Raw genomic sequence first — 144,179 nt, 5'->3', positions numbered from 1 at the left:
CGAAGTTATGGAACAATCTGACGCAGGAGCTTAAATCCGAATCGGATGAATTGCTATTCAGGAAAAAGTTGAAAACACACTTGTTTCGACAATTTTTCTACTAAAAACAGAACACCTTTGAGTCTAGAAAGGGTGTCAAAATAAACCCATGAATGAATGAATGAATGAAATGTTTTTTTAGAACCTACATATTCAATGTTTCTTGGTAACTGTTCATTTTTTTGCCGCCAGGTTAAGCTTTCTTCTAATTTTTCGACAGTTCTATCTCTATGTATAGCCTTCTCAGCCGAATTACCAATCTCATCATTTCTAAAATAAGTTTTCTCCGTATAGTTTTCTGCATCGTTAATATTATTCTCATCAGTTTTTTTAATTTTTGTTTTTTATGGGTTCTTGAAAATATTTTTTGAAAATTAAAAATGCTCACTATTCAAGGTTTATCAAAATCAAGTAAATTTTGTGATATTTTAATCAATTCGATTTCAATTGTGACAAATTTCATGTTGCTTTCATGGTATCAAGTTTTATTTCGTTACAAAAATGTTTGAGATTGACAATAATGTAATTTAACACCAAAACAACAAATTTTACGAGCACTAAAAACTTTTTTTAGCTGAAGAGGTTACAGTTAACAAAAGTTTTTCATTGAAAAGTCCTGAAACTCTGTAAAACAAGACTGCACTGATATATATATATATATATATATATATATATATATATATATATTCTTTTGATATCATCAGAAAATTGTGTTAAAATTGCAACAAGTTTTTCGATATTTTAGAAACGAAAGTTTTTTTTCGGTTGATTTTTTTTTCACACGCAGCTATTTTTGAACTATTTTTGTTCCAACAGCTTTGCAAATGCTTTGAGTTTTTTGCGACCAATAAAAGTATCTCCATGTTTTTGAGTGGCATTTTCAAGCAAACTTGTTCCAAATTTTTGCCGCTTGAACAAACTAATTGCGATAAAATGAGTTCCATTTTCTTCAAGAGTGAGCGGAAAATCACAGAATACGATACCACGTTTCCTTGCACGTCTTGAAAAGCTAAAAAGTTTGTCAGATTTGTTAACAAATATTTAGTTTGACGCCAAAAACAAAGTTTTTATCCAAAATCTTTGAAATGAAAGAACAGCCCAGGTTTTTTTAGACATGAACTTATCGTTTTGCCAGAATAAATATAAATTTCAATTTTGATGGTGTGCAACAAAATTTGCACTACATTTTTAAATACAAGAAAATTTTTTTAAAAAATTGTGGTAAGCCAACCAGCCGAAGGGCCAAGAAACCGAAAATAGGATTAACATTCGAACAGCAGAAAATTGTTGTTGTTTTGCAACATAACAACAGACTTTCATTGTTGCTGTGTAAATGTTTCGTAATTCTGAGGTTATTTAAATACTTCTCAGTATGCAAGTACTATTGTTTTGTGTCCCGCATCCTAAGGGGGGGGGGTGGGGGTTCCTGCCAAGGGGGTTCTCACGTAAAGCAAAATCCTAAGAAAGGGGTCCTTGTTTTTTTGGAGGATTCTCATCCCAGGATTTTAACGAAAAAAATTTTTCTCTCAAAAGCAAAACTCAGAAGACCCCTATTTGAGATCTTGCTAAGCTTAACTTAACAACAAGGGACACGATACACAATTTTTTCCAATTCCAATTTTTGGGGTCTTAACATTTGATCCGGGTTAATTATATGAATCATATTTATTGTTACAATTCATTCGGGCAAATGAATTTTTGACATTTTAAAACATTGTTAGTTAAAGTGAAGTTGACTTTTATGATATGTAGGAAAAATTCGCCGGCAGTTTTGGCAGCGTTGCCTAACTGTTGGCAGCAGTAAGCTTTTCCCCATCTTATGCTAAATTTTATGGTGAATATGCTGTTAATTGAACTCACTCTCTGAGGCGGCGGCCGTTGCTGTGCAAGTAATAGCAAATGATAAGTTTGTCAAATTTTGAAAACAGAAAAGGGAATTAGAGAGAACTTGGTGTACTGAAGATTTTGATAACTAACTTATACAATTTAGAGGGTTTTCCACCAAACAAAAAATTCAAATTTTTAATTCGGAGAGAAACGCTGTGCTGGATTGCTTGAGAGGAGAAAGAGGAGAGTAAAAATGAAAAAATTAAAGGAAAAGGGGAAAAGAAGATGGGAAAAATGCACCAGGCTTTTGGTAAAAACTTGGCGCATTTTTACAAAATCAAAGAAAAAGCCGGTGCTTTATTTGTTTGCGTACCACTGAAATCTGAGCAAGTCTAAAAAGTAATTGCTAAGTATCTTTTATATCTACTGGCTGAAATTTATCAGAATGGAGAGGTGCTGGCTAAAACAGTGAAATGGAAAAAAAAAACGGGTTACTCCATTTGATTTAGAATTTTTTCACAAAATGTTTACGTCCTTAATCTTATGATGTCAGTTCTAACCGAAAATGTTTTTCCAAATTGCTTGTTTTTCCTTCTACGACGTTTTAATTAGGTTGGGTCTCTATGGCGGCTTATTTGTTTATGCTCTCTTTTTTGCGCGATGCAGCCGGATTAAAACATGAAATTATCAGGAGTGTCCATTGTACTGTACAATATTGTCCTGCAGCTATAACCACAGCTTTCTGGGGCGTTTGAGTGGAAGAGTTTTATCTTTCGTCTTTTTAACTTGAAAAAACCAAAAATCTATCCTTGAAATTTTAGCTACATATTGTTTTGCTGTTGCCTTTTGAACACTGACAGTCTCAATTTCTGTCATTTTCACACCAACATCTGTCTACAATTCATTTATCTCAAAAAACCTCAATCCAACCTTGCCAGTCTAAAAATTGGAGTTTTCAGATCTATAAGCAACTTTTCAGCAGTTTCTTTTTAATTCATGGCCTTGACCACGTTCTCAAGTTTTGGATAGCGTTGACTTGGGCCGCTCAGTATTCGATAAAAATTTGTTTGCCTACTTACCATTCAGTGTTTTTTTTGTTTGCTTACTCGTTTGCTCTCTTGTTTTTTTTTATTTACACTTTTTTGTTTATCTACTTCCTTTTTTAGTTTTTTTACTTTACTTTGCTTAACTTTTATTTTTTACCTGCTTTGGACTCAATCTTTTTTACTCTGCCTTTTTTTTCAGCGTACTTGATTACTTTTTTTGCTGAAGTTTATTTTATTTTAATTTAAGTTATTTTTTTAACTACTTCACTTTTTTTACCTTAGTTAACTTAACGATACCGACTTCCTTTCTTATTTAATTACTAACTAACATCCTTGCTTATTATTTTACATTAATACTTACAAATTTACATTTTTTTTACCTACATACAAACATACACACATACTTACTTACATACATCACTGAATGAAAAGACCATAGTCTTTAACAATTTTGCAAAGGTTTTTGTTAGTTTTATTATCGAAATAATGGCATTTCCGTCGGTGTTTATGAGACTAAAAAGGCAAAAAATCAAAACAGCTATGCTTTTTTCAATTTTTTGGAGAGAATCGATTGTTGCTAAACAAATTTGTTTCGGAAGATCTCTGCCTTTGACAAAGTTATTGAATTCTTTGGCTGAAATTGAAAAATATTCATCAGTGAAGACTTTTGATACCCGAGATGTAGGGCTGTCCGGTCCAGGCTAACTTTTAATGTTCAATTATTTTATAGCCAACATAATTCAACTTTTTTTAAAGTGAATTTAGCCATCATTCACAATTTTTTTGAAAATTTTGTTTGATAAACTAGTCATTTTAATTTTTCGGAGTCTGTTGTAGAACTATTTGAAAATTAAAGTGAAAAACACTATCAAAATTGATTAAGAAAAGCCTCATCCATCTGACTAAAAATGCGATCCTTTTGAATTCGTTTATTAGAGACGATTTTTTTCGTGCAAACTCTTGAAGATATTCCAGTACCAGTTGATATTTTTCAATTAAGCTCAGAATTAGACCTTGCCTTTTTTGTATAAAATCTTTGCGAAAAACTCATGATAAATCAAATTATTGAGTTTTGTCTGATCGAACTCATTTTTGTTCTCCTGAATAAACATCAGAAGGTCACGCAAGCAAAGCTTAAACTCCTCGCATAAAATCAAAAACTGTTTTGAAATTCATTAGAACATAATCTAAGCGCGGAAAATTTTTCTGCTGTTTGTCATAATGTGTATAATCACAACAATCATTCTTGAGTGTGAAATCAACAGAGTACAATTAATCAGGAAATTGTTCTTTGAGTTGGTTAAATCCTTCAATGCGTGCATCATTTGACTTAAGTAATGAATAGCTTTTAGAAATGTCATAAATGCGAGCATTTAAATCAATTGTCATGATAGTTTTGGATTGATTGCGTAAAAATTAGAGGCTAAAGTTCAATGAAGTCAAAAATGCCTGGAAGGAATTGGGGTTAGCATGAATGTTGAAAAAAACCAAGCAAGTTTGACAAAATTTAACATTTGGAAACCTATACATTTGGAAACCTTTACTTAATACAAATCTTTTTGCTGGACTCAAGTTTGATCACCATAACGTTAAGAAATCACTGGATGTTTTTGAGTTCGGTGTAAAAAAAATTGAAACATTGTGTTTATCCAGTAAACTTATATGTATTTTTGTAAGATTTGATTATTCTGCTTCTTGGCTGCACAAAAAGAAATTGGACAATTTTTTATTAGTTGATTTTTATTGATGAGTAATTTAATTGGATCTCCTATACTAAAAACACTAGCGGAAAAATGTTATAGCTATCCTCCAGCTAAGTCTTTGCCGGAACTATTAGATTTCATTTTAGGCCCTTTTTGCGTGACAAAAATGACCAAGAGGTTGGTGAAATTTCACGCTCTCTTTTCTAAGTGTTCTTTTGTCAGAGTAGGACTTACGTTTTTTTAGATATTTGAATTGCTTTTTTTATCTTGGCAGGAAAACAATGAAAAACTATGACCCGATTGTTGAAAAACTCATAATTGCACGGTTTTGCACTGTTTGTTTTAGTTTCATTCACAAAAACATTAAAATGCTCATGTTTTGATTTTCCTTTCTTCAATTTTTTTCAATGTCTTATGTGTGCTAATGTAAAAATTGTCATTAATACTTCAATTGGTAATGACTTAGTGCTAGACAATTATGTAAATACAGCCATTTCTAAAGTACTGTTGTTCAAGAGGGCACCTAAGAACTCACTTGGTTCCCTTGGCAGAAATCTTTAGGGTATTATGGATGATTTTCTCTACAATGTACAAAATTTTACTTATTAGCTGAATTCCCTGACGTCTCTCTTGTTTTTCTTGAACAACCCAAAAGATGTGGTCGTAAGCAAACGACAGCTATGAGCTTCACAACAAACAAAAAAATCAGAGCCAATATTGGTTCACTGCCCCAATCCCGTCCTGAAGGAAAATTAACTGAGGGAAACCGAAAAGGAGGAACATAACTGGCCAATTCAGATGACAAAATCGCACCTCTCTCGACTACTAGCTTCAAAACTACAAAAATTTTATATCTTAACACCTAAAAAGAGCTGATATAAATTCCCCAAACACGGAAAACATCGATAGCTTTTTCGTAACTGACTGCGAAGTGTATAAAGCAATTATATCTTTTCCAAATGGATAGGAAATTGGTCCAGACAAAATTAATCCCCAAGTTTTTAAAAAAAAAATTATTTCCTAAATCAAACGGGAATACGTTGCTCAATTTCTTCAAGTCAGAGTAAATATCAGAAGGTCACGCAAGCGAAGCTTAAATTCCTCGCATAAAATCAAAACCTGTTTTGAAATTCATTAAAACATAATCTAAGCGCGGAAAATTTTTCTGCTGTTTGTCATAATGTGTATAATCACAACAATCATTCTTGAGTGTGAAATCAACAGAGTACAATTAATCAGGAAATTGTTCTTTGAGTTGGTTAAATCCTTCGATGCGTGCATCATTTGACTTAATTAATGAATAACTTTTAGAAATGTCATAATTGCGAGCATTAAAATCAATTGTCATGATAGTTTTGGATTGATTGCGTAAAAATTAGAGGCTAAAGTTCAATGAAGTGAAAAATGCCTGGAAGGAATTGGGGTTAGCATGAATGTTGAAAAAAACCAAGCAAGTATGACAAAATTCAACATTTGGAAACCTATACTTTTGGAAATCTATACCTAAAGCAAATCTTTTTACTGGACTCAAGTTTGATCACCATAACGTTAAGAAATCACTGGATTTTTTTGAGTTCGGTGTAAAAATAATTGAAGCATTGTATTTATCCAGTAAACTCATATGTATTTTTGTAAGATTTGATTATTCTGCTTCTTGGCTGCACAAAAAGAAATTGGAAAATTTTTTATTTGTTGACATTTATTGATGAGTAATTTAATTGGATCTCCTCTACTAAAAACACTAGCGGAAAAATGTTATAGCTATCCTCCAGCTAAGTCTTTGCCGGAACTTTTAGATTTCATTTTAGGCCCTTTTTGCGTGACAAAAATGACCAAGAGGTTGGTGAAATTTCACGCTCTTTTTTCTAAGTGTTCTTTTGTCAGAGTAGGACTTACGTTTTTTTAGATATTTGAATTGCTTTTTTTATCTTGGCAGGAAAACAATGAAAAACTATGACCCGATTGTTGAAAAACTCATAATTGCACAGTTTTGCACTGTTTGTTTTAATTTCATTCACAAAAACATTAAAATGCTCATGTTTTGATTTTCCTTTCTTCAATTTTTTTCATTGTCTTATGTGTGCTAATGTAAAAATTGTCATTAATACTTCAATTGGTAATGACTTGGCAGAAATCTTTAGGGTACTATGGATGATTTTCTCTACAAAGTACATAAATTTACTTATTAGCTGAATTCCCTGACGTCTCTCTTGTTTTTCTTGAACAACCCAAAAGATGTGGTCGTAAGCAAACGACAGCTATGAGCTTCACAACAAACAAAAAATTAGAGCCAATATTGGTTCACTGCCTCAATCCCGTCCTGAAGGAAAATTAACTCAGGGTAACCGAAAGGGAGGAACAAAACTGGCCAATTCGGATGACAAAATCGCACCTTTCTCGACTACCAACTTCAAAACTACAAAAATTTTATATCTTAACACCTAAAAAGAGCTGATATAAATTCCCCAAACACGGAAAACGTCGATAGCTTTTTCGTAACTGACTGCGAAGTGTATAAAGGAATTATATCTTTTCCAAATGGATAGGAAATTGGTCCGGACAAAATTAATCCCCAAGTTATTTTGAAAAAACTTATTTTCTAAATCAAACGGGAATACGTGGCTCAATTTCTTCAAGTCGCTTACATATCCTAACACTTTTACTTATCCTAAACCTTGGAGCTGAAGGTAAAGTACCCAAACAGCCAAAACCTTTCTCATTTTTGGAGCATAATTTATCGCCCTCATAAAAATAGATAGAGGTTTTCGACCGACTGCCCTCGGCAACACGGGCAGACAAATTGCGTCTAACTGCACAGAAAGCAAGGCTCTTGCAGAGAGACAAATTTTTTTTGGGAGTTTTCAGGTGGAAAGTGGTACTAAACGGGTAGAATATGGTAGCTTTTCAGGTAGGATGTGGTAGCTGAAATTGCTACATTTTCTTTTAGAAACTTGATAGAGTATGATGAATACCCGATGTGTTCAGTGTTACTTAAATTTGATTTTAGTAATGCATTTAATTCGCTCAATAGAAAAACTATGCTGAATTATGCCGAGTAACCTTTTTAACGGAAATGTCTTTCTTGCGTCGGAGTACTGAACACAACAATGTAATCCCGATGCTCCACGTCATTTTTCAGAAACAATACAGACACTAGGGAATAAGCTTGAATCCAAAATAACCGTTTGGTAAATAGATGATGAAAACCGAGCCGTCGACTACAAGATAAGGCTTTGAGACCTTCACATTGTAATAAACCAGAAACAAACTATGGCCTAAGCCTGAAGACGGAAAATTGTCAGATATGTTTTCTACGATAGACCAAAAGAAAGCAGTACGATACAATTATAGGTCAATTTCAAAAAAATTTTTGCACTTTGGGTACAAGTCCTTGTTTTTTGCGAAGTGATTTTTTGGAAAAAGACTGTCAAACTTTAAAAAAATTTTTTCGTAAGCTAACAAAAGAGAAGCATAGCCAATTTTCGCAAGCAGTTCTTCTAGCCGCCAAAGATGTCTACGGTGTTTCTTCCGCTCGCGAACTAGCTTTATTCAGTTTTTTTAGCCTCAGCAGTAGGAGCAAAAGCTACCTTTATATGGAAACTCTAAGATAAAAAATTTTTTCCATTTTACATTTGATGTAGGAAATTGTAAGAGGAGCCTTTTCGGTGTCGAGGAATGTAAGATAAGCATATGGAGGTCAACCCAGGTAGTATTTCAACTGCCTATTAGCGTCACATTACCTTTCCAGGCCTTTTTGTTGGTTTTAATTGGTTTAATGGTTTGAACCGCTCAAATCGTGCTGGAAAACCGCTTAAACCGCCCATATCTAGCAGTAGGAGCAAAAGCTACCTTAAATGAAGTTTTTTGTTTTAATCAAGAGGATGAAACATATAATTATGTGTTAGTGCTTTGGTTTGATTCAGCGAAATGTGAAAACGGAATCTATGAAAATTGGATGGTGACCGTTTTTGATAAAGAATTTTCTCAAAAGAAACTTTGAAACTAGAACCTACTGATGCAAAAAGTTTGAATGATTACCAGGATAAGTTCGGGTTGCAATGATTGAGTGTCTTACTGAGTAAAAATCGAAGATTGTAACTGTCAAATTAGAAGTTTTGAATTGCAATTGAACTCCGCCTAGGTTCAATAAATTGTTAAAATCATAGATGCGTTTGCGGAAAAAGATGCAACCGATGATGGATAGCATGGCCTCAAAATTTCAAGGAAGATCCCTGGGCATTCAAATTTGAAAGCACTTAAATAGCAAATTTTCTCTTCTACACACATCTATTGTACCGCACCTCCACAGGACAGATCAGAAGCAACCAGATGATTTGACGCTCAACCCATGAATTAGGACACTTTAATTTCTTTAATTTGGTAAAAAATGGGAGGGCTTCAGAAAGCTCTAGTTTTGGTATTTTGATTGAAACTACAATCAACTCAAGGTAAAGTTGGCTCATAAAGTTATAAGTCCTAGAAAAAAAATCATTGACAACAGAATGACTGACAGCAGAAAAAAGATCATTTCTCAACGAAAACTTAACGGATTTCAAAAATTTGGTATGGTCGAGCTTCTCTTGAGCTACAAAATTTTTTAGGACCATTTTCAGAGCTTATAATTGCATTTTATTTTTATGTCCTAAAAATAAAACATTTTGACTAGGAAAAAAAATTTGGCTATTTGTTAGCCTTTCGTTCATCCCTGTAAAAAATTATAGCTTTTTTGATTTTTCTTTGGCTTCGAATGAGTTTCAGGAAACTCCATAATAGTGGAAAAAATGAGAACGTTTAAAAACATTGAACAAATCATAATGAGAATTCTGGAAATATCTCAGTTCAATTTTAAAGCTTTTGAAACCGATTTTTCGGCCGTAATTTTGAAAAAAAAATGAGTTAAATCATGAGTATCACTTGATAAATGGATGGGCAAACTTGTTTCGTTTTCCCAAAGACGAATATTGCATCAGTTATTCAGGTTTGATCCAAAGGGAATTGTTGTGGCTAGAAATTTGTTTTTTTTTTGCCAATTCTGTTTCCCAAAGATTGTGAAATTATACTTCTTAAAAAACCCTAACCCTAACCCTAACTTCAACCCGACCCCGAGTCATTTTCGGAAAAGAGGAACTGTGTGGCTCCGAACTTCGAGATCTCAGTTTGACTCGTCGTAAACTACCAATTTGTGACGAGTAAAACTGAGCAAAAAACCTGGTTTTAAAACCTCGTTTTTGATGAGCAAGGTGCTTTAAATTGAGAGAAAACACTCTTAAATACTTTAAATTTGATTAAAAACAAGTTCTTACAAGTTTCGGAACATCTTGCTTTTTATGAAAAAATGGTTATCTTACAATTTTTAAATATGGAAATTGTATGATAACCATTTTATTAGCACCAAACTAAATTTTCGTTTTTGTTGAGCAGGGTGCTTTAAATTGAGCAAAAGTACTCTTAAATAATATAAATTTGTTTATAAACAAGTTTTAACAAGATTCTGAAAATCTTGCTTTTCATGAAAAAATGGTTATTATACAATTTTCAGATTTGGAAACTCTAGGATAAAAATTTTTTTCCAAAAAAAATAAACGTAGTTATTTTTCCTTACCAGACGGTTTTATTTGGTTCAAATACTCAGAGAAACTATATTGAATCTTTTTTCAATGGTTTTTTGAAAGTGTATGAAAATTGTTTGATAAGCATTTTTCCATACATTTGATGTATGAAATTGTAAGAGGAGCCTTTTCGGTGTCGGGAAATGTAAGATAAGCATATGGAGGTCAACCCAGGTAGTATTTCAACTGCATATTAGCGTCACATTACCTTTCCAGGCCTTTTTGTTGGTTTTAATTGGTTTAATGGTTTGAACCGCTCAAATCGTGCTGGAAAACCGCTCAAACCGCCCATATCTTGAGCGGTTTATGAGCGGGATCTCGACCCGGGTTGCATACATAAGGCAAATTCGACAATTTGATGTTGGCTAGTTTAGGGTAAATGTTCTTGGGTCTATGAGACCTTGGAAAGCATCCCATGGGAAATAGCATCCTGTTAAGTAGATTGATTCCTTCGCTTTTGATGCTAGTTATGAATTGCTCTGCTTCGGGGGGAGCAATAACTATCAGTGTATGAAGCTTTCGGTCATCTTTTGTCACAGTTATTGTTTTTGAGATTGTAATCTTCTGTTGCATGGTTGTACGGAACTCTTTCAGTATATTGGAAGCACATTTTCGATATGCCTGCGCCAGATTTTCTGCTGACTTTACACTTTCTCTCGAGAATTGGGGGATGATTTTGATTATTTGGATTTGTTTTTTTTCTGCCGTCGATTTGTTTGCTGTTAGCGCATTTCTGAATATTGTCTCCGTTTCAATCAGCACTTCATGAGTAATTGGAAGCTGAGATTCCGTCAATTGTTGTTGACTCATGACTCGGTTTTACTAGTGGGGGGCAAAAAAAGCCTTCACCCGGAGAAAATTAACTAAATTGCACGTGCGTTTTTTTTCATTTATTTCTGAATTAAATGATGTCAAGTTTTCGAATATAAACGAGTGATGCTATTTTTTCATGACTTCACATAAAACCCTGATCAGAATAAAGTTTTCTTCTTGCTACAAATCAGTCGTTCGCTAATAAGATTCTTAGGTAATCATAAAGAACAGATATTGACATCTCTTTTTTCAAGTAAAGATAATTTTAATGGGTGACAAGCCGGAGCTAAGATTTGGGGCAACTATGACAATTGATGTGGTATGATTTTGATTGGTCGCAAAATTAGAGTTATTTTTTGATTGTCTTTTTTTAATGATTGAACCTGATTGTCTTTTTTTTATTGTTGATCATTTAGCAATAACTTGTTTTTCTTCCGTTAATTGTTTTCATTAAACTTCTTCAAGAGTTTTTTCTATGTTGTAAAAATTCCGATTTCGGATTTCAGATTGGTTCGGTAAATCAAACAACCCTATTTGGTTTGATTACTTTTCGTTTTCTAACTTTGTAAGACGCTGAATTTATAATTTTTATGTCTTTTGAACACAGATTGATCTTATAATGTAATTATTATTCATGTCTCAAGTTTATATATTCACTATTTTTTGAATTGTTCCATTATTTTTGGCGTTGTGGCGTTTCTGGTAGTGATGCAATCATATGATTCTATAATTTCCGTTTCAAATAGCTTATGCGCTACAATTTTTAGACGAGCGCATGCAAGATAGCTGAAGTTTAATAAGCACATCATGATTAAGTGAGCTTTTGTTCAATCCTAAATGAGGAGCCTCCATGTTAGGGCTCCCGGCTGGCTGCTCAAATAAGAAAAGGAAAACCAATTTCTCTGAAGCATAATTTACACGCTGCATTTTAATGTGAATTTGTTTAGGTTTCGACCAGTTGATTCACAATGATTGCTTCTCTCATAATCCCAAGAGCCTTGAAAAAGCTTGTAAGAGGCTAAAATTGATGTCTAAATTGTATGGGGCTATCAACGACCTCTGGTTGAGAACGAAGTATCAAGCAAACCTCTCGAGGTAATTTATATTTTTGGATAATACTGTACACGAGTTCTGACAAAGCAGAAGAGATATCGCGAAAAACTACTAGAGTTTTTTTGACAGGACGCACAATTACTACATTTGTTTGCACATGAAGAGGCTCATGTGTCAATCGAAGACAGTCAAAACTAAAGCACAGGAAGCTGTCTATATTCGTAGAACGCCGGCGCTGAACACCAAAGTAGAGTTTCGCAGTTATACACTGAGTTACGTCTTCTAAGACTAATCCTACATGCGGGTCATTTTACTTGCGCGACAGTGTTTCTGTCCTTTTTCTTGCTTGCCTTTTATGTTTTTTGTTCATTTTGTTATAAATTTGCATGTTTTGTCTCAATGTTCATAACTGAAGACGATTAATAAAATCGAAAAGCTTTTTTTTACCACATTTTTGTTGACCATTTGAACAGTTGGCAACAATTTCTGACAACTTGAACAGATTAGAGAATAAATGTTATATAATGAACCGGGATCGAAAGTTCCCTCGGCAAAAAACCTAGAGATAGTTCCTTCTGCTGCATTGTTGAAGGGAATTCTTTCAGTATATCGGAAGCACAACTTCGATATGCCTGCGCTAGATTTTCTGCTGACTTTACACTTTCTCTCGAGAATGGGTGGATGATTTTGATTATTTGGATTTGTTTTTTTTCTGCCGTCGATTTGTTTGCTGTTAGCGCATTTTTGAATTTTGTCTCCGTTTCAATCAGCACTTCATGAGTAATTGGTAGCTGAGATTCCGTCAATTGTTGTTGACTCATGACTCGATTTACTCGTGGGGGGCCAAAAAAGCCTTCACCCGGAGATATACTTGAAAAAAAATTAGGCTTTTCTCTTTCAAAATGTAGAAATCAGAAGGCAAAAACATGAACTAAATTTTTTTTTTAAATCGTAAATTAAATTTGTTTAGTTAAGAGTTTCATAATCAATATGTACAACAAATAACATCATATTTGTCGAAAAAAATTTATTGAGTTAGTAACCTAATTGTAAACACAAGAAACACCTTCTAAATTGTTGAGAGCTCATCTAGATAGTTTCTGAACTGTTTCTGTACATTTTTTGATCAAATGGATACGGGGTGTCCTGATCGTCAAACTGTTTTTGTTCTTTCTGTGACTTGTGTTTAAAATACATTTTTTAATACCGGATACAGAGTATCCTGGTACGCTTGATATATCTACCTTCTACTTTTTAGCAGTTTTTGTTCAATTGACATTACTTTTACCGGATACCGGGTATCCTGGTTTGTTGCTGAAGTGTAACATGTCCTTATAGTTTATATCAGAAGGAGCAATTTGTATTTCTTATCTTCCATACTTGTCATGACACAAATGTTTGCAAGTTGATTTTCCATGACGTCGATGATTTTGAATATGCACCACGAATAACCGCAACAACATACTTAAGCCTTGCAATGTTGGTTGATACAAAAACATCACGCCAATTGTTAATCTGTATATGTTTTTTGAAGGTTGTAGCGATGTACAACTGAAAAGTAGGTGTTCGAATGTTTCGCATTCTAAATTACAATCGAAACATTCGGGGGCATTCTCAAGAAATAAAAACCACCGCTTTTCTCGATCTTTAAAAACAGCGTACGCAAATTTATAAAGAAAGTTTTTTTCCCATACATCAAGCATTGAATTTTTCCAAACTTTGCCTGTAAATTTAATCAATTCTTCTTCTGAACAGAGGTAACGGTTTGCAGCAAAACACAAGCGGGAAATCGCAGCTCTATGAAAACTACAGTTTTGTAAGCAGAAATAATAAACACCTCGCGATTTTGTCTGTACTGTTATAATTAAACGGCTATTGGTAATGTTTGAAATAATTGCAAAATCACTCGAACTTATTTCAATAGAGATGTTCGTATTTCTCAACAAATTTTTAATTTCTTTCGAGAAAATAAATCCTGTTGGTAACAAACTATTTTGATCTGACATATCAGAAGCAAAGAAATTGATAATTTTTAGACTAAAAAGTTTGAGTTGTAGGCATGTTAAGCCTACCCCACCATCTAAGATGGGGTGATATAAAATTTCTTTCCTTATGTCGAGTCTACTTGATTTTTTCAATTCTGTATTTAATAATTCTTGGCATTTACTAACAGTTTCCAAGTTAACTGTAGTATGACGAGCCAAATGAAAAAATTTAGGGAGAACATAAACTGACAGTGTTAATGATTTGGCTCTCAAAGATTTACTTAGTGAAATTAACCCGCGATGTTTTTGAATTTGAGAACTCAACAATAGTTCAATATTTTCAACTTTTTGGGAAGTGTAAAACAAGACACCAAGTATTTTTGTTTCCTTGACTGTTTTATAGGGTGATAAATCAGGTATGGAAAGCACTTCATTTTTACTTATGTTAATCATCATTTGAGTTTGTCTGCAAAATGTATCGATTAAGCAAAACAAAGTGTCAATACATCGGATTTTGATACGGCAAGTTATGTCGTCTGCATATGAAACTAATTTGGGGCACAATAACCAGAAACCTTCAATTGTTTCTGTAGATTCAATTGCTTGAAGAAGGGTTCGATAAAAACTATGAATAAAAGTGCGGAAAGAGGACAACCTTGTCTCACACCGCGATGAATTTTGAAGCTGGCTAATAAAAAATCATTTATCTCAATTACTGCTTTCGAGTCTAAATACAAAGTTTCAATATCTCTAACTGAAAACTCATCAAGGTTTAACCCTTTCAAAATTTTCATGAGAAGTTATCTGTCAACTCTGTCAAACGCTTTAGAAAAGTCTAATTTTACAGCACATGAACCTCTGTTAGCCAATCGTTCTGGTGTAATCGCTTTTTTCAACTTTCGTATTGCTGTGTGCAATTGTCTTCCAGGCAAATACGCGTGCTGATTGTTTTTTATAACTTGCAAATGTCTTTTTTAATTCTATTACAGACTATATGGGCAAAGACTTTCGCGTCAGTATTCATGAGGCTGATGGGGCAAAAATCTTGTACTGCTATGGCATTTTCAGATTTCGTAAGCAGTTTGATTATTGCTAAACAAAAACTGTTTGGAAGTTTTCACCATGATCAAAATGATTAAAAACTTTAGCTAAAATTGAACAAAACTCATCCGTAAAAGTCTTATATAGCTGAGATGTGAGGACGTCTGGTCCAGGCGAGCTTTTCAAATTCAATTTGTTTATAACCAAGTGAATTTCATCTTCTGTAAAGTAATTATAGCCATCATGCTCATTATTTTCGAGTTTATGTTTTGATAAAAATGTCATTAGTAGTTGATCGGAGTCTGTTGTAGATTCATTTGAAAAAATATTTGAAAAATACTTTCGAAATTGATTAAGAATATCCTCATCCGTATGATAAACGTTCTGATTCACTTGAATTTGCTTGATTGAGTTAATTGTGTTCTTTGAGGTCCATTGACTACAAAATTTGGGCACACCCTCAAATGCATAGCTGAGAGTTTTCTGAATTTTTCGATAGTCTGAAAAATCTTTTTCCTTGGAAACTTTTTGAAGATTTTCCAGCACCAAATGATATTTTTCAATCAAACAAGGGTTCGGACTTTTTTCGCTGTAAATGCAATTTCTGAGAACATTTTCGTGATACTTCAATGTTTTAAGTTTTTTCTGATCTACACGCTTTTTTTTTCTTGAATCAACCTCAGAAGGTCACGAAAATTGTGCTGGCGTTGTTTTTTTAAAATTTCTTCATTTAGTTTCCAGTAACTAGGGCCGCGCTGATACAAGTTAGATGGCTTAACAAAAACGTGTAAGAGTAAATGATCAGAAAGTGATTTTGAGTGCTTTGCATAGAGTCATACTCTGTTTCGAATTTCATAAAAACATAATCTATGCGCGCAAAAGTTTTATGTTGTTTGTCATAATTTGTATAATCACAAAATTCATTCTTGAGTGCAAAATCAACAAAACCAAAACAATCATGAATTTGTTCTTTGAGTTGGGTAAATGGTTTGATACGTGCATCATTTAACTTAAGTATTGAAGAACTGTTAATATTGTCATAACTCAGCGCATTAAAATCACCCATCATGATAATTTTCGAATTATTAGGAAAAAATCTGATGCTTAATTTCAGGGAATTCAAAGTTGCTTGGAATGAATTTGGGTTTGCATAAACGTTGATAACAAACCAATCAAGTTTGACAAAACTTAACAATTGAAAACCTGGACTTGAAGCAACTATTTTTGCAGGATGCGGGCAACTTTTTGCATTAGTAGTTGATCGGAGTCTGTTGTAGATTTATTTGAAAAAATATTTGAAAAATACTTTCGAAATTGATTGAGAATATCCTCATCCGTATGATAAACGTTCTGATCCACTTCAATTCGCTTGATTGAATTAATTGTGTTCTTTGAGGTCCATTGACTACAAAATTTGGGCACACCCTCAAATGTATAGCTGAGAGTTTTCTGAATTTTTCGATAGTCTGAAAAATCTTTTTCCTTGGAAACTTTTTGAAGATTTTCCAGCAGCAAATGATATTTTTCAATCAAACTAGGGTTTGGACTTTTTTCGCTGTAAATGCAATTTCTGAGAACATTTTTGTGATACTTCAATGTTTTAAGTTCTTTCTGATCTACACGCTTTTTGTTTTCTTGAATAAACCTCAGAAGGTCACGAAAATTGTACTGGCGTTGTTTTTTAAAATTTCCTCATTTAGTTTCCAGTAACTAGGGCCGCGCTGATACAAGTTAGATGGCTTAACAAAAACGTGTAAGACTAAATGATCAGAAATTGATATTTGAGTGCTTTGCATAGAGTCATACTCTGTTTCGAATTTCATAAAAACATAATCTATGCGCGCAAAAGTTTTATGTTGTTTGTCATAATTTGTATAATCACAAAAATCATTCTTGAGTGCAAAATCAACAAAACCAAAACAATCATGAACTTGTTCTTTGAGTTGGGTAAATGGTTTGATACGTGCATCATTTAACTTAAGTATTGAAGAACTGTTAATATTGTCATAACTCAGCGCATTAAAATCACCCATCATGATAATTTTCGAATTATAAGGAAAAAATCTGATGCTTAATTTCAGGGAATTCAAAGTTGCTTGGAATGAATTTGGGTTTGCATACACGTTGATAACAAACCAATCAAGTTTGACAAAATTTAACAATTGAAAACCTGTACTTGAAGCAATTTTTTTTGCAGGACTCAAGTTTGATGACCATAACATTAAGAAACCACCAGAATTATTTGAGCCCGGTGTGAAATCGAATAAAACATTATCGTTATCCAGTAAACTCAAATGTATATTTGTAAGTTTTGATATTTTTGCTTCCTGAGTGCACAAAATGAAACTGTGCGAGTTTTTTAATACTTGGCATTTTTTGATAAGTGAGTGTAATTTAGCTGCATTTCTATGCTAAAAATATTAACGCAAAAAATATCTGATTTTTTGCACATAGAAATTTTGCTAACACTTCACTCCAACCAAATCTTCTCCGTTATTTTTAGATGTCGCTTTAGGCCCATTCTTCCGTGTTAAAACTGACCAAGAGGTTGGTGAAGTTTCACGCTCTCTTTTTTTAAGCATTCTTCCATCAAAGGAACATTTTCGTTTGTTATTTTTGATATTTAAATTGTCTTTTTTTTCTTTTGCTGACTAAGAATGAAAATCTACGACCTGATTGTTGAGAACCTCATCCTTTTGTTTTTCTTCACTTGGAGTTGCTACACTGTTTGTTTTAGATTCATTTATCAAAACTCTAGATGGTGGTGTTTCGACATTCTTATCTTCTTCATTTTCGGTACCATTACAAAACTTATCGCTGGTTGTTTCGTCATCGTTTTTCTCGTCGCTGGCATTATTGGAGCTTGGTTTTTGTGGGTACTGATTATTTGGATTATTGGTTATTTGGTTTCTATGTTGCACCAATCATCGTGATGACCTTTTTCTTGGCGTCCAGACATCTTGCATTTTTGACATTCATGTAGTGAAAGTATGTGAAACGAGATTTCTACACCTTCCCACATTTTGAAGCCATCCATTCTCGATTTGTAAGACCGCGTCAGCTTTTTCTCTTGTTCTTCATTTTGAATTTTAACTTCTAAAATGGCTCTTCTTGTGTAAACATACTGACCCGGTTCAGTTACGATACAGGTCTCACATTGGAATATGGGGCTATGAGTTATGTCTTCTGGCAATTTGAGAATAAATTTCGCTTCGATATCGTTGCATACATAAGGCAAGTTCGACGATTTGATTTTGGCTAGTTTAGGGTAAATGTTCTTGGGTCTATGAGACCTTGGAAAGCATCCCAGGGAAATACCGTCCTGTTAAGTAGAATGATTTCTTCGCTTTTGATGCTAGTTATGAATTGCTCTGCTTCGGGGGGAGCAATTACTGTCAGTGTATGAAGTTTGCGGTCATATTTGTCACAGTTATTGTTTTTGAGATTGTCATTTTCTGTTGCATTGTTGTGGGGAATTGTTTATGTATATCGGAAGCACAACTCCGATAAGCCTGCGACAGATTTTCAGCTGACTTCACAATTTCTTTCGAGAATGGGGGGATTATTTTGATTATTTGGATTTGTTTTGTTTCTGTTGTCGCTTTGTTTGCTGTTAGCGCATTTCTCAATTTTGTCTCCGTTTCATTCAGCACTTCATGAGTAATTGATAGCTGAGATTCCGTCAGTTGTTGTTGACTCATGACTTGGTTTTACTCAATGGGGGGCAATGGGGGGCAAAAAGAGATATACTTGAAAAAAAATTAGATTTTTTCTTTCAAAATGTAAAAATCAGAAGATAAAAACATCATCTCTATATATATATATTTTTTTAAATTGTAAATTAAACTTTTTAGTAAAAATTTTCATAATCAATATGTACAACAAATAACATCATACTTGTCGAAAACAATTTATCGAGTTAGTAACCTAAATGTAAACACAAGAAACACCTTCTAAATTGTTGGGAGCTCATCTAGATAGTTTCTGAACTGTTTCTGTACATTTTTTGATCAAATGGATACGGTGTGTCCTGATCGTCAAACTGTTTTTATTCTTTCTGTGACTTGTTTAAAATAATTTTTTTAATACCGGATACAAAGTGTCCTGGTACGCTTGATATATCTATCTTCTACTTCTTAGCAGTTTTTGTTCAATTGACTTTACTTTTACCGGATACCGGGTAACCTGGTTTGTTGCTGAAGTCTAACATGTCCTTATAGTTTATATCAGAAGGAGCAATTTGTATTTCTTATCTTCCATACTTCCCATGACTATATTGCACGTGTGTTTTTTTTCTTCAATTATTTCTAAATTGAACGATGTCAAGTTTTCGAATTTACACGAGTGATGCTATTTTTTGATGACTCCACTTAAAAAACCCTGCTCAGAATAAAGTTTTCTTCTTGCTACAAATCAGTCGTTTGCTAATAAGATTCTTAGGTAATCATAAAGAACAGATATTGACATCTCTTTTTTCAAGTCAAGATAATTTTAATGGGTGACAAGCCGGAGCTAAGATTTGGGGCAATTATGACAATTGATGTGGTATGATTTTGATTGGTAGCAAAATAAGAGTTATTTTTTGATTGTCTTTTTTTAATGATTGAACATGATTGTCTTTTTTTATTGTTGATCATTTAGCAATAATTTGTTTTTCTTCCGTTAATTGTTTTCATTAAACTTCTTCAAGAGTTTTTTCTATGTTGTAAAAATTCCGATTTTGGATTTTAGATTGGTTCGGTAAATCAAAGAACCCTATTTGGTTTGACTTACTTTTCGTTTTCTAATTTTGTAAGACGCTGAATTTATAATTTTTATGTCTTTTGAACACAGGTTGAGCTTGTAATGTAATTATTATTCATGTCTCAAGTTTATCTATTCACTATTTTTTGAATTGTTCCATTATTTTTGGCGTTGTGGCGTTTCTGGTAGTGAGGCTCCCGGCTGGCTGCTCAAATAAGAAAAGGAAAACCAATTTCTCTGAAGCATAATTCACACGCTGCATTTTAATTTGAATTTGTTTAGGTTTCGACTAGTTGATTCACAATGATTGCTTCTCTCATACTCCCAAGAGCCTTGAAAGAGCTTGTAAGAGGCTAAAATTGATGTCTAAATTGTATGGGGCTATCAACGACCTCTGGTTGAGAACGAAGTATCAAGCAAACCTCTCGAGGTAATTTTTATTTTTGGATAATACTGTACACGAGTTCTGACAAAGCAGAAGAGAAATCGCGAAAAATTACTCGAGTTTTTTTGACAGGACGCACAATTACTACATTTGTTTGCACATAAAGAGGCTCATGTGTCAATCGAAGACAGTCAAAACTAAAGCACAGGAAGCTGTCTATATTCGCAGAACGCCGGCGCTGAACACCAAAGACGAGTTTCGCAGTTATACACTGAGTTACGTCTTCTAAGACTAATCCTACATGCGGGTTATTTTACATGCGCGACAGTGTTTCTGTCCTTTTTCTTGCTTGCCTTTTGTGTTTTTGGTTCATTTTGTTATAAATTTGCATGTTTTGACTCGATGTTCATCACTGAAGACGATTATTAAAATCGAAAAGCTTTTTTTTACCACATTTTTGTTGACCATTTGAACAGTTGGCAACAATTTCTGACAACTTGAACAGATTAAAGAATAACTGTTATATACTGAACCGGGAACGAAAGTTCCCTCGGCAAAAAACCTAGAGATAGTTCCTTCTATTGCATTGTTGTAGGGAATTCTTTCAGTATATCGGAAGCACAACTTCGATATGCCTGCGCTAGATTTTCTGCTGACTTTACACTTTCTCTCGAGAATGGGGGGATGATTTTGATTATTTGGATTTGTTTTTTTTCTGCCGTCGATTTGTTTGCTGTTAGCGCATTTCTGAATTTTGTCTCCGTTTCAATCAGCACTTTATGAGTAATTGGTAGCTGAGGTTCCGTCAATTGTTGTTGACTCATGACTCGATTTACTCGTGGGGGGCAAAAAAAGCCTTCACCCGGAGATATACTTGAAAAAAAATTAGGCTTTTCTCTTTCAAAATGTAGAAATCAGAAGGCAAAAACATGAACTAAATTTTTTTTAAATCGTAAATTAAATTTGCTTAGTTAAGAGTTTCATAATCAATATTAACAACAAATAACATCATATTTGTCGGAAACAATTTATCGAGTTAGTAACCTAATTGTAAACACAAGAAACACCTTCTAAATTGTTGAGAGCTCATCTAGATAGTTTCTGAACTGTTTCTGTACATTTTTTGATCAAATGGATACGGGGTGTCCTGATCGTCAAACTGTTTTTGTTCTTTCTGTGACTTGTGTTTAAAATACATTTTTTAATACCGGATACAGAGTATCCTGGTACGCTTGATATATCTACCTTCTACTTTTTAGCAGTTTTTGTTCAATTGACATTACTTTTACCGGATACCGGGTATCCTGGTTTGTTGCTGAAGTGTAACATGTCCTTATAGTTTATATCAGAAGGAGCAATTTGTATTTCTTATCTTCCATACTTGCCATGACACAAATGTTTGCAAGTTGATTTTCCATGACGTCGATGATTTTGAATATGCTTCACGAATAACCGCAACAACATACTTAATCCTTGCAATGTTGGTTGATACAAAAACATCACGCCAATTGTTAATCTGTATTACGTTTTTTGAAGGTTGTAGCGATGTACAACTGAAAAGTAGGTGTTCGAATGTTTCGCATTCTAAATTACAATCGAAACATTCGGGGGCATTCTCAAGAAATAAAAACCACCGCTTTTCTCGATCTTTCAAAACAGCGTACGCAAATTTATAAAGAAAGTTTTTTTCCCATACATCAAGCATTGAATTTTTCCAAACTTTGCCTGTAAATTTAATCAATTCTTCTTCTGAACAGAGGTAACGATTTGCAGCAAAACACAAGCGGGAAATCGCAGCTCTATGAAAACTACAGTTTTGTAAGCAGAAATAATAAAACCCTCGCGATTTTGTCTGTACTGTTATAATTAAACGGCTATTGTTAATGTTTGAATTAATTGCAAAATCACTCGAACTTATTTCAATAGAGTTGTTCGTATTTCTCAACAAATTTTTAATTTCTTTCGAGAAAATAAATCCTGTTGGTAACAAACTATTTTGATCTGACATATCAGAAGCAAAGAAATTGATAATTTTTAGACTAAAAAGTTTAAGTTGTAGGCATGTTAAGCCTACCCAACCTTCTAAGATAGGGTGATATAAAATTTCTTTCCTCATGTCGAGTCTGCTTGATTTTTTCAATTCTGTGTTTAATAATTCTTGGCATTTACTAACAGTTTCCAAGTTAACTGTAGTATGACGAGCCAAATGAAAAAAATTAGGGAGAACATAAACTGACAGTGTTAATGATTTGGCCCTCAAAGATTTACTTAGTGAAATTAACCCGCGATGTTTGTGAATTTGAGAACTCAACAATAGTTCAATATTTTCAATTTTTTGGGAAGTGTAAAACAAGACACCAAGTATTTTTGTTTCCTTGACTGTTTTATAGGGTGATAAATCAGGTATGGAAAGCACTTCATTTTTACTTATGTTAATCATCATTTGAGTTTGTCTGCAAAATGTATCGATTAAGCTAAACAACCTGTCAATACATCGGATATTGATAAGGCAAGTTATGTCGTCTGCATATGAAACTAATTTGGGGCACAATAACCCGAAACCTTCAATTGCTTCCGTAGATTCAATTGCTTGAAGAAGGGTTCGATAAAAACTATGAATAAAAATGCGGAAAGAGGACAACCTTGTCTCACACAGCGATGAATTTTGAAGCTGGCTAATAAAAAAACATTTATCTCAATTACTGCTTTTGAGTCTAAATACAAAGTTTCAATATCTCTAACTGAAAACTCATCAAGGTTTAACCCTTTCAAAATTTTGATGAGAAGTTATCTGTCAACTCTGTCAAACGCTTTAGAAAAGTCTAACTTTACAGCACATGAACCTCTGTTAGCCAATCGTTCTGGAGTAATCGCTTTTTTCAACTTTCGTATTGCTGTGTGCAATTGTCTTCCAGGCAAATACGCGTGCTGATGGTTTTTTACAACTTTGCAAATGTCTTTTTTAATTCTATTACAGACTATATGGGCAAAGATTTTCGCGTCAGTATTCATGAGGCTGATGGGGCGAAAATCTTGTACTGCTATGGCATTTTCAGATTTCGTAAGCAGTTTGATTATTGCTAAGCAAAAACTGTTTGGAAGTTTTCACCATGATCAAAATGATTAAAAACTTTAGCTAAAATTGAACAAAACTCATCCGTAAAAGTCTTATATAGCTGAGATGTAAGGCCGTCTGGTCCAGGCGAGCTTTTCAAATTCAATTTGTTTATAGCCAATTGAATTTCATCTTCTGTAAAGTAATTATAGCCATCATGCTCATTATTTTCGAGTTAATATTTTGATAAAAATGTCATTAGTAGTTGATCGGAGTCTGTTGTAGATTCATTTGAAAAAATATTTGAAAAATACTTTCGAAATTGATTAAGAATATCCTCATCCGTATGATAAACGTTCTGATCCACTTGAATTCGCTTGATTGAGTTAAATGTGTTCTTTGAGGTCCATTGACTACAAAATTTGGCCACACCCTCAAATGTATAGCTGAGAGTTTTCTGAATTTTTCGATAATCTGAAAAATCTTTTTCCTTGGAAACTTTTTGAAGATTTTCCAGCACCAAATGATATTTTTCAATCAAACTAGGGTTCGGACTTTTTTCGCTGTGAATGCAATTTCTGAAAACATTTTCGTGATACTTCAATGTTTTAAGTTCTTTCTGATCTACACGCTTTTTGTTTTCTTGAATAAACCTCACAAGGTCACTAAAATTGTGCTGGCGTTGTTTTTTAAAATTTCTTCATTTAGTTTCCAGTAACTAGGGCCGCGCTGATACAAGTTAGATGGCTTAACAAAAACGTGCAAGAGTAAATGATCAGAAAGTGATATTTGAGTGCTTATCCTAGAGTCATTATCTGTTTCGAATTTCATAAAAACATAATCTATGAGCGCCAAAGTTTTATGTTGTTTGTCATACTTTGTATAATCACAAAAATCATTCTTGAGGGCAAAATCAACAAAACCAAAACAATCAAGAATTTGTTCTTTGAGTTGGGTAAATCGTTTGATACGTGCATCATTTAACTTAAGTATTGAAGAACTGTTAATATTGTCATAACTCAGCGCATTAAAATCACCCATCATGATAATTTTCGAATTATTAGGAAAAAATCTGATGCTTAATTTCAGGGAATTCAAAGTTCCTTGGAATGAATTTGGGTTTGCATAAACGTTGATAACAAACCAATCAATCTTGACAAAATTTAACAATTGAAAACCAGTACTTGAAGCAACTTTTTTTGCAGGACTCAAGTTTGATGACCATAACATTAAGAAACCACCAGAATTATTTGAGCCCGGTGTGAAATCGAATAAAACATTATCTTTATCCAGTAAACTCAGTTGTATATTTGTAAGTTTTGATAATTTTGCTTCTTGATTGCACAAAATGAAACTGTGCGAGTTTTTTAATACTTGGCATTTTTTGATAAGTGAGTGTAATTTAGCTGCATTTCTATGCTAAAAATATTAACGCAAAAAACATCTGATTTTTCGCACATAGAAATTTTGCTAACACTTCACTCCAACCAAGTCTTCTCCGTTATTTTTAGATTTCGTTTTAGGCCCATTCTTCCGTGTTAAAACTGACCAAGAGGTTGGTGAAGTTTCACGCTCTCTTTTTGTAAGCATTCTTCCGTCAGAGGAACATTTTCGTTTGTTATTTTCGATATTTAAATTGTCTTTTTTTTCTTTTGCTGAGTAAGAATGAAAATCTACGACCTGATTGTTGAGAACCTCATCCTTTTGTTTTTCTTCGCTTGGAGTTGCTACACTGTTTGTTTTAGATTCATTTATCAAAACTCTAGATGGTGGTGTTTCGACATTCTTATCTTCTTCATTTTCGGTACCATTACAAAACTTATCGCTGGTTGTTTTGTCATCGTTTTTCTCGTCGCTGGCATTATTGGAGCTTGGTTTTTGTGGGTACTGATTATTTGGATTATTGGTTATTTGGTTTCCTATGTTGCACCAATCATCGTGATGACCTTTTTCTTGGCGTCCAGACATCTTGCATTTTTGACATTCATGTAGTGAAGGTATGTGAAACGAGATTTCTACACCTTCCCACATTTTGAAGCCATCCATTCTCGATTTGTAAGAGCAGTCCGTCAGCTTTTTCTCTTGTTCTTCGTTTTGAATTTTAATTTCTAAAATGGCTCCTCCTGTGTAAACATACTGACCCGGTTCAGTTACGATACAGGTCTCACATTGGAATATGGGGCTATGAATTATGTCTTCTGGCAATATGAGAATTAATTTCGCTTCGATATCGTTGCATACATAAAGCAAGTTCGACAATTTGATTTTGGCTAGTTGCACGTGCGTTTTTTTTCATTTATTTTTATTTCTGAATTAAATGATGTCAAGTTTTCGAATATAAACGAGTGATGCTATTTTTTCATGACTTCACATAAAACCCTGATCAGAATAAAGTTTTCTTCTTGCTACAAATCAGTCGTTCGCTAATAAGATTCTTAGGTAATCATAAAGAACAGATATTGACATCTCTTTTTTCAAGTAAAGATAATTTTAATGGGTGACAAGCCGGAGCTAAGATTTGGGGCAACTATGACAATTGATGTGGTATGATTTTGATTGGTCGCAAAATTAGAGTTATTTTTTGATTGTCTTTTTTTAATGATTGAACCTGATTGTCTTTTTTTTATTGTTGATCATTTAGCAATAATTTGTTTTTCTTCCGTTAATTGTTTTCATTAAACTTCTTCAAGAGTTTTTTCTATGTTGTAAAAATTCCGATTTCGGATTTCAGATTGGTTCGGTAAATCAAACAACCCTATTTGGTTTGACTTACTTTTCGTTTTCTAATTTTGTAAGACGCTGAATTTATAATTTTTATGTCTTTTGAACACAGATTGATCTTGTAATGTAATTATTATTCATGTCTCAAGTTTATATATTCACCATTTTTTGAATTTTTCCATTATTTTAGGCGTTGTGGCGTTTCTGGTTGTGATGCAATCATACGATTCTATAATTTCGGTTTCAAATAGCTTATGCGCTACAATTTTTAGACGAGCGCATGCAAGATAGCTGAAGTTTAATAAGCACATCATGATTAAGTGAGCTTTTGTTCAATCCTAAATGAGGAGCCTCCATGTTAGGGCTCCCGGCTGGCTGCTCAAATAAGAAAAGGAAAACCAATTTCTCTGAAGCATAATTCACACGCTGCATTTTAATTTGAATTTGTTTAGGTTTCGACTAGTTGATTCACAATGATTGCTTCTCTCATACTCCCAAGAGCCTTGAAACAGCTTGTAAAAGGCTAAAATTGATGTATAAATTGTATGGGGCTATCAACGACCTCTGGTTGAGAACGAAGTATCAAGCAAACCTCTCGAGGTAATTTTTATTTTTGGATAATACTGTACACGAGTTCTGACAAAGCAGAAGAGAAATCGCGAAAAATTACTAGAGTTTTTTTGACAGGACGCACAATTACTACATTTGTTTGCACATGAAGAGGCTCATGTGTCAATCGAAGACAGTCAAAACTAAAGCACAGGAAGCTGTCTATATTCGCAGAACGCCGGCGCTGAACACCAAAGACGAGTTTCGCAGTTATACACTGCACTGTGTTACGTCTTCTAAGACTAATCCTACATGCGGGTTATTTTACTTGCGCGACAGTGTTTCTGTCCTTTTTCTTGCTTGCCTTTTGTGTTTTTGGTTCATTTTGTTATAAATTTGCATGTTTTGACTCGATGTTCATAACTGAAGACAATTAATAAAATCGAAAAGCTTTTTTTACCACATTTTTGTTGACCATTTGAACAGTTGGCAACAATTTCTGACAACTTGAACAGATTAAAGAATAACTGTTATATACTGAACCGGGAACGAAAGTTCCCTCGGCAAAAAACCTAGAGATAGTTCCTTCTATTGCATTGTTGTAGGGAATTCTTTCAGTATATCGGAAGCACAACTTCGATATGCCTGCGCTAGATTTTCTGCTGACTTTACACTTTCTCTCGAGAATGGGGGGATGATTTTGATTATTTGGATTTGTTTTTTTCTGCCGTCGATTTGTTTGCTGTTAGCGCATTTCTGAATTTTGTCTCCGTTTCAATCAGCACTTTATGAGTAATTGGTAGCTGAGGTTCCGTCAATTGTTGTTGACTCATGACTCGATTTACTCGTGGGGGGCAAAAAAAGCCTTCACCCGGAGATATACTTGAAAAAAAATTAGGCTTTTCTCTTTCAAAATGTAGAAATCAGAAGGCAAAAACATGAACTAAATTTTTTTTAAATCGTAAATTAAATTTGCTTAGTTAAGAGTTTCATAATCAATATTAACAACAAATAACATCATATTTGTCGGAAACAATTTATCGAGTTAGTAACCTAATTGTAAACACAAGAAACACCTTCTAAATTGTTGAGAGCTCATCTAGATAGTTTCTGAACTGTTTCTGTACATTTTTTGATCAAATGGATACGGGGTGCCGGCGCTGAACACCAAAGACGAGTTTCGCAGTTATACACTGAGTTACGTCTTCTAAGACTAATCCTACATGCGGGTCATTTTACTTGCGCGACAGTGTTTCTGTCCTTTTTCTTGCTTGCCTTTTATGTTTTTTGTTCATTTTGTTATAAATTTGCATGTTTTGACTCAATGTTTATAACTGAAGACGATTAATAAAATCAAAAAGCTTTTTTTTACCACATTTTTGTTGACCATTTGAACAGTTGGCAACAATTTCTGACAACTTGAACAGATTAAAGAATAACTGTTATATACTGAACCGGGAACGAAAGTTCCCTCGGCAAAAAACCTAGAGATAGTTCCTTCTATTGCATTGTTGTAGGGAATTCTTTCAGTATATCGGAAGCACAACTTCGATATGCCTGCGCTAGATTTTCTGCTGACTTTACACTTTCTCTCGAGAATGGGGGGATGATTTTGATTATTTGGATTTGTTTTTTTACTACATTTTTTAATACCGGATACAGAGTATCCTGGTACGCTTGATATATCTACCTTCTACTTTTTAGCAGTTTTTGTTCAATTGACATTACTTTTACCGGATACCGGGTATCCTGGTTTGTTGCTGAAGTGTAACATGTCCTTATAGTTTATATCAGAAGGAGCAATTTGTATTTCTTATCTTCCATACTTGCCATGACACAAATGTTTGCAAGTTGATTTTCCATGACGTCGATGATTTTGAATATGCTTCACGAATAACCGCAACAACATACTTAATCCTTGCAATGTTGGTTGATACAAAAACATCACGCCAATTGTTAATCTGTATTACGTTTTTTGAAGGTTGTAGCGATGTACAACTGAAAAGTAGGTGTTCGAATGTTTCGCATTCTAAATTACAATCGAAACTTCGGGGGCATTGACAAGAAATAAAAACCACCGCTTTTCTCGATCTTTAAAAACAGCGTACGCAAATTTAAAAAGAAAGTTTTTTTCCCATACATCAAGCATTCAATTTTTACAAACTTTGCCTGTAAATTTAATCAATTCTTCTTCTGAACAGAGGTAACGGTTTGCAGCAAAACACAAGCGGGAAATCGCAACTCTATGAAAACTACAGTTTTGTAAGCAGAAATAATAAACACCTCGCGATTTTGTCTGTACTGTTATAATTAAACGGCTATTGGTAATGTTTGAAATAATTGCAAAATCACTCGAACTTATTTCAATAGAGATGTTCGTATTTCTCAACAAATTTTTAATTTCTTTCGAGAAAATAAATCCTGTTGGTAACAAACTATTTTGATCTGACATATCAGAAGCAAAGAAATTGATAATTTTTAGACTAAAAAGTTTAAGTTGTAGGCATGTTAAGCCTACCCCACCATCTAAGATGGGGTGATATAAAATTTCTTTCCTTATGTCGAGTCTGCTTGATTTTTTCAATTCTGTATTTAATAATTCTTGGCATTTACTAACAGTTTCCAAGTTAACTGTAGTATGACGAGCCAAATGAAAAAATGTAGGGAGAACATAAACTGACAGTGTTAATGATTTGGCTCTCAAAGATTTACTTAGTGAAATTAACCCGCGATGTTTTTGAATTTGAGAACTCAACAATAGTTCAATATTTTCAACTTTTTGGGAAGTGTAAAACAAGACACCAAGTATTTTTGTTTCCTTGACTGTTTTATAGGGTGATAAATCAGGTATGGAAAGCACTTCATTTTTACTTATGTTAATCATCATTTGAGTTTGTCTGCAAAATGTATCGATTAAGCAAAACAACCTGTCAATACATCGGATTTTGATACGGCAAGTTATGTCGTCTGCATATGAAACTAATTTGGGGCACAATAACCAGAAACCTTCAATTGCTTCTGTAGATTCAATTGCTTGAAGAAGGGTTCGATAAAAACTATGAATAAAAGTGCGGAAAGAGGACAACCTTGTCTCACACCGCGATGAATTTTGAAGCTGGCTAATAAAAAATCATTTATCTCAATTACTGCTTTTGAGTCTAAATACAAAGTTTCAATATCTCTAACTGAAAACTCATCAAGGTTTAACCCTTTCAAAATTTTGATGAGAAGTTATCTGTCAACTCTGTCAAACGCTTTAGAAAAGTCTAATTTTACAGCACATGAACCTCTGTTAGCCAATCGTTCTGGAGTAATCGCTTTTTTCAACTTTCGTATTGCTGTGTGCAATTGTCTTCCAGGCAAATACGCGTGCTGATTGTTTTTTAAAACTTTGCAAATGTCTTTTTTAATTCTATTACAGACTATATGGGCAAAGATTTTCGCGTCAGTATTCATGAGGCTGATGGGGCAAAAATCTTGTACTGCTATGGCATTTTCAGATTTCGTAAGCAGTTTGATTATTGCTAAACAAAAACTGTTTGGAAGTTTTCACCATGATCAAAATGATTTAAAACTTTAGCTAAAATTGAACAAAACTCATCCGTAAAAGTCTTATATAGCTGAGATGTGAGGCCGTCTGGTCCAGGCGAGCTTTTCAAATTCAATTTGTTTATAACCAAGTGAATTTCATCTTCTGTAAAGTAATTATAGCCATCATGCTCATTATTTTCGAGTTTATGTTTTGATAAAAATGTCATTAGTAGTTGATCGGAGTCTGTTGTAGATTCATTTGAAAAAATATTTGAAAAATACTTTCGAAATTGATTAAGAATATCCTCATCCGTATGATAAACGTTCTGATTCACTTGAATTTGCTTGAGTGAGTTAATTGTGTTCTTTGAGGTCCATTGACTACAAAATTTGGGCACACCCTCAAATGTATAGCTGAGAGTTTTCTGAATTTTTCGATAGTCTGAAAAATCTTTTTCCTTGGAAACTTTTTGAAGATTTTCCAGCACCAAATGATATTTTTCAATCAAACAAGGGTTCGGACTTTTTTCGCTGTGAATGCAATTTCTGAGAACATTTTCGTGATACTTCAATGTTTTAAGTTCTTTCTGATCTACATGCTTTTTTTTTCTTGAATCAACCTCAAAAGGTCACGAAAATTGTGCTGGCGTTGTTTTTTAAAATTTCTTCATTTAGTTTCCAGTAACTAGGGCCGCGCTGATACAAGTTAGATGGCTTAACAAAAACGTGTAAGAGTAAATGATCAGAAAGTGATTTTGAGTGCTTTGCATAGAGTCATACTCTGTTTCGAATTTCATAAAAACATAATTCATGATAATTTTCGAATTATTAGGAAAAAATCTGATGCTTAATTTCAGGGAATTCAAAGTTGCTTGGATTGAATTTGGGTTTGCATAAACGTTGATAACAAACCAATCAAGTTTGACAAAATTTAACAATTGAAAACCTGTACTTGAAGCAACTTTTTTTGCAGGACTCAAGTTTGATGACCATAACATTAAGAAACTACCAGAATTATTTGAGCTCGATGTGAAATCGAATAAAACATTATCTTTATCCAGTAAACTCAAATGTATATTTGTAAGTTTTGATAATTTTGCTTCCTGAATGCACAAAATGAAACTGTGCGAGTTTTTTAATACTTGGCATTTTTTGATAAGTGAGTGTAATTTAGCTGCATTTCTATGCTAAAAATATTAACGCAAAAAATATCTGGTTTTTCGCACATAGAAATTTTGCTAACACTTCACTCCAACCAAGTCTTCCCCGTTATTTTTAGATTTCGTTTTAGGCCCATTCTTCCGTGTTAAAACTGACCAGGAGGTTGGTGAAGTTTCACGCTCTCTTTTTGTAAGCATTCTTCCGTCAGAGAAACATTTTCGTTTGTTATTTTCGATATTTAAATTGTCTTTTTTTTCTTTTGCTGACTAAGAATGAAAATCTACGACCTGATTGTTGAGAACCTCATCCTTTTGTTTTTCTTCACTTGGAGTTGCTACACTGTTTGTTTTAGATTCATTTATCAAAACTCTAGATGGTTGTGTTTCGACTTTTTATCTTCTTCATTTTCGGTACCATTACAAAACTTATCGCTGGTTGTTTCGTCATCGTTTTTCTCGTCGCTGGCATTATTGGAGCTTGGTTTTGTGGGTACTGATTATTTGGATTATTGGTTATTTGGTTTCCTATGTTGCACCAATCATCGTGATGACCTTTTTCTTGGCGTCCAGACATCTTGCATTTTTGACATTCATGTAGTGAAGGTATGTGAAACGAGATTTCTATACCTTCCCACATTTTGAAGCCATCCATTCTCGATTTGTAAGAGCAGTCCGTCAGCTTTTTCTCTTGTTCTTCGTTTTGAATTTTAACTTCAAAAATGGCTCCTCCTGTGTAAACATACTGACCCGGTTCAGTTACGATACAGGTCTCACATTGGAATATGGGGCTATGAATTATGTCTTCTGGCAATTTGAGAATTAATTTCGCTTCGATATCGTTGCATACATAAGGCAAGTTCGACAATTTGATTTTGGCTAGTTTAGGAAAAATTTTCTTGGGTCTATGAGACCTTGGAAAGCATCCCATGGGAAATACCGTCCTGTTAAGTAGAATGATTCCTTCGCTTTTGATGCTAGTTATGAATTGCTCTGCTTCGGGGGAGCAATTACTGTTAGTGTATGAAGTTTGCGGTCATCTTTCGTCACAGTTATTGTTTTTGAGATTGTCATTTTCTGTTGCATTGTTGTGGGCAATTGTTTATGCATATCGGAAGCACAACTCCGATAAGCCTGCGACAGATTTTCAGCTGACTTCACTATTTCTTTCGAGAATGGGGGGATTATTTTGATTATTTGGATTTGTTTGTTTCTGTTGTCGCTTTGTTTGCTGTTAGCGCATTTCTGAATTTTGTCTCCGTTTCAATCAGCACTTCATGAGTAATTGATAGCTGAGATTCCGAGTTTATGTTTTGATAAAAATGTCATTAGTAGTTGATCGGAGTCTGTTGTAGATTTATTTGAAAAAATATTTGAAAAATACTTTCGAAATTGATTGAGAATATCCTCATCCGTATGATAAACGTTCTGATCCACTTGAATTCGCTTGAATTTATCGAAGACAGTCAAAACTAAAGCACAGGAAGCTGTCTATATTCGCAGAACGCCGGCGCTGAACACCAAAGACGAGTTTCGCAGTTATACACTGAGTTACGTCTTCTAAGACTAATCCTACATGCGGGTCTTTTTACTTGCGCGACAGTGTTTCTGTCCTTTTTCTTGCTTGCCTTTTGTGTTTTTGGTTCATTTTGTTATAAATTTACATGTTTTGACTCGATGTTCATAACTGAAGACGATTATTAAAATCGAAAAGCTTTTTTTCTACCACGTTTTTGTTGACCATTTGAACAGTTGGCAACAATTTCTGACAACTTGAACAGATTAAAGAATAACTGTTATATACTGAACCGGGAACGAAAGTTCCCTCGGCAAAAAACCTAGAGATAGTTCCTTCTATTGCATTGTTGTAGGGAATTCTTTCAGTATATCGGAAGCACAACTTCGATATGCCTGCGCTAGATTTTCTGCTGACTTTACACTTTCTCTCGAGAATGGGGGGATGATTTTGATTATTTGGATTTGTTTTTTTCTGCCGTCGATTTGTTTGCTGTTAGCGCATTTCTGAATTTTGTCTCCGTTTCAATCAGCACTTTATGAGTAATTGGTAGCTGAGGTTCCGTCAATTGTTGTTGACTCATGACTCGATTTACTCGTGGGGAGCAAAAAAAGCCTTCACCCGGAGATATACTTGAAAAAAAATTAGGCTTTTCTCTTTCAAAATGTAGAAATCAGAAGGCAAAAACATGAACTAAATTTTTTTTAAATCGTAAATTAAATTTGCTTAGTTAAGAGTTTCATAATCAATATTAACAACAAATAACATCATATTTGTCGGAAACAATTTATCGAGTTAGTAACCTAATTGTAAACACAAGAAACACCTTCTAAATTGTTGAGAGCTCATCTAGATAGTTTCTGAACTGTTTCTGTACATTTTCTGATCAAATGGATACGGGGTGCCGGCGCTGAACACCAAAGACGAGTTTCGCAGTTATACACTGAGTTACGTCTTCTAAGACTAATCCTACATGCGGGTCATTTTACTTGCGCGACAGTGTTTCTGTCCTTTTTCTTGCTTGCCTTTTATGTTTTTTGTTCATTTTGTTATAAATTTGCATGTTTTGTCTCAATGTTTATAACTGAAGACGATTAATAAAATCGAAAAGCTTTTTTTTACCACATTTTTGTTGACCATTTGAACAGTTGGCAACAATTTCTGACAACTTGAACAGATTAAAGAATAACTGTTATATACTGAACCGGGATCGAAAGTTCCCTCGGCAAAAAACCTAGAGATAGTTCCTTCTGCTGCTTTGTTGCAGGGAATTCTTTCAGTATATCGGAAGCACAACTTCGATATGCCTGCGCTAGATTTTCTGCTGACTTTACACTTTCTCTCGAGAATGGGGGGATGATTTTGATTATTTGGATTTGTTTTTTTTCTGCCGTCGATTTGTTTGCTGTTAGCGCATTTCTGAATTTTGTCTCCGTTTCAATCAGCACTTCATGAGTAATTGATAGCTGAGATTCCGTCAGTTGTTGTTGACCCATGACTTGGTTTTACTCAATGGGGGGCAAAAAAGCCTTCACCCGGAGATATACTTGAAAAAAAATTAGGCTTTTCTCTTTCAAAATGTAGAAATCAGAAGGCAAAAACATGAACTAAATTTTTTTTTTAAATCGTAAATTAAATTTGTTTAGTTAAGAGTTTTATAATCAATATGTACAACAAATAACATCATATTTGTCGAAAACAATTTATTGAGTTAGTAACCTAATTGTAAACACAAGAAACACCTTCTAAATTGTTGAGAGCTCATCTAGATAGTTTTTGAACTGTTTTTGTACATTTTTTGATCAAATGGATACGGGGTGTCCTGATCGTCAAACTGTTTTTGTTCTTTCTGTGACTTGTGTTTAAAATACATTTTTTAATACCGGATACAGAGTATCCTGGTACGCTTGATATATCTACCTTCTACTTTTTAGCAGTTTTTGTTCAATTGACATTACTTTTACCGGATACCGGGTATCCTGGTTTGTTGCTGAAGTGTAACATGTCCTTATAGTTTATATCAGAAGGAGCAATTTGTATTTCTTATCTTCCATACTTGTCATGACACAAATGTTTGCAAGTTGGTTTTCCATGACGTCGATGATTTTGAATATGCACCACGAATAACCGCAACAACATACTTAAGCCTTGCAATGTTGGTTGATACAAAAACATCACGCCAAATGTTAATCTGTATATGTTTTTTGAAGGTTGTAGCGATGTACAACTGAAAAGTAGGTGTTCGAATGTTTCGCATTCTAAATTACAATCGAAACATTCGGGGGCATTCTCAAGAATTAAAAACCACCGCTTTTCTCGATCTTTAAAAACAGCGTACGCAAATTTATAAAGAAAGTTTTTTTCCCATACATCAAGCATTGAATTTTTCCAAACTTTGCTTGTAAATTTAATCAATTCTTCTTCTGAACAGAGGTAACGATTTGCAGCAAAACACAAGCGGGAAATCGCAGCTCTATGAAAACTACAGTTTTGTAAGCAGAAATAATAAACACCTCGCGATTTTGTCTGTACTGTTATAATTAAACGGCTATTGTAATGTTTGAATTAATTGCAAAATCACTCGAACTTATTTCAATAGAGATGTTCGTATTTCTCAACAAATTTTTAATTTCTTTCGAGAAAATAAATCCTGTTGGTAACAAACTATTTTGATCTGACATATCAGAAGCAAAGAAATTGATAATTTTTAGACTAAAAAGTTTAAGTTGTAGGCATGTTAAGCCTACCCCACCATCTAAGATGGGGTGATATAAAATTTCTTTCCTTATGTCGAGTCTGCTTGATTTTTTCAATTCTGTATTTAATAATTCTTGGCATTTACTAACAGTTTCCAAGTTAACTCTAGTATGACGAGCCAAATGAAAAAATTTAGGGAGAACATAAACTGACAGTGTTAATGATTTGGCTCTCAAAGATTTACTTAGTGAAATTAACCCGCGATGTTTTTGAATTTGAGAACTCAACAATAGTTCAATATTTTCAACTTTTTGGGAAGTGTAAAACAAGACACCAAGTATTTTTGTTTCCTTGACTGTTTTATAGGGTGATAAATCAGGTATGGAAAGCACTTCATTTTTACTTATGTTAATCATCATTTGAGTTTGTCTGCAAAATGTATCGATTAAGCAAAACAACCTGTCAATACATCGGATTTTGATACGGCAAGTTATGTCGTCTGCATATGAAACTAATTTGGGGCACAATAACCAGAAACCTTCAATTGCTTCTGTAGATTCAATTGCTTGAAGAAGGGTTCGATAAAAACTATGAATAAAAGTGCGGAAAGAGGACAACCTTGTCTCACACCGCGATGAATTTTGAAGCTGGCTAATAAAAAATCATTTATCTCAATTACTGCTTTTGAGTCTAAATACAAAGTTTCAATATCTCTAACTGAAAACTCATCAAGGTTTAACCCTTTCAAAATTTTGATGAGAAGTTATCTGTCAACTCTGTCAAACGCTTTAGAAAAGTCTAATTTTACAGAACATGAACCTCTGTTAGCCAATCGTTCTGGAGTAATCGCTTTTTTCAACTTTCGTATTGCTGTGTGCAATTGTCTTCCAGGCAAATACGCGTGCTGATTGTTTTTTATAACTTTGCAAATGTCTTTTTTAATTCTATTACAGACTATATGGGCAAAGATTTTCGCGTCAGTATTCATGAGGCTGATGGGGCAAAAATCTTGTACTGCTATGGCATTTTCAGATTTCGTAAGCAGTTTGATTATTGCTAAACAAAAACTGTTTGGAAGTTTTCACCATGATCAAAATGATTAAAAACTTTAGCTAAAATTGAACAAAACTCATCCGTAAAAGTCTTATATAGCTGAGATGTGAGGCCGTCTGGTCCAGGCGAGCTTTTCAAATTCAATTTGTTTATAAACAAGTGAATTTCATCTTCTGTAAAGTAATTATAGCCATCATGCTCATTATTTTCGAGTTTATGTTTTGATAAAAATGTCATTAGTAGTTGATCGGAGTCTGTTGTAGATTCATTTGAAAAAATATTTGAAAAATACTTTCGAAATTGATTAAGAATATCCTCATCCGTATGATAAACGTTCTGATTCACTTGAATTTGCTTGATTGAGTTAATCGTGTTCTTTGAGGTCCATTGACTACAAAATTTGGGCACACCCTCAAATGTATAGCTGAGAGTTTTCTGAATTTTTCGATAGTCTGAAAAATCTTTTTCCTTGGAAACTTTTTGAAGATTTTCCAGCACCAAGTGATATTTTTCAATCAAACAAGGGTTCGGACTTTTTTCGCTGTGAATGCAATTTCTGAGAACATTTTCGTGATACTTCAATGTTTTAAGTTCTTTCTGATCTACACGCTTTTTTTTTCTTGAATCAACCTCAAAAGGTCACGAAAATTGTGCTGGCGTTGTTTTTTAAAATTTCTTCATTTAGTTTCCAGTAACTAGGGCCGCGCTGATACAAGTTAGATGGCTTAACAAAAACGTGTAAGAGTAAATGATCAGAAAGTGATTTTGAGTGCTTTGCATAGAGTCATACTCTGTTTCGAATTTCATAAAAACATAATTCATGATAATTTTCGAATTATTAGGAAAAAATCTGATGCTTAATTTCAAGGAATTCAAAGTTGCTTGGATTGAATTTGGGTTTGCATAAACGTTGATAACAAACCAATCAAGTTTGACAAAATTTAACAATTGAAAACCTGTACTTGAAGCAACTTTTTTTGCAGGACTCAAGTTTGATGACCATAACATTAAGAAACCACCAGAATTATTTGAGCCCGATGTGAAATCGAATAAAACATTATCTTTATCCAGTAAACTCAAATGTATATTTGTAAGTTTTGATAATTTTGCTTCCTGAATGCACAAAATGAAACTGTGCGAGTTTTTTAATACTTGGCATTTTTTGATAAGTGAGTGTAATTTAGCTGCATTTCTATGCTAAAAATATTAACGCAAAAAATATCTGGTTTTTCGCACATAGAAATTTTGCTAACACTTCACTCCAACCAAGTCTTCTCCATTATTTTTAGATTTCGTTTTAGGCCCATTCTTCCGTGTTAAAACTGACCAGGAGGTTGGTGAAGTTTCACGCTCTCTTTTTGTAAGCATTCTTCCGTCAGAGAAACATTTTCGTTTGTTATTTTCGATATTTAAATTGTCTTTTTTTTCTTTTGCTGACTAAGAATGAAAATCTACGACCTGATTGTTGAGAACCTCATCCTTTTGTTTTTCTTCACTTGGAGTTGCTACACTGTTTGTTTTAGATTCATTTATCAAAACTCTAGATGGTGGTGTTTCGACTTTTTTATCTTCTTCATTTTCGGTACCATTACAAAACTTATCGCTGGTTGTTTCGTCATCGTTTTTCTCGTCGCTGGCATTATTGGAGCTTGGTTTTGTGGGTACTGATTATTTGGATTATTGGTTATTTGGTTTCCTATGTTGCACCAATCATCGTGATGACCTTTTTCTTGGCGTCCAGACATCTTGCATTTTTGACATTCATGTAGTGAAGGTATGTGAAACGAGATTTCTACACCTTCCCACATTTTGAAGCCATCCATTCTCGATTTGTAAGAGCAGTCCGTCAGCTTTTTCTCTTGTTCTTCGTTTTGAATTTTAACTTCTAAAATGGCTCCTCCTGTGTAAACATACTGACCCGGTTCAGTTACGATACAGGTCTCACATTGGAATATGGGGCTATGAATTATGTCTTCTGGCAATTTGAGAATTAATTTCGCTTCGATATCGTTGCATACATAAGGCAAGTTCGACAATTTGATTTTGGCTAGTTTAGGAAAAATTTTCTTGGGTCTATGAGACCTTGGAAAGCATCCCATGGGAAATACCGTCCTGTTAAGTAGAATGATTCCTTCGCTTTTGATGCTAGTTATGAATTGCTCTGCTTCGGGGGGAGCAATTACTGTTAGTGTATGAAGTTTGCGGTCATCTTTCGTCACAGTTATTGTTTTTGAGATTGTCATTTTCTGTTGCATTGTTGTGGGTAATTGTTTATGTATATCGGAAGCACAACTCCGATAAGCCTGCGACAGATTTTCAGCTGACTTCACTATTTCTTTCGAGAATGGGGGGATTATTTTGATTATTTGGATTTGTTTGTTTCTGTTGTCGCTTTGTTTGCTGTTAGCGCATTTCTGAATTTTGTCTCCGTTTCAATCAGCACTTCATGAGTAATTGATAGCTGAGATTCCGAGTTTATGTTTTGATAAAAATGTCATTAGTAGTTGATCGGAGTCTGTTGTAGATTTATTTGAAAAAATATTTGAAAAATACTTTCGAAATTGATTGAGAATATCCTCATCCGTATGATAAACGTTCTGATCCACTTGAATTCGCTTGATTGAGTTAATTGTGTTCTTTGAGGTCCATTGACTACAAAATTTGGGCACACCCTCAAATGTATAGCTGAGAGTTTTCTGAATTTTTCGATAGTCTGAAAAATCTTTTTCCTTGGAAACTTTTTGAAGATTTTCCAGCAGCAAATGATATTTTTCAATCAAACTAGGGTTTGGACTTTTTTCGCTGTAAATGCAATTTCTGAGAACATTTTTGTGATACTTCAATGTTTTAAGTTCTTTCTGATCTACACGCTTTTTGTTTTCTTGAATAAACCTCAGAAGGTCACAAAAATTGTGCTGGCGTTGTTTTTTAAAATTTCTTCATTTAGTTTCCAGTAACTAGGGCCGCGCTGATACAAGTTAGATGGCTTAACAAAAACGTGTAAGACTAAATGATCAGAAATTGATATTTGAGTGCTTTGCATAGAGTCATACTCTGTTTCGAATTTCATAAAAACATAATCTATGCGCGCAAAAGTTTTATGTTGTTTGTCATAATTTGTATAATCACAAAAATCATTCTTGAGTGCAAAATCAACAAAACCAAAACAATTATGAATTTGTTCTTTGAGTTGGGTAAATGGTTTGATAGGTGCATCATTTAACTTAAGTTTTGAAGAACTGTTAATATTGTCATAACTCAGCGCATTAAAATCACCCATCATGATAATTTTCGAATTATTAGGAAAAAATCTGATGCTTAATTTCAAGGAATTCAAAGTTGCTTGGAATGAATTTGGGTTTGCATAAACGTTGATAACAAACCAATCAAGTTTGACAAAATTTAACAATTGAAAACCTGGACTTGAAGCAACTTTTTTTGCAGGACTCAAGTTTGATGACCATAACATTAAGAAACCACCAGAATTATTTGACCCCGGTGTGAAATCGAATAAAACATTATCGTTATCCAGTAAACTCAAATGTATATTTGTAAGTTTTGATATTTTTGCTTCCTGAGTGCACAAAATGAAACTGTGCGAGTTTTTTAATACTTGGCATTTTTTGATAAGTGAGTGTAATTTAGCTGCATTTCTATGCTAAAAATATTAACGCAAAAAATATCTGATTTTTCGCACATAGAAATTTTGCTAACACTTCACTCCAACCAAATCTTCTCCGTTATTTTTAGATGTCGCTTTAGGCACATTCTTCCGTGTTAAAACTGACCAAGAGGTTGGTGAAGTTTCACGCTCTCTTTTTTTAAGCATTCTTCCATCAAAGGAACATTTTCGTTTGTTATTTTTGATATTTAAATTGTCTTTTTTTTTTCTTTTGCTGACTAAGAATGAAAATCTACGACCTGATTGTTGAGAACCTCATCCTTTTGTTTTTCTTCACTTGGAGTTGCTACACTGTTTGTTTTAGATTCATTTATCAAAACTCTAGATGGTGGTGTTTCGACATTCTTATCTTCTTCATTTTCGGTACCATCACAAAACTTATCGCTGGTTGTTTCGTCATCGTTTTTCTCGTCGCTGGCATTATTGGAGCTTGGTTTTTGTGGGTACTGATTATTTGGATTATTGGTTATTTGGTTTCTATGTTGCACCAATCATCGTGATGACCTTTTTCTTGGCGTCCAGACATCTTGCATTTTTGACATTCATGTAGTGAAAGTATGTGAAACGAGATTTCTACACCTTCCCACATTTTGAAGCCATCCATTCTCGATTTGTAAGACCGCGTCAGCTTTTTCTCTTGTTCTTCATTTTGAATTTTAACTTCTAAAATGGCTCTTCCTGTGTAAACATACTGACCCGGTTCAGTTACGATACAGGTCTCACATTGGAATATGGGGCTATGAGTTATGTCTTCTGGCAATTTGAGAATAAATTTCGCTTCGATATCGTTGCATACATAAGGCAAGTTCGACTATTTGATTTTGGCTAGTTTAGGGTAAATGTTCTTGGGTCTATGAGACCTTGGAAAGCATCCCAGGGAAATACCGTCCTGTTAAGTAGAATGATTTCTTCGCTTTTGATGCTAGTTATGAATTGCTCTGCTTCGGGGGGAGCAATTACTGTCAGTGTATGAAGTTTGCGGTCATATTTGTCACAGTTATTGTTTTTGAGATTGTCATTTTCTGTTGCATTGTTGTGGGGAATTGTTTATGTATATCGGAAGCACAACTCCGATAAGCCTGCGACAGATTTTCAGCTGACTTCACAATTTCTTTCGAGAATGGGGGGATTATTTTGATTATTTGGATTTGTTTTGTTTCTGTTGTCGCTTTGTTTGCTGTTAGCGCATTTCTCAATTTTGTCTCCGTTTCAATCAGCACTTCATGAGTAATTGATAGCTGAGATTCCGTCAGTTGTTGTTGACTCATGACTTGGTTTTACTCAATGGGGGGCAAAAAAGCCTTCACCCGGAGATATACTTAAAAAAAAATTAGATTTTTTCTTTCAAAATGTAGAAATCAGAAGATAAAAACATCATCTCTATATATATATATTTTTAAATTGTAAATTAAACTTTTTAGTAAAGATTTTCATAATCAATATGTGCAACCAATAACATCATACTTGTCGAAAACAATTTATTGAGTTAGTAACCTAAATGTAAACACAAGAAACACCTTCTAAATTGTTGGGAGCTCATCTAGATAGTTTCTGAACTGTTTCTGTACATTTTTTGATCAAATGGATACGGTGTGTCCTGATCGTCAAACTGTTTTTATTCTTTCTGTGACTTGTTTAAAATAATATTTTTAATACCGGATACAAAGTGTCCTGGTACGCTTGATATGTCTATCTTCTACTTCTTAGCAGTTTTTGTTCAATTGACTTTACTTTTACCGGATACCGGGTAACCTGGTTTGTTGCTGAAGTCTAACATGTCTTTATAGTTTATATCAGAAGGAGCAATTTGTATTTCTTATCTTCCATACTTCCCATGACTATATTGCACGTGTGTTTTTTTTCTTCAATTATTTCTAAATTGAACGATGTCAAGTTTTCGAATTTACACGAGTGATGCTATTTTTTCATGACTCCACTTAAAAAACCCTGCTCAGAATAAAGTTTTCTTCTTGCTACAAATCAGTCGTTCGCTAATAAGATTCTTAGGTAATCATAAAGAACAGATATTGACATCTCTTTTTTCAAGTCAAGATAATTTTAATGGATGACAAGCCGGAGCTAAGATTTGGGGCAATTATGACAATTGATGTGGTATGATTTTGATTGGTAGCAAAATAAGAGTTATTTTTTGATTGTCTTTTTTTAATGATTGAACATGATTGTCTTTTTTTATTGTTGATCATTTAGCAATAATTTGTTTTTCTTCCGTTAATTGTTTTCATTAAACTTCTTCAAGAGTTTTTTCTATGTTGTAAAAATTCCGATTTTGGATTTTAGATTGGTTCGGTAAATCAAAGAACCCTATTTGGTTTGACTTACTTTTCGTTTTCTAATTTTGTAAGACGCTGAATTTATAATTTTTATGTCTTTTGAACACAGATTGAGCTTGTAATGTAATTATTATTCATGTCTCAAGTTTATCTATTCACTATTTTTTGAATTGTTCCATTATTTTTGGCGTTGTGGCGTTTCTGGTAGTGAGGCTCCCGGCTGGCTGCTCAAATAAGAAAAGGAAAACCAATTTCTCTGAAGCATAATTCACACGCTGCATTTTAATTTGAATTTGTTTAGGTTTCGACTAGTTGATTCACAATGATTGCTTCTCTCATACTCCCAAGAGCCTTGAAAGAGCTTGTAAGAGGCTAAAATTGATGTCTAAATTGTATGGGGCTATCAACGACCTCTGGTTGAGAACGAAGTATCAAGCAAACCTCTCGAGGTAATTTTTATTTTTGGATAATACTGTACACGAGTTCTGACAAAGCAGAAGAGAAATCGCGAAAAATTACTCGAGTTTTTTTGACAGGACGCACAATTACTACATTTGTTTGCACATAAAGAGGCTCATGTGTCAATCGAAGACAGTCAAAACTAAAGCACAGGAAGCTGTCTATATTCGCAGAACGCCGGCGCTGAACACCAAAGACGAGTTTCGCAGTTATACACTGAGTTACGTCTTCTAAGACTAATCCTACATGCGGGTTATTTTACTTGCGCGACAGTGTTTCTGTCCTTTTTCTTGCCTGCCTTTTAGGTTTTTTGTTCATTTTGTTATAAATTTGCATGTTTTGACTCGATGTTCATAACTGAAGACGATTATTAAAATCGAAAAGCTTTTTTTTACCACATTTTTGTTGACCATTTGAACAGTTGGCAACAATTTCTGACAACTTGAACAGATTAAAGAATAACTGTTATATACTGAACCGGGAACGAAAGTTCCCTCGGCAAAAAACCTAGAGATAGTTCCTTCTATTGCATTGTTGTAGGGAATTCTTTCAGTATATCGGAAGCACAACTTCGATATGCCTGCGCTAGATTTTCTGCTGACTTTACACTTTCTCTCGAGAATGGGGGGATGATTTTGATTATTTGGATTTGTTTTTATCTGCCGTCGATTTGTTTGATGTTAGCGCATTTCTGAATTTTGTCTCCGTTTCAATCAGCACTTTATGAGTAATTGGTAGCTGAGGTTCCGTCAATTGTTGTTGACTCATGATTCGATTTACTCGTGGGGGGCAAAAAAAGCCTTCACCCGGAGATATACTTGAAAAAAAATTAGGCTTTTCTCTTTCAAAATGTAGAAATCAGAAGGCAAAAACATGAACTAAATTTTTTTTTTAAATCGTAAATTAAATTTGCTTAGTTAAGAGTTTCAAAATCAATATTAACAACAAATAACATCATATTTGTCGGAAACAATTTATCGAGTTAGTAACCTAATTGTAAACACAAGAAACACCTTCTAAATTGTTGAGAGCTCATCTAGATAGTTTCTGAACTGTTTCTGTACATTTTTTGATCAAATGGATACGGGGTGTCCTGATCGTCAAACTGTTTTTGTTCTTTCTGTGACTTGTGTTTAAAATACATTTTTTAATACCGGATACAGAGTATCCTGGTACGCTTGATATATCTACCTTCTACTTTTTAGCAGTTTTTGTTCAATTGACATTACTTTTACCGGATACCGGGTATCCTGGTTTGTTGCTGAAGTGTAACATGTCCTTATAGTTTATATCAGAAGGAGCAATTTGTATTTCTTATCTTCCATACTTGTCATGACACAAATGTTTGCAAGTTGATTTTCCATGACGTCGATGATTTTGAATATGCACCACGAATAACCGCAACAACATACTTAAGCCTTGCAATGTTGGTTGATACAAAAACATCACGCCAATTGTTAATCTGTATATGTTTTTTGAAGGTTGTAGCGATGTACAACTGAAAAGTAGGTGTTCGAATGTTTCGCATTCTAAATTACAATCGAAACATTCGGGGGCATTCTCAAGAAATAAAAACCACCGCTTTTCTCGATCTTTAAAAACAGCGTACGCAAATTTATAAAGAAAGTTTTTTCCCATACATCAAGCATTGAATTTTTCCAAACTTTGCCTGTAAATTTAATCAATTCTTCTTCTGAACAGAGGTAACGATTTGCAGCAAAACACAAGCGGGAAATCGCAGCTCTATGAAAACTACAGTTTTGTAAGCAGAAATAATAAACACCTCGCGATTTTGTCTGTACTGTTATAATTAAACGGCTATTGTTAATGTTTGAATTAATTGCAAAATCACTCGAACTTATTTCAATAGAGATGTTCGTATTTCTCAACAAATTTTTAATTTCTTTCGAGAAAATAAATCCTGTTGGTAACAAACTATTTTGATCTGACATATCAGAAGCAAAGAAATTGATAATTTTTAGACTAAAAAGTTTAAGTTGTAGGCATGTTAAGCCTACCCAACCATCTAAGATGGGGTGATATAAAATTTCTTTCCTTATGTCGAGTCTGCTTGATTTTTTCAATTCTGTGTTTAATAATTCTTGGCATTTACTAACAGTTTCCAAGTTAACTGTAGTATGACGAGCCAAATGAAAAAATTTAGGGAGAACATAAACTGACAGTGTTAATGATTTGGCCCTCAAAGATTTACTTAGTGAAATTAACCCGCGATGTTTGTGAATTTGAGAACTCAACAATAGTTCAATATTTTCAATTTTTTGGGAAGTGTAAAACAAGAAACCAAGTATTTTTGTTTCCTTGACTGTTTTATAGGGTGATAAATCAGGTATGGAAAGCACTTCATTTTTACTTATGTTAATCATCATTTGAGTTTGTCTGCAAAATGTATCGATTAAGCTAAACAACCTGTCAATACATCGGATTTTGATAAGGCAAGTTATGTCGTCTGCATATGAAACTAATTTGGGGCAAAATAACCAGAAACCTTCAATTGCTTCCGTAGATTCAATTGCTTGAAGAAGGGTTCGATAAAAACTATGAATAAAAGTGCGGAAAGAGGACAACCTTGTCTCACACCGCGATGAATTTTGAAGCTGGCTAATAAAAAAACCATTTATCTCAATTACTGCCTTTGAGTCTAAATACAAAGTTTCAATATCTCTAACTGAAAACTCATCAAGGTTTAACCCTTTCAAAATTTTGATGAGACGTTATTCTGTCAAACGCTTTAGAAAAGTCTAACTTTACAGCACATGAACCTCTGTTAGCCAATCGTTCTGGAGTAATCGCTTTTTTCAACTTTCGTATTGCTGTGTGCAATTGTCTTCCAGGCAAATACGCGTGCTGATGGTTTTTTACAACTTTGCAAATGTCTTTTTTAATTCTATTACAGACTATATGGGCAAAGATTTTCGCGTCAGTATTCATGAGGCTGATGGGGCGAAAATCTTGTACTGCTATGGCATTTTCAGATTTCGTAAGCAGTTTGATTATTGCTAAGCAAAAACTGTTTGGAAGTTTTCACCATGATCAAAATGATTAAAAACTTTAGCTAAAATTGAACAAAACTCATCCGTAAAAGTCTTATATAGCTGAGATGTAAGGCCGTCTGGTCCAGGCGAGCTTTTCAAATTCAATTTGTTTATAGCCAATTGAATTTCATCTTCTGTAAAGTAATTATAGCCATCATGCTCATTATTTTCGAGTTAATATTTTGATAAAAATGTCATTAGTAGTTGATCGGAGTCTGTTGTAGATTCATTTGAAAAAATATTTGAAAAATACTTTCGAAATTGATTAAGAATATCCTCATCCGTATGATAAACGTTCTGATCCACTTGAATTCGCTTGATTGAGTTAAATGTGTTCTTTGAGGTCCATTGACTACAAAATTTGGCCACACCCTCAAATGTATAGCTGAGAGTTTTCTGAATTTTTCGATAATCCGAAAAATCTTTTTCCTTGGAAACTTTTTGAAGATTTTCCAGCACCAAATGATATTTTTCAATCAAACTAGGGTTCGGACTTTTTTCGCTGTGAATGCAATTTCTGAGAACATTTCCGTGATACTTCAATGTTTTAAGTTCTTTCTGATCTACACGCTTTTTGTTTTCTTGAATAAACCTGAGAAGGTCACAAAAATTGTGCTGGCGTTGTTTTTTAAAATTTCTTCATTTAGTTTCCAGTAATTAGGGCCGCGCTGATACAAGTTAGATGGCTTAACAAAAACGTGTAAGAGTAAATGATCAGAAAGTGATATTTGAGTGCTTATCCTAGAGTCATTATCTGTTTCGAATTTCATAAAAACATAATCTATGAGCGCCAAAGTTTTATGTTGTTTGTCATACTTTGTATAATCACAAAAATCATTCTTGAGTGCAAAATCAACAAAACCAAAACAATCATGAATTTGTTCTTTGAGTTGGGTAAATGGTTTGATACGTGCATCATTTAACTTAAGTATTGAAGAACTGTTAATATTGTCATAACTCAGCGCATTAAAATCACCCATCATGATAATTTTCGAATTATTAGGAAAAAATTTGATGCTTAATTTCAGGGAATTCAAAGTTGCTTGGATTGAATTTGGGTTTGCATAAACGTTGATAACAAACCAATCAATCTTGACAAAATTTAACAATTGAAAACCAGTACTTGAAGCAACTTTTTTTGCAGGACTCAAGTTTGATGACCATAACATTAAGAAACCACCAGAATTATTTGAGCCCGGTGTGAAATCGAATAAAACATTATCTTTATCCAGTAAACTCAGTTGTATATTTGTAATTTTGTTAATTTTGCTTCCTGATTGCACAAAATGAAACTGTGCGAGTTTTTTAATATTTGGCATTTTTTGATAAGTGAGTGTAATTTAGCTGCATTTCTATGCTAAAAATATTAACGCAAAAAACATCTGGTTTTTCGCACATAGAAATTTTGCTAACACTTCACTCGAACCAAGTCTTCTCCGTTATTTTTAGATTTCGTTTTAGGCCCATTCTTCCGTGTTAAAACTGACCAAGAGGTTGGTGAAGTTTCACGCTCTCTTTTTGTAAGCATTCTTCCGTCAGAGGAACATTTTCGTTTGTTATTTTCGATATTTAAATTGTCTTTTTTTTCTTTTGCTGAGTAAGAATGAAAATCTACGACCTGATTGTTGAGAACCTCATCCTTTTGTTTTTCTTCGCTTGGAGTTGCTACACTGTTTGTTTTAGATTCATTTATCAAAACTCTAGATGGTGGTGTTTCGACATTCTTCATTTTCGGTACCATTACAAAACTTATCGCTGGTTGTTTCGTCATCGTTTTTTGTCGTCGCTGGCATTATTGGAGCTTGGTTTTTGTGGGTACTGATTATTTGGATTATTGGTTATTTGGTTTCCTATGTTGCACCAATCATCGTGATGACCTTTTTCTTGGCGTCCAGACATCTTGCATTTTTGACATTCATGTAGTGAAGGTATGTGAAACGAGATTTCTACACCTTCCCACATTTTAAAGCCATCCATTCTCGATTTGTAAGACCAGTCTGTCAGCTTTTTCTCTTGTTCTTCGTTTTGAATTTTAATTTCTAAAATGGCTCCTCCTGTGTAAACATACTGACCCGGTTCAGTTACGATACAGGTCTCACATTGGAATATGGGGCTATGAATTATGTCTTCTGGCAATATGAGAATTAATTTCGCTTCGATATCGTTGCATACATAAGGCAAGTTCGACAATTTAATTTTGGCTAGTTTAGGAAAAATGTTTTTGGGTCTATGAGACCTTGGAAAGCATCCCATGGGAAATACCGTCCTGTTAAGTAGAATGATTCCTTCGCTTTTGATGCTAGTTATGAAATGCTCTGCTTCTGGGGGAGCAATTACTGTCAGTGTATGAAGTTTGCGGTCATCTTTCGTCACAGTTTTTGTTTTTGAGATTGTCAATTTCTGTTGCATTGTTGTGGGTAATTGTTTATGTATATCGGAAGCACAACTCCGATAAGCCTGCGATAGATTTTCAGCTGACTTCACAATTTCTTTCGAGAATGGGGGGATTATTTTGATTATTTGGATTTGTTTGTTTCTGTTGTCGCTTTGTTTGCTGTTAGCGCATTTCTGAATTTTGTCTCCGTTTCAATCAGCACTTCATGAGTAATTGATAGATGAGAATCCGAGTTTATGTTTTGATAAAAATGTCATTAGTAGTTGATCGGAGTCTGTTGTAGATTTATTTGAAAAAATATTTGAAAAATACTTTCGAAATTGATTGAGAATATCATCATCCGTATGATAAACGTTCTGATCCACTTGAATTCGCTTGATTGAGTTAATTGTGTTCTTTGAGGTCCATTGACTACAAAATTTGGGCACACCCTCAAATGTATAGCTGAGAGTTTTCTGAATTTTTCGATAGTCTGAAAAATCTTTTTCCTTGGAAACTTTTTGAAGATTTTCCAGCACCAAATGATATTTTTCAATCAAACTAGGGTTCGGACCTTTTTCGCTGTGAAAACAATTTCTGAGAACATTTTCGTGATACTTCAATGTTTTAAGTTCTTTCTGATCTACGCGCTTTTTGTTTTCTTGAATAAACCTCAGAAGGTCACGAAAATTGTACTGGCGTTGTCTTTTAAAATTTCCTCATTTTGTTTCCAGTAACTAGGGCCGCGCTGATACAAGTTAGATGGCTTAACAAAAACGTGTAAGAGTAAATGATCAGAAATTGATATTTGAGTGCTTTGCATAGAGTCATACTCTGTTTCGAGTTTCATAAAAACATAATCTATGCGCGCAAAAGTTTTATGTTGTTTGTCATAATTTGTATAATCACAAAAATCATTCTTGAGTGCAAAATCAACAAAACCAAAATAATCAAGAATTTGTTCTTTGAGTTGGGTAAATCGTGTGATACGTGCATCATTTAACTTAAGTATTGAAGAACTGTTAATATTGTCATAACTCAGCGCATTAAAATCACCCATCATGATAATTTTCGAATTATTAGGAAAAAATCTGATGCTTAATTTCAAGGAATTCAAAGTTGCTTGGAATGAATTTGGGTTTGCATAAACGTTGATAACAAACCAATCAAGTTTGACAAAATTTAACAATTGAAAACCAGTACTTGAAGCAACTTTTTTTGCAGGACTCAAGTTTGATGACCATAACATTAAGAAACCACCAGAATTATTTGAGCCCGGTGTGAAATCGAATAAAACATTATCTTTATCCAGTAAACTCAGTTGTATATTTGTAAGTTTTGATAATTTTGCTTCCTGATTGCACAAAATGAAACTGTGCGAGTTTTTTAATACTTGGCATTTTTTGATAAGTGAGTGTAATTTAGCTGCATTTCTATGCTAAAAATATTAACGCAAAAAACATCTGGTTTTTCGCACATAGAAATTTTGCTAACACTTCACTCCAACCAAGTCTTCTCCGTTATTTTTAGATTTCGTTTTAGGCCCATTCTTCCGTGTTAAAACTGACCAAGAGGTTGGTGAAGTTTCACGCTCTCTTTTTGTAAGCATTCTTCCGTCAGAGGAACATTTTCGTTTGTTATTTTCGATATTTAAATTGTCTTTTTTTTCTTTTGCTGAGTAAGAATGAAAATCTACGACCTGATTGTTGAGAACCTCATCCTTTTGTTTTTCTTCGCTTGGAGTTGCTACACTGTTTGTTTTAGATTCATTTATCAAAACTCTAGATGGTGGTGTTTCGACATTCTTATCTTCTTCATTTTCGGTACCATTACAAAACTTATCGCTGGTTGTTTCGTCATCGTTTTTCTCGTCGCTGGCATTATTGGAGCTTGGTTTTTGTGGGTACTGATTATTTGGATTATTGGTTATTTGGTTTCCTATGTTGCACCAATCATCGTGATGACTGTAACATTCGTCTACTGCAGTCACACATGAGGCTTAAGAAAAATAGGCCCTATAACCACTGGCTCAAGGGTCAGGGACACTATCTCTTGTGTTTTTCTACCTCAAGAACGGTCGGAGCCAGTTCGGTTCGCTTATGACATGAGACTACGACCCGTTACAGCTTAAAGGCTACTACTAAAATATCCCCCCACTCTAGAATTAGAAACGTCCCCATACTTAGGTCTCTAGATACCCAAAATACATGAACGCCGTTAAAAACCGGGTTGGAACAATCCGTTAGGTTACTTTTTATTAGACAGTGTGACTTTGATCCATTTCAGATGGATCAACCTAAAACTCGCCTTACCTCAACATAACAATTACAAAACACACTCTAGAATTTAAATTTGTACTCACATAGCAGCACGCTCAAGAATTGGGAAAATAATCCAGTCAGTAACTAACTCAAGAAATAAATAACTAAGAGAAGTTTAATGTTTTATAGTTTGGACAGCAAGGATAAGTTCATGCTCTAGAATTTGAGTTCTCTTGGACCGTTGGGACACTCCAGTTGTCCGCCTTTCCGCTGAAGGTTCACTCTGGTCCAACTTTAGTAATCGCTCTCTCGGGGATACTCTGTCTTCTATTTCAAGTAGGACAGCTCTACTCTCGTTCACTATGATGGAAATTGCGAATAGCAATTTCCCACTCGTTTTTTAATTGACAACTTCCCCGCAATTGTTCTAAAATTGTTCTGATTTCTTTTTCTGATTTTCAGTTGTCGCGAGAAAATCGTGCATGACATGTTCCTTTCGAAATTTTGAAAAATTAAATTTCACTTCAAAATCAAGTATTTTCTGCTCTTCTCAAGGTCAAACTTCCAAATATGACCGACTGGCACAGACCTTTTTCTTGGCGTCCAGACATCTTGCATTTTTGACGTTCATGTAGTGAAGGTATGTGAAACGAGATTTCTACACCTTCCCACATTTTGAAGCCATCCATTCTCGATTTGTAAGACCGCGTCAGCTTTTTCTCTTGTTCTTCGTTTTGAATTTTAACTTCTAAAATGGCTCTTCCTGTGTAAACATACTGACCCGGTTCAGTTACGATACAGGTCTCACATTGGAATATGGGGCTATGAGTTATGTCTTCTGGCAATTTGAGAACAAATTTCGCTTCGATATCGTTGCATACATAAGGCAAGTTCGACAATTTGATTTTGGCTAGTTTAGGGTAAATGTTCTTGGGTCTATGAGACCTTGGAAAGCATCCCATGGGAAATACCGTCCTGTTAAGTAGAATGATTTCTTCGCTTTTGATGCTAGTTATGAATTGCTCTGCTTCGGGGGGAGCAATTACTGTCAGTGTATGAAGTTTGCGGTCATCTTTTGTCACAGTTATTGTTTTTGAGATTGTCTTTTTCTGTTGCATTGTTGTGGGGAGTTGTTTATGTATATCGGAAGCACAACTCCGATAAGCCTGCGACAGATTTTCAGCTGACTTCACAATTTCTTTCGAGAATGGAGGGATTATTTTGATTATTTGGATTTGTTTTGTTTCTGTTGTCGCTTTGTTTGCTGTTAGCGCATTTCTCAATTTTGTCTCCGTTTCAATCAGCACTTCATGAGTAATTGATAGCTGAGATTCCGTCAGTTGTTGTTGACTCATGACTTGGTTTTACTCAATGGGGGGCAAAAAAGCCTTCACCCGGAGATATACTTGAAAAAAAATTAGATTTTTTTCTTTCAAAATGTAGAAATCAGAAGGTAAAAACATCAACTCTAAATATATATATATTTTAAAATTGTAAATTAAATTTTTTAGTAAAGATTTTCATAATCAATATGTACAACAAATAACATCATATTTGTCGAAAACATTTTATCGAGGTAGTAACCTAATTGTAAACACAAGAAACACCTTCTAAATTGTTGGGAGCTCATCTAGATAGTTTCTGAACTGTTTCTGTACATTTTTTGATCAAATGGATACGGTGTGTCCTGATCGTCAAACTGTTTTTATTCTTTCTGTGACTTGTTTAAAATAATATTTTTAATACCGGATACAGAGTGTCCTGGTACGCTTGATATATCTACCTTCTACTTCTTAGCAGTTTTTGTTCAATTGACTTTACTTTTACCGGATACCGGGTATCCTGGTTTGTTGCTGAAGTCTAACATGTCCTTATAGTTTATATCAGAAGGAGCAATTTGTATTTCTTATCTTCCATACTTCCCATGACTATATTGCACGTGTGTTTTTTTTTTCAATTATTTCCAAATTGAACGATGTCAAGTTTTCGAATTCACACGAGTGATGCTATTTTTTCATGACTCCACTTAAAAAACCCTGCTCAGAATAAAGTTTTCTTCTTTCTACAAAACAGTCGTTCGCTAATAAGATTCTTAGGTAATCATAAAGAACAGATATTGACATCTCTTTTTTCAAGTCAAGATAATTTTAATGGGTGACAAGCCGGAGCTAAGATTTGGGGAAACTATGACAATTGATGTGGTATGATTTTGATTGGTCGCAAAATAAGAGTTATTTTTTGATTGTCTTTTTTAATGATTGAACATGATTGTCTTTTTTTATTGTTGATCATTTAGCAATAATTTGTTTTTCTTCCGTTAATTGTTTTCATTAAACTTCTTCAAGAGTTTTTTCTATGTTGTAAAAATTCCGATTTTGGATTTCAGATTGGTTCGGTAAATCAAAGAACCCTATTTGGTTTGACTTACTTTTCGTTTTCTAACTTTGTAAGACGCTGAATTTATAATTTTTATGTCTTTTGAACACAGATTGAGCTTGTAATGTAATTATTATTCATGTCTCAAGTTTATCTATTCACTATTTCTTGAATTGTTCCATTATTTTTGGCGTTGTGGCGTTTCTGGTAGTGATGCAATCATATGATTCTATAATTTCGGTTTCAAATAGCTTATGCGCTACAATTTTTAGACGAGCGCATGCATGATAGCTGAAGTTTAATAAGCACATCATGATTAAGTGAGCTTTTGTTTAATCCTAAATGAGGAGCCTCCATATTAGGGCTCCCGGCTGGCTGCTCAAATAAGAAAAGGAAAACCAATTTCTCTGAAGCATAATTCACACGCTGCATTTTAATGTGAATTTGTTTAGGTTTCGACTAGTTGATTCACAATGATTGCTTCTCTCATACTCCCAAGAGCCTTGAAAAAGCTTGTAAGAGGCTAAAATTGATGTCTAAATTGTATGGGGCTATCAACGACCTCTGGTTGAGAACGAAGTATCAAGCAAACCTCTCAAGGTAATTTTTATTTTTGGATAATACTGTACACGAGTTCTGACAAAGCAGAAGAGAAATCGCGAAAAACTACTGGAGTTTTTTTGACAGGACGCACAATTACTACATTTGTTTGCACATGAAGAGGCTCATGTGTCAATCGAAGACAGTCAAAACTAAAGCATAAGAAGCTGTCTATATTCGCAGAACGCCGGCGCTGAACACCAAAGACGAGTTTCGCAGTTATACACTGAGTTACGTCTTCTAAGACTAATCCTACATGCGGGTTATTTTACTTGCGCGACAGTGTTTCTGTCCTTTTTCTTGCTTGCCTTTTATATTTTTTGTTCATTTTGTTATAAGTTTGCATGTTTTGACTCGATGCTCATAACTGAAGACGATTAATAAAATCGAAAAGCTTTTTTTTACCACATTTTTGTTGACAACTTGAACAGTTGGCAACAATTTCTGACAACTTGAACAGATTAAAGAATAACTGTTATATACTGAACCGGGAACGATAATTCCCTCGGCAAAAAACCTAGAGATAGTTCATTTTTTTTATGATTTAAAACCAAGTGCATGCGGCCTCAGATTTGGGCTAGTTGGAAAACAATATGGAACCATCATTAAGTTATATCAGTTATCCGGAAACACCGAAGTACAAAGGCTTAAATTTTCAGCAGAGCCCATTTAAGCTTAAGTTGTGAAAAATTGAAAATCTTTTTTTTTTATTGTTTTTCTGTTCATTTTTTTGAAAAAATGCGGATTATGCCTTATTTACTATAAATATCAAAGATACCTAAAATCTTGGCGTTCTTTTAGATTCTTTCATCACACCACGAACAAAAATTTGAAATGACTGTTTTTTATTTTATTTTGTTATTGCACAGCAAGCGGTTTCCTTTGTGTCAATGAACGGTATTAAGACACTAATTCCGGCCGTGTAGTTTTTTTAGTGAAAAGTCTTAATTTTTGAACACGCTGACTTTTTTGCGGAGCGGCTTTTAATTTCTTTTTTGTTCAAGTCAACATATTTTGTTAAAACGAAAGCAGAAACGCTGCTCTCTTATGAAATGAGTGTTAATTGTAAAGGTTTCTTAAAAATGCAGAGTAAATTCTCAAATTTAGTGTGATGTTTTTTGTCTTTGAAATTAAAAAATTCTCCTCTAAAAGTATAATATGGTTTTCTGGTTTCCTTGAGTTCATTGAAACGTTAAAAGATTTTTAATAGCTATGTTAAAAGACTTCAATTGTTACTGATTACAAGGTAATAAACAGTGAAGAAGGTTACCCAGAGACAATAAGTAATACTATGGAAAACAAGTCGGATCAATGTTAAATTAAAAACGTTTTCGCCAATACTGCCATCATCAGTTATCTAGAACAAGAATTTTTTTTTTAATAGTATAACTAGGATCAGCTTTTCTATCCTCGGGAGTGTTTTTACGCATACGAGGGCGCTAGTCATTCGAAAAGCTTAATTTTTAAACAATTCAAGTAAGATTCAACAATGTCTTATAAAAAAAACTAAGCTTTTGGAATGACCCTTTATTGCTTAAAAAGTATCCCAATGATAGCAAAGCTGATCCTATTCTGCTAGTAGTTATTGTCTCTGGGTAACCTTCTTCACTGTTTATTGGCTTATTCCTGTACAGTGTTTTTGGCTGTTAGTAAGGGTTCAAGTCTTTTAACATAGCCAGCAAAAAATTGGAAAAGGTTCAATGAGCTCAAGGAAGGCTTTCAAAGGGGAACTTTCTAATTTCGAAAGCAAAATAATCACGGTAAATCTTTTACAGGGCTAAGATAATGTGTAAATTTGATGAAAATGCGTTTAATGCGGCTAATGTAAATGCTTAAGTTTTGAAGTTATGCTTTTTTGATTTATTACACAAACGAGCTTGCGAATGTAAAGTAAAATTTTTACTCATCTTTTTTTCAACCAAAATGCCAATAAAACGCTCATTTGGTGGCACTCACAATCTCTGGCAAAAGAAATTTCATAGCATCTGTTCTCTGCTTTATAGGCGGCTACTATGTGCCGTTCTTCAAACAAAAGTTACGCAAAGGGAAAGTCGCGAGAATTTTAATCTACTAATCTAGCTTCAATGCCACATTTATCAATAGTTTTATTTATATTTGGCGGTATTTTTGCTGCATTGGCAATTTATGAGCATCTGTAGCTGCTTATCGGAGGCTAGTGCTGTGGAAGTTTCAAGGGCTCGTGGCGCAGATTCGAAAACATGAGACTCCCAATCTCGAGGTCGCAGGATATCGAATACGACACTTAACAAAAGTTCCACTAATTAGAAGCTTATTTCAATTTTTTTTCTCGCTTTTTAGAGCTGACTTTTATCGTTTTCTTGTTTGTGTTTGCCAAGTGCAGCTTGCTTCGCCTCTACGTATAATTATTTTACAGTCCTTTGATCCATTATCGTGTACTGGATCCCATGCCATAAATTGCTAGCCTGTAGTACATACAGCTCTCTGGAAAAAGATTTCTAGTTAGAAACCAAAAAAAAAATGAGCCAGTTGACTTTATAGCAAAAAAAATGATAGCCGATTCTTGTTCAAGTAGCCTAGAACATTCCGACCACAATAATAAGAAAAACTCCAAAAAAAGGGTTAGTGAAGTTTTCGTGCGTGTTATGATCAGAAAACTTTAGAAACCCGTAGAAATTTAGTGAATTACACATAATCGACAACATTTGGTTTCGAAAACTGAATAACAAACGAAAATCGAATATTTTTGCAGAATTATTTTTTGATTTTTGAAAACTTGGTCTATAACTTAAAAAATTCCAGAACAAGGCTATGATATATCTTTCGACCCATTCCAATGATTATTTTTGGTATCTGATTTTACGGGGGAAAAAAGGAAAAATCTAAAACGCACCCAAAGACAACTTTCCTCCCCATTTTCAACAGTCGGAACATTAATTTTGGAAGTTCACATTTTAATTCACAGATTTTTTTTAAAAAAAATTGTCGTTTTATAGGCTTGGCGTGATAGTAAGAAAAAGAAAATTTTGTTTTAAATTAAACTAATCATAACACTTTTATACAGTTTTGAAAAAATGAATAACGAAACCGGGAAATTCATTCTAATAGTTGCAGAATTTTTCAAAAACAAAAACAACTTTGTCTAATCAGGGGCAGATCCATCGAGGCGATGGCGGTGGACGCCCCTGCTCATCAGGGATTTGTTCCACTCACCAACCAAATGGTCTCCCTTTGGTAGTATTTTATGACACCCATTTTTGGCTGACCAACTCTGGCGCCAATATATACCAACTTTGAAGAGGAGAGAGCGCCGAAAAAACGCAATTTTTTTTGGTCAAAAATTTCCACCAAAATCTGTCAAAACGGCAACTTTGACCTGTTCTTTCAAAAGCTTGCATACGGCAAAAAATTTTGTCAACAAAGGGTCTTTACGAGGCCAAACTGTGTATTCTGTGCATTGTAAGCGGATTCCGCAACAGGCCCAAATCAGATTTGTCGCGGAATCCGCAACATTGCTACATTTCTTTGATCTTCTATGCTGTTTTGGATTCCATAGAAAAAAACCTAAAACACTGTACCGTTCAAAATTGCTCCAAAAATAGGCAAATTTGCGGAATCGAACATACCCCTGTCGAACATACCCAACTTCGATCTCAATTCCTGTCAACCAATTGCTACATTTCTTTGATCTTCTATGCTGTTTTGGATTCCACAGAAAAATACCTAAAACACTGTACCGTTCAAAATTGCTCCAAAAATAGGCAAATTTGCAGAATCCTCAACCGTATTTGCGGAATCCAGAAAAGTTTGTGGAATCCACAAACAAATAATAAGACATGTGTATAGTTGAATTGAGCTGTTGCGGAATCCTTAACTATGAGCGGAATCCGCAAACTGTAAGTGGAATCCTCATTTTGTTTGTTGATTCAGTTTATATATATGTATGTGTAGTAGCGTTTAAAATTATATATTATAATTACTACATTGGTCAGCTACCAGTTGGAATGCCAAACGTTCGATCTCGATTCCTGTCAAACACCCAACTTCGATCTCAAACCCTGTCGAACATACCCAACTTCGATCTCAATTCCTGTCAACCATACCCAGCTTCAATCTCACTTCCTACTAACACTTAACTTCGATCTCAATTCCTGTCTTCTCAATTCCTGCCAATTGAACAAACGGAAGTAAACTTATTCATCAGCTCTCAAATACTGAATCTCAAATACTGAATCCCAAATACTGAATCTCAAATACTGAATCCCAATTACTGACCTATTTTGGCGATATATCTTCAGGACTCTGTCATCTCATTCTAAATACTATCTTCATCATTTGCATTCACGCTCCCAATTACTGAATCTCAAATACAAAATCCCAAATACTGAATCTCAAATACTGAATTCCAAATACTCAACTAAATTGGCGATATGTCAACCCATTAATGAATTAACACAATTACCGAATTAACCCAATGAATTTATTCGGTGTTGTGGTTCCAAAACTATGATTCCAAAAACTGCTTGCAAATACTTAAGTGTGACATCCATCGATTTAGTTAACCAATGTTATAAGATTTTATCGTGGATTCCGCTGACAATGGTTAAGTCCTTGCTTTTAAATTCCGCAAGTGCATATGCAAGTTCAGTAATAAACAATTTTTTTGAATTCCATTACAGTGTGTGGAACCCGCTTACATTTTCAGATTCCCCGTACAAATTTTGCGGATTCCACTTACCTTTGCGGATTCCACTTACATTTTGCGGAATCCACTTACAGTTGCGGAACCCAGAACAACTAGCTATATTTGCTTGTTGCAGAATCCGCAACAAATAAAATGTGCCGACAAAATTTACGTTACAATTATATGTACGCGGAATCTACGTAAATCTTGTAGGTGGAATCCACTTACATTTTGGAACATGTTTTAATACTTGTCTCTAGAATCCAGGATCATACAGACACAAAATTGTGCGCCTAATTATTGTATTTCCCAGCGGAAAAGAAAACAAAAAACATCATTTTTTGGTCCAGTTTGCTCAACTTGGGTCGTTTTAAACCAAATTCAAAGAGCTTTAGCGTGATGTATTTTTTTCTTCGAAGTTCAAAAATTGGAAAATAAATTGCAACTAATAGTCTGTTTTCCTAAGTTCATCGAGACTTTTCCTTCTGTGTGCTGGCTATGTTTTATCTTCCCTGTGCTTCACCTGCTTTCATCATCTTTTTGTAACTTTCCATACTTTTGAAATATAAATTTTCACTCAAAATGTATATGTAAATTGTTTTAGGGTGCTTATACTTGGCGGATTTTTTGTCAACATTAATAGCAGATGTTGTATTAATAGCTGATATCGATGTTGACAAAAAATCAACAAAATGTAACCACCAAATATTTCAAAAAAAATGTTAAGCTACAAAATGAGGACGGAAGCAAGTACGGCACGGAAAAGGTAAGAGAAAGGAAAGCACCGCCGGTTGTTGATTAATCTTAAATAACTGAGATCAGTAATAATTAGAATAAGAGTCACAAGATCAGAAGCATATCTATTTTTTCTCTTTGTTTCAGACTACTAGCATGTCACGAGTGTACGATACAATAGAGCCGGCCGTCATCGATGACGTCATGTTGATGATGGCGATCAAAGAACAAGGACCCAAAAATCAAGCTGGAAAAATTGCAGACCAGGAAGGAATTGATTACAAAGACGTCATAAACTTGAGGCTCGACTTTCGAAACATTTTGCAGATCGAAAATCTCTGGAGTTTCTCAAGTCTAACAAGACTGTCGTTGGACAACAATATTATTGAGCGTATTGACGGCTTGGACAGTTTAGTGCATTTGGTGTGGCTTGACCTCTCTTTCAACAATATAGAAAAGATAGATGGGCTGAGCAGTCTGAAAAAACTGCAGGATTTGACTCTCTGCAGCAACAGGATCTCAAAAATAGAGAAGCTTGACTCACTCGAACAACTGCAAGTGCTCTCTTTGGGCTGCAATTTTTTGTCGAACTTGAATGATCTGGTGTATTTACGACAGTTCAAACATCTGCAGAGTGTGAATCTATCGCAGAACCCATTCTGTCAGAAGGAAGACGAGTACAAAGCGTTCACAATCGCCTACTTACCCAACCTGGTCTACCTCGACTTCCGCATGATCGACCCTGAATCGCGAGCTGCAGCCAAGGAGAAGTACTTCATGGATCTGGGACAGCTGGAGGAGGAGGAGGTGATAAGTCAGCGCAAGAAGTCCGAGGAGAAGAAGAACGTGGAAGCGCTGGAACAGCACACTCTGGCTTACGTGGAGAATCTCGACGGGAATCCACTGTACCTGGAAATGTACGACGAAGACTCGGATGGGAAGAAGCTGAACAAGCTTCCAAATATGGAAGAGGACATCCTCCCTGTTTTCGAAGAGAAGTTCTCTGATGTGTGCATGAAAATCTTCGAGTACGGGATGGAAGCGGCTGAGATCAGGAAGTCGGAAGTTGACACTTTTTTCACATGCATCGAAGAGGCCAAGGCAGCAAACAGGGCCAAGTCGGCTGATGCTGTGGAACAATTCACAAACTACAAACTGGACGTGTTCGCCATGATAACTACCACGAAAGAGCAATCTCATGTGGACTCCTTGGTTTCCAAGTTTAATGAAGAGATCCAGGCGCTGTGGGACAACTTGATGACGCTGGAGCTGCAGCTGGTGGACCAACTTGAGGACACCATCAAAGAGTTCGAGAGAAACTTGGCCGATCTGGTGTCAGGCTTTCTGGAGAAAATCCAGGCGCGCTTTGTCCAGCTGAGAGAACTGGAGAACACGCATAGTGAGAAGCTGCTGGAGATCTCCATCAACATGTTGGAGAAGATTCTGAAGAGCGAAGTAGATGCGGACCAAATCACGGACGACTTGCGAGAACTGTTTGTGGACAAAGACAGTGTGACGAATGCAGTGAGTGCGTCACACGACAGACACCTGTACGTGATCGACGCCAGAGAAGACAGAATTGTGAGTCGCATCAACAGCTGGATGACTGGACTGATAGACCAGGTGCACGCCAAGGAGGAGATCGAGAGGAACCGGAACAGAGTGGTGGAAATAAACCACCTCTGCGACAACCTCAGAGATGAAATGGAGGACCTAGACATTGTGGCTGTATAAACACTAGAACACTGTCTGTCCCCAACTTAAGACCACAACCAATAAGACGACAGTTTTTTCAAACACACCTTCAAATGACAATCAAATGCTTGCAATCATAAAAATTGTTTTCGCCGCTCACTTTTTGTTCAAGTTTTTATTCCCAGAAGTTTTGAATAAGAATCGAATAATTAGAGGGATATAAACTGATGTATTTCTTTGCCTGAATGCTCTGAATGATTTAATGTCGTCCTAATGTCTTAGTTTAGATAGCAGCTGTTTAAAAAACTTACCAGCTAGTTTAATAAACAAACACGGTGTAAACAAGCATGGCTAAAAAATTAGACGACAAAGCTTTTGAAAATGTTTATGGAAAAATGAGACGGTGAAAAACGGTGTTCAGAAACAAAGTTTTAATCAGCGTCTTGGTTTTCACAGTTTGCATGACTAGATGTGAATAAAAGTTAAGCAGAGAGGAAGCTAAAACCACACAAGTGGTCGCCTCCTCGATAACTTGTCGTCTTGTTGTCCCGTTGTTTTATGTAGCCAGCATAAAACAAAGTAGCCAAGCAATAAAGTAGGAGCATTAGCGCTATTTGACTTTCCACGTTTTCTGCAGTAAAAGTTGTCCCAAGAGTTTAATTAGACAAAAAATGTTTTATTCATGCACAGATTCCGTACTCGTGCACAAAAATTTGACTCCTACTTTAATGCTGACGAAATCAGGTCATAACAATTTAGAATTAATTTTTTTATTGTACAAAACCAACTCCAGTTTAGTTGCATAAATTCTGACGCAATGAATTTTTTTTAATTTACTTCTTCCTTCTATTTCTTAATGTTCCGATTTTTGAAGAAAATAGACGGAATATTTGTGCTTGGGTGGTTTTTATTCAGTCTACAGGCTGAAAGATTATGATGCCTGAGCTCAAAACTACAAAAGTATTTCGCTTGTGATCATTTTTTGTCAAATTGTAATCATTTGTTACATGTGATCATTTTGGGACAACTTCAACCAATTTGAGACAATGGAGGCGCGTTAAATTTCCACTTTTTCAATACTTTGTTCCTGGTAAACAGCTTGTTCAACAAAGTCGCTGAATCATTTTACCATCTGAAATTTCTGACTCTGTACTTTTGTCAACTATCCACAATTTTTTGAGCATGCTTGCATTTTAAATGCCTGTTCTATTCAAACTTTGTGTGCAACGTTTATTGTATAGCCAACTCTGATTTGTTTTAAAATCAATTTTTCTTTTTTTCTGCTCAATCAGCTAAAATGTCACGGTAAAAATTATATAGGCTTTGTGGCCACATTTTGAGTTGTTTTTAGATCTGTGACTTGTCCACTTGTGTGTGTGTGTGTGTGTGTGTGTATGTGTATGTGCGTGTGTGTATTAAGGTGAGGACTTTAATTTGTGTTTTTTTTTGTATTTTAATGAAAACATTTTTTGACAGCTGTGGTATCTGAAGTGTTGTCGGTTCTGTAACCGCTTCAGTAGTTTTTTCTGATTCTAAATTAAAATTAAATTTTTTTACTTAAGTTTTATACCAGACAAATCGAGAAAAACAATCTTGAACTTTGGTTAAGTATAGTTTCTTTGGCATTGTTTTTAATATTGTACTGCATTTGGCGCGAAGCTCCGAATTGCTTTTGTGTGAAAATTGGCAACCTAAATTTACATTAAACACCTAAAGGATAGTCGCAACATTCAAGTCCTTGATCTGATACGAGCAATCTTCTTCATATTTAGTTTTCTTGTGAAAGAAGTAAAAAAAATTGCAGAAATTGATTTTTCTTTGGGTTTTTTCCGGCTTTCGATGAAATTGACGAAATATTTCTGCCGGCTGCGAAATCATTCCAAACTGAATTGAGATAAGCTAGTTTATACTTGACATTGCGTGTGGAGGAAAGATTTGCGAAATTGATTTTTTCAGCAATTTTTATCATGTTTTTAACAAAAACTACTTCAGCTGCCATGAAGGACATTCGTCACATTAACAGTTTTGCACTGATCCGAAAATTCTTGTGGTTTCGGCCTTTCTTGAGATGCGGAACAGAACCATGGATCAATGTCGGGTTTTTGTGACTCAGTTTTGACTGCTCCAAAAAAACTCTCAAGGATCAAGTGCCGTATAATTTCAAACAGCTAGTAGACGTAATTCGGATACCAACAAAATTGAGAAAGTTGTTTAAGTGCTACTCAAAATTTGCCCAGAATTTTTCTAACTCTTTTTCCAATTTTTTGCAATTTTTTTTGTTCCGACTTTCGTAACGATAGTAACGGAATATTTGTGCTCGTGTTAGGTTTTTTTTCTTCAGACAAATTTCGACGTTTTAAATTGTCGTTTTTGACGAAATTTTTTTATATCATTCAAAAGTTATTGTTGTCTTGAACTTAATTTTGAAAAGATATTCCACCTGTGATCATTTTTCGTAAAGTGTTGGGGCTATTAGTAAAGATTGCCATTTCGGCCAATTTGGGACAATTAACGCGCGATATACTTCGCGCTATTAATGCGTAAGCGGAGATTTAATCCGTCTTAGAAATTGTTCCAAATTTATGGAAGGAAGCTTATTTGCTATAATTAGTTTGTTACTAGAAGCGAAATCTATCACTTTATACTTTACATGGCGTGTTGGGTGATGGTTTTCACAAAAAATCTCAAATTAAAAAAAAATTCATTTATTTTATTTCATTTAATTTTTTGTCTTGTGATTTCACTTGTGATCTTTTGTAAAGCTATAATGCTTTGAAAATTACTAATTTGATGTATTTGGTATAACTAACGCGCGATATATTGCGTTCCTAATGCACGCGTTAGCGGCGGATTAATGCGATCCAATCTGAATTGAGACAAATCATTCGGTCGTTAAATTAGGATACAAGACGCCAAATACTTTTTTTTGATATTAGCGCGTGGTATGGGAAATGGGAAAAAAAAAGATCATAAAAAACCTTCTTTCTTTTTTTCAATATAGTCAATTTTTCTAACAAAAACTTTTAAATTGACCTCAAAGTTCAGGTAAAACATTCAGGGCTTCGTCCTGATAAACAGGCACTCTTGTTTAGCGTCTCGCACTGTTTTAAAATGATTAAATTGCTGGTCTCAATCGAAATTGTACCGCATTTATATATTGACAATTGTAAAACCCCCGTAACTTAACAAAAAATAATCAAAGGTGAAACAATATTTTTAAATTTGAGTTCAGGACAACAAACTCTTTCACATGGTATAAAAAATCTGCCGCCTGCTCATTTTTGCGACGAAATTTTTTATACTAAGGAGCAGTTTAACTGAAAAACGCCTCTGCAGCAGCGCTGATTTAAATTGTCAGGAGAAAAGGAACAAAGTTGGCACTTTTAAAAAATTGGTTCTCAAACTGCGTTGACTTCATAAAAATAACTTTTGAAAAAGAAATTGAAGTTGCTCAGCTTTTACCAGAATGATTAAGATTCTTTTAATTTAGCAAAATTGGAAACTAACTTGTCACTCCAAAAAATGAGTCAACCGATGAGAAAAACAGATATATATTGTTTTCAATGTCAGTACATAGACATGTTTGATAGCCAAAAATGTCAACTTTACTTTTCAAAATTCGAGCTTTTTGCCTTTAACCAAATGTGAAACGTTTTCCTCAAACTTTTGAATTCTTTTCCTTTCTAGAACTTGATTTGGCTGCGTAATAAGTTCACTGTGAAATAGTTTGCTCATCAATTGACTTGGTATTGTATGAGTAATTTGTGCTATTTTTGATTGACTAAAAAGCGCCAAAATGACCCTTTTTGCGGTAGAATTTTAGTTGCAAATTTTGCAAAATAATTGATACCAAAACAATTCTTGTAATTTTTTAGGCAACTTTAGTTCTTCAAATTTTATCTAATATCAACTAAATTTGCAAAAACACACGTTCAAAAACTCCAAGATTGCTTCTATGCTTGTATGCGAATTTGATTTTTTATTGCAGACAACTTTGAGACAGAAGCTCTGTCTAAAAACTAGCTGTTTTGCAAATTTTTCTATAATCATAATCCTAATTTAATCATTGGCTTTTGTTTGCTTGTTTGTCTGTTTCAATCTTTTTGCTAAAATCAGATATTCAAATCAATTTAGTCGTCCTAAAAAAAGTCAATTTATCAATTTTTTTTGAAAATCCGCCCCTTTCCTCGAGAAACTCCTAGATCCGCCCTTACATATCTATATATATATATACACATACAGGGGCGGATCTAGGATTTTCTCGAGGAAAGGAGGCGGATTTTCTGAGCTCTGCCAAAGCACTAAACAGATCCTGTTTTGACTAAATTTTCTGCGCCGCAGACAAAATTTTGCAAAACATGCCAAGAAATTAGGCCTTTTTTGGAAAATTCTTGCCAACAAATCGCGTTTTTTCGAGCGCGCTTCCCCTCAAAATTAGCATTAAAGAGCCTTCAGAAAGTTTTTAGGGTCAGTCAGCCTAAAATAGATGACTCAAAATCGTACAAAACTAAGGAAATAGTTGATGAGTTTTGTCAAAAGTAGTTTTCATGCGAAGTTCAGAACCAAGTTTTGCATAATTTGACTTCTTTTATTGAATCAATTGTTATCCAAAAACTACGGTATTAAATGTTAAGCAAGTAACTTCAAACTTTTAAAACAAAGTCTAGACAATTTTACGAAAAATAGGAGATTTAATTTTGCTAAAACTTCGTTGTTCTTTCAAAATTTTTTCTAAAACTACAGGATCAAGTGTTTACAGAACTCTTCAGCGCTTAAAAAGTCAGCTCTATCAGTCAGCGCTTAAAAAGATAAACTTTTTAAGCGCTGACTGATAGAGCTGACTTTTTAAGCGCTGAAGAGTTCTGTAAACACTTGATCCTGTAGTTTTAGAAAAATTGTTGATGCACTGAATGCCGACAAATATGACCCATTGGATCAAAAAAGTGGACCGTTTTGATGCAGGCAAAAAACTTAGCTCATTTTAGTATCAAATCACATCACTTTTTCTCCAATAATCATCCAAATTTTAAAATATTGCCTTCAGAAGTTCAATTTTGTTTCCTGCGTCCGAACAAAGTTCGAGAGCTGAAAAATTTTGGGTATTGAGTGGTACGAGAAATTGGGGTGTGGTTGTAAGTAGACGGTTGGTTTAAGGTAATCGTTGGATATTCATATATATATATATATATATAAAGTTAATATAAATCTTTTTCAGATTGAGACCAGATCAGAAATAACTTTCAGTTCCAGACATCTATACTATAAGAAACTAGCGTCAAAAATGGCTCTTGAAAAGTCGAGGTTTTTCTAGAGAAAAACGATCACGAGCTGAAAGCTTTCGGCAGATAATATTCAGAATTGAGCTGATTAACGAGTATACTTCAATATGATATCAACCAATTTGCCACTGATAAATTGGAGTTAGATTTTGTTCTGGCATGGCAACAATTCGTCGCAAGCGACTATTCGTAGCATTTAAAAAAGCGGCTAATCGCAGCACGCGACGACTCGTAGCAAGCGACAATTAGTAGCGGTAAAAGCTTTGATCAGATCAAAAGAAATTAGATGAAAAGGTTAAATTAAAAAACAAAGAAACTAAAAAATCAAAATTGAATGAGAGGCCCTCAAGTTGCTTGCGAATAGTGTTGTTACCATCTGGAAGGCTCAATGCCATCCCTCCACCGAATTGTTGGTTTTCTGTCTCCCATTTTTTGCGTTTTCGAACAGGTTCCAGAGTAAAATAGGGAGTTGCCCAACCCCTCTGCGTCCTCGGTTCAACTACACTAACTTTATTCCTAGAGTTTCGTTGCTCACCTTTCCGCTCTAATTCATTAGCATGGTTTTTTTTCAACTCATTTGTGTTGTTTTTTAATTTTCAAATACAAGTTTTTTTTGAAGCTTAGTGTTACGGTTAACTATAAATTCTTGTTTTTTAAAATTATTTCTCAAAGTTTTTGTCAAAACTATCTGAGAAAATAATAAAAACCACCAAAAGCAAACACAAACGGAGTTAATTGAGTTTAAAAAAGCTGGAACACGAGAAAAGTTTAACTCGCCTAATGATGCACAAATAGTCTATGAAAATTTCTAAGTTTCATTTTCTATAAATTTTTTATGAAGTTGTGTTTCACAGTTTGCTATAATTTCTGAGAACTTAACTTACTTTTTTCGGTTCAAAATTTCTTTCAAATTAGTTGTCGGACTTACCGGTCAATTTATATTTTGATTGACCACTTAGCGATACGTGACAACCTGCCTCATTTTTCGATTAGAAAATAGAAAAATCACAGATTTATAAACCATCAAGCATGCTTCGGTTTCGGTTTCTGCTAGTCATCAATCTCGCATGTCATCACCTCGACATGGTTGAAGGCGCAAAGGATCCGGGTAAACAAAAAACGCTAGCATTCCACTTGTCCAGCAAATTGTCTGCTAACTGTACGACTAGCATTTTTTCGCAGTGTGAAATTGTGTGACTTGCATTTTTCCTTATTTAAAAAAAACTTTTGAGTTTCGCTTCAAGTTTTCGTGTGCAATTCTAAATAAAACAAGACTGCTCGTATCAGGGCGAAGCCTTGAATGTTCCGACTGCCTTTTAGGGTTTATGGAGCAGCAGTAATAACATGAAAAAAATTAAATGAAACAAAATAAAACGAAAATTTTTTTTTCTAAAATTTGAAATTTTTTTCTAAAATTGCGCGTTAATTGTTCCAAATTGGCCAAAATGGCAGTCTTTAAACTCCCATATCATTACGCAAATTGATCACTGGTGAAAATTTATTTTAAATTTAAGCTCAGGACAACAATACCTTTTGAATAATATGAAAAGATTCCGTCAAAAATGGTTGGTTATAAAGTCTTCAAGAATAAAGTGTCGTTATAAAGCGGCTAAAATTATAACAGTGGCAAGAATCTCATTAAAAGGTTGCATTTGGAGATTTGGCGTGTAAATTACTGTTATAATTTCACATATACTTACATCGAAATTTTTATTTTTTTTTATGTATGGCTGAAAAGTTTCTTTTTTGAAAGTTTGAGGGTTTGTAAATCGCGGCTTTTCTGACAAAATTTAAAAATTTGTACTATCTAAAACGAAAAATAAAGTTCTGGCTTCACACAAAAAGATCATGCTGATTTCTGTTAGTTTTATGCAAAAAGACTGCCTATGCCTAGACTACGTTATAGATAAAAAAAATCAAATTTACATGCAAAAAGCTTTTTTTGAAGTTTGTTTGTTTGCGCCTAGAAATGTGTTTGGGGCATAAAAAAGTACCAATAATTTTTTCTCCCCAAATTTTTTTCTCTAGAAATTTTTTCTCCATGAAAACAAAGTGCTAGTCACACAGTTTTCGTGGTATGAAATTGCATGACTAGCGTTTTTCCATGGGCTCTTATTGTGAAATTGAATGACTAAGCATTTTCCTTATTTGGAGATGAACCCGGAAAGAGAAAAACGGCAATATAACTATTTAAAATCAGTCTAAGGAATAAATTTAGCGAATCAATTAACAAGAACAATTTTAGAGAAGAAGATGTGTTAAATAAAGGTAGAATGATGATGATGAATGTGAATGTAACACAAGTACTGAACATAAACTCGTCTGCTACTAAATTGACGCACATAAATTGTGATTGGCTGCCTTATGTTCATTTTTTAAGCAGTCCTCGAAGGTTAATGTCTCAATTATGGGAGACAAAATTTGAGCCGAAAAAAAAATTAAAAAAATTAAACCCAAAAGTTTCTTTGTCGGCTAAATTTTTAACCTGGACCATTATAAGCGTATGTAATTGTTCATGAATGTAGCATTGCGTTGTTAGTTTCAAAATGGTCACAATATCAAAAAAATTTGCCCTGAACGAGAAATTTTCAGCAATGAGCAGCTCGTTCAGGAACTTTGTCAGGAAGACCAAACATGGTTGTTTTCTGTGCATTCTTCCAAAACTTACAATTGATATTTGTTGGGCAAATGCCTCTGTGAAATTAGTATAGATTAGCACCACAAGTACCATCAGAATAAATTAGGGTTCGGCAGAAAAGTTCTCTTCCTTCCTTAAACACACACTGTTAAATATTCAACTGTTGTAAAAAAAGATCAGTTTTGGATACTCTTTGATATTTACCTTTTTTAAGTCATCTAAATAAACCAAATTATTTCAAATTGAATTTGAAGGTGAGCAATTTATTGATCAGTTTTGATAGTTTGACAAACGTTTTGATAGTTTATTCGGTTTTGCGGTACCAGTTTTGTCGGAAGAAGGACCAATTTGAGACCAACTTGTGGCTCTTATGCTGTGCAGACATTGAGGGCCTATATCACGTGACTTATAACATCCTGGTGACACGTGTGCGCCCAGAGCCATTTCCCATTTAGCTTTCCTCTTCCCTTCTCCGCTAATTGGGCTAATTTACCACTCTCCCATAATCTCCCCTCCCATTTTAGTATTCGTCAATCAAACACTGAAATGGGTAAGTACAACTTGCATTATTTTCTTCAATTTGTTTCCTTTTTCGACTTGCTTTTGTCATTTTTTATACTGCCCAAAGCTTTTCTCTCCTTCGATAAAAATTTTGGGACAATAAATATACCGATTACCATTGAACTTGTTTACTGTAAAACGAAATATGTTTAAAAAACTTCAAATGCGCAACATGAACTGAATGCTTTTTGCAAACATTTTTTTTTCGCTTTGTTTTTTTTTTGATCAAAATCAATCTCGTCTAGGGAGAATGTTTAAGGACCATTTGTCGCGTGTTTGTTCCAGAGAATGGGTAATTATTAGTGAGGGAACAGAGGTATAATGGCCTCCTGTTTTATAGGGGCGCCGGCTTTGATCGGACCAGGAGGGGAAATCCGGATTTGTACGTTTGGAATGGAAAGGATTTGACCAAATTGAACAGCAAACAAAATGGAGGAAATTGAAACGAACAAAAAAGAAATCGATATTCGGTCGCGCTTCCTTTTAATTCTTTATCCAAGATCAAATTTTATGCTTTTTGGGGCTGCAATGGCATTACATTAATTTTAAACATTAGGCCATTTGATTTGTTTTTGATCTTAAGAGAGTCTGTCATTTGCTGTTTTCTATCCTCTTAATAAGTTGCGGGTGCCTTTTGGACCAATACGATTTTGAATATTACTTTTAAATCTGAAATGACTGTTTTCAACGGGATATTTACAAATGAAAATTAAAATTTTTGAGGAAATTCAGCTCGAAATTAATTCTGACAATTTAGCTGGTGGGAGACTCTCCAATGACTCGCATAACCTTTGAATGGTAAGCAGTTTTGATTAAATTTGGAGTCTATCTTTTGGGTATTTGGACATAGTTGTAAAATCTGTAGGACACCTCTCTCTGTCTGTACAGTACATATACCCCTGCTAAACCCATTTTAAATCCCAATTCGTTTCCTATCTGCAAATACTAATCAGAAAATGCCCTTTTAGTGCACTTCTCTGACCTGTCTTCTCTCCACTGATTCACTGACTATATTTTCCCCTTCAACTAGACAAGACCACCCTGTATTTTTCGTTTTTCGTTCGTATGCATAAACCACCCGATGTAAAAATCTGCTTCTATACAAATCAGACGAATAAAATGGTTTTTATAGAGACAGAGGTACTAAATGCTACCATCTAACAATTGTTTGAAACATGACTAATATGTGAGCTTGGGTTGAACTGACAGCAACTAGGGTTGATTTGTAATTTCACCATCCGGCTTTTGAACGCTTCTTTTTTCAATGCCAAGTGGAACCCCGGAAGAAGGCTATTAAGAAGCGGATAAGACTGTCGTCATAACTGGCTGACCTTACTTAGTGCAGTTGTCTGGCTGTGATGAATTCATAACTTTTTCTTCCTTCCTCTCTCGGGATTTCATGTCTCATTTGCATGCGATAGTCATTGTTCCCTCTTACGAGCAGCTAAGGTGAAATACATTTATTCTTTTCGACATCAATTTTTTCTTTCTTTTTCAACATGCTTCAAGTTATCACTTATTTAGAAGTTCTGTTTTCTCAAATGAAATAAGACTGCTCGTATTGAAGCCAAGCAAAATTCTTCGACTTTTATGTTTGAAATGTTTTTCCTTAAAAACAAATATTATTTGTTAAAATTTTGGAAAAAGATCAACAATTTGGATTTTTTCCTCCGTTTTTAAAATCATCTTCAACCGGAAATGCCAACTACCAAGTGGCAAAATTGAATTCAGGACTTCATCCTTTTGAAATCTTAACACTTTCCTCTCATCGGTTTCAAAGAATTTGGAGTCGTCGAAATCTCTGGAAATCGTCGAAAACTGGAAACAAGCCGCGCAATAATTGTTCCAACTTTCGGAGAAAACGATGAAATATTTGTGCACGGGGTATTTTTTCGCCAGACAAACTTTGTCGTTTTAACTAGCATTCTTGACTGAATTTGTAATGCATTCTAAAAAACGTTCTTTTGGCCAACTTGGAATAATTAATGCGCGCTATTGAAATTTTTCTATTTTTACGTAGCGCAAACGGCGTTTTATTTTGGCTCAGAAATTTTTGTTCCAACTTTCTAAGTTTTTTTTTTTGAGAAATTCATCAATATTTCTTAGAGCGAAGGCTGTTTAATAAACATTAAAAGGCTGTCGGAACATTCAGGTCTTCATCCTCATAGGAGCGTCTTGTATTTAATATACGGCCACCTTGGCCAGAATTCGGTATAATTCTCTTTAGGTTTTTGTGTATTTTGTGACCATCGCGTAACACAGGTCTGTTTCGAGTTTCTCGGCCAATAAAAACAAGTTTCAGGTATGTTTTGGGAACTTTTCGACTATTTTGACCTCAAATGTCTGCTCTACTTTGGTTGATCCAATTGATATGTATTGACCAAAGCCTCAGCCAATTTCGGGTTATGTTTTCGACTTTCAGAAAAGATTAATTTACCAAAATATGATTTTCGGGTAAAATCACGGGCTCATTTGTCAAATCAGATGACGATGGTCGAGCTCTCTTTCGACCGTGCTGCAGATATGTTTGTCGAACGCGCTTAGGATTTGTATAAATCTGGCTCGAGGTATGTTTAGACTTAGCTCTTCCAAAATGTTTTGGCCGTGCTCGAGGTATGTTCCGAGTGTTTGCTCAGCCCAAACCCCTGAATAGATTTAGTCTTTGTAGCAGACATTTGACGTTACTACTTTGAAAGGTAGATCGTGAAAGAAGCACTTTGACTAGTGAAGGGATATAATTTTGCCTAAACATAAGAATTTGGTTTTTTTTCCGATTCAGGTCTTTTTCTAGCCAAGTTTCTTAATTCTGCTCTGGTAAGTCAAATAACATGCCTTACATGGCTTGCAAATTTGCCTTAGCTGCCTAAAAAGCAGTTAAAGACCTAATTTGAAAAAAATACGAAATCAGCAAATATATAGTTGAACATTTGTTTGATGGTTATTCGTTATTTAATTGTTATTTTTTATGACGGACAATTTTTTTTAAAATTTATTGCAACATTTTGCAAGCTCGAAGCCTTTGTACTATTTTGAGATATCCATTTTTGGTGTCGGACCCTAAAAAGTTTTTACCAAGCTAGAATTAAGTGGGCCGAATCACCGATTTTTTACAAAGAAGGGAAGACCGTGACCACTTCTCTGCCGCTCCCAAGATTTTTTGAGCTGAAATTGACATCTGAATTTCAAAATTGATTCCCACCAATTTGCACAGTCTTCCATTTGAATAGGCGCGGATCTAAGAGTTTAGCAAGGGGTAATATTTCAGAAAAAAAAACACTTTCGAAAAAACCCCCATGTTTCAATTCGACCAAATTTATTTTCCCAGAACACTACAAAGTTTTTCTGGCCACAAGTGAAATTACTACGTTTTTTTAAAAAAAAAACTGTGCCCAAAAAAGCGCTCTCCATCCAAATTTTAAGGGTTTTTTGACGCAGACGGTGTAGTCACTACACGATGAAGCACAGTAGTGTTGAAATTGTGTATCCCTTGCTTACTTTCTGATTATGACGTCTTTCGACAGGAGTATGTATGAATGTATGTTCACATATGCCTCTGGTCATTTTGAACATGTATGTTCATCTCATCTCAAAGAAACTCTTTGAACTTCCTTTTTTCTTTCTCCTTCAAACACTTTTTGTACATTTCTTGTATTTTGTTCCCAGCCGTCTCATTTTCTGGGCCGGAGGCATTTCTGGCGCCAGTTAAGCAGGGATAAAATTAAACTGCAGCTTAGTTGCGAAATATCGGAGCTTCATCGTCATAAAATGAAGGGAATGTTTGCAGCTTTACGACCTGTTAACTTGTTTGTCCCGAGTGTGGTCGCGCTGCTCACTGACCCATAAAACCCCAAATTAGGATCCATTTTGGAATTTGCCCGGTGAGAGGAGAGGAGAAATTTGATCTCTGTGGGAAATGCGGCCAGTATTTGGGAAGTATTATTCAGTGTCAAAATATGATAACTGTGAAGTTTATCGTCCAAATCCCTGACCGAGTTAAATCACAGTTGGCTGCTCACTGTTAAAATCTAGTATTTAATGTGTCACTTTTCAACACGATTCTTATTTCTCTCTGGCACAAAATTAAACCTATTCTGTCTTTATTAGTACCTTATTCTATAATTCAAGCTCTCTAATATTGTAATTCTACTTTTGATTCTGCCGGCACGGGGGTGCTGTTTTTTTATTCTTCCAGTTATGACAAAATGACTATTTTGGAAATGCAGCAGTGGTCTCGTGGTCTCAGTTGGACTATCTCTCTCTAGATGGGGTTGGCGAATGGTAAGAGTGGCCACGCTCCTTTTAAAAATCAATTTCAAATTTTTACCATCCGCTCTTGTTTATAAAGTGCGTCTCTGAGGAGTAAAGAAGGTGGGGTAATAAGGGAAGGGGAGATTAGCGTCACAGGTACTTCTGCCCTCTCTCGTCCCAATCGAACGGAAGAAGAAAAACCACTTTTGCAGCCAACTGCGGAATTAAGCCTATCACCCCAGAATATAATGAAAAGTTTGGCCCGATAACACAGTTCTTTTTTTTTTCAGTTGGCATCCAAACTGCGTTTCCATATCAAAATATTGTTGGTTGGGATGCAAATAAAGCAGACTGACTGCCTCTTATAAACAAAAAAGCCCATTTATCATAACTGACCCAAATCTGATCAAATATGCATTTTTCAGTCAGCAACAACTTCTGAAGCAAAGACTCTTTCGTCTACGGCGAAACATCTTTTTTAAGGCACAACTTCAGCACAAATTTTATTTTATTAGAAATGAAGAACAGAAAATAATGTTAGCTATGGCCGAAACAACCTAATTATCTAAATCAGAGGCGAGTCTGAGATTTTCTCTAGAGGGGTGGAAGCGAACTTTCAAAAAACTTTTGAACATTTTTGTCGCATTTTTAGGTCGATCGATTTGATTATCCGAGCTTTCCCATAAACTCTGATTAATCGAAAGTACATGTTTGAGCCGCAGTCAATTATCTGAAATATCAGTAAAAAATAGCGTTGTGAGAACTTTTTGGCAGTTTTGTTCTGACAAAAAAAATGCGTTTTCGGCGTGGCTCTCAATCAAAATTAGTTTTGTAATGACAAAAAAATTTGGAAAACATTTTACGGTCGGTCGGCCGAAACTGGATGCTTTAAACTAGTAGCAAAGGGGTCCCTTTGTGTGTCGAGGTGGTAAAATTTGCAACTTCTTACAATTAAACCATTGGTTTCATGGTGTTTCAGGACTGTTAGCATTGTTAACCTGCACATTTCCAGCAATAATCTCAACATGTTCTGCCCGCATCCAAATTAGCCCAATTATCGGCTGAGGAGAAAGCAGATTTGCGCTCTGCCCTCGAGTATCATATCGTTGTTCATTGTTTTAGTTGATCAAATTCACTCAATTTTACTCTCTTGTCTTTCTCCCCTTCTGTGTCATAAAGTTCCCCCTCTTGTCTTACCATTATCTCATACCATCATTACCATCGCCCCTTCTTCCTCTTCTTACCAATTATCTCCCCCACGCCAATCCGGTTATTGGAGAAGCCCAGAGTCATTGGAGTGGAATTGGCCTTGAAGTATCTCCCACTTTTGCTCTGGTCCCCATTTAAGACCAGCCACCTGAGTCGAGCAGCACCACAAGAGCCCCTTTGGTCATAAGAAGCTTATTCTCATTTTACAATCTCCTCATTATTCTCCTCAAGATTCCAGCCCAACTGTAAACTCACTTTAAATGAACAAATCGGGATACGTGGAATAAAACTGGGAAAAGTTCAATATTTACAGCCTGCGACCTTTTTGATTGCAAACTTTTTATAATCACCTGAAATCTGGCAATTTAGAAGTTATGGTTGAGGTATTAGCAGCTCAAAACGACCTCTGTAGTTATCTGCAACGAACCCACATCACATCAAACCGAATGATAGCCTCCAACGTTACCATCCAGGGATCCCAGACTTCCCGAGGACTCCTCGGCAGCTCCTCGCGATTAGGAACCCAAGAGGAGTCTAGACTTCAGGGGGAGTTGTCATTACGTGGAGATTTAAGGCCGAAGAACGACATCTTCTCTGAGAACCTGGATGTGACCCTGGATCTTCTGGAGGAAGAGGGCGAGGAAAGTGCAAGTGTGAAGGACATGTATGAGAACATGTATCAGAGTGTTTCTATGATCTCCACCAACTGCAGTTTGGCGTCGGCGGACACCAGCAGCATCGCATCCAGGTTATATTCTTAAACTTTTTTAAATAAGTATTAATGACAAAATTTTATTCAAAAAAGTAAAGACCAATGATAGAACATTTTCTGCTGTGAAAAAAAAAGACAATAAAATAGAAATAAGTAGAACGGGTTGTTCATAACTACAGGCGCTTTGATTTTATAAAAGAAAAGCTTTAATGTTGTTCCTGGTTGTGTGTAAAAGAACTAACTGTTTTAGCCATGGGGACTACGATATTCCGTTTGAAGAGAGCTACTACGTGAAGAAGAAGCTCTTGGCTGGCAACAGCCGACTCTCCAATGAACTCACTCAGCCCCAAGTGGACTCGGCACTGGACCGACTTAAAATCAACGAACAGGTTAATAAGTTCACAAATTGTGACAGTTGTTTCACTTGAGTTAAGAGCAGTCGTCTCTGAAGTTGAACTAGAATTGGTTTTTCGAACATTTTCATGGTCATCAGTCGTTTGCCAATTTCATTCAAACTGTTCTATGCCATAGTCTGCTGCTTGTTTCAAAACTGTAATAACTTAAAACATTATGGTTAAATTTGTTTGATCGATGAATCAAGCTCAATTTATGAACTACATCTAATCAGGTTATGTTGGCCGTTTTTCCTATGGATAACTATTCTTCATCAAAATTTCAACTGTCAGGATCTATTCAAATTGCTGTTTTCAATTTTTCAGCGCCGAGAAAATGTGGTCTACGCTTTTTGTTTTTCAGACTGACAGATTATGAATGTTGACCGAAACTTGATTAGAGGTTAAAGGTTAAGCTCTAATTAATTTTCCAAAGTTTCAACGTTATAATAGCTTTCATGCACTTTAAACCTAATTTAATTGCCCTTTCTCCATCAAAAATTAATAGAAAACTTAGCACAAAAAGTTTTTTAAAATGTAAACATTTTTTTGTATCTTTTTCTTCGAAGTTTCTTCTTTATTTGTACTTTTCTATTTCGATCATTGTGGTCAAAACTATTCGTGCTAATTGCACAGCAACCGGCTATCCTTCTCTTATTGACTCTTTTCGTCGAAAAAATTTTTGGAAAAAAATATTACTGACCAAACTGTGTATTTCGTGAATCGTATGCGGATTCCACAACAGGTTGACAACTGATTTATCAGCGAATCCGCAATACGGCTATTTGTTTTTTACTTTTGCTGTTTTGGACTCCATGGACAAACAAATAAATTGCTGTACTGCCCAAATTTTCTCTAAAAGCAGCCAAAATTGTTGAATCCGAACAACATGCTATATCAGCTCATTGCAGAATCCGCGACTCAATTAAAATTCCGACAAAGTTAACGTTACAAGGTTTTTAAGCGGAAACCACGAAAGTTTTGTAACTGGAATCCATTCACATTTCGTAACATGTTTAAAGAGTTGTCTATGGATTCCAGTGACCTACACACACCAAACGGTCTGCATATCCGGTGCGCAGTTTGACCTCGTAATGATTTTTTTTAAATGTTGAAAAAAAATTCTTTGTTTTTTTTGTATTCCCTTTCTTTTCGTGACGCTTTTTTAGCAACTTTAATTTGTTTTTTTTTTCCTGTTTTTGCTTGATAAGTGTTGTCGGGGTTTTCTGTGCTACTTGCACATCAAGCTGCTATCTTTATTAATTTTGTTTTTAGGTGTCCCAAACTGCAGTCGTTTCACCTCCCTACTTCTTCATCGACTTCGACAACGACCGAATCAGCGCAATAGACCCGCCTAAGTCGAACACAGGCATGGTCAACTCACAGCTATGCTACCAGTCACCTCTTTTCCCCAGCACTGTCAGCCAGAACAAACCAGCAAATAACCAGCATACAGTCATCAAAACAAACAAAAATGACTTTAATTTATACAAACCCGAGTCCAAATCAAAAGACTTCGAACGCACCAACCAAAAACTGAACTCGAAATCAGATAAAGTCACTCTTCAGAAACTGCTTTCGGGTATTAATGAGGAAGGGGCGAACGAAAATCGGGAAAACATTGGTGGGTTCAGTTTGAAAAGCAAAAAACACAGAAGCAAAAGCTCGATCGGGTTCGCATCTAAGAAGTCGTCGCCAGGCGCTGCATGTCTTAGCTACGAGTCGGACGCTTCATCTTGCAGGACTCAGTCTACGGTTAAAACAGCCTACAAAAGCAGCAAAAGTGAGAAGAACGGAGGGTGTGTCAATTGTATGGAGGTGATTGGAGGCCAGTTTAATTATGAGAAGAGGTACAGTTCCAATCAGTCGCACGTGGGCGGTAGTAGTTTGACAGACGAATGCGCCAGTAGTGTCCACTCGGCCTTTACTGACGCGGTCAGTGGAGAATATTCTAGAAAGAATGCCTGGTTCTCGAGGGAGAAGAGGAAGCGAATCAAGAAGATGCTCAAGATGTACAATGCAGAGCACAATAGCAGCCCCACTGATATGCTCCAGCAGAATCTCCCCAATCCACAGAAGAGCCAAAGTAGCCGAAAAGTCCTCTTGGCAGAACTCTAGTCGACATTCATTCATTTTTATCATATGGACCAAAACAGTAAAACACTTTTTGCTAAACAAAGCAGATTTGACTGAGTTGTTAGAAATTAATTAGTTGACTTTGTAATTTAAATTCAATTCAATTTTAATAAATATAGATAGTTTTTTATTTAAAAAAAAGTTGCGACAAAAGTTCTCTGAATAAACAAAAACAATCAGCCAATCACATCCAACCAATTTAAGGCAGAAATAATGTGATAACTGGGGAGCGTAACTTTAGCTTTATAGACAAAAAACATTAGAAAAAGAAAAAAACTTAGTTTTTGATGACTTTTGTTTCAAACGCAACAGCAAAAGTTCCAAAAACTACATTTTAATTGCTCAGAAAAAAAATATTCTTCTCCTCAATGTAAATATGACCCATATTTTTATAACGAATAAAATTCACAACAATTATCCAAAATTTTTAAAAAAATGGCTTTAGAAAGTTTCCGCCAGCAACTGCGCGACTCTTTTGATACAGACCCAAAAACTATCAGAAACTTAACGACAAAATATTCCCTGAAAATTGGATACAAAATTTTCTGCCGCCCGAACATGAAAAATTAAAATAATAAAAAAAGAAGCTTCCTCAAATTCCAAAACAGAGAACTTGGCATTAATGGACCTAGGGCATCAACAAGTAATGAACAACAAATGTTATTCGACGCAAGTCCAGAAAATTGGGTAGCAATTTGTTGCTCCCAAAAATGCCTTAAATGTTTTTTTTTTACCAGAAAAAGTTAAAATTATTGTACTTAAACTTGCTTGCTGTGAAGCAGAAAAGCTCCGAAACTTACCTTCAAATACAAGCGCAATATGTTTCCGGTATTATAAAAACTGAATTTTGGCGGCTCTGCTCTGCAGTTTTGCAGTTACATCCATTTAACAGTAGCAAACTTCAGGAAAATTCAGTTACTTGGATGCCAATGCAATATCGAAAGTCTGCTGCCAAGCAGAAAAAGGCCAGTGACATTTTTAGTTCTGGCTCAGCTATCAATTACTGACCTAGGTTTAAAAATTTCTAAGACTGGTCATTAATTTTGGGATAAACTTAATTGCAATTGAAATTTGGTCATTTTTGATCGCCCGTTTGATCCCCAAGCAGCAAGAAAAATAGGCAACCACATTGAAATCCGTCGCACGTTGGTAGAGCCAGACCATCTTTTTGGACTATGGTTTTTAATCTAAAATCTCAAAAAATCTCTTCATATTTTTTTCGACTGGAACAAGAGGAGCCGAAAGCGGCTCAAAAATCAAAAAGAAACGGTTAAATTCAAAAACTGATTGACTTAAATCTCTTTATCAAGTTGAAAACGTATTAGACAAATATGAACTAACAGAACCTGTTTTTTGTTAACTTATAATGTTAAAAAATAACTTTTGTTTTGGCCATGTCTTAATTGTTTTCCGTTTATTGCTCCGATTTTTGTAACAAAAGTAACGGAATATTTGTGCTCGGGGTGAGTTTTTTTCCTCAGACAAATTTCGACTTTTTAACTAGCCATTTTTGACGGGATTTTTTTTTTACATCATTCGAAAGCTATTGTTGTCCTGATCTTAAATTTGTAAAGATATTTCACCTGTGATCATTTTTTTGTTAAGTTATGGAGGTTTAAAGGTTGCCATTTTGGGAAAATTAAACGCGCGACATTTCGCGCTTCGCGTAAGAGGAGATTTAATCCGTCTTTTCAGTCTAAACTGTAGGTTCAAATTTAAAAAGAAGCTCAAACTACTCTTAAACCTTCTTAAAACTTTTTGAGTACAAGTGATTAGAGAAGTAAGAGTAATTAAAGCTTCTTTTTGAGTTTGTTTGTACAGGTTAAATTGACAAGCAAAATCAGACCATTTTCTTACGGTGAGAAAGCGTGTGCACAAAGTGTGTGCCCATGAATGAAAAAGTTTCCACGTGATATGCCACTCGAACCGAAAGAGTTTTTTGCTGTTCCTGATTTTGGCCGAGACAAAAACCACAACTGAAAAAAAAACGTTTCGCATCCGATAAAATTTGAGCTCTCAGATACAAGAAACAGATGTTTTCCTATAAGAACTATGAAAAGAGCCAATCAAAGACGCTAAAGTTCGGACGAAAGATTTAAACCAAAAACTGAAGTCAAATTTGAGCATGCAACCCGCTAGCTGACATAAATTGGTTGCTAGATGTTACCGAGCTTTTCAAAGTATTCATTAGGTCTGCGCAAAAAAAAGTTTTGATCTGAGCAATAATACAATATTAAAACGCAGGCATTGTCCTGTGTTCAAGTTTTCGTAGTAAATTCAAAGAATTGAATCTGAGTTAACTAAAAAAAAATTGCGTTTTTTTTTCACTCAAGCAAAAGTCTAATACAATTGTGGTCAAGAAATGAGCATTGTTGGTGCCTTGAGTTTAAACATTTTAGTATTGGCAGTTTAATAGCATGTGTTAAATCCATGATTTGGTGGTTGCAAAGCTATACCAAACTGTTCTTATCAGGGCGAAGCCCTGAATGTTCCGACTGCTTTTTAAGTTTTATGGAGCAGCAGTAATAACATAAAATAATTAATTGAAATAAAATAAAATGAAAATTTTTTTTCTTAAGTTTGAATTTTTTCATTGAAAATCATCCCCCCACACGCCGTACAAACTACAAAAGAATAAATTTCGCACCTTTTAACAAATCAATTATGGCATATAAGCTTCTTTCAATTAATTTGGAACGATTTCTAAGACGGATTAAATCTCCGCTCACGCATTAATAGCGCGAAATATAAAGCGCGTTAATTGTCCCAAATTGGCCGAAATGGCAATCTTTAAACCCCCATAACTTTACTTTAAAAATAATCACATCTAAAATATCTTTTCAAGTTTAAGCTCAAGACAACAATACCTTTCAAACGATATAAAAAACTCCGTCAAAAATGGCTAGTTAAAAAGTCGAAATTTGTCTGAAGAAAAAAAAACCCATCCAAGCACAAATATTCAGTTACTTTCGTATCAAAAGTCGGAACAATAACAAGACTGCTCGTATATCAGGGCAAAGCCCTGAATGTTCCGACTCTCCCTTAATTCATATTGATCAATTTTTGTTCAGACTTTCGATACGAAAGTAATGGGTTTTTTTTCTTCAGACAACTTTCGACTTTTTAACTAGCCATTTTGACGGAATTTTTGATATCATTCAAAAGGTATTGTTGTCCTGAGCTTAAACTTGAAAAGATAGTTCACCTGTGATCATTTTCAAAGTAAAGTTATGGTGGTTTAAAGATCTGCCAATTTTGGACAATTAACGCGGGATATATTTCGCGCTATTAATGCGTGAGCGGAGATTTAATCCGTCTTAGAAATCGTTCCAAACTGGTTGAAAGAAGCTTACTTGCCACAATTGACTTGTTACAAGAGCGAAATCTATCCTTTTGTAATGTACATGGCGTGTGGGGGGATGATTTTTATAAAAAGTTTCAAATTTTAGAAAAAAAATTTCATTTTATTTTATAACACTTAATTTTTTTATGTTATTACTGCTCCATAAACCTTAAAAGGCAGTCAGAACATTGAAGGCTTCGCCCTGATACGAGCAGTCTTGTTTTTTTTAACATTTAATGTAATAACATCAAACGCGACATCCTTTTCCATATTTCACTGAATGGCCTCCATTAACTTGAGTATATCCCCCGTATTTTCTGCAATTTTTGAAACTTCTATTTTTGAATTTGAGTTTTGCTTGGAAATATTTGAAGATGAATGGTAGCATTCTGCACCTCGTACGAAATTAATGGTCGATTAGTTATGAATCAGTTCTTAATTCATTCTTAATCTAATTCCTATTTTTTTACTACATCTGAAGTAGATTTTCAGAGTAACGTTTCAATAGTTCCCTATAACTACCAGAAGAAAGCCAGCATAGTACATTTTCCTGTACGCTCTGAGTTGTTTTTTTTTCAGAAAGTGATATTATAATCGAAAATTTAAGTGTTATCTACATTATAAAACTAACATTGCGTTAAACTTCCAGAAGTTGAATGAAAGAGTTTGAATCAAAGTTAATTCTAGAGGTGATTAAGTCTAATTTGTGTAGATAAATGAATTTTAAAATTCACTTTATCTTTTTGAGCTCTAAACCTAAACGCAAAGCGTCGATCGGCGAGCTACTGACCACTAAGTCTTTGCAGCATTCTAGGAAGAACATTGGGCATTCCTTCTGCCAACCTCGTAACTCTTTCAGCATTTCTCCATCAAAATTCCTTTTTTCAGCTTTATCAGATAGCTGCATGCCAATAGAATGCAACCATTCCCTCACTTGACTTTCAGTCCAAGAAAAGAATTCGAGCTCTTTCGCTACTTGCACAGTGGTTTGTGCCGATGTTGCAGCTCCTCCTGATTTGGAATTGGTGCCCCCTTCGATGCTGTGGACGCGACCCAGAACTTCGGGCAGTTTCTCCTCCACGCTAGACATGTCTGGGATCTCGTAGTAGAGAGCGTTGCCCATCATAATTCCCAGCCACCCGTTGGGGGCGAAGTCAGGCTGGGTCTTCACGTAGATCACCTGCTTCTTCAGTCTGAAACAAACTAGTTTTTCTATTAGTCTCAAAGCGATTAGATAAAAAACGCCCCACTCCAAAATGATGACTCAAATCTAGGTTGTGCATATAAGTGACAAATACGCGTCGCCCAAATTCACTGACAAAAATTTTCAAAGAACGTGTCATCAGGCCCGGAATGGCAATTTCCACACATCATTGTTATATAGATATGGGTCAATGAAGACAAAGTGTCAAGTATCTAAAAGCGCAGAAACTGAATTAACAGTTTACAAACCAGTTGTCCTATTCGCCAAGTTAGTGCACAAAATGGAGGAGGCAACAGAAACAACCATAGCCGAAGCGAAATCAAAAATGATTAAAAATGGGGGAGTCAGATGGGGGACTCGGATCGTGAAGAAAACTTTTCCGACCCAAGATGGCACCCTCTTAGTACAACGAGAACAACAAACAAAGCAGTGACCAGAAAGAATACCGGAAACTTCTCTTGTGGACTCTACTTCAGCAACAAAAGGAAACAATCAGGAAACAGGTGTGAAAGCTAGACGAGCAACAGTCCTTGAACGAGAAAAGCTAAACGTAGGATTTATGGTAAAAAAAGGACAGGTACCTCAAAACTTCAAAAAAATGATGAGAACAAGTAGCAAAGAAATCAATAAGAACAGCCACAAAAGTGGCAGACCCATAAAGATTTTTTTGAAAAAGTACAAAATAACTGCCGGCAAAGCTCTGACATTCACAGCTTGGGTGCGAAAATAAGGAAAACAGCCACGTTTACTAAGAAAAAGAGAATTTGCTTTCGTTCTGAACCCATTGACTTTTGACTACGCAGACCATCACGGTAAAATGATTACGTAGCATAAAAAGCCGCACGGAGAACGGTGTTGTTAGCATTTAACAACCTAACTCACCACAACAGCCCATGCTGGAGGAGGACACAGTGCCCGGAAGGCCAATGAAGCCCAGCGAGGAAGAAAGCAGGAGTAGACAACGCATGATAGCAAAAAGAAGATTTAGGCGAAAAAAGGACAGGTGGAAAACGGGAACAGAAAACACCCACGCGGGGAATGAGTTTCCAGTCAGAAGACCAGAATACATGCAGCAAGGAACCTGCCAAGAAAGCAGTTACACCACAGCCGTCAACTTCATCAAGTGAAGAATGACCTTCAACGTCAGAGAACACCGTGCCGTCATCAAAAAGAATTAATCAGAAAAAAAACACCATCAGAAGTGACAGAGACAACAAGAAAAACTGTGAGAAACAAAGAGTCAGCACTAGCCGGCGCACTAGATGTCTCAATAAATGCGCTCGAGGACACACAGAATATTACACAGAAAAAACCATTTGCGATAAGCTCATCAACCAACTAAATACCAAAAAAACCGAAGAAGATAAGTCCGATCAAAGATATGGGGCTCAACAAATTATTACACGAATTCCATCAAACCAAAACCAAATGGTAAAACAATAGACGTTGTTGACTTAGTTTCTCCTTATCCTAATACAAACTCGCAAGCAAACCAGCATGAGATATTGTTCGTAATTGACACACATAGCGAGAAGACCGCAGACAACCACACGAAGGAAGAGACTGACGCATCCCAGAAAGATGCAAAACACCAAGAGGACGTGGACGAGGGAAAGACAAAAAACGAAGCAGAGGTTAAAGCAGCAATTCAACTTCCCGAGAAAGACTACAAAGTGAAATTGCAGTCCCACGGGGGCTCAAAAACTCAATATAGTCCCATAGTGGACTGATAAACTCCAGTCCAACAGCGATTTAAAACTCGATGAGTTTTAACCAGGGAAAATGTTATCTGGCCAAGATTGGCAAATTCCGGAATGGAAACTTCGTATACATGATTGTTAAATATATTTGACCAACATAATTAATCATCGAAATGTATCTATAAAACTTTCATGAACAAATCAGCCACAAAGGCATTTATCTTATCAACCCCATTCTTATCTTTTATGTCTTCCACTGGCAACTCAGAAAACACTATCTCTCACACCTGAAGTATTTTATCCGGAAGCGCCAACGCAACTGCTCCTCCTCGTTTTACTTTCCCCAAGTCTGTAACCTCACGCCACGCTTTGAGTTCGGTCACATATCGATCATAAGGTTTCTTCACACTGTCGAAATTAGGCAGATTCGTGAGTATAAATATATATATATATATATATATATATAAAAGGTACGTGAATTTTGATCTTTTCCTCATAAAGTCAGGAATGAAGATGGACGAAATTTTTTTGGAGTTTGAAAAACGATACAACAAAGTAAAAAGGAGTTACCGCAAGCAGTTTTGGCTTCCAAATTTTAACAGGGCTGGAACACAAGGACAGAAAACTTCTTCAGACTGCTGTGGATTATCGTCTGAAAGGAACTCTTTTCACTCAGACTAACGCATATTTGCGTAAGTGTTTTAGAGATCAGTCTTGTAGACCGGAGTCAAATGGACCAGCTATCAGGACTGAAGAAGTCAATGCGGCATGGATTGGCAGGAGAGGAGCTTACTCGAAACGGGCATGGCTTTGCAAGTTGGGGTTCTTTTCTAGGTGGATTTAACAATCGCGGAAACACAGGTCAGTTTAGTTGAATTCAGTTTGGTGGTAGTCAATCTGGGATACAGAAGAAGAATATGAATCCGTCAGATGCGGACGGTAATCCAATGAGGTGCCGTTCTTGTGATTCAGTCCATTATTTAGGGAAGGATTGTCCTCATTCATATGAAAACTTGAAGAAAGTTTTCTGGGCAATCTGGGCAACTGGTCATGACTCAGAAGAAGTAGCCCTTTTCACAGGAGCTTTGAGACAAGACACTTATGTATGTATATATAGATACATTTTGATGATTATATATGTTGGTCAAATGACCTTGTGTATATGAACACAAATTGATTGTGCAAACAGTGCAGAACCTAAATAAATAGTTTACAAACCAGTTGTCCTATTCGCGTTAGGACAAGTTATCGTAGTTTGCCAATCCGTTCGGATTCGGTATTAAACATGGCTCATGCTCGACGGTGTGACAGAACGAAACAGACCTTTGGAAATTAACATAATGCGGGCCAAGAGAGGTGTCAATCAAACCATATGCGACCTACCTTATGAAAAAAAATTACTTCCATCCTATTGATTTCAAGTTGCGTAATCTTTCTAGGTTTCTTCACATGTTTATAACACAAAGGAACTCGTTCGTTTTTCTTTAGATAATGTTATAGTGGTGTAAGCATAACCTGAATGCGTATTCTGCTTCGGATCTGCACGCCTGACTGTTCTTGTAGTCCTCCGAGTAGCAGCATATGATCACACTTGCATTCTCAATGGCCTCGGCCATTCGTTCTAGAATATTCCCCTCCATCTTCTCTATGTCTATCCACACTTTTTTGCCCGACTGTTTGAACTTCTCTGACAGTTCTCTCGCTACTTCCTTCTGCTTCCAGCAGTAGCTTATCATCACATGCTGTTCCTCGGGGTCTTCAGACACCTTCTGTTGCCCACTCTGAGGCTGGTCTACATTAAGTTGGAACAAGATTCCAGAAGCTGCCGCTTTCACATCCTCACTATGATGCTTCTTCATCGTTTTGATCGTGTCTATCAGCAGAGTGTTCGCAATGATGATCTCAGCCGCACTTTTCTGGAAAGCCAGAGTCCACAGAGTTTCCAGACCGAGTTGTAGCTCCTGCTCATTCTTATGGGACACTATCGCTTTGTTGCATGTGTCCACGAGACCTTTCGGTATCAGCGTTTCCGCATTGTCAGCGTTCTTCACCAGTCGCAGTATACATGCTAGGATATCTGCGGCCGAGAATCCGATGGATGAATTGTGGTCCGAGTCTTGCAGAGACTCCTGCAGGATGCTGTGGATATAGACCAAGTTGAACTGAGTCGCTTTGAGAGCATCCGGGTTGGCGTCCAAATCAGCCGCGTACGAGAGCACGAACAGAAGTTCGTTGGTCAGTCTATTGTCATTGGAGCCAACATGCATGTAATGGGTGCATAGCTCTACCAGTCCCGCTTTTCGAAGAACCAGCCTCGAGTCTGGGTATGACCTCATTTCGTTGTAGCAACAACACAGCAGCCTGAACACTCGCTCCTCTGATTCGCTTGTTGGCAACTCATACACACTTTTATCCCTCATGCAGTTCAGAAAGGTCAGATGGAGGTCAACTTGAATAACAGCTCTGCCTATTTCTTCAGACCCATTGTAGAGTAAGTTCTGCATCAACACCATTAGCCTTGTTGTGTTATTACCCCAGTGATTAATCGGGTCTGCTTTCTGGTCCAAGATCTTTTTGATGACCTCGAGTAATCCCGATGCTACCAAATGCGCGCTGTAAGCATGTTTGTGTTGTTCCGTGCGGAGGGTTCGGACTGCTTCATGATGATTGAAATAGTTAATTTGAGCTGCGAAATCTTCATTCAAGTTGGCTCCTTTTAATGCTTCCACAAATGATTCTAACTTTTTGATCTTTTCTTCCATTTTGATGCTTTCTTATATTTTAACCAAATCAGCTCAGCAAACTAATTCAATATGAAGAGTGATTGAGATATGAAGTTGATCTGAAGTTGGTTCTCGAAGTTTGCTTTTAACGAATTCATTTACTTTGTCGATTACTAAAATGTTGAACCCAGAAGTGGTATAACAATGATTGCTTACTGACGCTAAAAACTTCTGCCATTTGTTGAAGGTTCTTTAATAAATCAAATTCACATATTCCATATTATGAACACTTTAATGACAAACAAAAACAATCCACCAACATTTTATGTCCTCTAAATTTTGGATCATGATAATTTTAACACACACACACAAAACTGCCACTATCAAAATTTGGTACATATACAAAAACAGTCCAACACAAAATAGTCCAAAAAATCATGTAATGAAGGAAAAAACCGTCCAATACAAAACAGTCCGGCTTAAGGTCGCCGGCGATAACCGGCTCTAAATTTCGTATTAAGTCCTACCTTCTGTTAGCAAGCTCGCAACACGTTGGCGCGACTGCAGCGGCCACTATTTTCTTCGTTATGTTTGTTGAACAAAGGACAATTCTCGGTCTACCAGCTTGTTGAAACAATTATTACTTGGGACTGTTTTGTATCGGAATGTTTTTCGGTTATTTTCATACTTTTCCGGACTGTTTTATTTTTTGAAACCTTTCGAATTTTTTAAAAACATAATGCATAAATGAAAAACTGATTTTTATACAGAAGCAAAGAAACTTTAGTGGATAGACAATACATTTTTGCAGCAATGGGGTCTCATTTAAAGCAATAGTTTATTGAACGCAACCGGATACAAAAATACCATGGATTGGGTATTACTGGCCTCGCAGAAGATTTTGCATACTGTTGGCCAGGAAATTTTGGTTGAAGAATGCAAAACCTATGATTTTGACTGGTTATTTGAAAAATTTGTGAGTCATCAGATTATTGTTCCGACTATTGAAAATGGGAAGGAACGTTCTATTCGGGCCTGTTTTACTTTCTTTTTTTTTCTTGCACACTCAGATACCATAAACAATATTTGGACTGGGTTGAGTGATATATCATACTAAAGCCCTTACAGTTGTGATTCGACCCACAATAAAATATTTCAAAAAAATTCCCAGTGTCGAGAAAAACCGATTTAAAATTTCTGATTTTTCGTCTCATTTCGAGCGAATAAAGCGAGCGAGCAGTTTTATTTTAATTGGCTAAAAGCTTACATTAGCCAATTTAAAACGTATAAACTTAGTTTTACTTGGGTAACATTAGTTTACTTTGAGTATTTTTGCTATTTTTTTTAGTTTTACAATTTTTTTTAGTTTTCTGCAAAAATTGTTTTACAATTTGCTTAATTTAGTATGGCTGTCGAATATACCTAACGCTCAGCTCCTTTTTTGACACTTTGCCGAAAAAAAATAATTTGAAAACAACTTTGTTGTCTTTTTTAAAGACTATGGTGGGAACATTCTGTGCTACTTGTACAGTAACCAGCTATCCTTGATTCGTCTTGTTTTTGACTGGCTATTTGAAACTTTTTCAATGTCAAATGTGCCTCATATACTATATGCGTCCAATATTTACTCACTATAATTGTTTTTTTTCCCAAAAAATGTAGAATCACAATCATAATATGTTTTATTAATAATTAAAACTATTCCTTAACTAAGATGAGTTAAAAACTGAATTCCAGAAGATCCTTTCTTCATTCACTTTCACTCTTATTTATTTTTGTAGACTTTTTTGTTCCGACTTTTGAAGAAAATGAGGACTATAAATGTTCGGAGCATTTTTTATTCAGATCATTTTTCAAAACCAAATCTCTGTGATCGATCCATGGATCTTCGTTGGCCTCGCTGGGATCGCACATCACTGTATCCACCTCACACGCATTTTAGATTTGTGAGGCGTCATGGAGCTTACTGAGGGCTGTTGATCTATATTTTCAATAATTGGAAATTTATGTAAAATTTTAATATTTCAGTTTCAATTAGAAGACATGTTTCGTTTGCATCATATCCAAAGCAACTACCATCGTTTCATTCTTTTTGATCATTTATTGATTTTTTGAAGTATTTTTAAATGTGAAACGTGTTTCCGTATTCTGACTTCTCTATAATTTTCATTTTCTTGGCTTTTTTAAATCTTTTCCAGGTAATACTTTCAAATGGGGCTCTATAGCAAAAACTACTTTTGGAACTGTTTGGTTCAATCCATCATGGGGACCAAGTTAACATCTCTCTCCAAAGCCGTTTTTTTTGGGGGGGGGGATGTTAAGTTGGTACTAAATTACGAACTTTTAACCAATCAGAATCGAGCATTTTACAAGCAGATCAAATGCTAAGATGGAACATTTTAATGATCTTACCTTGGTATATCTGGAGGGGGGGAAGGATATGCTTTTCTGTCAACTATCTAGGAACCGATCTATCCATCAGGTGAACTAAAAGTTCCGTTCAGTTCACAAAAGGTTTTGAGACGACTGTTTCATAGATTAGAGTTTATAATTAGAAGCAAAAAGTTCGAACAGACAGAATTAATTAAAATGAGCAATCAGTGCTTTCCGACGTTTTTTGCATGCAAAATCTGAAGCCGAACAACTTTGAATTTTTTGTCAGAATACATTCAAATTGTAAGCTACCGTTTTTTAATGTTTTACAAAGACGAATATCAAGGATTCAATTTCAACCGCAAAAATTGAAAGATCAGTCCGCCCAAAAAAAAACAAACGTAATTGAAGATGATCAAATCATTCTTAATTTGGAAAATAATCGCAGAAAAACATTAGCCACCCTGAGCAAAATTTTTCCTGGTTCATGGTACACCATTCGACGCTTTAATTGCCTACCGTGGTTATAGGTTTTGCGCGAAAACTCTGCTTTATGAACTTTCGACGCTATGTTTATTTCAATTTTAATTTCCGTTGATGTCTAGACAGTTGCTCTTTTTAATTAATTCTGTCTGTCCGAACTTTTTGCAACTCTCTATAGACATAAAACTAAAGTCACTGCTTGTTTTTGCCTGCTTGAATGCGAAAATTGTTAAACGGTTTTTTAATATTTTGAGCTACCAAAGGGCTGGCAGCAGCTAAGAGAAGAAAGTGGTCAAAACATATGATGTTACTGCTGCCTTTCGAGGTGCGATTATTTGTCATAATCAATTGCAGAAAAGAAAAGCATAGCTAAATTAGTGAATTTCTTTGAATGTTGATACAAATAAGTGGTGAACAACAAATTAGTGAAAATTAGCATTCCTTCTGTGGCCTTGAGGTGTTCTCGATGTGAAATGACTGTCTAGAAGGATCTTTACTTTTGTGGATTCATTTTATACGAGAATGGACGGACAAGCCGCTTTTTGACAATCTCATCTTCCTCGTCGTTGTCTTCAGTTTCTTCACGCCCTCCTTCCTCAACTTCATCGTCTTCCTCTTCTTCTTCTTGTTCAGCTCTGTCTAATTCGTCTGCTATCTCTTCTGCAATTCGTCTCAAACGTTCTTTTTCAACCTCGTCTTCAGATTCGTCGGGATAATCATTCAGAATCCCAAACACATCAGCAGCTCCTCGTTTTCTGGCCTCTACCGTTTGGTAGGGGTACATGTTGGTCCCGCTTATTCCCTCGGACAGTCGCTTGTGACTCCACACTGGACGGAAGTGTCTTCTCGCTCCGCAGTCGCCCAAGAAACACAACCCAACAACCAGAGCTGAGAGGAGAAAAATTGGCGCCAAATTGGACTTCAACATTTCAAAAAGCGCTTTTGAATTCAGTTAATCAAAATCTGACAACGTTAGTTGAGAACTGGGCGTTTTTTTTCAGATTTTTTGAAGCTGTTTATTTTTGACACCGCTGTTTATTTGTTTGTTTGCCGACCGTCAGCTTTGATTTTTATAACTGTAGATAGTTAATATTATCAATGTGACTGCAATTGTTTGGATAGTGGTTGAAGGAATCTTGAGTTGGATGGATTGTGCAAAATTAATATAGCACCTCCGGGACTGAAGAGGCCGAGTGGACTGGAATTGAAGAAAGGAAGTATTGTGATTGATTCAATACCGCTAATGTTTTATTATTTGCTAAGTCTGATGGCTGCTTCCAAAGGAATCAAAGAAGAGCTGGCATGAAAAATGTATGGATGATCTTGACAGTTGAACACACCTGCGCACAGGAAGCACTCTTGAACAAAAAGAGAGAAATAAGAAAAGAGAAAAACGCTGTCCAAAATTTACGAAAAAACAAAGAAGTTTCAAAGGTAACATCGGAAGAAAATAAATATGACGCAGACCTTTTCCGGCAGGAAAAAAACAGTATTCAGTATTGACCACCTGAATTATCGATAGCACTGAACATATTGAGAAACGGCTTTAATCCTATATTTGAGAGCCGGCTTTGAAGTTACTTCTCATTTGGGAGAAATAACTTTGCTAATTTTTTATTCAAGCAATAAAATATTGCAAGGCCAGGACATTATGGTCTTCATCCAGAAGTAGTTTCTTCCATTCTTAGACGCCAGATGTTGCTGTTTTGTCGCTAGTCTACATTTAAGACGAAGGTTAAGGGTCCATGTCTTTCCCACTTGGGCCCAATTTAACTCGAAATCCTTATATTAACACAACTTCGAAGAACAGGAAAAGCTTACTTTTTACAGAAGAAGTAGCAATACTTCTGGAAAATTTTTGATGACTGAAGAAAAAAATTTTTTCTGCTCGCACCATAAAATTGGGGGCACCATAAAATCGCACCATAAATTGTCATTTAATTCTCGTAACATGAAGCAATTTTTATGCATGGACGGAAATTTTTACTTTGCACAATATTGCATATTTGCACAAAAAAGTGAATAATCAACAGGCTTAATTTCCAACAAGTTCAAAAACGGAATTGAGCGGGTGTTGCATTATAGTTATTTCATTCATTGGTGACTTCAAACTGTTCATGTGAAAAACCTAATGCCTTTTAAATTACAGAAGTTTACTATGCTGTTACAGAATTTGAGTTTAAAACAGTATTGCAGAAAAACTAGCTCTCCTAACGAAGTCAGAGGAAAGAGAAACAAACATACAAGACTTCGAAGCTAAATTGAATGTGATTACCTCTTTCTGAGGACGCAACTTGCCACGCTCACTTTCACCGCAGATATTTTCCCCTTATACCGTGGCTATGGCAGCATACACTAATGGCAGCATACACTAAGGCACAAAATTATCTATAATCCTGAAAAAGTTATATTGATGATCAGACACTATCAGCGAAGTTTCCCTTTATTGCTCCTTTGAGTTTTGTTGAAAAAAAAACTAAGTGAACCAAAAAAAACTAAGTGAAAACCAAAGTCTCGATAAAAAACAACTAGGAGTCCAACTATAGCTGGAAGTAGCTGTTTAATATTGTTAGAAACTGTTATAATGATGCGGGATGAAATGGGTTTTTCAAAAAATGGACTTTGCCCAAAAACTGGGTTTCTCGAATGAACACTTAACCTGAGAACTGGCACGTTAGTTTTTGCGTAAAGTCAAAAGGTTTCCAAGAAACGGTCAAAGTTTCAAAATTTTGACCGGTATGAAGGCCATATATTTTTTTGAAAATATGGGCGTAACCAACTGTAAAATGAAGTTTGGAACGACCTGTTGTTTCGATTAAACCTACCATATCAGATTTGGCAGGATAGTTAGCGAGAAAAACTAAAAAAAAATCGAAATCAAACGGTCAAAAAAATCAAAACTTTGACTTTTCCGAGGACCATAACTTATGATGTCAAAAAATTTTGGGCTGTCGCATAAGCAATCGAGCTTCACACAAACCGTTGTTTGAATTGAAATCAAAATTTTAGAAATGGCTGGGTAGTTTTTGAGATAAATCGAAAAAATTTAAAAAAAAAACAGTCAAAACAGTGAACGCACAACTCAGATTTGAGAGGCTAGTTTTCGAGAAGTTTCATTTTTCCGAGGGCTTTAACTTTGCGTGAAAATTCGGTTGTCGCCGTTTATACAGGGAAGCTTTTCAAATCCATTCCATTCATTGAAACCAAAAACTCAAAATTGAGAACGGCAGTATTCGAGAAAAAGAAATGAATCAAAAAAGAGGGTCAATTAATCCCTCACAGATTTTTTGAAGGCTGAAGACCTAGGGGCTAAATAAAAACAAAAAAAGTAGGGAGTATGTAGGGCAGTACAAAGTTGTAGATGGTTTTTCCCTCTTTTCATTGATATTACTTATTTGAAAATCAGCAGATGTTTCTAAGTAAAAACTTTTATAAAAGTTTTCAAAAAAAATCAACAAAACGAGTGGTAAACATACAAACAAGTTAGAAAGTTGCAGAAAGGAGTGTACAAATTGTGTTTCCTTCGGAAGACCCCATATTATGTTACTAAACCAATGAAAAATAGGCCTAAATAATTTGGGCCGAAGAATGTTTTCAAGCAAACAAAAAAAAAAGGAAATACAAAGTCAAACTAAGGAAAATAACATATTGTAGGAATACATGAAAAACTAACAGTAACATTAACAATAGATGCGCGCAACAAAATAAAAATAAATCTGAGAGGTGACAATTAAGCTGACAATTTTATTTGAAATAGAATAAATGCCGTTTGAAAAAAAGAAGTCATTGTCAGATTCGAACCCAGGACCTTTGCCATCCCAGGCGTATTCGTTTTCTCCAGGCTAAGTTGACTAGGAAAATCGAATTTATTTTAAAACAAGATACTTTTAGAGATGAGTCAAGAAGTCTTAACGAGTCCTGTGAACAAAGTTATTTACGGGAAAAAAGACTAGTGAAAAAAGACTAGTAATCGCTCATTAATTGTCCCAAACTTCGCAATCTTTAAGCGCCCATGCCGTTATGAAAAATGAGCACAGGTTAAATAATTTCGAATAATATAAACAAAAACAGTCAAAAAATGCTAGTTGAAATTTGACTCGCAAAAAAACATGCGCACAAATTTTCCGTCATTCTCATCGAAAATTGTCGGGACGAAAATCAAAGTGACCAGATTTCAATTCTAATTTTTTGCATTTTAGAAACACATATATCAAGCAAAAATTAATGTATTGAAGCAAAAATCTTGATTTCTGAGAAAAAAATACCAACTAAAAAAGCAAACCCATTTGTTTATGAACTGTTGAAAAAATCAAGGTGAACCAAACGCTCGCACGTAACGATAAAAGGCAACTAGGGGGCCTAAATAAGGCTAAAGGTAATTGTAAGATTTCTTTCGGGTGTTATACTGATGCGGAAATAAATGAGTAATTTAAACAATTGGACTTTTCCCAAAATCATTGTTGTTTCTCTTGTAAAATAGAAACAATTTTAGTTAAGATTTTTGAAAAATTGCAATCTTTCCTAATAAATATTTTTTTTGAACAAAAAATAAGGAATTGCCGCTTTTGTAAGCAAATCTCAAAACCGGTTCGTTCGAATGAAGCCTTCATATGAGAGTATTTTCAGAAAATCGAGTTTCTAAAAAACTGTCGAAAGTTCAAAAACTTGACTTTTCGAAACAATTTTTTTCTGCAATAAGGTCGTATAAGATAAGATTCCTGAAACCGGGTTTCTCCATTGAACCTGAACATTTAACCTATAAATTGGCAGAGTAGTTTTTCGAGAAGTCGAAAAAGTTTCCCAAAAACGGTCAATAAATCAAAAGTTTGGTTTTTGCCAATGATACCTTTGTGTAGAAGAAAAATTACTACCCATAACGTACTTTACCTATCGAGTCCTAGATAAGGTAATTAGAATTGAATTTTCAAGAAATTCAGCATGTCTTGAAATTTACCATTCCGACAAAATTGACAATTCTGTGAACAAACTTAATTACAGGAGAAAAGTCTACTTGATTGCAATACTCTTGCTTATCGCAAGGGTAACAATCGTTTGCTTATAAAAAATGCTCAACTTGAACCATACATGTTTTTACAGACCCTCAGTTTTCAGATAGTCCATCTCTCAATCAGACATTTTCCGAGATTTTCTTTGCCTCATCATCTAATTTTTATTGCAGGCCTTAAAAAACTTATTGAAAAAAATTATTTTGCAGCGTGAACTAATTGGGGCCAGGTTTTTTTGCTGTTGTTTAGATACTTAAAAAACTTTAAACACAGGAGGCGAAGTTGCACTTCGCATACACAAGCAAAAATACGCAAGCCAATTATGACGCATTAGTAGTACCAGTCAATTTGAAAAAAGAAATTAATCTACCAACATGCCTCAATTTATAGAGAGCACGCATTTTAACTAGATTACGAAAAACTTCATTAAAAACATCCGACCCTGCCCAGGTTCGAACCCTCTTAGGTTGTTGCGGGTCTCCTTCCCTAACTCTACGCTAGAGATGCATGATACCTAGAAGCTAAATAGCTATTTGTAATATAATAGTCTGTGTTAATATCCTTAGCATTGGCTGTACTTAATAGCTGGTTATTGGTCAAAATTAACACTTTCAAAATGAACACATCATTTTGTCGCAACAATATTGGCGACTTAGGTTGGAAAAATAGATAGTTCATACTATAACACAAGCTTTGCTTGTGTAAATATGGAGGCTAATGATTCAAAATTGTTAAATGTTAAAGAGTCAATTTTGAACAATTTGTACATTATTAACATATACTTAATTTACACTTTACATTAATCAACTAGAGTCCATTTTACAGGCTAAACCATTAACCAATCAGCTCTGATAGAAAGCCAACAACAGTCAAAACATCTGATGTACTGTTCTAATAGTGACGAGTTGAGGCATGTTAGAAGTTGCCTCTTTGAGCTCGCCTGTCAAAGTCAGTATCTGAGAGGCGGCGACTGTCTCGGGGGCAGAGGTCCCCCCATATCGCCCACTCTGTTGAACACATCAGCTGCTGTTTCCCCTCCTCCTCCCCCCAAGGGATGTCTCATATGATGACCCCCGCCCCCTCTCTCCCCAAGCTGGTCGCCCAAAAGTCTCCGCAAACGCATAATTTCTTCTTTGTACCTGAACAAAAAGCAATCATAAAGTTTGAAGAAGTAGTTTAATATCCAGTTTGAGTTCCCCACGTTAAGAGCAGACTTTCCGGCCTGAAAGACTGCTTCTGTCCAATTTGTGTATAAGAGTGAAATGCTCGGCCAAATTCGAAGTTGACCACAAGCTACAATTATCACCGCTATTTTGAACAAGTATGATCACCTCAATATGAATTAAACTTAATTAATTAAAGACATAGCCAATCAAAGATTGGAAAAGAACGATGAACGCAAGTTAACATAGAAAAACAGATTTTGTAGAAAAAATCTCATTTTTCGAACTTCAAAGAAAAAAATGGATGCATGTTAAGCTCTTTGAAATTCTAGAACAATTTAGGATTGGCGCTTTTTTCATAACATTAACCCAACTAGAAAAAACTGGATCAACAGGTAAAGTTTTTATTCCGCTGGAAATCTAAAAACTAAATTCCACTTACGAAATTAGAAATCGTTCATGTTTTTTTGCGCCATTTCGACGTTCGTATTTGGATAGTGATATTTACCTCACTTTCATCAGATGAATTTCAATAACTCAAAAAGTGCATATTTACCTAAGTGCATTCATAAGCGCAATAATATGTATGAATGCACATCTGTAGTTATTATAGACTTTTCCTGAAAAAAAAAACAAAAGAATCAGCAAGAGCTGTATGAGTCTTCACTACGCTCATTACTCTTAATAATTTGCCGACAATTTTATTTGAGAGAATATTTGAGGCACTCAAAAAATTTTCTAAAGGCGCCTTCGTTGCAATTATTTATTAACTTTGAGGGGGAAGCGCGCGCCGAAAAAACGCAATTTTTTCGCCAGTTTTCCAAAAAAAAAAATGCATAAAAACGCTTTTTGGCCCACTTTTTTTTTAAATTTTGCCAGCTACGCAGACAATTTGGCCGAAACAGAGTTTTTTAATGCTTTGAGAGAGCTCGGAAAGTTAATTTGATTAACCTAAAAAAAGGTCGAGAAAATGATTTTCGAACCTTTTTTGAAAATCCGCCGCCCCCTCGAGAGAATCTTAGATCCGCCCCTGCTTTCATTATCGGAAAATTAAGTTCACTAGCCATTCTGAATCACGAACGAGAAATTCACCACATTACATTTTACCAGATTACGGCCAAATTAGCGATTTTCAAATTTGATTTCAGGGAGTCGATATGTTCAATAGGGCATAAACATTTTTGTTAAAAACTAATATTTCGATTGCCGAAAATTGAGCAAATAAAAAAACCGCACCAAGCATAAATATTCCGGTTTCTTGGAAAGTCGGAACAATAAATATGTGTTTGTATTCTCTTCTCTGGATTTTAGGTCTTCTCTGTTTTCAAGCCTTCTTTCCTCAAAGACTGCTTAACAATCCGCTTTGCAGATCCACAAATCGGTTTATATCACACAGCTCATTAGTTATACAATCTTGCTATGTAAGCTTGGTTTGTTTTCTTGCTGAACAACCAGGAGCTAAGCACATAAAATTAATCTGAGATAAAAACATCGCCAAAAGCAGATCATTTTCAAGAAGTATTGAATCCAGATCAACTTTTAAACAGCCAGATTCATAAACTTCCTTTTTCTTTAATTCCAAACAAGATTATAGCTCAAGCTCAGAAAAAAAACCAAGGCAGTTCAATTCTGAAAACTTAACATATTTGCAAACTTAATTTGGATAAAACCAATTTATCAAAATACAATTTGAGTTCAAAGAAGTGCCTTTGAAATCAAATTTTACGCTTTGATACCTCGCTCCTTCTCTCAACCGAACAAGTGTGGATTATTGAGACAGAAATCCAGATAATGCCAGCGATATTTGTGGATAGGGGAGGGTATTTATACTCGACTGAGCCTTTGAATGCTCTTCGGTCCCCTCGCTTGTTTATCAGTTTAGGTCTGGATAATCGTCCTGTTTGTTTGGATCTCAAGTCATATGCAGGTGCGAAAGAACAGAACAACGACCGATATTCCACTCACAATTTGAAAGCTACTTTGAATCAATTTTCATGTTTGAAAACAAGCAATTTTGAGACCCAGTTCGACCCAAAAAACGATTCTAAAAAATCCTCGGCAAAATTTCTTTTAAACGAACAAATTGCTAAAAACTTGTCGTCGTCTTCACAATTTTAACTCAGAAGTTTCTTTTTATATTTTTCTGTTTTTATTCCGTGGCAAGATATGGAATAGGCTTTTGACATATTTTAGGGTAATCCTGACATTTGTCTTTCAGAGTAGTATGAAGTAGAATAAAAGGGTGTCAGCTTGCCCTGAGGCCATTAGAATAAGGCGGAAAGTGACAGGGGGTAAGAAAAGAGAAGAGCAGATTATGTCAGAGGGCAGATCGATACACTAGCTTCCCTCTCTAATGCTGAGAGAAAGAGAGAAGAGTCTTTATAATGATCCCTGGATTTCAGTCAATCAACCAAAATATTGGAGATACTTAATTGTTTGTTAATTGGTGAGTCGGTTTGCTCCATAATAGAATACTAATTTGAAACAGTTGAACACGCTCAGAGTTACAAGATATAAAAAGCTGATAAAAATCCTAAAAACAGCCGTGAAGATGAAAAAAGCTTAACTCTATAAGGTTAGCTGGATCACCTTTTGTAATATTGTAGTAACGACATTCATAAAGGGCAATGTCGCGATGAATAGTTATGCTTCGGTTTGGGTGACAAAAGACAGCAAACAGAGTGCTATCTGTTGCCCTATTGAAAGGCCCACTCATTTATGCACACGAACTTCTCACACAGGCTAAACGCATTTTGTAAACTCGAGCGAAAACCGCCAAAGGAAAAACCCAAGAAACACTCAAAAGATCAACATCAAAAAAACCTTCCAGATTTGAACACGAGCCAATACACTAAGACATCCAATATTAAACCATACACTCAATAGACTTTCTTACAAAAGTATTGAAAAGAAAAGCCTGTCATCTCATACCAGTCCACGAGTATTGCTTCCAAAAAATACAAAAAACTAACAGATCGAGGTTGATTACTTAGTTTTGGTTATTTTCAGCACATTTAGTGGAAGGTTATTAGTTTCGTTGTCTCGGCCAAGTCTCACATTGCGGCTTCCATCGGGGAGCCTTTGGGTAGTACTTGGCCCCGATGTAGTAAGTAAAACCTTTAGTGATTCTGGTTGCGGCGCCCGTTTCGGTGAATCACCAAGCTGTCAAATGTAGACAGGATAGCAAATGCTATGATCGTGGTGTCTAATTTCCTCTATACTGTATCTGCGGCACACTATAGAGAGGAACGGTTTTAGTTTCATGACCGAAACAATGTTTGAAACTGGTCATTAGGAGCGATCTCAACTGGGGTGCTTAGAGGCTGATTGAACCCGAGGAAGGCAGAAGCCTCGACAGAATTGGACCAGAGTGAAAGTGTAATTAGTATAGAAGGGTTTTGTGGAAAATGAAAGAGGTCGTTGGGGTCATGTGGATTGTTGAAGCATTTTGGGCATTCGTAGGGGACACTTGGGTCAAGTCTGTTGAGGTAGGAAAATAAGGGGGAGTAACCGCAGCGTAGTTGAGCGGGGCATGAACAGACCTTTCGACTCAGTGAGAGTTCAATTGGGAAGGTCAGCAGGGTTTTCGGTGAGTATTTTAGGTAAGGGGGCAGTTTCAATGTAGTTCGAAACCACTCGTGTGTGGAGTACTTCATGAATATGGAATTTTTTTTGTATTGAGGGGGGTTGTTAGTATTGTTTTGCTCTTCCGGGATGGTCTCAAACATAAAGCAGAAGCGTTGATCCTATGGTACAAATTGATAGCTAGCGTACAAAAGTACATCCTACGAATGGTTCCAACTTGGAAGAAACAATTGTGAGGAGGGAGAACCAATGCTTAAACTTTGAAGCAAATTCTTGTAAGACACCAGGCTTTCGGATACTGGATAGAACTTTCTGAAAATTACTGGAGTAAAATAGAGCCAAAATCCAAATCATTCAACGGCTACGACTTCGGTTTTCACAGCCACAAAAAATCCAGTTTAATGTCCCGACAGAATTTTATGGCTAAAACTCGAGGGTTATTTCTTTCTTTTCGCCCAGGCTTGTGTAACTTATCGCTAGCGTGTATTTTTTAATCAGATGAAATTTTTTATGAACAATTTTTAGACTTTTTCCTTAAAAATCAACGAACTCTTGAGTGATAATTATTTGTGCTTTTATACTTAAAATCTACGACTACTTGTTTGGAAACATTTTAATTTTCTAAGAAAAAATACAAGACAGTGAGGCTCTTGGAATTTCAAGAATAATTTCTGATGGGCACTTTCATAAAAACAATAACTTGAAAAAATGTTATTTTTAGGGAAGTCTTAAAGTAAAATCCACTTCTAAAACTATAAACCATTCAATTTCTTCTCGCAATTTGCATTTTGTAATTGATGGGCTTATTTGCCTGCCTTTTAGCAAATACATCTCAATTGAACCCAAAAAGACCGAAGGTCAAACCACGGAAAAATCAAATGAGAGCGTGAACAACTTTAAAGACTTCTGATAAAAAAAACGTACACGATCTACAACATAAGTTCCTCATAGCGTTTATTGACATTCAATTTGAAACACAAAACATACAAAGTTTCGAAATCGGAATAAATCTCCAAATCCGAAAAACGCCGAAGAAGATTTAATATGATACCACATTTGACAACTTTCGAGCTTTTGAATGAACTAAAACAGGCTAATGAGTTCCTTCAGCTCATTTTTCAAGGACGCGGCTCGAACAATAAAGGAGAAACGCCCATTTTTCCCGGGATTAGCCGGTAAATAAAGGATGGATGACCTAGATTTAAAAAATTTGATTGTTTAATTGTAACTGAGACCATAGCCAGGCATATATGTTTCAGTCTCGCAAGCCGGAAGACCCGGTTCAAATGACGATCAGGGGCAAAAATATTCCAACTGTTTATTGTCTCAGGTTGCGTATGTCGTAGAAAAAAAAATTCGAATTTTTCCGTTTCTCTACCCAGACAAATATCTGGTCTAGTATATCTGCTACGCACCCCCAGTCTGTATGGGTAGGTTCAAATCTCGATCCGACGTTATTTTTTTAACTAGGTAAAATAAGTAACTTCAAATTTTGTTAATTTGATCATTTGAAAGACTTTTTACCATTGCATTTTTAATCTCTACCCTTGTCTTGATTGTCAATAAGTGTGACTGTGCCAATTATTGGTAGAGCAATGGTAATTCAATTGACCAAAAAGCCAGAGGAGTCAGTTCGAGAATGAAATATTACATTTAGCTTTTTTTACACTTTCATCGATTTGAAGTTACTTGATTGATTTGATTAAATTTTTATTGGAATGTCTTCCAAAGGAGTGAATATTTTCGAGCATATCAGGCTTTTTGCGTCCCCACAAAAGCTTGAGTGGAACAGCCCTTGGAATTATGATTTATGCTTTCTCATTCAAGCTTACCGCGTTTGGGACAGATGGTAACGCGACTGACTGTTGAACAGTAAAAAACCATTCTAATCATTATAAGAATCGCATGAAATTCGAAACAAGTAAATTTGAGACAAATATAAGGATCAAACAGCAAAAACGAACAACACTGATGCACCCTCGCGCCCTGACTAGATTGCATCAGATCGCGGATTTCTCAATACTCTAATCCATCCAACGTTCCTTTGAAAAAGTTTGCTTCAATACAGTAGTTAACTGATATCTTTGTAGTAAGTGGACGGACAGATGTTTCAACTTTCATTCGAATTATCTCCGAAGTTTCATTCGAGGTGAACATTCTCAAATGGAGCTATGGCTCAAATATTTATTCAGAGGCGAAGCCGAGCTTCGCAACACTTGCAATGCAAAAAACACATTGCGCTACAAAATAGTGAATGACAAAAAAGACAGAAGTAAGAAAAAAATTATGTTAGAAAATTATACTTGACGAAAATAACGTGACAAAATTTGAAAAATTACAGCTACAAAAACTTCATATTTGTATCGGGTGAAGTTACTGAAACTGTTTGAAATTAAAAAAAAACGAAAAAAAAACAAAAACTGACATGAAAAATCAGACAGAAACTTTACAATTTGTGACGGTTCAGTTATAGTAAAAACTGTTCAATTTGTAAAAAAAACCAATGCTTTGAAAAGTAAAAAATAAAAACCCCTCCAGATAAAAAAAATGGCGTTAAAAACACGGAAAATGCACCAACAGAAACTAGGACGAAAACCCCGAACCCAAAAAAAAAATGAGAAACTTTTTTGAAAAGATAATTACAACCTGAAAAGGGCTAAAGAAACAGGCTACGAAACTAGTTACTACTTAAGTGATAGAAGTGAAGAAAGTGAACATCTTATTTAAAAAGTGAAGATCCTCTAGAGATTCTCTAGAAATGATCCTGTGGATAAAGTTGATTACGGGAAAAAAAAGTCTAGTACCAGATTGCAATACCCTTGCTTATCGCGAGGGAAATAATCAAAATGTATCGAGGGTAATAATCAACAATTGAGTAACCTGGTGAGGTGTTTGTCGATGTACTCCTGCGTCTCCTGCAGTTGTTCCTCAGCTACAGTGGCCCTCGCCAGCAAGGCAGCCTTCTCAGCCTCCAAGGACATCTAAACAGGCAACACAACTCGATCACCAGCATAAAGCCACATTATGTATAAATTACACATTTCAAAAAATTGCGAGATATATAGAGGTAGAAGATTTCTGAAACCGAGTTTTCATTATTATTATGTTTTTTCCCGTTACAGTTCATTTGATGAATTAAAATGCATCAACTGAGTTAACTTACTACTATCCAAATGTCAAAGCACATGCTATCAAAAAGCTGTAAAGGTGCCCCAAGAGTGGCACCAATTTTTGCTCTAATATTTGCAAAAATAGGTTCGCACTAATGCACTCGCTTCGCAACTGTAAAACACTGTTTATCTTAAGAAAAGGGCGCATGTTGCAGAATGGACGTTAGAAAAGTCTCGTTTCCCTCTCACCAGTTGGTTTCGGGAGAACTCGCGCAGAGAGTGTCTCGCATCGTCCATCTCATCATGCAGTGCTCTGCGCGAGGAGGTCGCCATCTTTGTGCTGAAGCAAACGAGAAGTGAAAGATCTTTCAGTGAGTTGGTTTTAATCCGGAAAAATCTGTCACCGTTAATCTGAGAGCAGTTAAGACTAATTTTTTTTCATTACTATTTAATTTTTTCTATTACTCCAACTCTCATTGCAGAACTCTAATCGGTTAGGTAGTAAAAAGATCACAGGTCAAAAAGTAGCCACGTCCTGAGCCAATCAGAATAGAAAAAGGAAACACTTCGTACGTTTGTCTTCTCATCTCGATCGTGATTGGCCTATGCCTTGTCTACTTAATGACACTAGCTGGTGGTCATTGGCTGACGACTTGTTTACTTTATGGCACGTCTACTTTTTGATCGCACTCCATTCTAATTTCAGTCTTTCGACACGAGCACACAGTGCTTGATACAATACTGACACCTTCAAACTTGGTTGGGCACAGTGACAAGCAAGACATTTTGCCGAAACCGTTTCTACCCTGCGAAGGCAGATGACATAGGAAACCCTGCGACCAAAACCCAACTGGAATTCGAGCCCACTACTTTCGAGCGGAGAGCCATGCACCATACCTACTGGGCCTCTGACGCTCGTATTACTTTTGCAAACTTGCCTGGCCTTGGGCGATATAGTGACACCCTCTTTCATCTTCCTGATCTCTTCGTGGGCCTCCTTCAGGGCACGGGACAACTTGGCCAGATCATTCTGCTGGTCGAGCTTCAGATCCGCATCATTGATATACAGGTCAAACTGGTCAGGGCCCAGGTCTATGTCATAACCCAAGTTGATGATCTGAGTCCGCAAAAGTCTACACATAAATAACACTGATTGAATGAAAATGAAATAGACAACTAACTTTAGAATAAAGAGCAAGCACCAGCAATGCAGAAGTATTTAATGATAGTAATGACACTCATTTATCTTGAATCCTGGAGTGCTCCAAAAAAATCTTCAACTTTCGTCTACTTTTAACTATTCTTTATTCACAAAACAAATTAAACAGATTTTAAAGATGGTTAATTGCATTCATATCAAATCACATATCGATAACATCAAGAGAGCCTCAGCACAATCTGAAGTTAGTATTTCCACAAAACCAACTCCTTATGTTGGTCAAATCACAAAACTTAACTCGCCATTGTCGCGCAATCTGAGCTCCCAGACCTTGTTGTTAGCCTTAACTTAATTCACATTTACTCGCTGTTTTGATGTTGTGGCTATTAGTTGAGGCCAGATTGGATTCCTTCGAGTGAAATTGACTGTTGTCTAGAAATGAGTGAAAAAAGTAAGTGATTGTGAGTATTGGATGAGGGCGGTGAGTACCTGTAGGCGACTAGCAGTTCCTCGTGTCGCTTGATGAATGTCTTGGACACTCCCTTGTACTTCTTCACAGCATCTGTCAGCTGCTCCTCCCTCGTGTGAGACGCTCTTTTGATGTCCTTCATCATGGCCTCCATGTATGCCTTCAGCTTAATGTTCTTCTCACTCTGAGTACGCGTGGAGTCTATGTACTCCTGATCACACACAACACAACACATCACAACATGAAACCCAAGTTCAAATTACATCACACCTCAAATTACAAAAGAAAACACCATCGCTCACTCCGAAAAATTTCAAAATCTATTGACTTATAAGTTAGATACACTTAGCCTCTCGCAATTCCTATATTAAATCCTCAGCCCAATGGATTATCAGCACGGTTTGTTTCCCATTAACGCTTTCACCTTCACCACATCACTGTTTTTCTTCAAAAATCGTTCAATAATATCTAAATTGTCCCAATACAGGGTAGTTTATCTCATATTTGGGCGTTGATTAAAATGACGCTGATTAAAAGAGGCAGTGTATTTAGGGAGTGGTGGATGGACTTCACTTGATTTGACTTACGGCGATGTCGTCCACATATCGGACGAGTCTGCTCTTGTACTCCTCGTTCAGATCCTTCAGCCTGTTCTGCAGTCTGTTGTTCTCACTCTCCAACTCCTTGTTGCTCTGTCTGCACTGGAACAACTCACTCGCAGTCTCCGCCATCTTCTTCTGGGCTGTCCTGGACGCCTGCCTCGCGTCTTCCAGATCCTTCGCAAGCGCATGTCTACAAAACAAATCATTTATAAGTATAGATCGCATTTCACCAAACAAATTATGCACATTTACAACTATATCAGGGCCACAATACGAGCTTTAACAGTCCAACTTGTAGTGATTCTTATGAATTAACAAAAATTAAGTTGAAATGTTGCAAATTTCATTCAATTTTGTAAAATTTTTTATAGAAGAACACGAGCATTTCACAATATAGACTAGAGGAGTGCACATTTGTGGGGTGTATCGTTCACTTCACTCACAGTCTGTGTTCGAGCTGCTTCTGTTCGTCATCGTACATGATCCTGATCCTTTCCAGCTCCTTGTTGAACCTCTCAACATCCCCGAAGATCTGAAATGAAACTAAAAGATGAAAAATACTGTCCTCACTTCGCAAACATTAAAGCACAGTTGGCGCCTCGAACAGATTGCTTATCACCACTCAGCTGAAAAGACGTTGAATAGCCTACAAGTATGATAGATGTTTGCCGTATGCCCTAACGGTTAAGATGCTCAAACTAAAAGTATCTGAGTGCTTTAAGGTTGCTTTCATAGTAATTCCTACTTTGTGACTTTCCACTGAATTGCTGAACAATATGTTATTTTATTTATAAGCCATCTAAACCAGGGGCGGATCTAGGATTTTCTCGAGGGGGGGAGGCGGATTTTCAAAAAAAATTCGAAAATTTTGTCGACCTTTTTTTTTAGGTCGACCGAATTGATTTTTGAGCTCTCCCTAAGCATGGTTTAGTCCCTTTTTGGCAACAGTTTCCATTTTCTGCGCCGCAGGAAAAAATTTGAAAAAACAGTCCAAAAAAGGCGTTTTTAGAAAATTTTGACCAAAAAATTGCGTTTTTTCGGCGCGCGCTCCCCCCTAAAAAATAGAATATATTGACGCCAAAGGCGCCTTCAGAAAAATTTTAGGGTCGGTTGGCGAAAAATGGATTTCTTAAAAAGTACCAAAGGGGGGACCCTTTGGGTCGGCAGGGGGTCGAATCCCTGAGAAATCTGATAATTAGCTTCCATTTTCAAAATTAGTAGTCGATCACCTTTTTCGTGACCTTTACAATTTTGCTGATCGAAAGTGGAGTTTGCCTTCCTTTTAACAATAGAAATGCACTGAACTTAGTAAGAAATCTCAAGTCAAATCGCGAAAAATCAAAGTTGAGCGTGAACAAATTTTGAGACTTCTTCCTGAAAAAAAAACAAAAAAAATCAGCAAGACCTATATAAGGAATTTTCACTACGTTCATTACTCTTAATTAAGAATGAAAACACCATCGCTCTCAAAACAATTTCAAAAACTATTGACACATAAGTTAGATACACTTAGCCTCTCGCAATTCCTATGTTAAATCCTATGACTATCTCAAGTGATTGGTTCTGCGCACATAAAATTCTTAGCACTTGCTTAAAATTGACGGTGATCTATTTTACTTTTTTTATCGATTCTATATTAGTTTTCAGCACTTGAATTATACCAACACTTTTTTCCAGTCTCAGCCTGTCATCTTCAGCCAGCAATGCAGTGTCATGGACAGCCATCACCTTCGAACACACAACAACAAATAAACAAAAGTAAACAACTCACTTTCTCGGAGGGGTACATGTAGCTGGCCTGGGGATCCCCGAAAGTAGCAGAGCGGTCTGGATTACTAGCCATTCGAGGCACACTCGCCGAGTAGTAATTTGCCATAAGGCTCGTAATAAATAAAATTATAACCAGTTAATAAATAAAATAGCACAATGTTTTCAAGTTCGTCGGTCACTGAAGTAATTTTACATTTTAGCTTTCATTTTGGTGTCTATTTCTCACAGCAAATGCATAAGACTGTCTTTATGCGTATACATGGTTTAGAAAAACTATGTATGAGATTAAAAACTAAGAATGACTGTGCTTTTTCATGCATTGAAGAAGTAAAGTCTGGCTAAACAGTCAACTATACCTGAAGCGTACCTGAGCTGCTAATACAGTAAAATATAGCTGCAAATTTTAAAAAAAACCCTTTTCGTCTCAAATTTTCTTTCGGAAACATGACAATTTTTTTTTCAAAAATTGGAAACTTTGGGATCAATTAAATGCCATATGCCATATTCAATAAGAATGATCGTACTGAGCTTCTCAAACATTGTTTCACATTGAATGATTTACACTGAGCGCAGACGCAGACCATACCTTGTCAATTTTCTTGGCACTCATTCTGTTGAGGAGACTCCTGATGCGTTCTAGTTCTGCCTGAGCCAGATCGTAGCTGTCGTGAGTGGGGGGCACAGTGGGAGGGGGAGGACCGATTCTTCCCGCCCTGTCTCGCATCATCACCTCCTTCGTGTTCACTATGGTCAACAACTCTGTTGTCAACTCCTCGTTTCTAGCCACCTGCAAAACTTATAGCGTCACTAAAAAGGAGCAAAAAAAGCAAGGAGGCTTCTATGAAGGCCGCATAAGTTGTTCTTTCAATTCCTCACTTTTTAAACTCAATTCAGAACGTAAGAACCCAGTCGGAAAATCTAATCTAACTTTAAAGTCATCATCGTTTTTGGACAGAGTAAACATGCTCACAACTGACATTGAAATCTGCAGCAGTTTTGCATTAGCATAACAATTGTTCACTTGCCTCTCTGTCGTAGTCCTTGGCCAGTCCCATGTAGTTGGCCTTGAGAGCCACAAACTCATCTGCCAACAGTTTCCTGCCCTTCTCCACATCCTCCAGTCTGTCCACTGCCTCCTTCGCTGTCCTCTGCAGTCTCTCCCGCTCCATCTGCGCCTCCATTAACTGAGACTCCAACAGAAGACTCTGCATAGCAACACAAAACAACAACACATAATACAAGGGGTCTCTCCCGCTCCATCTGCGCCTCCAGTAACTGAGACTCTAACAGAAGACTCTGCAGAGCAACACAAAACAACAACACATAATACAAGGGGTCTCAACAGCTCCATCTGCGCCTCCATTAACTGAGACTCCAACAAAAGACTCTGCAGAGCAACACAAAACAACAACACATAATACAAGGGGTCTCTCCCGCTCCATCTGCGCCTCCAGTAACAGAGACTCTAACAGAAGACTCTGCAGAGCAACACAAAACAACAACACATAATACAAGGGGTCTCTCCCGCTCCATCTGCGCCTCCATTAACTGAGACTCCAACAGAAGACTCTGCAGAGCAACACAAAACAACAACACATAAAACAAGGGGTCTCTCCCGCTCCATCTGCGCCTCCATTAACTGAGACTCTAACAGAAGATTCTGCAGAGCAACACAAAACAACAACACATAATACAAGGGGTCTCAACAGCTCCATCTGCGCCTCCATTAACTGAGACTCCAACAAAAGACTCTGCAGAGCAACACAAAACAACAACACATAATACAAGGGGTCTCTCCCGCTCCATCTGCGCCTCCAGTAACTGAGACTCTAACAGAAGACTCTGCAGAGCAACACAAAACAACAACACATAATACAAGGGGTCTCTACCGCTCCATCTGCGCCTCCATTAACTGAGACTCTAACAGAAGACTCTGCAGAGCAACACAAAACAACAACACATAATACAAGGGGTCTCTCCCGCTCCATCTGCGCCTCCATTAACTGAGACTCTAACAAAAAAACTCTGCAGAGCAACACAAAACAACAACACATAATACAAGGGGTCTCTCCCGCTCCATCTACGCCTCCATTAACTGAGACTCCAACAGAAGACTCTGCAGAGCAACACAAAACAACAACACATAATACAAGGGGTCTCTCCCGCTCCATCTGCGCCTCCATTAACTGAGACTCTAACAGAAGACTCTGCAGAGCAACACAAAACAACAACACATAATACAAGGGGTCTCTCCCGCTCCATCTGCGCCTCCATTAACTGAGACTCTAACAGAAGACTCTGCAGAGCAACACAAAACAACAACACATAATACAAGGGGTCTCTACCGCTCCATCTGCGCCTCCATTAACTGAGACTCTAACAAAAAACTATGCAGAGCAACACAAAACAACAACACATAATACAAGGGGTCTCTACCGCGCCATCTGCGCCTCCATTAACTGAGACTCCAACAGAAGACTCTGCAGAGCAACACAAAACAACAACACATAATACAAGGGGTCTCTCGAGCTCCATCTGCGTCTCCATTAACTGAGACTCTAACAGAAGACTCTGCAGAGCAACACAAAACAACAACACATAATACAAGGGGTCTCTCCCGCTCCATCTGCGCCTCCATTAACTGAGACTCCAACAGGAGACTCTGCAGAGCAACACAAAACAACAACACATAATACAAGGGGTCTCTCCCGCTCCATCTGCGCCTCCATTAACTGAGACTCTAACAAAAAAACTCTGCAGAGCAACACAAAACAACAACACATAATACAAGGGGTCTCTCCCGCTCCATCTGCGCCTCCATTAACTGAGACTCTAACAGAAGACTCTGCAGAGCAACACAAAACAACAACACATAATACAAGGGGTCTCTCCCGCTCCATCTGCGCCTCCATTAACTGAGACTCCAACAGAAGACTCTGCAGAGCAACACAAAACAACAACACATAATACAAGGGGTCTCTCCCGCTCCATCTGCGCCTCCATTAACTGAGACTCTAACAAAAAACTCTGCAGAGCAACACAAAACAACAACACATAATACAAGGGGTCTCTCCCGCTCCATCTGCGCCTCCATTAACTGAGACTCCAACAGAAGACTCTGCAGAGCAACACAAAACAACAACACATAATACAAGGGGTCTCTCCCGCTCCATCTGCGCCTCCATTAACTGAGACTCTAACAGAAGACTCTGCAGAGCAACACAAAACAACAACACATAATACAAGGGGTCTCTACCGCTCCATCTGCGCCTCCATTAACTGAGACTCTAACAAAAAACTCTGCAGGGCAACACAAAACAACAACACATAATACAAGGGGTCTCTCCCGCTCCATCTGCGCCTCCATTAACTGAGACTCCAACAGAAGACTCTGCAGAGCAACACAAAACAACAACACATAATACAAGGGGTCTCTCCCGCTCCATCTGCGCCTCCATTAACTGAGACTCCAACAGAAGACTCTGCAGAGCAACACAAAACAACAACACATGATACAAGGGGTCTCTCCCGCTCCATCTGCGCCTCCATTAATAAAGACTCTAACAGAAGACTCTGCAGAGCAACACAAAACAACAACACATAATACAAGGGGTCTCTACCGCTCCATCTGCGCCTCCATTAACTGAGACTCTAACAAAAAACTCTGCAGAGTAACACAAAACAACAACACATAATACAAGGGGTCTCTCCCGCCCATCTGTGCCTCCATTAACTGAGACTCCAACAGAAGACTCTGCAGAGCAACACAAAGCAACAACACATAATACAAGGGGTCTCTCCCGCTCCATCTGCGCCTCCACTAACTGAGGTTCTAACAGAAGACTCTGCAGAGCAACACAAAACAACAACACATAATACAAGGGGTCTCTACCGCTCCATCTGCGCCTCCATTAACTGAGACTCCAACAGAAGACTCTGCAGAGCAACACAAAACAACAACACATAATACAAGGGGTCTCTCCCGCTCCATCTGCGCCTCCATTAACTGAGACTCCAACAGAAGACTCTGCAGAGCAACACAAAAAACAACACATAATACAAGGGGTCTCTACCGCTCCATCTGCGCCTCTATTAACTGAGACTCTAACAGAAGACTCTGCAGAGCAACACAAAACAACAACACATAATACAAGGGGTCTCTACCGCTCCATCTGCGCCTCCATTAACTGAGACTCTAACAAAAAACTCTGCAGAGCAACACAAAACAACAACACAAAATACAAGGGGTCTCTCCCGCTCCATCTGCGCCTCCATTAACTGAGACTCCAACAGAAGACTCTGCAGAGCAACACAAAACAACAACACATAATACAAGGGGTCTCTCCCGCTCCATCTGCGCCACCATTAACTGAGACTCCAACAGAACACTCTGCAGAGCAACACAAAACAACAACACATAATACAAGGGGTCTCTCCCGCTCCATCTGCGCCTCCATTAACTGAGACTCTAACAAAAAACGCTGCAGAGCAACACAAAACAACAACACATAATACAAGGGGTCTCTCCCGCTCCATCTGCGCCTCCATTAACTGAGACTCCAACAGAAGACTCTGCAGAGCAACACAAAACAACAACACATAATACAAGGGGTCTCTCCCGCTCCATCTGCGCCTCCATTAACTGAGACTCTAACAGAAGACTCTGCAGAGCAACACAAAACAACAACACATAATACATGGGGTCTCTACCGCTCCATCTGCGCCTCCATTAACTGAGACTCTAACAAAAAACTCTGCAGAGCAACACAAAACAACAACACATAATACAAGTGGTCTCTCCCGCTCCATCTGCGCCTCCATTAACTGAGACTCCAACAGAAGACTCTGCAGAGCAACACAAAACAACAATACATAATACAAGGGGTCTCTCCCGCTCCATCTGCGCTTCCATTAACTGAGACTCTATTAGAAGACTCTGCAGAGCAACACAAAAAAACAACACATAATACAAGGGGTCTCTACCGCTCCATCTGCGCCTCCATTAACTGAGGCTCTAACAAAAAAACTCTGCAGAGCAACACAAAACAACAACACATAATACAAGGGGTCTCTACCGCTCCATCTGCGCCTCCATTAACTGAGACTCTAACAAAAAACTCTGCAGAGCAACACAAAACAACAACACATAATACAAGGGGTCTCTACCGCTCCATCTGCGCCTCCATTAACTGAGACTCTAACAAAAAACTCTGCAGAGCAACACAAAACAACAACACATAATACAAGGGGTCTCTCCCGCTCCATCTGCGCCTCCATTAACTGAGACTCTAACAGAAGACTCTGCAGAGCAACACAAAACAACAACACATAATACAAGGCGTCTCTCCCGCTCCATCTGCGCCTCCATTAACTAAGACTCTGACAGAAGACTCTGCAGAGCAACACAAAACAACAACACATAATACAAAGGGTCTCTTCCGCTCCATCTGCGCCTCCATTAACTGAGACTCTAACAGAAGACTCTGCAGAGCAACACAAAACAACAACACATAATACAAGGGGTCTCTCCCGCTCCATCTGCGCCTCCATTAACTGAGACTCTAACAAAAAACTCTGCAGAGCAACACAAAACAACAACACATAATACATGGGGTCTCTACCGCTCCATCTGCGCCTCCATTAACTGAGACTCTAACAAAAAACTCTGCAGAGCAACACAAAACAACAACACACAATACAAGGGGTCTCTCCCGCTCCATTTGCGCCTCCATTAACTGAGACTCTAACAGAAGACTCTGCAGAGCAACACAAAACAACAACACATAATACAAAGGGTCTCTCCCGCTCCATCTGCGCCTCCATTAACTGAGACTCTAACAAAAAACTCTGCAGAGCAACACAAAACAACAACACATAATACAAGGGGTCTCTACCACTCCATCTGCGCCTCCATTAACTGAGACTCTAACAAAAAACTCTGCAGAGCAACACAAAACAAAAACACATAATACAAGGGGTCTCTCCCGCTCCATCTGCGCCTCCATTAACTGACACTCTAACAAAAAACTCTGCAGAGCAACACAAAACAACAACACATAATACAAGGGGTCTCTACCGCTCCATCTGCGCCTCCATTAACTGAGACTCTAACAAAAAACTCTGCATAGCAACACAAAACAACAACACATAATACAAGGGGTCTCTCCCGCTCCATCTGCGCCTCCATTAACTGAGAATCTAACAGAACACTCTGCAGAGCAACACAAAACAACAACACATAATACAAAGGGTCTCTCCCGCTCCATCTGCGCCTCCATTGACTGAGACTCTAACAAAAAACTCTGCAGAGCAACACCAAACAACAACACATAATACAAGGGGTCTCTACCGCTCCATCTGCGCCTCCATTAACTGAGACTCTAACAAAAAAACTCTGCAGAGCAACACAAAACAAAAACACATAATACAAGGGGTCTCTCCCGCTCCATCTGCGCCTCCATTAACTGAGGCCTCCATTAACTGACACTCTAACAAAAAACTCTGCAGAGCAACACAAAACAACAACACATAATACAAGGGGTCTCAACCGCTCCATCTGCGCCTCCATTAACTGAGACTCTAACAAAAAACTCTGCAGAGCAACACAAAACAACAACACATAATACAAGGGGTCTGCACCGCTCCATCTGCGCCTCCATTAAGTGAGACTCTAACAAAAAACTCTGCGGAGCAACACAAAACAACAACACATAATACAAAGGGTCTCTCCCGCTCCATCTGCGCCTCCATTAACTCAGACTCTAACAGAAGACTCTGCAGAGCAACACAAAACAACAACACATATTAGAAGGGGTCTCTCCCGCTCCATCTGCGCCTCCATTAACTGAGACTCTAACAAAAAACTCTGCAGAGCAACACAAAACAACAACACATAATACAAGGGGTCTCTACCGCTCCATCTGCGCCTCCATTAACTGAGACTCTAACAAAAAACTCTGCAGAGCAACACAAAACAACAACACAAAATACAAGGGGTCTCTCCCGCTCCATCTGCGCCTCCATTAACTGAGACTCTAACAGAAGACTCTGCAGAGCAACACAAAACAACAACACATAATACAAGGGGTCTCTCCCGCTCCATCTGCGCCTCCATTAACTGAGACTCTAACAAAAAACTCTGCAGAGCAACACAAAACAACAACACAAAATACAAGGGGTCTCTACCGCTCCATCTGCGCCTCCATTAACTGAGACTCTAACAAAAAACTCTGCAGAGCAACACAAAACAACAACACATAATACAAGGGGTCTCTACCGCTCCATCTGCGCCTCCATTAATTGAGACTCTAACAAAAAACTCTGCGGAGCAACACAAAACAACAACACATAATACAAAGGGTCTCTCCCGCTCCATCTGCGCCTCCATTAACTGAGACTCTAACAGAAGACTCTGCAGAGCAACACAAAACAACAACACATATTACAAGGGGTCTCTCCCGCTCCATCTGCGCCTCCATTAACTGAGACTCTAACAAAAAACTCTGCAGAGCAACACAAAACAACAACACATAATACAAGGGGTCTCTACCGCTCCATCTGCGCCTCCATTAACTGAGACTCTAACAAAAAACTCTGCAGAGCAACACAAAACAACAACACATAATATAAGGGGTCTCTCCCGCTCCATCTGCGCCTCCATTAACTGAGACTCTAACAGAAGACTCTGCAGAGTAACACAAAACAACAACACATAATACAAAGGGTCTCTCCCGCTCCATCTGCGACTCCATTAACTGAGACTCTAACAAAAAAACTCTGCTGAGCAACACAAAACAAGAACACATAATACAAGGGGTCTCTACCGCTCTATCTGCGCCTCCATCAACTGAGACTCTAACAAAAAACTCTGCAGAGCAACACAAAACAACAACACATAATACAAGGGGTCTCTCCCGCTCCATCTGCGCCTCCATTAACTGAGACTCTAACAAAAAACTCTGCAGAGCAACACAAAACAACAACACATAATACAAGGGGTCTCTCCCACTCCATCTGCGCCTCCATTAACTGAGACTCTAACAGAAGACTCTGCAGAGCAACAAAAACAAAAAACACATATTACAAGGTGTCTCTCGCGCTCCATCTGCGCCTCCATTAACTGAGACTCTAACAAAAAAACTCTGCAGAGCAACACAAAACAACAACACATAAAACAAGGGGTCTCTCCCGCTCCATCTGCGCCTCCATTAACTGAGACTCTAACAGAAGACTCTGCAGAGCAACACAAAACAACACATAATACAAGGGGTCTCAACAGCTCCATCTGCGCCTCCATTAACTGAGACTCCAACAAAAGACTCTGCAGAGCAACACAAAACAACAACACATAATACAAGGGGTCTCTCCCGCTCCATCTGCGCCTCCATTAACTGAGACTCTAACAGAAGACTCTGCAGAGCAACACAAAACAACAACACATAATACAAAGGGTCTCTCCCGCTCCATCTGCGCCTCCATTAACTGAGACTCTAACAGAAGACTCTGCAGAGCAACACAAAACAACAACACATAATACAAGGGGTCTCACAGCTCCATCTGCGCCTCCATTAACTGAGACTCCAACAAAAGACTCTGCAGAGCAACACAAAACAACAACACATAATACAAGGGGTCTCTCCCGCTCCATCTGCGCCTCCATTAACTGAGACTCTAACAGAAGAATCTGCAGAGCAACATAAAACAACAACACATAATACAAGGGGTCTCTACCGCTCCATCTGCGCCTCCATTAACTGAGACTCTAACAGAAGACTCTGCAGAGCAACACAAAACAACAACACATAATACAAGGGGTCTCTCCCGCTCCATCTGCGCCTCCATTAACTGAGACTCTAACAGAAGACTCTGCAGAGCAACACAAAACAACAACACATAATACAAGGGCTCTCAACAGCTCCATCTGCGCCTCCATTAACTGAGACTCCAACAAAAGACTCTGCAGAGCAACACAAAACAACAACACATAATACAAGGAGTCTCTCCCGCTCCATCTGCGCCTCCATTAACTGAGACTCTAACAGAAGACTCTGCAGAGCAACACAAAACAACAAGATATAATACAAGGGATCTCTCCCGCTCCATCTGGGCCTCTATTAACTGAGACTCCAACAAAAGACTGTGCAGAGCAACACAAAACAACAACACATAATACAAGGGGTCTCTCCCGCTCCATCTGCGCTTCCAGTAACTGAGACTCTAACAGAAGACTCCGCAGAGCAACACAAAACAACAACACATAAAACAAGGGGTCTCTACCGCTCCATCTGCGCCTCCATTAACTGAGACTCCAACAAAAAACTCTGCAGAGCAACACAAAACAACACATAATACAAGGGGTCTCTCCCGCTCCATCTGCGTCTCCATTAACTGAGACTCCAACAGAAGACTCTGCAGAGCAACACAAAACAACAACACATAACACAAGGGGTCTCTCCCGCTCCATCTGCGCCTCCATTAACTGAGACTCTAACAGAAGACTCTGCAGAGCAACACAAAACAACAACACATAATACAAGGGGTCTCTACCGCTCCATCTGCGCCTCCATTAACTGAGACTCCAACAAAAAACTCTGAAGAACAACACAAAACAACAACACATAATACAAGGAGTCTCTCCCGCTCCATCTGCGCCTCCATTAACTGAGATTCCAACAGAAGACTCTGCAGAGCAACACAAAACAACAACACATAATACAAGGGGTCTCTCCCGCTCCATCTGCGCCTCCATTAACTGAGACTCTAACAGAAGACTCTGCAGAGCAACACAAATCAACAACACACAATACAAGGGGTCTCTACCGCTCCATCTGCGCCTCCATTAACTGACACTCCAACAAAAAAACCTGCAGAGCAACACAAAACAACAACACATAATACAAGGGGTCTCTCCCGCTCCATCTGCGCCTCCATTAACTGAGACTCTAACAGAAGACTCTGCAGAGCAACACAAAACAACAACACATAATACAAGGGGTCTCTACCGCTCCATCTGCGCCTCCATTAACTGAGACTCCAACAAAAAACTCTGCAGAGCAACACAAAACAACAACACATAATACAAGGGATCTCTCCCGCTCCATCTGCGCCTCCATTAACTGAGACTCCAACAGAAGACTCTGCAGAGCAACACAAAACAACAACACATAACACAAGGGGTCTCCCGCTCTATCTGCGCCTCATTAACTGAGACTCCAACAAAAGACTCTGCAGAGCAACACAAAACAACAACACATCATACAAGGGGTCTCTCCCGCTCCATCTGCGCCTCTATTAACTGAGACTCCAACAGAAGACTCTGCAGAGCAATACAAAACAACAACACATAATACAAGGGGTCTCTCCCGCTCCATCTGCGCCTCCATTAACTGAGACTCCCAACAAAAAAACTCTGCAGAGCAACACAAAACAACAACACATAAAAAGAGGGTCTTTTTTGTAACACGCTCCCAAAACACCCAATCAGATTCAATCAATCATATTATTAATGAGCGCGTCAACAGATACATTTTACTTTTACAGATGATAATTTTTCAATACAGTTTTGAGACACAGAGGCGAACCACCTAAGATAAACAAAAATGAACGAGTATGATTACCAGCAAATGAAGAGACATCATAAATTGAAAAAAAAACCACCAAAAAATGGTTTCTTTTTGTTAAATTTCCTCGGGACCTTAGTCGACAAAAATTAGCAGACCCGAAAGTCTATTATCTTCGAAAATTATCCGTTTCCGCAAAAAACTGGATCGAACTTCTTGTATTTACCTTTCCAAGCATATTCGTTACCACTGCACCAAATGCACAAAAAACTCCATGAATTTAAAAAGCAAACAACTTGAACAGCATGAAAAAAATCACAAAACAGCAAAAAAAAATGGACAAACTTCTTGGAACTCAATTAGTAGCCCAAAACCGGAATAGGCTGAAAGTTTTTAAATTTGAGCAAAAAATGCCCAAATTTTAGGTAGATTTGGGGCTGCGGCAACTAAGTCGATAAAACTAAGCAGGCAGACAAAAGTCAGACAAAGATTTTTTTGACGGGCTGGCAATTTTCCGCTTACAAAAAAACCCGGCCAGATTCGAATCAGAACTTTGTCTTTATAAGCACGTGCGTTAGTTTTTCGCCACATTCACGAATTAACGTCTGACTTTTGATCTGATATGACACAGGGGTAAATTGATTGAATTGCTACTGTTAAGCTAGCTGTTATCCCAAAAAAAGTTTATATTCTTGTTTGATAACGCTTGCTAATCACTAACCTTGAAAAATCAGCGAGGAAAATAATTATCGTTTTGATACTTTGAAATCCAATTTTCACTTACTTCGCATGTTCAAACTTTCACACTGTTCTATTCATCATACTGCTTTTCAGAGCAATTAAAGGATCAGGAACCGTAAGTCACTTAAGTTTCCAACTCAATGATGCTAAAATACAGGACCTGGTTTATAAGTTGAACCGCTTTACATACATAGATTTGACTGTCATGTACACTTTCACATCATAAACTGTCTCTTTTGGATACCATTGCCTTATGGAGAGAATCACCTTGTTGGTCTGTTCGAACTTGGTCTGTTCCGTATCCTCTTTCAGTCTGTTGTTCTCTATCTGCAAATCCACCAGCGCCTTGGACACCTGCACGTAAAACATCAGTTCTGAAGTTTTTATAGCTCCAAACATGAAATCACATTCAACCAATCCACTTGGAATAAAGAAACACAAAAGAGGCTTGGAAAACGGATGGCAACAACACCAACTTAAAAGCGCCATTTTCACTTGTTGCAACCATGCCATTTTTTTAAAAGCTCAATAAAATTTCTGAGCAAAAATGATAATTTTATAATTTAAATAATGATAGCCGGTTACTGTGCAAGTAGCACAGGACGTTCCATTTTAAAAATCTACTAAAATTTATTTTATTTTCAAATAAGTTTAGCTTTTTCTGTGTGGCGTGATAAAAGGATCTGACATAAAACTAAAATTTAGTCATATTCTACCGTCATAGAAATATAGGCATACCACACAAGTTTTTGAAAAAAAAAATCAAAAAAAATTTTCAAACTTTTTATTCAAAATTTATTGATTACCAAAATGGCATTAAACATCTCCAAATTAATTTTACTCGAGTAAAATTAAATGTACGCACAAATAAGCTATTGTAAACGGCCTAAATTAAATTAAGCATAACTAAGACTGATCGCTCGCCTCACTTGCTCGAAATTAGACGAAAAATCAAAAATTTCAAACCGGTTTTTCTCGACACCAGAAAAAAATTTTGGGAATTTTTCAACGTGATTCTAATTACGAGTAAAAGTTTTACACAGATGCGAAGTTGCACTTCGTATACACAAGCAAAAATATGACGGATAACGCTACTGGCAAAAACTGAATGAGTAAAACTTTGATTCTACAAAATTTTTTAAGTGACGCACGCCAATTATGACGCATAAGCAGTACCAGTCAATTTGAAAACAAAGAAAATTACCAATGAATGCCTATATTTATAAAGCAGTCTATGAAGCAGTAAAAACATTTAAAAAATTAAATGTAATGAAAATGAAACAGTTTTTTTTATTAGTTGGAGATTTTTTGTGAAAATAATCACCCCACACGCCATATTAAGTACAAAATGATAAATTTCGCTCCTAGTAACAAATCAACTATGGTAAAAAAAGCTTCCTTCAACCAATTTGGAACAATTTCTTTGACGGATTAAATCTCCGCTTACGCGTTAATAGCGCGAAATATATCGCGCGTTAATTGTCCCAAATTGGCCAAAATGGCAATCTTTAAACTCCCATACCTTTACTCAAAATAATCACAGGTGAACAATTTTTTCAAACTTAAGCTCAGGACAACAATAATTTTTGAATGATATTAAAAAAATCCCTTCAAAAATGGCTAGTCAAAAAAAAACACCTGAGCACAAATATTCCGTTACTTTCGTTACGAAAGTCGGAACAATAATAGTCTGTGTTAAAATCCTTAGCAGGTGGCTGTACTTAATAGTTGGTTATTGACCAAAATGAACACATTTTATTGCAACAATATTTGCGTTGCATGTATAGGTTGGAAAAAAATATAGTTGCTACTATAACACAAGCATTGCTTGAGTAAATATGATATATCACTTAACTCACTCCGATGATTACTTGTGGTACCTGATTTTGCGAGGAAAACAAAAGAAAAAAACTTAAACACACCTAATACATAGTTCCTCCCTATTTTCAAGGGTCGGAACAATTGAATAATTTTTTCAACACATAAGTAAAATAGCGGTATATTTCGAAGATTATTTTTGTGAGTGTTGACTAAACAATGTCATCATTTCCAGCCTGGAAAAGAGTGTGTTGGATGCAGTGGACATACCTTCAGTTTCTCCTCCTCTGACAGGACGTAGTTGGAAGAGATGTCTCTCTTGGACACTGCAATGTCGTTCAGTTTAGTCTGCAGACTCTCCAATTTAGAATACAGTCTCTCATTCTTGTCCCTCAAGTGCAGCTGAAACCCAACTCTGTTTTCTTTCAAAGTAATCACTGAAAACAGCCCACGTGTTTATCAAGTCAACAATGGCACAACAAACTCGATTGAACAAATGATTATTCACACATGCGACCAAGGGCAGATCAAGCATTTCTGAGAGGGCGATTTACAAAAATTTCGTTAACCATTTTTCAGAAAAACAGAACAATTTAAGCCAAATAATTTTGTCACAACGGGTGGCGAGACAAGTCAAATTCCAATAGAGGGCTTCCTAAATCTGCTACTGCATGTCTGTGGCTGTTGTAAAGAAACTTCGCACAATTTTAACTTTTCTTTAAAAACTAGCCTAAATTAACATTCAACAGATTACATTCATTTAACGCACATTATATTATGATGACAAGCCATTGACTGATTTTATGAAACACTAGAAGTCAAGAACATAGCACACAGACAGTTGGAAGAGTCAATGAATGCAACTGTTTTTCTTTAAAAAACCTCGGATTTTGAAAAAATCGAACTGAAAAAATCGATGAATCACTTTTTTGATAAAATTAACTCAATTTGAAAAAACTGGATCAATAGGTCAATATTTTCTGTAGCGGGGAAATCTGATCAAAAAATCCACTTTAGAAATTATAAGTCGATCACATTTTCGTGACATTTACACTTTTGCTGTTCGATAAAGGAAATTGCCTTCCTTTTAACAAATGAAAAGAATTGAACTTAAAAAGAAATCAAAATCCAAACTTCCAAAAGTCAAATTAATGGGTGAACAAATTTTTAGATTTTTTCCTAAAAAACGGAAAAAGTATTCACGGTTAATATGATTGACTATCATTTCGTTCTTTTACACTCAAAAATCCATTGGCAAGATATTATGACACAATACATACACAATATAGTCTCCAATTTTCCTTTTCGTTTGAGCCTTCATTGGGCTGCAAAATAACATGGTTAAACTCACAGACTTATTTTTTGGCCCCACTGCCATGTTTTTTGATGTAGCATTTCTAAGGGATCCCGTCGAAGTATTTGCAGTCTAAGCAGGGGCTGATCTAGGACTTTATCTTAGAGGTCGGAAATCAATGTAAAGACCCTATTTCGACCAACTTGCGATACAACCCTAACCTTATTTCTCAGAGTTATGAATTGTGAAGATCATTGTTAATGTATATTTACAACTCTTGGGAGGTAAATCATCGTCTTCTATGATCATCTTTTTCTGTGCTACTTACATTTTCGTTCTTCACTCTCTTCATTTCGTCCCTGAGAGACTGCACATCTGGTTTGCTACTCTGTTCCGGAACCATTCCCAACTCATCCTGAAGTCTGAGCATCTTACTTCTGTATTGCATTTCTAGTCCCTACAAATCAGCAACAAGTAAATCACTATCTCCTGCTATTGATGAGGCGAGGCGGGTTTGTCATTTTACGACAACGAAATAATAAGAACTATAAAAATTTACCTGAAATCGCAATGGAAAAACATTTGAGTGTTAAAGAAAATGTTGATTATCATCTTTTAAGATAATTGTAACACAAGGGCGATGCTGCACTTCGCACACACAAGGAACAAACACCGGCAAATCAGCTCGTAAAATTCATGAACTTACTATAATAAAGTGAAAAGAAAAACAGCTTCCAAATACGAGACTCAGAACCGCCAGAAGTTTAATAACTTCTGCACTTATCATAGACTGTGGACAGTGGCTTGTGTGTCTGTCTAATATCTGACATGTACCTGTCCGAATGCGTCGTTCATGATGGGGAGTGTTCTGCACCTGCTGAATTGGTCACTGACTCTGAGGATGGTGGCCAACACTGAAGGCTCACAATGGGGTCGGAGACAGGTCATCACTGTCGTCTTACAGTTCCCACTCAACACATCCACCAACAGCTGCGACAGCTTAGAGTCACTTAAACAAACAGACAAAGCACTGCACTACACTTCACTTATAGTTAGTGCCAAATTGCTGGAAATATCGGTGAATTTGAGCAACTAAGTCAGTCAAAACAACACTTTCAGGTTCAAAGTCACCGACTGAGAAAGATACTGCTAATAATTTGGATGTAACTAGAGTTAGTTCAAATCAAATCATATGTTTATATGCACTCGCAGAATTTATATTTCTAAGTACTGTACGCGTGTGGATCAGAAAAATAACCAACCTCTCAAAAGCATCAACGGCACATACGCCACAGGCGAACTGCAAAAGATGCGAGCATAGCGATGTTTAGTAAAAGATACCCTAAATCGCAATATTATGACGACAAACAACATTGACGGAACCTGTCGTACGTCCCAACGAGATACATATCAGAAAAGTAAAGATGACACTCGAATGTTAATTATTTTTAGTCTGGCCCGAGGGGTGATTGATAGGTAGACTTACCCGTGGTCTATGACTCTGTCTGGCTTCTGTTCATTGGCTATGCTTCCCACCATTCTGGACAGTGCAAACAGTCCCTTGTTGAGAGTGGGCCCCTCTCTCAGTCGTAACTCCTGTGAGTCATAGATCAACTTCTCAGCAGCCGGCAAGTCCACAAACACCAAACGAGACCTGTTCGGAGCTGGATTATCACGTGTGACCTTAAAAATTGTTATTTTTCACCAGGCCAAAATTAATGCCTTAAGAGACATCCTAATAAACTCGAAGAACTAGAAACAAAAGACCATTCCGGATCAACCGTGCAAACCTCGCCGATTGTTTGAATTATTAACTAGTAAAATTATCATATGGTTTGAGGGAGAGAGATTGTATGCATGACCTAATCTGTACTTCTTTCTTGGCATCGGTATATCTCTTAAGTAATTTTTAGTAGGATTACACGGCTGTATATACACCAGCCGAAAAATTAACCATCTACATATATATATATATATATATATATATATATATATATATATATATATATATATATATATATATATATATACCAGCCGAAACTACGTAACAGTTACGACAGTATTGCAAAAATCATTCATTTGGTTTAACTTTTGGCTGGTTTATATTTTACTCCGTGCATTTTCCGTTGGTTCAATTACACTAGGATTACACAAACAGTGAATATTGTCCATATCTATCAATTCTGAGTGCAATATTGCAATAGGAAGCAACGGTTCATGTTAAAAGGTGGATCGTTCATTTTGTTCCGAATTTCGAAGAAAACTGAATAAATTTTTTATTCAGTCAATTTTCGGCAATCGAAATATCAGGTTTTACCAGAAAAAAAAATATTGCCCCATTGATGATATTGACTCCTTGCAATCAAATTCAAAAAGATATTTTACCTCCGATCATTTTTTGCAAAGTTTTGGGAGTTTGAAAATTACCAATTGGGTCATGCTCTGGACTAATTTATGCGCGCTTTGTAGATTTTATCCTAATCCTGAAAACTAAAGCAAACTATTCATGCAAGTTATATCGCAGAACAAGATCGTTCCAAAGTGAATTGAGGCTAGCTAATTGGTCGTATTATTTTTCACACTTGATCTTTGATATTGTCCAAAATTTACAGTTTTTCAATATTTTCTTTCGCCAGAAACTAATCGATATGGATTAGTGGTAGTTGCCCTGACATACGAGCAGTCTTGTTTATACAGTTTTTGTTTCGACTTTCGAAGAAAATGACAGATTATTTGTGCTCGGTTTGGTTTTTTCGACTTTTTAACCAGCCATTTTTGATGGAATTTTTTTATATCAACCAAAAGATGTTGTCCTGGGCTCAAACTTGGAAAGATATTTCCCATGTGACCCTTTTTCGTCAAGTTATGGGGGTTTAAAGATTGCCAATATGACCAATTTGAGACTGTTAACGCGCGACAGCGTGAGCGAAGCTTTAATCAGTCTTAGAAACGGTAGCAGGACAACCTACCCCATTCCAATTTACCCAATTCTATTTCAACCAATGCCATTCGCATTCTACCCTCTATGCCAATCTACCAGCAAAATAGAGATCGCCGCAGTTGCGCCAACGTGTTGCGAGCTTGCCTGCAAAAGATAGGTCTGGTTATCGCCACTGGCGATTTTAAGCCGAGATAGTCAGCTCAGTTATCTTTGACCAATTGAACCATTTATAGAACAAAGGGTAAATTGGCATAGTATAGATTGGTGTCAGGACTATTTGCCCCAGGTAAATTGGCCCTATGCCAACTTGTCCTATACTAACTTGCCCTACATGGCAACTTTTCCTATGCCAACTTTCCCCACATGACATTTTTTCCTATGCCGTTTTGTCCCATACTTAACACTTTTACTTGATTCTTTGATGTTCAAATTAAGGATTGTTGTTTTTCTGTTGTTGTTGTTTCTCTGATTTTTGTTTATTCGACAGTGGAGTAATGGATCCTGAGTGAATTTTGATTTTCGGTGATCGAGATAATGTTCATGCCTTCCGAGTCCACAATTCACTTTGGCTTTGCGACGGTACGTTCAAAATTTGCCCAATGCAATTTTACCAGCTTTATAGCATACACATTCAAATCGGTGGATTTTTCGCACCATGCCTTCATGCTCTTCTGCCGAACAAAACTGAACAGATGTATTCAAAATTCCTGAAAGCCATCGCCTCTGTCTCTGATAACGCGCAGCCATCGAGGATCCTTCTAGATTTTGAACGAGCTGCCGTAAACGCTTTTACCAGTGCGTTTCCGGAGTCTTCAATCAAAGGCTGTTACTTTGACCTCTTTATACGTGAAAGTAACAGCCTTTATACGTATAAGTAGGCCAGGCCTTTATACGCAAAGTTAACGAGCTGGGTTTAAAGAAACCTATGAAAACAACTGCGAGCTGATTTTTCTAATTAGCAAAACTATTTTAGTAGCAATTACAGTTGACTGAAAATGAAATGAATACACTAAGCATAATAGTTTTCAAATTTAATACATGCATTACTAATAATTCTCAAAGTTTCCGCTTGTTGTAACATTGCTTCCAATTTTGTTATAATTGGGATGAAAATCTTACGAGTGAAAGGTCGATTTGGAAGATGACGGACGAGTATGTGTGGGACAGTCCATAGTCAGTCTGCACTTGCGTTCTCCTCCCCCACCCATCTCTGAAGGCCCTGGTGGCCTCAGCCCCCGAATTCACACTCAACTTCTACACATTCAGTCCAGTCATTGCCATTTATTTTAACTAACTATATCAAAATGTGGTTTTACTCATTTAATACTTATTAGCAGATCGATTAATGAAATATTCAGCAAAAAGAACACCATCTTCGAAAAACTATAAATACATATGCTGTATGAAAGATTAATGCTCAATGTGACACACAAGAAGCGAACATTCTCTATGTTCCTTCTTGTACTTCAACAGATTAATTCACTTTAATCAACAATTGCATATCATCCTCACTTGTCCGTTTTGCACACAGAAGCCTTCTTCTGCAGTCTCGACCACTTTGAGGAAGTCAGACTGTGCTTTTGGAATTGTGAACAAGTCTCGCACCTTCTCATTGTAGAGCTCGAACATGGAAATCGACACTTGGCAGTTGGACTGAATTTTGGTATCTGAACAAAATATCAGAATTAACTATCTATGGGGTAATAAAAAAACGGATCCTCGAATGCCTATGGGTAGGTAAAAATGGCTAGTCTTATCCAAATAAGCCATATGAAAACACAAGCTGGCTGCTTGCATACTAATAAATTCAAACGAGTGTTGCATCGCCACAAAATTCTCACAAAAATTAATGCAACTGCTTCGAAAAGTTTTCTATTTGCTGTTGGCGTCGTTTTGTTTTTACGAAAGACACTAGTATACAAAATTAAACAAAAATTTACGTTTTTATTCTCATAAATGCATTTTTTCAAGGCCATATTGGACAAGATTTATTTGACTTTTCACAAAAAAATTTTACATAGACCTGCTGCGAATGGTCTAAACTACCTTCTCTGAAAGTTTTAATTTTTGATTTGAATCACTTACCAGGTCTGAAAATGCCAGTTTCCACCATTAGTAATGTTTTTTCAATGGTGTGAAATTATAAGAAACAACAGAGCATAGGAAAGTTATCACACTGAACAATGAAATTTACTAGTTTAAAATAATTCACATCGCATGCTCAGTTTTTACTAATTCGCTTGCTCAAAAAAGTGTTCACTCCCATAAAAACCTCATGACAAATCGTAAAAAACTGGTATTTTCAGACCTGGAAAAAACTGGCAAGTGATTCAAATCAAAACTTTCAGAGAGTAGTTTAGATCATTTGCAGCAGGTCGATGTAAAAAATACAGAAACTTTTTGATTTATTGATTCACAAAATGAGGCTAAAAACTCCCAATACCTAACTTTACTCGAAAAAAAATTAAGCATAAAGACAATTGGGGAAAAACATTGGAACTGCCATAAAAAACTAGAGGTATCAAAATGAATAAAGGAAATTTACTTAGCGGAAAAACCAAAAGTACCTCAGCAGAAACCGTTTAAGCCGAGAAAAAATCAAAAAGACAGGAATTACCAAAAAATTTCGATCCCCTCTCCCCCTTAAAACACCCTTACACGCAGACGAACAATTTCTTCGTTCATAACACAACGCAATATAAAACCACTAAGCCGATAAAATATAGGCCGGAATCATTTGGACAGAATAAAGTTTCTGAGCAAAAAAATATTCGAAATCAAAGTTAGTAAATTAAAAACAGCAGCGGTAAATCAAAACACTTAAAGCAACTACAATATGAATTGCGTGAAGCGAAAAAAAATACTATGTGGCAACTAAGCCGACAAAACAAGCAGATAAACTCTAAGCCGATCATTTTATCAATTGGAAAATTTCCTGTTTGAAAAAAAGGTCCTTTCAGATTCGAAACCACGATCTTTGCCTTCCCAGGCGTATTCGTTACCTCCAGACCAAGCGTGCAGTACACGCAAAAAAATCAATTCATTATGCACTGAACTTGAATTTATAATTTCTTAAATTTACTTAAATTTAATAAGCAATTGTTAAGTTGCTATGAATTTATAATTTCTTAAATTTACTTGAGCAATTGTTAAGTTGCTCGCTCGCTTTGTTCGCTAGAATTTATACTATAAACACAGAGAGGAAGCCGAGCTTCGCATCATTTCCAATACCACAAAAATAGCATTGCAGGCTAGCAGACGGGTAAGGAAAAGGAAGCCAATAAGTCTAAGCAAAACGGAGAAATTTTAGAAGAAACCACAACTAAAAGACTTCAAAATGTTGTCTGGAATAATGTTTTATTTGCAAAAAAAACACGTCCGAAGCACATTCGGCGGTGGTTGAAGAAAATTAAACACAAAGGCGAAGCTAAGCTTTGCAACACTTGCGATGCAAAACAAAAGCACATTGCGCTACAAAATAGCGAATGAAAAAAAAAGACACAAAAAAAATCTGAAAAACTATGTTGGAAAAATTTATCTTGACAAAAATTGTACAATTACAGCTACAAAACTTCATAATTGCGTCGGACGTAAGTTCACGCACAGCCCTTAAAAATTGCAATCATTTACCGAGCGTCGACAAAAGCAACAAACTTAAGGGTCGAAACCAGTTGCATAAAATTTAAAAACTTTCACGACCCATCCAAACTGAAACACATAATCCTAAACGTATATATTTAGCCCTCGAAATTACGCAAAATAAGTTGAATAAGTTAATACAACATACACTGAAACTTTTTAAATATTTAAAAAAAACGAAAAAAACTCAAAATCAGACATGGTAAATTTACAAATTTGTGAAGTTTCAGTTATAGTAAACACTGTTTAAATTTGAAAAAACCCATGCTTTAAAAAGTAAATCAATAAAAACCTACCAGATAAAAAAAATGGCGTTTAAAAAAACGGAAAAAGGATCGACAGAAACTAGGACAGAAACCACGAACCCGAAAAAAAATAGATTTTTTAGAAGAGAAAATTACAACCTGAAACGAGCTTGAACTAATTACTACTTAAGTGATAGAAGTGAAGAAACTGAGTATTCTCCTTAAGAAGTGAAGATCCTCTAAGATACCAAATGATTCTGTTAAACAATGTGTTAATCTGAAAAAAGTCTATATACCGATTTGATAACACTTGCTAATCGCAAGCGTACATGTGATATATCTTTCGATCCATTCAGATGATTATTCTCGTACCTGATTAAGCATGGAAAAAAACTAAGCCACCCGAAAACAGGTCAAGTTACGTACCTTTGCCGAATTCTTCGGATAACCTGGAGAAGAAGCCATCTATAGCTAGCGGGGCTAATCCTTGCTTATGAATATTCTCTCCAGATAACGTGAATGATTTTCCAGATTGACTTTCTCCGAAAGTGATAAACGCACAATTGAAACCACTGATACAAAGTTCAACCAGAGGTTCAACTGAACGTTTGTAGATTTCAAAATTGTTGGCATCTTGCTTATAAAGGGTTCCGAAGCTAAAACATTTTTTAGATATACTTTTCCGGTTGTCGAAAAGAGATTTTGGAACTAAAATAACAGCCACTGCTCTTTTTAAATATAAAAAAATTCACAAAAACGCACACAGAATCATTTCACAAGTCACAGCTCAGTGATGGTAACCATTTCGATGAAATCAGGGGTTCCGAAAAATTAGTAGGAGTCCAATTAATTGATTGAGAGGCGTTCACCAATTATTTAATAGAAGAAAAAATAGAATTTAATTTTTTTCTTCCAAAATGATTGATAAACTAAATAAGAGATTGGTCTTGCTCCAATTTATCGGAACCCCTGGTTGAAATATGTTACGTTTAAAAAAGGGCTAGGTCTTTTACCAGACCGACCTTTCACCAGACCGACCTTTTATCAGACCACAATGCAATAACTCAATTAAGATAACTTAAAATAGGATTCGAAAAGGAGAACAAACAAAATTTCGCTCAGAAACCGTGAAAACATTGTCTTTAACCAGACTACACGGCGTCAATACATCTGACAATCAAATTTGTTTATCGAGTCTGGTAACAGGTCCCTGTTATAACTTTTCTGGTAAAAGGTTGGTCCCAGTTTAAAAAACCCATTTATTAAGCTTTTTTAGATAGAAACGATTACAACATTTTGATAATGAGTATTGAATTAATCTTAAAGAATTCTAACTTATGTGACACTCCTCCAAGATGACTGAAGACTCGGGTCGCCTGCGAAATCTGCAAAGAATGAGGACCTTCACCGATTTGCGACGATCTGATTCGCCCAATACTATCTATATTCATTTTCTGATAGCTTCGCTCACATGACTGCAATATGCGCAATTATCTGTACATACTTCATTTATAACACTCTGAAAATTGTTTAAGGGAATCTGAGCACTTTTTCTTTTTCACAGATCAGCAGGTTTAAATATCAGTGCAACAAGGCAGTCAAAATCAGGTTTTAACAGAGGCGAAGCTGAGCTTTGCACTACTTGCGATATAAAAATGCTATTACTCCAGAAGGCACAGCAGAACCTTCCGGAGACAACTGAAGATGTCAAAAACACCTCAGAATTCAGACAAAGAATTCAGAATATTCCAGAACTTTTAAACTTTCGATTTGCGGTGTGAAATTTCAGAGAAATGTCAAAATTGACCATATTTGGAGACAAGCACTGTAACATTCGCCCAAACATTATAGTAACGTAGCGTAAAAAAGCACCTATTGACCACTGGCAAGCGTTTTTCACCGTCTAGACCTAGCCAATTAGTTTTCTGGTCTGTTTAGGGCTAAGTAAAAAGTTACCTTTTTAGGCCATCAGTCAAACGACTTTTGATCAGCTTCCGTTTACATGCAAAAATAACCCCATAGCTGGGTCTCGGATCCCCAGACCAAGTGACTACTACTAAATACATGGCTCGAAATCCATTATTTACTATGTTTTTAGTGAGTAATATGCTAAATCCACTGGAGCTGGATTGACTTTTTCAGTTCAGTTGATTTTCTGATCTTATAGACGTTTTGTCGCCTTTTAGGCGTTGTTCTTGAAAGCGTTCAAAGCCTTCGAGTCAATTACTTCTCCTGGCAACATATTCCTGTAATCTGTAGCTGATCTAATAGTTTAAAAAGTTTTCCGCAATTCGAAGATGACCTTCTTGTTTATCACCTTCTTGTCATTTGTCCTTGTGTCACGATTATTTAATTCGAACATGCCCTTTGTAGCTTTTGGGTCATAATGGTTGTAACCTATTTGAACATTTCGATCATTGTTCCTCGCCTTCTGTGGTATTTAAGTGACGGTAGGTCTAGTTTCTTTAATCTTTCATTGTAGCTTAGTGTCTGCAGCGCTTGTACCATTCGTGTCGCTCGTCTTTGCACATTTTCGATTGATATTGTGTTCTTATTTAATCGCGGGTACCAGGCATGATCGCAGAACTCCAAATGAGGCCTTATGAGGCCTTCATAAACATTTAAAAACACAGGTATAGTCATTTTAATGAACCTTTTTATGAAAATTGCTTTTGCCTTTTTAACTTTTGCTAAGATATGAGAGTCAGAGGAGAGTTTACTATCGATGATCACTACAAAGTCCTTTTCTTCTCCTACTCTTTCAAGCTGTATATCGTAATGTTCATGTAATCTTATTTCACGATTTGATCTTCCATTTGAGATTATCATATGTACACATTTATCTACATTGAAATGCAAAACACTATTTTGGACCATTCTTCCAGTTTTCTTAGATCTTCTAGCAACAATTCAACGTCTTTGTCACTGGTAATTTCTCTGTAAACTTTTGCATTGCCTGCAACTAAATACAATTTCGATTTGACTGTTTCTGACATGGAATTTATTTATATTACAAACAAGACAGGTACCAGTACATATCCCTGGGGAATCGCACTCAGAACATCCTTCCATTCAGATCTACTGTCATTTATCACAACTCTTTGTCGCCTTATTAATAAAAACTCGCTGATCTAGCCCAGTGTTTTTCCTTTTATTCCATTTTTGTTACAGAATTCCTATCAGTCTTTTGTGCGGAACCGAGTCGAACGCTTTCTTGAAATCCAAGTAGATAACATCCTTTTCTCGGCGACTATCTATTGTTTTTGTGAAATCATCCAACACTCTCAGTATTTGTAATTGTGGTGATCTACCGGGCAGGAAACCAAACTGTTCGTTTACAAGGATTTCAATTTTTTCTAGATGGTCCATAAGATAGGCTCTAATTACTTACTCAAATTTTTTACAAGCAGTTGATGTTAAGCTTACTGGACGATAGTTGTCAGCTAACGCCTTTTTTCTTTTTGTGAAGATAAAGGCAATGTGAGCAAGTTTCCAGTCTTTAGGTAGCTTCATTTCCTCCAAAGATTTGTTTAAAATTTTTGTTAGAAATTGAGTCAGGAAATCTCTCATTTCAAACAGAAGTTTCGGGTGAATTTTGTCGGGCCCTGGAGATTTCGATGTATTGAGTGAGACTAATTGCTGTTTCACCAATTTCTCTGTTATTTCTTAGTCCTATATTGAATGAGTGATATCCATTTCTGGAGTTTTCCATTCTCCTGGTGGTTCGTGTGAAAACTGATGAAAAGAACTTTGACAAAACTTCAATTTTTTGACCTCATTGGTCGTTAAAGATCAATCATACGGCACTAAAGCTGGTTTTGCATTTTGTAACACAACTTTTGTTCTCACATCGCTCCAGAATTTTTTTGATTTCATTTTTACATCTTAAGTTATTTCACCTTCCTTTGCCCTTTGATCATTTCGTGTAGCTGTCTTAACAGCATTTCTTTTTTCTTTATAGTTGTCAAAGTTTACTGTCATTCTATTGAAGCAAATTTTTTCCAGATTTTCTTTTTTGCTCTGATTGCCTGTCAAGTGGTATTGGTGAATAGTAAATTGTTTCTACACTCCACTTTGGATTGAGCTTAGTCAATGGTACAAATTTTTTTGTGAGTACAGTCAGGAGTTCGCGCAAATCCGTTGTATCTAATTATGGTTTTACTAATGTGGTCGCTCTGTCCAAAAGGTGGCTTGATATTAGTGTTAAGGTCGCTTAGACCGTCATCAGTTTAAACTATATCTAGTAGTGATGTTTTATCCCCAGCAGTAATGCGAGTTGGTTCATCGATGTGTTGTGTTAGAAATTCATCCCCAACTGCTTTTAGAAATTTGAATTTTTTGCTCTTCTCGTCCTTGGTTGTGTCGCCCAAGATTACAGTATAAGCCTCCACATATTTTTCGCATAGTTTTTTGATTGATTGGCAAAGGCAATCGTTATTCATTTCTGGTGAATTTGGGCTCCGGTAGACAACTGCCGAGCGGATAAATTTCGAATCAATAGAAATGACACATATCATCAATTCTTGTAACTCATTCGGGATTTGTCTACTGTAGTAGTCTGTCTTTATTCAAGAAAACTAAAATTGCTCGCCCGCAGTCGTTTGGATTCATGTTTATTGACTCAATGTTAGGATTGCTATTTTTGTAACAAGCTGGATTCCACTCGGTTTTTGAATTTTTCGGTTTTGCTTCTACGAGAGCAATTATATCTGGTGGGTTTTTTTATCTTCAGTTAATTGGATCAATTCCTGATGTTCCGTTTGGGTTATAGTGTCAATATTTGTGTACCAGAAAATCAATTTTCTAGTCTTGCTCTCTTGACTTTCAGTATGTGCGTGTCTCGAACCAGATACACATAGTTTCCTTCTTCCTGATCGTTTACGGTTTTTGCTTTCTTAACTAAGTTTCGCTCTTTTTCTTTTTCTTTCAGACTCCAATTCGGGCTAATTCTGAGAATTCTGATTTCTGCAGTGGCTTCTTTCAACTTTGTACCAGTTGTTTCCTTGGTTTGTTGGTCCGTTGTTAAAATTGCCAGAATTGTTCTTCTAATATCCGGATCTCGATGGAGGCTTCAGTAAAAAATTATTACTTTGACTTGAGTCTCAACTCCTCTGGTAATGGCGCATTGGTTGAGAGTGGTGTGTATTGTGTCGCTAACCTTGTTCGAAGTTCATCATTCTTCACACCATCGATGAACTTCGAGGGTACTGCCAGGTTCATCCTTCTGTTCGACTCATCTGGTTGGCTACGCCTTCTTAGCATCTCCAGATTGTGTAGAAACCTGTCTATCGTCTCATCTTCAAGTTGCCTCTGTTTCTCGAAACGCATCTTTTCAAAAATCAGCTTTCGGTTCATTTCAATATTATCTTGTTCAGTATTGAAGAAAACCAGCAATGGTCTATTTATATCCTCATTGGTTTTCCGACCGAGTCGGATCGTTTTCATAATTTGTTTGTCTTCCATGTCGATACTTGATAATAATTTTTCAACATTTCTCTCATCTAATTTTTTCTTTGATTCACTGTCAGTAGCTGCGCTCTCCTTGGCTTTGTAGATCACAATGTTCTTTTTTCTTCGATTTTCTTCAGCTTCTTCTCTCTTTTATTCTTCTGTTGCTTCTGTGATGATCTCTTTCAAAGGTTTCATCTTCCGATATACAACTTCTTTCAAAACTCCTGTCTGTCCATGAACCTTTACGTGAGATGGTCCTGCTATGAATTTATAGAGATCTTTCATCATGTTTTTCATGTTGTTTATAGTTGTGTCGAGATCTGCTCTTAAGTTTTTGGTCAAATGATTGGTTCCACTTTTCTGTTCTTCACTGATAAGTTGCTTCGCGGATGGACAACAAGCTGTGCACCACCAGATTACAGTAGTTTGGCACACATTCTGAGAGGCTGCGCCATGCATTTTAAGGCACTTTGCACAGTAGTGTTCACGGCAACGCTCACACTCCATGACTTTGTCTAGGGAATTTCCATATTTTTCCTTGTAAATTTTACATTTCTAAGGCTCAACGGGACCACTTACTGATTTTGTGACTTTATGGCGAGTTTTGGGTGCATTTTGGTTGAGCTCACTTTCTATTGGCTTTGCCGCTCTAAGGTAACGAAATCTCAGAAGCTACAAAGCAAGAAAATAATGAAGTTTCTTAGAATCCCTTCTCTCCTTCTATGCCGGTCCAAGATAATTAAACCTCAGAAACTACAAAAGCAAGAAAAATTGAGTTCTCTTGACCAAGTTAAACAATACATTTCTATCAACACACTCCGCCGCTCCAAGATAATTAAACCTCAAAAGCTACAGAGCAAGTTTGAAGAAAAGCGATAGGTTTTAAGTGGGTATTTTACTGCTTCTTGATTTTTGGTTTCCTCTTTAATTTTCGTTCAAGACTAGCTTACGAAGTTTTTGCTTGTTCCGTAAAAAAGTCCGCAGGAGTTGTAGTTCCTTTACAGAAGTGGGATGACTTTTTTTGTGTCTCGTCTACTACAAAACTTCCTTTATTCTTCCTTTTTGAGTTCAAGTGTTTGCGAACGTTGATTATCGTAAGGTTCTCGGTTTTTAACTCTAGAAGTCAGTCAAACTTCCCTGTACTTCCTTTTTGACGGTCGTACAACATTGCACTGATTCGAGGTTTGAATGGCTGGATGATTTTGAGGAGCTCTTCAGCTGTGCACGGTTCGTCGTAGTTGCCATGATGAGCGTCGATTGTATAAGTAATAACGTCGTGCCAGATGACAAGATTGCTTTTTTCCTCGGCGATCCTCGTACAAGCAACTTTTGCAAAATTTTCAGGGATTTTCTGTTATTCGGGTTGAATTCTAGATCACCGTCAGAAAAGTATTTTCACGCGAGTCGTTTTTGTATAGGATATTTCGCAACTTTGATAGCTCGATCTAATCATGAAGCTCCGATAACAAATACCATAGATTAGGGATAAATCTTCACCCGCCCTAAGCTAGAGGCGGGGGACTTTGGAAAAATTATCGTATTCGTAAATTAAGCAAGTGTTCATGCCTCTAGCTCAAATCATCTGAAAACACACCGTTTAAACAAAGCAAAAGGACATCTATTTATCAAGTTTATCACAACAATTAGGCTGATTAGGATGATTTTCCATCTTTCTAGCTACTCATGCTCTTTCTAGCTACTCATTTAACCGGAAGTACATACCAACGGAAAAAAAAGCTATGTTATGAAACGACTGGCTAGCGTCAAAACACAGTTTCACATGCTTTTAACCGTCTCTACCAAAATCAGTTCTTAATTACATGCAAAATAGTGATCTCATGGCTGGGGTCTCAGTATCCCCGGACCACGAGGTCATTCCTTATATTTTGTTCAGTAGATAAAAATCATCATATCCGTAGGAGATGGATCAACCCTTTCCTTCAACTCCTAGCTTCTCATTATCTGAAAACGAATTTTGATGTTAATTAATTCAATTCAGGACATATCCGGAAGCTAAAAAATAACAAAATGCAGTTTCAGTTTTCTTCCCGAGACCATTCCAGATTCTGGATTCCGGACGAAGAGCGGTCTTTTCGTCCTTCTGAAAGGGTGCTAAAATCCTCCCGATACCCCTCCGAATTCTGGGGAATTGTTAGTAAACGATTGTACAGCTACAACCGTTACAATTTGGAAAGCCTCTATCGTAATCTCAATATGATTCACTTTTTTTTTCATTGTCGAGAGTCAATCTTGCAGTTTTCCAGCGAAAATTGGTCTGTCCTCTGATTTTCGCTGTTTTCAGTGTTCGCGAAAATTCAAGGTCGTGATGTGTTTTTATTTTCAAACAAATTTTTAAAAATTACTTCGTCACCTCAAATTAATCTCTCTCACTTTGTCAAATTGCACGATTAGCACTGTTAATCCATCGAAACTGCCAATTTTTCCACTCGGATGCTCCAATAAAATTTCGATATTGCCATGCATTTTGGCGCCATTGTGGTCAAATTTCACACACTTCCGGACAGCCCGGTCAATTTCCTCATTGAGTCTCGTGATATTCATTGAAATGGTACAGTTCCATCAAAGAAAAATTACAAAATGCATGAAATCATTTTTATCCACATCTCATCAACTCACTGCAGAATATAAATGACATCATACTACACTGTTATAGCCTTCTAATTTTTTTCACTAATCTGCACTTTGAGGATGTGATTTGAGGTTAAACATCTTTTCTGACTTTTAGTGCCATGATCTTGATTTAAAACTTCTTCTCCTAGGTTTAAAAAGTGTTGGGACGCAGGACAGTCTTGCCAACCAACAAACTAAAATTATCCTAATATGCTTCCTCCCTTCGTAAATTTAGTTTTTATTGGTCCTGAATATTAAAAATCAGAAACTCGGTGGTTAGAAGGAACAATGAATTAATCTCCTTCTTCAAGAGAATACTCAAGGCCTTCATATCACCAGAGTCTGATCAGTCATCTTAGTTGGTTAAAAACAATCATGCATGCTGGAATATTTAATATACTCTTCACTTTATCTTTCTTCTTTTTGCATCTTGTTTTTTGGCTTTTGTCATTTCTCTATCTCCTCCTCCTCCTCCTGAGACATTGAATCCGCACTATCAGTTTCGGTGTCTTGCAACAATTCCATTCTGACGCTGCTGGAGGCAGTCCTCCAACACCTCTGCCCGTCTACCCTTTGTTTGCAACAAGGCAGAGGGTCTACACTAGTTTCCCTATTCCTGCAGAAGTTGATGTGGAGGCACAACGTCACATTTTTCTCCAGGCGTTCCTTCAACATTTCTTCCCTTTCTCTTCCATCACAACCATTTGTTCTTTTCGTTCTCTTTACTGCGGTTGTTACTGCATTCCGATGCAATACGAAAGCTCGTTTTACAAGCTCCCGATCCTTACGTACATCTGAGATGAACTGTAAGTGCTGCTGTGCTTCGACATATGCTTCTTGGCATACCCGTAAAACCAAGCAGTCATGGCTCTGAACCATGGCATCAGTCGTCTTCTGGTCCATAGTTTCTTCACTTCCAACGGAATGTTCAAGTTTTGCACGTTGTCTCAAAATGACCTAAGACTTCTAGACAATCCAGTTCTTCTAACTGTTCTTGGGTCAGTACTTCTTGTCGGTTGTTTTCATTAGCATGAGCCTCCAGCCATGGAATCGCCATCATAACTCCAACTATCAGTATCATTCTGGGCTGCGATGAGTCTAGTAAACCCATGGAGAGCAGCTCTCTAGAGTCTCAGATCAACACCAGATTTCTTCGCCCGGGATACCACCTTATTTGTAGCAAACAAGGAAACGGGAATTCATGATGCTTCAACATAATGCTTATCCAGTTTCGTTTTCCCGACGCTGCAAGTAGTGGTTTCACTTCCATCATCACTCGGTGAATTTCATCATTCTCGTCTACTGCATTATTATCCGTCACTGTTGATCCTCTCTGTTAGTGCCCTTCAAAGTCACTGAAGTTCCGACTAGCATATCCCATGAACTTGTTTCTCATTATCGCCTCTAACTTATCTTTGGTTCTTCCTGGAACTGCGGCAAACATCTTGAATAGCAATTCGTAAGATTTCTCCGACATCTTCGCAATTCTTACACGTTTTGGCACTGAGAAAGCTTGATCCACGATCGTCATTGTACTCTCTACATCCACTGCACATCGGCGCCAACGTTGATCCTACTGAGTATCGCGCTCCAGACAGTCTGTGATAAGTTTCACTCTTCCTGATGTTCATTTTCACTTCTATAGCTTCCCTCCATTTTCCAATATGCTTCTGTTTGGTTTGTAACACTCCCGGAAACACTTCTACTCTGATGGCTGTGACCATCTCATGTTTTTGTTCTAGATTCAATAGTCGCTCTAAATAACCAAACATGCTGTAGAATCCTAGTGCAGTCACTAGATTAACTTCAGTTCCTCCATGGCAATCTCCAATTAGCCCTGCTTCCGTTTTCGCTTTCATCACTATGTTTCCGAACAGTATCGTCAATTGCCTGTGCTAATTCGCAAGTTTCTTCACGCAGTCAAGACCTCCACACATAAAACCTTCTAGTCCATAAACTTTCGTCAGACAGCTACCAGGTTCAATCCAATCTTCTGGTCCACAGCCAGGCAACTCCACATGTATGTCCTACGTCGCTCGTAGTATCGAATCAACATTTGGACTCGGGCACCATGACAGTTTCATTAACTCCCACACCACCATCAGGCTCGTTCTCAGTAACTCGTCTGAGAAACACAATCAAAACTCCAATCGGTTATCGAATTTCGGTATGGAAGGTGCAGTCACCTTTTCTTCCAATACAAGTCCCAATTTACCTTGTTGACTGGCAATGCTTCGTATCGTTGAAATTCTCGACGACCAGAATCTCAGCAACACTGCTTGTTCGTATTTGAAGTAACAATCACGTTTGTCCTCATTGATGAAAGGATTATATGCCATTCCAACAATTCTCGACGCATAATCGTATGAACTCATTTTGATTGGTCCACAGTGTTCACTGGGCTTCATCAGTGTCCCCATTGATTCCTTTATGAGCCTCAGCTCCTTGTTCGAGAATCTTCAGATTTCATCGATCTTCTTCAATGGTTTTAATTCTACGGGTTCTTTCATGTTCACTCACATTGGCTTTTTTGACGAATGTCCAATAGCGCTTGTAAGAGCAAGGCCTTCGCTGGCTCACTGCATTCTCTCAGCATTTTCGCACAACTTTTCAGCGCTGGTACCGATATTTGTTCTAATATGAACCGAACAAAACAGAGAGCGACTCTCCCTTTCGCACACGCTACTGTCGCTCCTTCATCGATCATCAGGTCTCTCACACTGGTCATTAAGAGCACCTTCTCTTCTTTCCATCTCTTCCTCTCTTCCGAATCATACTCTCCCATCGTCAATCCCGACATACAACATGCAAGTCTGAGTTGCAGATCAGTTCTTACGTACGGTAGGGCTATTAGAGCATGGATATTCGGAATAAATCGCATTTCCTCTTCAAAGTGACGTAGTATTACTGCTCTTCACGGTAAGCTCACCAATTTATCCACTGTATTGCATGCATTTCAGAAGAGATTACAGTTCCACGCGCCCTTTTGTTTCATTGTTGTGCCCTGTATCGTTTCTTCCAAGTTATATTCCATGGCACCTTTGTTTTCTGGAGCGATCAGGTGTCCTCTAGCTGAATTCCTGTACTCCATCATTTCCATGTATCCACCGGCGGGTTCGTCAATCATGACGGTGTCCCATGCTGTCAATCGGTTGTATTCCACTGGGGTCAGCTGTCCTATAATACTTCCCTTTCCGTGATACAAGCATGATGGTCTAAATCCCGTAGGGTACTCTCACCACATTGGCTGAGTTTTTCTATTTCTAGGGTAACTCCAGTCAGAGTGCGGTCACTCCTCTTGGTTTTATAACCGGCTGATCTTATTCCTGCCATGAGGATGGGTGGCACCATCGTTACGTCGTTACAATCTGTCATCGCCTTGCCCCATATCCATGACATTCTCAATACGCTTTCTTTTGCAGAGCTCACAGCTTTTGCTGAGATCTCAAAAATTTATTTCAGTTTTCCCAGTTTTCCTTAACGTCACTTTGCTGCCTAAATTAATCTTCATGTCGATGATCGTATCAATCACCTTTTTCAATCGCATCGTTCCCTTTCGAGTTCTGGACTGGTACACGACTTCCTCGCTGCTTTCCTGCTGCGTCGCCTTGATTGGTGAATTAACTTCACTTTCATCAATGACCGAATCGATCAACAATTCGCTCATTCTCCCTTCACGTTTGTCCAATTTATCAAGGATCTCCCGCATCAGTGGTCTGTTGAGACCTGTTTTCAACATCGACTGGATCTCGTTGCACTGCACGACGGTCCAGACCTCTTCAATGAAAGCTACTCTGTCCATACTGCAGCCTGTTCTGTTTTCATGTCCCTGTGCTGAACTTCCCACTCTTCTTCTGGCAAGGTTCCCAAGAAAAGTACTCGGGTTGCGCACTCTATTCTCCTCCTACGCGAATATTCTATTAAAAGTTTCATTTAAGTGGTTTTAAACTTACCAGGAGAGCTGCTCTCCGGCCGGCAAGTCACTGCTTGGATTCATAAAAGCTGAGAGATGTTCCAGCGTGGAATTTCTACCCTCGGTAGCTTCAGTTGTCCCTCCTAACAATTCTTCTTCAACTTCGTAATCATCCAGGAAATTAAAATCCAGGCTTTGTCGTCGTCTTTTCCCGCTTGATCGGGATTCTGTTCCATCGCTTCTTCCGGTTGACGGTCTTCTCCCTCCTCGTCATCTCGTTCTCGATTTCGCGCTGACCCCGAAGCCCGAAAGTCCTTGCTACTCATTCCTCGTCTCGTCTGGGAAGCTCGGCACGAATAGTTTGCCAGCTGACTTGTCTTCGTTTTCTCCGTGTTTTATTCTGACTTTTTCACAGCCCAAGGGTGCTAGAGCAGTCCTAATAAACAGTTTCCCCTTTATCGCCAATTCTTTTTTCACACTCATCACGATTAGCGCGGCTTCTTGCAAGTCCGCCTTGCCTCTCATGACCATTGGCGCCAGGTCTAATGTGGCCCATTCTACCTCGAATCTTCCAGGTTTTGGAGTGGCTACATTTCTCATCCGTCTCCTCGTCAACTCATCTGCATATGTAAACTGCATGTATTGAAACACGGCAGCGTTTCTGCCCACGAAGCACGGGTCCATCGATTCGGAGAATTTTTCCAACCTCCTTTCATTGGTTTCGGAGGCTCTCAACGTAGAAGTGTGTAGTACTGAGTCTGCTCCGAGCAACATCCTTCTATCAACGGGAATTCAGGTATTTCTTCTGGCAGCTTTCTGAAGTCGCCCCAGTCTTTGGTTTCTTCCTTCACTTTTTGGTATGATATCATCAAACGTAGAATTCTCGTTACCTCGCCGTTTGTTTTGTCAAAGGGCCTCGAATTCCTGAGTTTCGGGAACACTTCGATGTGCCCTCTATCCACTTTGCCCATCCGGTCAAGGAAGTGATCATTGAAGTTTTTTGATGTCATCTTTGGCTTTGCTATCTTCGCGAACAACAAATCTTCACTCATCAATTCGCATAGCACATTTTGCTCTCATCAATTGAGTATGCTCCCGCCCATTGCCGAAATGAGGTTCAGGTGCAACACCAACCTTCTTTTACATCTCCACTTTTACATCAGAGAACGCAAATGTCACTGCTGGACCGTATATCGTCGTCACAAACTCAGTGGTTCCGCTGATTAGTGCTAAGGGATCTGTCCTCATAGTTGGATTTAAAGAGTTAGTAGGGGCATGCCCCCTGAATGACGTCGCACATCTTCTTCCTTTTCTATTGTTTTGTCTTCTCATGTTCCAAAGCGATTCTGTTGTAGGAGGTATTGGATCAGGGTATGTCTCAAATCTCTTATTTTAGTCCAGGAGTCAGTGGATCGTTTCATGACAAACTTTTTCACATTCTCTGTTTTTTCTTCAGGGTAGCGGGTTAAATTCATCATTCCTCCCAAATTCCCCTGTGTGATCGCAATTAACGTCACGAGTCCGTCCAGCCGGAGATTCTGTATTCCTTCATTGAGCAATACCGCTGGTCCTCCCACGAAATTTTATGCTCCAAACGTCACGAACAATGCCAGGATCACTACAATCGATAATTCGGTAACCGCTTTGAGATATTCCCTTATCAGGTAGCGAGATAGTGCCGGATAGATTTTCGCCAGAGAGGACGCGGTCCAACTTGCTCCCAACCATTCCAACACGCTGTCAGTTTTCTCTTACGTTTTTCTTCTCCTCTTACGTTCTAAAATGCTAACCCTTCTAGCATGCTATCAGTTTTCTTTTACGTTTTTCTTCTCTTTCTCCTCTTACGAGAAACCTGCTTCTCCTCTTACGTTTTGTGTCCAAAATGTCTCCAGTGTTATCTGACACATCCTTTTTATAAATTCCGCTGACTTTTCTTCGGCATTTTCAGCTATGTTCAATCCTTTTACCAGGTAGGCGTAAATCTTTGTGATCATCGCTGGGCCTCGCTCAAAAGTGTCCATGCCCAATGCTGCTATCCGAGGGTTCAAGTTCAGCCACATGTTTGCCCCTGACTTCGTTCGCAAAACCATAGCTTCCGAGTGAGCTTTCGTTTCTTTGGTCTTTTGTCTTTTTTCTCTCTTTTCCTTGATCTCCATTTCTCTGAAACACAGGTCATTAGACATTCTCACTATCACTCGATGATCTTCGTTGATTCCTGGCTTCAATTTAGGCTGTCTGCTGAAATTGGATAGTTTCAATCCCAACACTTGATCCCATACTAGCCTGTGCAGCGAATGATCTTTAAATCCTCTCATAGCTTTTGAAATATCTGACCATACTGCCGGCAAATCTGACCGAAGTGGCCTCAGGTTTTTCGCTTCCACTTCGCGGTTTGCGGAAGGTATGATACATCAAAAATCCCCTCCGAGAGTAATGCTACCATTGCATACACGAACTTTAATCCATCCGAGAGGTGTGCATATCCCGGAAACAACACAAACACTGGTTTTGCCGTTATCTTCTGGAATCCGCCTTCCTTTACCACGTCCATGACTTTACCACCCATAGATTCCAGAATGTCTTTGATTGCTGACCACACTGCATCTTCCGCCGTTGTAGATTCTCTAGGTCTGCTCAGCAGATTAATGCCAATGAACACGATTGTAACCACTAATGCCAATGAACACGATTGTGATCGGATTCAACTCGGTTTGACGTTCACCCCTGATTGCCATTGACAAGGATTGCATCCAATCCAAGTCTGTTAGTGCCAACATTTTTACATCGGGCCAAAACAGAGATATAGAGGTGTGCACAAAGTCTGAGCTCGCTACCACCAATTTTTTTGCTCTCCTCAATTCTGCTTTGTCGTATGCCGCGAAGATAGTCACGTCTATCCGAAATTTCAGCTAACCGTACCTTTTCGTATCACCTTCTTGGATTACTGATTTCGGATAAGCTCTTTCTTTCACGTGAGCTGGAGGCGCCCATACTTGCTTAAACCTTTTCACATGTTTTCTGTCGGTGCTCTAGTCGTCAGAAATCTTCCTGGCCTCTCTTCTCTGTTCTGTTTACTGTGATTTATCCTCACCTCCTGTAGGGTTCTGGCATTTACTGGACCCATGGTGTTATTTGAGGGCAGTCCCTCAAGGTCAGCAAATTGTATTGCCGTTGTGAGATTGAAATTGATTCCGGCTGCTATCAACAAGTTCACTCCCACGATTGAGTACAGTCCATTCACGGAAAGTTTCTTCCCATTCAACATTCTCATCGAATCAGCTGCAAAATTTACTGTTTGAAGGTTCAACTTCATTAGGTCATCTTTATAAGCATACCAGGGGGACGGTATGGGTCTCGACCACATCATGGAGCTTCTATCAGGACGTCGTTGCGCCCTGCTCGTGCTCGTCGTCGTCTCTGATCTGGAGGTGCCTGAGGTCGTTCCCACCGCTTGATTAACTGGTCCCAACCTCCGTCGGGGATGAAGGGTGCTCCTCACTGGTGCCTCGCCTAGTCGATTCACTACATCGAACCTCGGTTCTTGATCGCTTGAGCTCTGCAGCACTTGTGGCCAGGCTGGGACTGATCGCACGCGTGCCTCCAGATTAGGTGGCACAAACGTCGAATTCGACGATACGTTCGTCGCTTCTTCTGTTCTGAGTACTCCCGTATCAAAATTTTTAATTTTGAACTCATCTAATTGCTCCTGGAAGACACGATTTATCCAGACTTGTCCCTCTATGCTATCAAAAGGTATCTCAACAGTGGTGAATCTGGCTTGATCCGGAGCTCTCAGCTCATGCTCTAAGATCATTTAGATCATTTGTCCGGCGTTGTGACTTGCCAGATTTCTCACGATGTTGTTCCATCTGACGACTCTTTCGTTATGTGTTCTTCCGATGGACGATAGCGTCCTCGTACACATTGGTATGATGCAAACGGTCAGTACCGCGCACTGAAACTTCTGCCATAGCGTGTTGATTAGACATAGTAGCATCGACTCCCATTGAGCTTCTTCGGTGTCTGAGCTCCTGGACACGTTGTTCGTGCCTATTAAAAATATTATGTCCACGATTTTTACCGGGTTCATCAATTCCACCATCCGATACAATTGGGCTACTGTGGCAACTCCGAAAGCCATCATCGTAGTGATCCATGAGTTTCTTAAGTTCTGCAAAACTCTCACTAGACTATCACATAATATCAAATGCGACGTTCCGAGTAGTGGTTGCTGCATGTTGATAGCTTGACTCCACGTCGATTGGTTAAAAGATGCTCGCATGTCCGTGTCTGGGACTCCTGTAAAACTGTTTTTCACTTGATTATTTTTCTGAATGTCAAACATGCGCGACACTTTCTTCATGGGAATC

The 144,179-nt window shown here is 36.8% G+C and overlaps 4 protein-coding genes and 1 long non-coding RNA gene across 11 annotated transcripts; 2 read left to right on the top strand and 3 right to left on the bottom strand.

Annotated features, from left to right (window-relative positions):
* The first annotated feature begins 52,670 nt into the window (after positions 1–52,670).
* LOC134840708 (dynein regulatory complex subunit 3-like) lies at positions 52,671–61,561 on the top strand. Of its 2 annotated transcripts, XM_063856697.1 has the most exons (3): positions 52,671–52,739; positions 53,472–53,619; positions 59,165–61,561. In XM_063856697.1, the coding sequence occupies exon 3, from the start codon at positions 59,174–59,176 to the stop codon at positions 60,749–60,751; it is 1,578 nt and encodes a 525-aa protein (XP_063712767.1). In that variant the 5' UTR covers positions 52,671–52,739; positions 53,472–53,619; positions 59,165–59,173; the 3' UTR covers positions 60,752–61,561. The 2 variants fall into 2 exon arrangements, with proteins under 2 accessions (XP_063712767.1, XP_063712768.1); XM_063856698.1 differs by lacking the exon at positions 53,472–53,619 and having other exon boundaries at positions 52,718–52,739.
* Positions 61,562–67,821: 6,260 nt separating this feature from the next.
* On the top strand, positions 67,822–78,003 carry LOC134840705 (uncharacterized). 6 transcript variants are annotated; one of them, XM_063856690.1, is made up of 5 exons: positions 70,002–70,330; positions 73,047–73,468; positions 74,418–75,395; positions 75,610–75,748; positions 77,027–78,003. In XM_063856690.1, exons 3-5 carry the CDS (start codon positions 75,022–75,024, stop codon positions 77,867–77,869), a joined length of 1,356 nt encoding a protein of 451 aa, XP_063712760.1. In that variant the 5' UTR covers positions 70,002–70,330; positions 73,047–73,468; positions 74,418–75,021; the 3' UTR covers positions 77,870–78,003. The 6 variants fall into 6 exon arrangements, with proteins under 6 accessions (XP_063712762.1, XP_063712758.1, XP_063712760.1 ...); XM_063856689.1 differs by having other exon boundaries at positions 70,002–71,074; positions 72,920–73,468; XM_063856692.1 differs by lacking the exons at positions 70,002–70,330; positions 73,047–73,468 and adding an exon at positions 67,822–69,179.
* Positions 78,004–81,835: 3,832 nt separating this feature from the next.
* LOC134840704 (uncharacterized) lies at positions 81,836–87,008 on the bottom strand. The gene is made up of 2 exons (XM_063856687.1): positions 85,650–87,008; positions 81,836–82,423 (listed from the first exon to the last, which is right to left on the bottom strand). The coding sequence occupies exons 1-2, from the start codon at positions 86,894–86,896 to the stop codon at positions 81,961–81,963; spliced, it is 1,710 nt and encodes a 569-aa protein (XP_063712757.1). The 5' UTR covers positions 86,897–87,008; the 3' UTR covers positions 81,836–81,960.
* A 3,069-nt stretch (positions 87,009–90,077) lies between these two features.
* Positions 90,078–92,105, bottom strand: LOC134840160 (uncharacterized). The gene is made up of 2 exons (XR_010162405.1): positions 91,989–92,105; positions 90,078–91,071 (listed from the first exon to the last, which is right to left on the bottom strand). It is a non-coding gene; the product is annotated as an uncharacterized LOC134840160 (long non-coding RNA).
* Positions 92,106–95,437: 3,332 nt separating this feature from the next.
* LOC134840702 (coiled-coil domain-containing protein 78-like) lies at positions 95,438–129,342 on the bottom strand. The gene is made up of 19 exons (XM_063856686.1): positions 129,150–129,342; positions 128,241–128,470; positions 125,443–125,597; positions 125,050–125,184; positions 122,476–122,672; positions 121,824–121,998; positions 121,318–121,446; positions 119,966–120,097; positions 118,145–118,231; positions 107,603–107,782; positions 107,164–107,364; positions 106,473–106,535; positions 105,251–105,339; positions 104,793–104,997; positions 104,226–104,416; positions 103,516–103,710; positions 102,827–102,917; positions 102,348–102,448; positions 95,438–95,858 (listed from the first exon to the last, which is right to left on the bottom strand). Exons 1-19 carry the CDS (start codon positions 129,263–129,265, stop codon positions 95,669–95,671), a joined length of 2,862 nt encoding a protein of 953 aa, XP_063712756.1. The 5' UTR covers positions 129,266–129,342; the 3' UTR covers positions 95,438–95,668.
* Between the last annotated feature and the right edge of the window lie 14,837 nt (positions 129,343–144,179).

This window comes from Symsagittifera roscoffensis, chromosome 2, assembly GCF_963678635.1.
Source record: "Symsagittifera roscoffensis chromosome 2, txSymRosc1.1, whole genome shotgun sequence".
Taxonomy (NCBI): Eukaryota; Metazoa; Xenacoelomorpha; order Acoela; family Convolutidae; genus Symsagittifera; species Symsagittifera roscoffensis.
The sequence above is the reverse complement of the archived record's forward strand: the minus strand, read 5'-3'. Positions and strand labels throughout refer to the sequence as shown.

What these genes read in the sequence shown, in the direction of transcription:
- LOC134840708 (XM_063856697.1), top strand. Translation starts at nt 59,174, where the DNA reads ATGTCACGAGTGTACGATACAATAGAGCCGGCCGTCATCGATGACGTC.
- LOC134840705 (XM_063856692.1), top strand. Translation starts at nt 75,022, where the DNA reads ATGGTTGAGGTATTAGCAGCTCAAAACGACCTCTGTAGTTATCTGCAA. An exon ending in ACCAGCAGCATCGCATCCAG is followed by an intron (nt 75,396 to 75,609) that starts GTTATATTCTTA and finishes TAACTGTTTTAG; the next exon opens with CCATGGGGACTACGATATTC. An exon ending in GACTTAAAATCAACGAACAG is followed by an intron (nt 75,749 to 77,026) that starts GTTAATAAGTTC and finishes TTTTGTTTTTAG; the next exon opens with GTGTCCCAAACTGCAGTCGT.
- LOC134840704 (XM_063856687.1), bottom strand. Translation starts at nt 86,896, where the DNA reads ATGGAAGAAAAGATCAAAAAGTTAGAATCATTTGTGGAAGCATTAAAA. An exon ending in GAAGCAGAATACGCATTCAG is followed by an intron (nt 82,424 to 85,649) that starts GTTATGCTTACA and finishes AGTTTGTTTCAG; the next exon opens with ACTGAAGAAGCAGGTGATCT.
- LOC134840702 (XM_063856686.1), bottom strand. Translation starts at nt 129,265, where the DNA reads ATGAATATAGATAGTATTGGGCGAATCAGATCGTCGCAAATCGGTGAA. An exon ending in CTTGGAGGAGTGTCACATAA is followed by an intron (nt 128,471 to 129,149) that starts GTTAGAATTCTT and finishes AAAATGTTTTAG; the next exon opens with CTTCGGAACCCTTTATAAGC. An exon ending in GAACTGCTAGTCGCCTACAG is followed by an intron (nt 103,711 to 104,225) that starts GTACTCACCGCC and finishes ATTTATGTGTAG; the next exon opens with ACTTTTGCGGACTCAGATCA.